General features: G+C 41.0%; 1 protein-coding gene across 2 annotated transcripts; it reads right to left on the reverse strand.

Annotated features, from left to right (window-relative positions):
• Positions 1–4,404: 4,404 nt before the first annotated feature.
• CHD7 (chromodomain helicase DNA binding protein 7) lies at positions 4,405–89,547 on the reverse strand (the record flags this gene model as incomplete). 2 transcript variants are annotated; one of them, XM_079533800.1, is made up of 37 exons in its annotated part: positions 4,405–5,358; positions 6,147–6,251; positions 6,770–6,910; positions 7,219–7,440; positions 7,973–8,416; positions 8,644–8,871; positions 10,484–10,644; positions 11,107–11,784; positions 11,924–12,132; positions 12,294–12,522; positions 13,245–13,299; positions 13,520–13,592; positions 13,870–13,999; positions 15,387–15,490; positions 15,988–16,077; positions 18,984–19,143; positions 19,736–19,935; positions 20,876–21,081; positions 21,167–21,277; positions 21,563–21,742; positions 22,411–22,578; positions 22,824–23,019; positions 23,562–23,772; positions 28,107–28,362; positions 30,617–30,760; positions 31,966–32,142; positions 37,563–37,806; positions 38,225–38,346; positions 38,443–38,580; positions 39,455–39,538; positions 41,291–41,405; positions 42,558–42,613; positions 48,300–48,365; positions 49,387–49,524; positions 51,981–52,119; positions 60,167–60,588; positions 87,868–89,547. In XM_079533800.1, the coding sequence occupies 37 exons, from the start codon at positions 89,545–89,547 to the stop codon at positions 4,405–4,407; spliced, it is 9,036 nt and encodes a 3,011-aa protein (XP_079389926.1). The 2 variants fall into 2 exon arrangements, with proteins under 2 accessions (XP_079389926.1, XP_079389927.1); XM_079533801.1 differs by lacking the exons at positions 7,219–7,440; positions 7,973–8,416; positions 8,644–8,871; ... (27 more) ...; positions 49,387–49,524; positions 51,981–52,119 and having other exon boundaries at positions 6,770–6,877; positions 60,538–60,588.
• Positions 89,548–144,179: the final 54,632 nt, after the last annotated feature.

Here is a 144,179-nt window from a genome sequence, read left to right on the forward strand (position 1 = left end):
CTGGTTGGGCCAATAGACTCACACAGAAAAAGTGGGAACGATAAACAAAACAACGTAAATGTAACTTACACGGCGAGATGCCCCGATCTGCTCTTACATCTCCATGCTCTAAGCAAGGTTCCTAAATGGGTGGTTTGTGTTTTAAAGTGGGCTGCAGTTACCAGGATTTTAATGAGGTCTCTGACTCGTGACTATCACTGGTGTCTAAATTCTGAGCAAAGACTGACTACGAATAACAGACTGCAAGCTACAAACGTTAAGCTACTGCAACACAAATGGCTCCAGTGATTAAGATCTGACGGTTGTACCAATGTTGACTGCAATTTTATGCAAGGTGAAAAACCTAAACTATTCATTGATATGGACTTATCCCCTTTTAGAAAAATATTTTTCTGTAGTATGTTATGTTATGCTAAATATTTGCTGGTTTGCATCAAATCATCGTCAAATTAACCAAGCTGCACTCAGAGAGCACTGGACATTTACTTCCCATTTGGAAATGTTTCGATTGCTTCCAAAACACTCATCAAACCTTGCTCACAGCAACTGCCAATCTGTAACAATCCACATCCTTTGGGAATTTTAATCAGAGCAGCTCACTCAAGCTGGTGATTAGAATACCTGCCCAAAATGCCACATTTCAAGGCCTCTTGAAGGCATTGCTTCCAGCCAGAGCCAGCACTCCCCCCCATCCAATGCAGCCAGAAGTGGTGACAGGGCTGCAGCTCCCAGCATGGGTATTCCAGGGCTCAGAGCCCTGGGTGCTTCCTGCTGCCACCAGAACCAGCCCCGACACCAAGGGGAGAGCTGAAGTGTGCGACGTGGGGCAGCTGGAGCTCTGCACATACAAGCAGTTTGGTAGGCAAGATGAAATTCAATGGGAAGCTCAGCACTGGAAATGCAATTGATTACCTCTCCCCATCCCCCAAACTCTTGTCTCTCAAATGAAAGAGTGCTTATTTTGCTGCACTGAATTGGAAAGGTCCTCGACAGAAGAAAACTACGTGCTGTTCCAATCAGTGATACACTTGTACACGGCACAGTTTTTGACACTGACATGAAACAAGAGACCAAAGCCAACAGAAAATACTTTGGACTGATTTGGGAACTTGTCTGCTACATCATCAGTGAGTTTTCAACCAGTTCTCCTCAACAGCCTAGGTTTATAAATAGGATCATAAGATCTCTCTTGCAAATTCTTAGAAAATATGTCCTTAGAAGCCTGAGCAGATTTGTTGTTGTTTTGCTGTTTCACTTGGCAGGGCTGCAAGCCACGTACCCAGGAAAGGCTGCGTCAGCATGCAGATCATTCTATACTTTGACACAGATACACGCTCCTCCAAAGTCACTTGTACTCCTTGACATTCCCCATTAGCAATTCTGTGACCATAAGGGAGGGGTCCAGCAAAACACGGGTTCTGGCAGAAGGCTTCCAATCGAGATAGGCAGGGAGGTGCTCTGGCTGTGAATCAAGTTGAGAATAGCATGTTCTAATCATCTTAACGCACGTAAGCTTTTATTCGTTTAGACACACTTTAAAACTTTGTGAGAATCACTGCAATAATTAACATATTAAAAACTCTGTCGTATCAAAGAAAAACCTTCATATTTTCATGTAATACATTTCTTGGACATTAGATGGCAATCCCCCCCACTTCATTTTTCATACCAGGGGCCCATACCCACCCCTTCCAAAATCAAAACGCTGCCTTCTTTCCAGCAGGTGAGCAGTCTGCTTAACCTGGAGGAAGCAAAGCAGCTGGAAAGCAAGCGGAGAAGCCCGGAGACTCCCCACCATCACAGCTGCTACAGCAGTTCTCCAGTTTCAGTTTTGCTTTAAACGGGAAACACAGATGAGTAATAACTGCTTTGAGGAATGCTTCAAATAGGGGTAACATTCGCTTACTATGCCCTTCGGACACCCCATGTCACAACTTGGATGTTTCAGTGCCAAAAACCTGCAGGCAGAAGTAGGCAGTTACCTGAATTTCCCCCTCATTTTGACGGAGGAAGAGGGTTAGGAGAATGAAAAGGGTTCGCGTGGCATTTAACAATATAATTTCTATTCTTGCCAATTAAAAAGGGGCCTCCCAAGGGATATCATTAGTCTGTTTAAATCTTTGCTGGGAATTATAAAACTGAATTTAGAAAAGGGCTATTTTATATCAGTATGTGAAATACACACAACAGGAAGCACCCAGCCACATTTACAGGGGAAGTTCTAGAGACAGAAGACAAAATAAGACACCAGTCATTTAAACAACTTAAATAACAGATAGAATGGATTCAGCACACCAGATCAAGTTAATATACCTCGGCCTTCAGCCTCTCACTTGTTGTCATGGCCTACGTGCAATGTTTTAGAGAGAGGCAGGAATAACACACCTCGTCAACTGTCCAGCGACGGACATGGCGGGAGGAAATCCTTCCTGGCCTTCATTAACTCCGTGTGATCTATTTAAGTGGCACCACGAGACATTCTGCCACCTATTCATTTCAGCAGTGCGTGTCTGTGATTCATTCACACCAAATTCTCTTCCTAAGCTTTCATTTCTCGCCTACTTTCGTTGTTTGTTGAAAGCTCCTTTCAGGGCAAGTTCACCCCTTGTAACACGTCCTCCTGACAGCTGCGTTCTGGCCTTGCAGTACTCCTTAATTCGAGCTCTTGTGCAAATTCACAGGGGATGTGAGAGGGTTGCAGCTCTCCAAAAGCACAGGTAAAATTAATCATAAGACAGGGGTCCACCCACAGCTGGCTACTCAAATAGCTAATTTTTCATGTACTCTACTGCAGACCTAACCTTTTATCCTCACTATCGAGATGGTTGTGTACGTGTGTGTCAAGGTGACAACAATGTGAAAACAGAAGTTCTCAAATGGTCCATTATCTCCAATATCAAAGGTCACAAAAGGGTACAAATCGGTAGCTCTCCAGAAGAGACGCTGGTTTTTATGAAAAGTGGGTCAGTTTTAGTTTCATGTAGGTTGTTTGACACAGTGGTTTCTGGCATCACAAGCTCTGGTCTACAGGATACCACAGAGCCTTTGTATTCCTTGCTGTCACTACAGCATTGTGTTTTTCTACCCATTAACCAAGGATAAATGACCTAGATATTGTGCCTATTAAAGCCTCATTTTTCTTTTGCCCTTTTGTTCTTTAGTGTACCATATTATCACATGCTGAACACATTTTAAAGTATTCTCAGTCTCTCATGCCCCTTTTGAAGGAGTAAAGTAGGCTTTTTAGTGTGCTTTTCTGCAGAGTTACTTAGAGTGGAAAATATGAAGGTAATTCAGGGTTTCTCTTCCTGCCTAGTCCCGTGAAGACAATAATTTCAGCATTTACAGCCACTAATCTATTAGGGAGTATAGCAGAAAACACTGCAAAAAGCCACAATGCAAATATAAAACATCAACACCAGTTGTGATGTCCCTAAACGCTACATTTTATAATTACATCTCTGCATATCATGGGTCACTTTTATTAAAAGCATCATTACTACAGTTGGCAGCAATTTACATCTTATCTTACATGATAGCAGTTTCCAAAGAAAAAAAAAAAATAAAAAGACATCACAACAAAGAAAAACAATACATTTACAAAGTCATGTCTGTAAACTTCAAGGCTAGTTTAGAGTTGAGGTAATGCTGTTTAGCTTTGTGGCTAAAGTAACAAAGTCCTTTAATTTAAAAAAGGTACCTGATTTTTTTCTTTTTTTGTTTATACCAGTGCATTACAAGATCACGAGACGATTAAACTGTAGCTTTATCCTGTAAGAACCTTCTCCGCGGGTAAATTTCCAAAAGGTACTCTTCACATTCAACAGCTGCCTTATTATTGCTGCGTCTCAAGACAGAGACAGTCACACTATCATGAAGATTGTCAGAGAGAGAGTGTGTGTGTGTGGGTGTGCGCGCGCACGTGAGCGGGTGAACTCCCATACAGTCAAAATGAAGCGCGAGTACGATATGTATGGTAAATTTCATCTTGACCTTCACAGCAAAACAAAATAAAAAATAAAAAATTAAATATATAACTTCATCCTTCCTTTAAGCAGCACTTCCTTCTATTAGTGCCACTTGATTACAAATTGCTGCTTTTCATAATACCAATGGTACCAAAAGAAAAGAAAAAAGCAGAGCATTATGTCAATTTCCTTAAAAAGACATGATCACCTCTCAAATTTCATCTCTCCTAGGGATAATAAATAATGCACTGCACAATACTTAATGACCAAGATACCTTTTGACACATCTGTATAACATGACTTGAACTTTTTTTTTTTGCTACACTATGTTACAGAACAGCTTATAAAAACTAAGTATGGACATTAACTGTGAGTGTAAACAGTAGGACTACCACTTGTCAAAAGTTTAAAACACTTCAACTGTAACTGGTACTGGTTATTCATCATTTTCATTGTTTTCTATTTCTTCCCCCCCATCAAGTGAGTCTAATTCTTCACCCTGTGCTATTTCATCTTCTAAAACGGAGGAATCTGCAGTTTTATCAAGGCTCTCCTCTGCATCACTGCCTTCCAGGTTTTCTTCATCTTTAAAGGCAGTTCCTTCAGTTTTGTCAGTAGCCTTCTCTTCGTTGGAGCCCACTGCATTCTGAAGTCCTGCTAGTGCTGGGAAACCAGGCAGAGTCAATCCTCCCAGTCCCGGAGGTAGAAACATAGATGGATAGAACAGGCCAGGAGCCATGGTAGACAGCAGGAAAGGATTGAAGGCCAGAGGGTTTGTGGGCAATCCAGTGTTGGTGGTGGTGGTAGTGGTGGCAGTGGCGGTAGTCGCCGCAGTAGCAGCACTGACAGATCCATTCGCAGAGTCAGTAGCAGAAACAGTGTCTGTGCTTTTCTCAGAGTCTTTGTTCTCCTCTTCATTCTCATTTTTCTTCTCTTCAGCTTTTGAAGCGCCATCCTCAGTCTCTCCTTGACCGGAAGCAGTAGTGGCATTTCCAGTAGTAGCCGTTATTGGGTTATTCAACAATCCGCTTAGTCCAAACATATTGGGCAATCCTGCCATCCCTGGCAACATCAGAGGCAACATGGCAGCCGGATTTTTAGCATCCCCCCCAGCAGCAGCAGCTGTTGCTAGCCCTGGTGGAAAGCCCATGAGCCCTGCGAGCTGGAGAGACTGCAGGTTCTGTAGATTCTGGAGGCTGGTGAGGTCCATTCCAGCAAACAGACTGTTCATTAGTAGTGGGTTGATTCCCGAAGTTGATGCTACAGCAGCAGCTGCTGCAGCTGCTTTGGCAATTTCACTTTTTGGCCTTCTTCCTCTTCTGCTTGCTCCTTCCTCCCTCACAACAGGTCCAGTGAGAAGACGGTCAAACATAGACTCTGGAACAAAACCCTGAGAAAGGGATGCAGAAAGGAGTTTTATTCTCTATTAGTTTTTGTAGCTTTCAGCAGTTAACTAGCTATAATGGAAGAAATTGAAGGATTTTATCACATTATTTTTTAATTCGAAAAGCAGTTTGGTTTTCAAACCCGGTAAATCATGAGTAGCTAGCTACTAAAGTGAGCAACACTAGAACACATAAGGAAAACTGAAGAAAACAAAGTCACATGTTTTGCCTATTTAAACAGGGTGGAACAACAAATCATGCTAAAACACCATAGCTCATTGTACTTCCCCGTGAACTCCAGTATAGGGAGTGGCATTTTAAGAAGTATTTGCAGAACTGTACACTCTATTTTCAAATAACAGTTTTCAAATAAAAGGGAGCAAAGCTAGCTTTTTGATGCTACAAAGTACCAAGGTGATTACTCTTTCTGCTATGCATGTGAAAAACACCTAATTAGTAGTTGCTTAATGTACAAACACCTGTATTAAGAATTGCTGCTTACTACATGAGGAAAAAATACAAAATAATCAACAAAAACAAATAACTAATGCTGAAGGTTACTTTGCTATACCTGATTTTTCCATATACTGCAATCCCACTCTAGAGAAGCCTTCTATCATCTTTCCCCTTAGCTGGCAAACTCCCATCCTGACACTACAATTTCCTCAGCTCAGAACTACTAGCTATGAGAAAAAGGACTTAATCATCAGTGCTTGCCTGCAGAAATTTACACAACCTTCAACTTTCCTGTGCTGTAACCTAGAGCGAAGCATGGAATCAAAGTTTCACTTACAGACTGTTTAACAATGTCAGTCCAATCTGGAGCAACAGCAAATTCAGGATTTTCTTCTAACCATCTTGGCAAGTCCTTCATTGGAGGGGCCATAGCTCCACCCATCTAATGCAAAAGATAAGATATACTTAAAAACACAAACAAAAAACAACCAACCAAACAACCCAAACCACAGAACTGCTACTGTTCATCTGTACATTTTCCATTTGTGCACTTTCATCTAAGAAAGGATGAAAGTAAAGAATTTCAATTCATATAGTGGAAAACTGAACTGAAACTACCTAATGATATCAGAATTGAGAAGACCACATTTAAAAAATACAGCAAAACGTCACAGTCCAGGCAGTGATAGTAATTAAATTCATACCTGATGCAAAGAAATATGATATATATATATATCATATACATATCATAACTCATATATATATATGAGTTGCTCAACTAAAATGACTAGAATGAGCTAGTAAATTAGTAAAGGAGAAATCAAAGATTCTGAGTGACAGTAAGAATAAATGTCAGTGCCAAATTAAACTTTTTAAAGAAGTTCGGAACAGAAAGCCTGTTCTCAACATGCAAAAACATTATTAAACAATTCAAACAATTCCATTGAACTTAGTGTTTACCTTCTTCCCATTTCGCTTATTTACAACAGGTACCCTTTCTTCTCCTGTCAAGGTGTTTATATCCAGTTTATTAGGGTTTCGACATCTGTGTCGTTTTTGTTTCGGCTTCTGAAATGAGGAAAACAGCACATCTGCACTCTTCTGGAAAGAAGAGAAATATGTTGTTTTTTAGCTTTTCATTCTCTTGACAAAAATAATTATGACACCTCTCCTACCAAAAATTTTAAGAAGGGATCAATTACTTCACCCTCAAAAAAATATTTTCCCAAACATACATAGAAATCCTGGTGCCTCCTGAGTGCTTAGATATTACAGCAAATGTGGCTAAGATGAAAACCTCCACTGAAATCCAATGACTACACCCAATTTGAAGAAATTTATTTCCATATCTGTAAGATTAACTTCCATACTAATCTAATACAGCTACACTTTTAAAATCACATACTTACTGGTACATAACTTGGCATATCTACAGTGTAAGTAGGATGCAATTTAAGCCATTCAACTAAGTCCTTGTTTTTGGGAGCATCTTCTCCCACCAGCCTGGTCCCATCCTCTAGATTGATTACAGGGATGCGAGTGTCTGGATCCAGTTGACCAGGAGACGGAATGTTCCTTGCTGGTAGGGCCTCCATATCTTCTTCAAAAGCTTTGGTCACTTCTGCATCCTCCTGAAAACATTAACACCAGCATTACTTCTCACTTTAAGGCAGCAGTTACCTGGGAGAAATCACTTCAAGGACTAAAGTTAAAGGCTCAAGTCAGCAGTTAATAAGATTTAAATGTTTCCACTATGTAAAGCAGTCACATTAGGGGATTTTGTAAATTTAGAATCTTTGAACATTAAAGAACAGACAGAGCAGTTCTCATGCATTATCAGTTAATGATCCCCAAGACCTTCACTTCCTACAGAAGAGAGAAGGTAAACTTAAGCCTCAAAATATATATGTTATAATATACTATATTTTAAAGGAAAAAATGCCTTTTTGAAAATATGAGCAAGTTAAAAAACAAATCACAATCTGCTATAGTAGAAACTTGATATAAGCAACATTTTGTTTTGTTCAAAATTAAATACAAAGCAAAAGCTGGCTGGGTAAGAACTGTACGTTATTATTTGCTAGAGTATAACACTATAAACTCACATTCAGAAAGTACTAGACACAGAAGAACAAATAGGAGACAAAAAGGTTGTTGTCTTACTACAGTCAATGATGTCCGTTTGTTGCTCATAAATAACAGATCAAGCCCTTCTACATTTTTCCTCCTTCCTCTCCTCCTCTTCATGGGCGGTTCTCCATCTATTAAAGAGCCATTTAGCAGATGCCTTGTGGGTGTGCGTGAAAGACCTGCTTGCAGCAGCTCCATTTGAGTTTTAAAGGCATCAGACACGGGTGTGGAGACATTAGGCAAGATAAACTTTGAAGTAACAGATGAAAAATTTGAGGTAGAACTTGTTGCCTCTCGTGAGGCCTTTGATAAATCTACAACCTTTTCTTGTCCATTTTCTGAGACCACCTGAGACTCACGTAACTGGGCAACCATTTCCATAAGATTTCTTCTTTTGGCAGCTCTCTCAGCCTCGATTTCAATTTTTCGTCTCCTCCTCCTCCTCTGACGTGGAACCGATAAATTGAGTGCATCTTCCTAATGAAACACAAAGATTTCCAAACATTAACACAGCTCTGTTAACTGCACTGATTTTGCAATAGAATGAACACGTAACTCAGAAAACAGAGCCTTTACTTTACTCAAGGTAACAGTGTCTTTCATTTTTCCTATTTTATTCAAAGGAATGCTATTTTTTCATATTATACAAAAATAAGTGACAAAAGATAAGAAGCTTTCTGTACGAATGAGAAGGATGCACTTGCCTTTGACAACTGAGGAGAAGCAGTGATGTCTTCACTGCCACTGATACTGGCTTGACCAATCATGGAGAGCTCTGCAAAGCTCCTTTTTTGCAGAGGGCTGTCCACAGCTGTTGGAGTATACCCAGGTATGAGCCCCTGGAAATCGAACATCTGGCGCCTATTTACTGGCCACTTCCCTTTCAGCACTGCTTCACAGATGTTGTCTAATCGGTTGATCATTACTCGGTCCTGTGCAAAGGAAAAGTACATAATGAACCTTTAGTGCGAAGGTTGCCTGTTAAACTCAAATGAGTGCAACTACTCTGTCTAGTTCAGCAAGGTTTAAGAAGGACATTAAAAAACAACTATTTCTTCCAGGCTAGGATAAACTGATCGCCTGAAAAAAGCTAATACGTAGGGAATTTTGTGGAATAGAACTAGAATTTAAAAACAGCATTTATATTGAGATGAAGAAGGAAGACAGATGACATTTTCTGTTGGACAGTGTACAAACAGACTTTAACAGAAACTCACAATTGTTTTACGCTTCTAACTTGAGCTGTCAGCAAACTCAACAGTTCGGAAGGGAAAAAAATCAAAACATCTGCAATGAGTATTTTAAAACTGCAGTTCTTGAGATCCAAGAGGCTGGATCTGCAATTCTGTCCTAGGAAGTGGATCCTCATTAGCGTCACTATTAATAAAGTTCAACATTATGAAACAAGCACCAACCTAGGGACATCTAATGAATGTCAATTTTCATTCCACACCCATTATCACTTCAAATTTCACTGAAGCGTGTACACTAAAAATCTCTGATTATGTGTATTAGTCTACTTATCATGAATCTACATAGATTAGGGATTTGTTTTTACACTATAACTGAAATAAGATTTTAGTTCATGTTTCCAAAATACAAACTGAAAGCAAAGAAGATTAGTATAATTCTTTTCCGTTTTAGTATTCAAATACATTCCATGCTAGCCTGAAGTAGTAGAAACTTCAAAACTATGAGAAATACTGCTGGTTAGGGAATATGAGCACCAGTTAGCTTCCTGAACAGCAAAACAGCGCAAAGGCCACTAGCAAATCTCAGCAGCTGCAACAGACTGCTTGCTTTCTCCAGGAATAAGCCTATTAAGAGCAAGGTCCCCCCCGCCCTACCCCACCCCCTCCCAAACCAGATGGCCCTGTTATGGTGATTAGTAAGCTTAAGACTATTACTACTTTATTTCTCTCTCTGCCCTTACTGCAAAGGAGAGTACTAAATTATGTACGGATTTATTACGATGTTACAGTTTGATATTTAAAAATAAATAAATAAATAAATAAAAAATTGTGTTAGATATATTTCTGCACTGCTACCAAAATAAGATATAGCTTTATCCTATGTAAAATTGCTGCCTGTATTTACAGGACACCTTAATACATCTGTCAACATTACATAATGGCTTAGATCATGTAGGTCACCAGTACCCTTTTTCCCATCCCAAACTGAAAAGGTGATCTTGCAGAATCTCTGCTCCCCTTGCAGACTGCACTGCAGACGAAATCCAGAATTCAAAGTCATAATTTGCTTCCATTAATGACGGCATAAGAGGTATCATTCTGCACTCAGACAGTTGCAGGTCTATAAGGAACTCATGTCTGTCAGCAGTGTTGTTTTACAGTAAAGCAATTCTGTTCATTTCCTTCACTAATTTGTACACAATTGAACAATAAAAAGCCATTTCAAAAATCATTCTCAGAGTAAATCTCATGTTCACTAGAAGCACAGAACTGAACAAACCTCTTTTTGCAGCACATTTCCCACATATTATCTGTACTGAAAACAATGCATCCCATGCTACCCACAACCAACCTTAGGCCAGAAAGAAAAGGCAAATGTTCTCTCATGAAGCAGCTGGACCACAGAAGGATCCCCATCTTCCATGTAGAATCCATCGCGCGTTTCATCCCTTGCGGTACTCATAGAAGCATTGCTTTCTTCATCAAAATTCTTACCCTGAGAAACTGCTCCTGCTGAACAATAATCATGACCAAGAATTAACTGCAAAAGTTCCCAACCATCCAATGTCAGCCTCAATAGATAGGTTAAGACAAGCATGTTTGATACCATTCTTCTAACTCGGGCTTCTGTTCTATCATTATTACAACACAGTCTTAGTCTTCTGCACTTGGAACAGAAATTGTGCTTATTAGATCAGTAAGTTATCTTGGAAATCATCCCTCACAGGGAAAAAAAAAAAAAATCCTACTAAAGATGGATTTTTTTTTAGCTTTTATGGTTTGGTGGTTTTTTTTTTTTTTTGATAGTTTATCTGGCCGCCTAGATACATGGAAAAGAAGAGAAACCTGCTAAACATAGCCTATCAAGGCTCCAAAACAGCTCCATGAATGCCACTTACCAGCTGGCACAAGTCTGAACAGTTGTAGGACTCATGCTAAGCTAAGTGCATAGGACTGACCTGACCAAAGTGTTACCTTCAGGTTGGGAGGACTCTTCTGATTTGTCATCATCATCCAGTTTCTCCTCTTCATCTTCTTCTGAACCTTTTTCAGAAATTGATTTTGGGTCTACGTCTGTACTCATTTCTATATCTTTCAATTCACATTTAACAGAGCCAGTCTCAGCCTCAGCATCACAATCCTGCTTAGTGTCTTTATCAGCAATATCTGTTTCTTCCTTGATATCAGATTTTTCTTTGGCTGCTGGATTTTCAGATCCTTCAACTTTAGACTCCGTTTGTTCTGTACTTTTTTCTTCTTGTACTGGTGTGGATGGGACAATAGGTGGTGTTTGACTGCAGCCAGCACCCACAGGGTGTAGAGAAGAGACAGTATTTGCATTACCCGTCCCTCTGTTTTGAGCAAAGTTTTTGTGGGCCTCAAGAAAAGACAGCTCAGGATCATTCAGAATGTGATAATCTGTCCTACTGACTCCATGTTTAGCAGCACCAATCAGTAAGTCTTTGTCATGTTTACCACACTCCCACCACTCTGGCAGATCCAAGCTTGGTTGGCAAAGCTTTAGCCTCTCCCCCAGCTGTGGGTGATGAAGAACCTGCTCACGGATTTTCCGTAACAGCTCTATGCGATATAAAGTTCTGGAAGCACGTTCTTCTGTGATCGGTTCAATCATAGTAGAAAGATCAGGAGGCTCTGCAATGACATCAGTTTGTACTGTTTAACATTAACTAGATGTACGCCCATCTCTAAATCATTGCGCCTAGGAATCAAGTTTCAATAACGGTGCCATCTATTAGTAGTCACATCCATTTCTGCAGTCAGTAAAACTTACCATCATCTGGCTTGACCGGCATTCGGCACACTCGTCTACACATATTCACAAAGCCATTAAAATACTTCTCCAAGCTTTCATCGGACTTTTTATCAAGCCTGGCAAATGCTCTGAATTGATTCCAGTCAAATTGATGTTTTATGGGATCAAAAATAATTCCAAAAGTAGACACTACACGATAAAAATCGGCTTCTTCTCTTCTTGTCCATCTATTCAAGGAAGAAGGAAAAAAACAGGCCACTTAGTTAAAGGCGAGCCCGAACAGTTTGGATACCCCCAGGCCCATTTAGTTTATACTTTCAAAGCAGAAATACTGGCAACACACAAAGTTAATTGAGATTTAAAGGAAAATATCACTGAGAAAACTCACTTTTGTCGTTTCTCAGTTATTATAGCCTCCCTTTCTGCTTCTAGTGCCCTCACTTCTTCCCGAGGCCGACGTCTCCTGCGGTCAGTCTTCATTAGTGCCTCTTGCCTCATTTGTTGCCTTTTATAGCTGCGCTGATAGGCAGTAATGAGGCGACGCAGACGGGTAGTCAGGGTTGAAGTGTTGGGCCAGTAGAGTTGGCCTAACTCAGAATTGCTTTCACTGTGCTTGTCTAGAGAATAGAGAAGTATTTGTGCACTGCAAAACCACCACTAAACATTTCAAAGTTTCTAAAGCTAAAACTGGATTCCTGTCTGATCAGATAAGAACATACGCTTCATTAATATTGGTGCAGAACAAATTAGAAACAGGATAACTACACTGGTAGGAAATAAAAAAATAGAATAAAACCATCTGACTCCACAAAATCAAATGTCTGTGAAGCATTTAAAGATAACTATCAGGTATTATTATTCGATGTTATGAATGCAAACATATTATGAATACCTTTAAGTATTTAAATTAATGCAGTAGAGCTCTAAATGCGTTACTAAGAAGATCATTCCATCTCTGTGAAAACACCTATGCTTATGATTTACCACTTCATTATTTTCACTTAAACTTGGCACTTTTCCTCCATGCCAAGGAACTTATCTACAGCAACGTCAAGATTATCTCAGCAAAAGCATCAGCAGCAGCATAAAGAAACATCCAGTTTTTATCATCACAATTTCTACTGTGTAATTAGAAACCCAGAAAGCCTTAACGAGGGATTATTCAAACATGGTAAATAATTGTTTTGAAACACGTGAAGCATGAAGAGATTTGGCACTAAGAAGTTTACCGTGATGTTTTCCCAAAACACAACCCATTTCTTCATGTGCTAATAAAAAGTCCACCTTTGCCTAAGTGGTCTATTTTTGCTTTTTCAAAATTTCTTTAGTATATTCTTACTTGGGTGGATTTCAATGGACTCTTCTTTGTCTTCTGGAGGTGAGTTTGCAAATTCCTTTGGGAGAAGACAGAAGTTATTTTAGTTTTCAGCTTTGACCATATGTTATTGTTTGCAGAAAAAAAAAAGATGTTATCTTTCAAATACAGCAGAAAAGTATCTTTGTAAGGCGTGTTCATCTGGTGGTTCACAAACATAAGAATTACACATTAGGATAAACATGGAGTGTCAGTTATGTTTACAAATACTTATAATTACAGAAACTTGAAGTTCTTACATCAATTTCATCCTTGAAAGGAGTTCTTGTTGGCTTATATTCTGGATCTTCATCCTCTCTGTCGAATTCACCTCTAAAAAAATATTTAAAATAAACAATTTAAATAAATATTGCTTTTGAAAGGTAATTTTTCTGGAAAGAAAAGCAAAAAAGCTACAAAAGCCGTCAGAATGTGTACCAAGCTACACATTTATATTTCATGCTCAACCGTGTAAGCAATTTTACATACTTTTTACATTATGTGATCACTTCAGATCCTCAGGCAAGATGTAAGCAGAATATGACACATGAACTCGTGCCAACGCATACAATGCTGATAAAGTTTATTAATTTTTTCATGTCGTCCTTACCCATCACCGCCATCTGCTAACATGTCTGTCCCTCTCTGCTCAGCAGCTATGGCCTTTGCATCAGGCATGCCAACCCGTTCCAGAAAGCACAGTGTTGAATCAGCTCTCATGGAATTGTACTTCTCATAACCTGCGGAGTGGGAAGCAATTTTTTTTTTTTTTTTTTTAAAGCTACGATCAACTGTAAAAAGAACAGTTTAGGTAGTGAAATATAATTTTCTGGGTTCATTTATTTTTAAATAAAATTAAAGGGCTGTAACTGTGATTTTAAAGGAATTGTTTAATAAAAAATGATGCATTTTTTCCCCAGTAGTTTTCATTTGTGTAATAACGTTTTTCATATTGATAAATTTCATCAGCACAGAAACATTTTAACATCAGTAGCATTAACAAACAGTAAAAATTGAATAGTAATCTCAATCTTTCACCAAAACTAACCCCACACTTCTATAAAGATTCCTACATAACTCTTACAGTGGTTCTCCATATTCAGCACTCCCTACTGCAAACATACAGATGTGAATGGAAGCACACACACACACTCTCTCTATAGCTCTAGCCTTGCTGGAACCCTCAGTGTAGGCTGTGAAAATGCTGTATACATGGGTTATACGTAAGGCCAACGAACCTGTCTTATTAGGTTTAGGATGATGCATGTCAGTAAGATGACACTGTTCCCTCTATGGTTTTCAAACTGCTGTTTGCTTTTTTACTGCCCAAGTTGACTAGATGGAAAATGGCAGATCCCAACAGTGCACTGCAGGAAAATGATTTTTAGACTAGACTTGCCTCAGCTGAGCCCACAAAACAGAGCTGCTGTACATAGGCAGAACAGCACAATTCAATTAGGATTTGTACTACAACACACTGCTCCTAACTGCTGTAGAGCCTCAAGCCAAACTGTAATCATGAAAGGTTTTATAAGCCATCATTCTCCCCTTTAGTCAGGCTGGGCTGCTGAGAATACCTCTGCGACCTCCAGAGAATTGGGATTATAATCAGGAATCGCTCACTGTATATATCATGCCAGCTCTGCATCCCCAGCCTTTCAAAGTTAACAAGGCTGCATCCCACTCAAGGGAGCCGGGAGTTCTCAACACTGACATTTGTGAAATATTGCTTGGAACAAAGCCCAGGAGGCACTTGTACAGATTAATAGCAGAGGTTAAGCCCACCGTCCACTTTGACACTGGTTGGCAGAGTTAGCAAGTGAAGCAGTGCTGGAAGCAAAGTTTATGGAGATCTATCTTACTATTTGGCTATTACTTAAACAAATATGGCTTTGTTTTATTTACAGCCAAGAAAGTAATGTTTTCTTCTCAAATGTTCTGCAAACATTTAAAAACAGCATCTGATATTTACAGCTCATATTAGGTTTTTAATGCAGGCAAGAAAAAAAAAAAGGGAGATACAAGCCAACAGTTCTTTGGAACAATACTTGTTAATATTATGACTGAACAGTCCTACACGCAGAAAGCTTTACAACTGAGTTTTGTTCAGAGTGAGACACCACTTACCGTGTTTGAATACTCCAATTAAAAGGGATTTATCCGCCTCCTTATCCCACCAGTCTGCAGGAACTTCAGCATGGAACGGCTCAGGTATCCATACATCTACTTCACTATAAAGACAGCATTATAAACATTTGCAAAGATGACTGGACAAAAACGTTAGAAAAAAAAAAGAGAAATGGTTCACACCACTTTGTAAATATGCTTCTTGAGGGGGAAAAAACAACACCAATTAGAACGCGTGGAAAATTACTTAGGATTGTTCAAAAGGAAATAATTAAAAAATATTAGGCTATTTTAGGAGTAAAATGCCAGTGGTTACCCAAACACGCTCATTTCCAATCTTAGTATTTTTAAAAAGAAAAATTAAAATTGAGTTACAATAATTCTTCAATATTAGCAATACTGAAAAATCCACATCAGTGATTTCCCACACTTTCCCTCCTGCAAGAAAACTACCCACCTCATTTGATAAAATAATAATGTGGCTTGCGAACCCATTTAACAGGAAGCACAACAACCTTTAAATGCTAAAATTATTATAGTACACGTGCTTTACATAAGCCAGCATCATAAAGCAAAAAAATAAACCTGCACTTGCACTAACCTTGAGTCAGCACCCTCTAAGATCCTGTCTGCTTGGTCCCCTATAACTTCTTGTCGTAGATAGTACAGCATGCGGACACGCAGCAGGACCCTGGAGAGGAAGGCAGAGGGGGGAAAAAGTTCTTAACTTCAGGACTGTTTGCCAACAGTGGCTTTTGGCAGCTGCTGCTGTTCATCCATCATCCTGCCAAGGCTGATTAGCCATGCTGTATGGTAGGCTTGAAGCGTGACAGATGGTGGCACATAATCACCTCTGTGTGGTGCTTTCTGCTGGCTTCCAACAGGCCTGCCTGGCAACCGCTTACACTGCACAGAGAGGGACCGAGCGCAGCCCAGCCCCGGCGCATTTCATTTAGTTCTACCTAGTGCAGCTTGTGAAGTTTAGACACGTACTCTACCACTGCCTCTGAAGTATTGAAGCAAGTTTGTAAACAACTGAGCAGATGGCTTTCAGTAACTGTTCTGCTTCATTATCTCATAAAATTTCCTCAGCTGCTGCCTTAATACCATTTTTGGAAGCACATCAGAAGTTGTAGGAATAAACGAGATATAAAATCTGGTTTTACTACCTTACAATAAACCCTCAATATGGAATGTCAGGTTTTTCAGATTATACAACTTTTTGCTTCCGAGAATGGGAGGAAAAAAAAAATAATCCCCCATTTCCCCTAGGAGATATTAACTATTTTTACTTTCTACAGTTCAAACTGCTATTTAATTTTACCTGCACACAACATAAGTGCCATAAGGAAGTGAAAAGTCTTCGCTGCCCATGTTTATTTTTTCCCATCCCTGCAACACTACAGTCGTTTTTAGGACCGCTGTCAGGTGTTGCAGCAACAGCTTAAGCTGGCAGGAGAGAGAATGGCAGACTGGATTTTCAAGGAGAGCAGAAAAGAGGTCATCACTACAGAAAAAATGTCTCCCTGAAAATAATCAAGCTCTCCCATGTTTACCCAATTCAGGGCACCCCCTGCTGCCTAGTTCATGAAGTAGAATCAGCACCAGCTAAAATGGAAATTATTCTGCCTGCCTTCTCCCTGTATCCAAATCCATCACGGCTACTGTTGAATTGCTGCTCTCAGAGCAGTAAGGGTAACTGGGGAGGCAGTAATCTGATCACCCAGTTGCATGAAAAATTTAGACCACCACCAGTTTTGAGAACACCTTGCTAGAGATCTGATGCAACAGAAGCGATATCCAATTTTACACGTGTTACCCAAGTAGTCCTTGGAAAAGTAGGGATTTGAATCAAGGTCATTTCTACAATACAAAACATGTCAGACATGCTTTTTTTGTAAGTTTGATAACCTGGACCAGTAAGGTGCCCCTTTTCTATGTTTGGCTATAGAAATAAGCTGGTCTCTAAGATGGTCTCTATCATCTTTGTATTAAGTGATAACAAATGTTATATCAAGCCAAAGGAAGAGGAAAAAAAAAAAACCCACAAAACTAAACCAAAATGCAGAGGTTCTCTGTACCTTTCAGAAGTCCTCCACATTAAAGCAGCATGCATGTTACACATGAGAACAGGACACCCTGTTCTTACTTATCCAATAGATACTGCTATCTGATGAAGGAAATTACTCATACTTTCAATTAGCTTCTACCTCAGCTTGATTTTACCTGGGCTAAACATGTTGCTTCTACAATTCACTTAGTCCTGGTGGGTCTAGGAAGTGAAGGAAAAGATAGCAACTGAAAATATTCTTGTATTTGATACAGTGATACATCAGTCTTTCTGATCCTTCTAATTGTTCTACTGTATTATTTCAGCAGCACAATTTTAAAAATGAGTTTAAGGCTGATATAACTGATATAACAAGTAATGAGGACGTTACCTGTGACAGCAAAATAATGTAACAGGAAAAAATTTAATTATTTTAAGAGGAAGTGAAATGTAATAGCTGAACTGAGTAACAGTTCAAAAAAAAGTCAAGAACCAGTTCACTTGCATGCGCACTTGCTAACATAATTCTCTAAATATCTGTTCTCATCAGCTGCAAATTAAGCTTGGTTAGCATCCAGAAATGAACTAATAAACCTTTTAAATGTCTTATCTCCTTCACATCACACCCCCTTTGTTGACAGGCCACAGATACTTTTGAAATCAATAATTCCTTTCTAATAAACACTTCTAATAAGACAATACATACTAAAAGCATAAAGACAACTTTTCACCGACACTGCTTTACACGTGTATGCTAGATACCCAACAAAGAACACTTGAAAGAAGCTGACACAAAAATAACTGAGATATTACAAACCAAAAGCAAAGAAGAGATGCACTTGAGAGACATTCATTCAACAATTAAGCAAAGGTTCCGGTGAAGAACCTTTTCCCAACACCCAACCTGACTCTCCACTGACACAGCTCCATGTCGCTCTATCTGGTGCTGTCACTGTTACCAGAGTACAGAGATCTGAGCTTCCCCACTTCTACCCTTGTGAGAAGCTGTAGGCTGCTACAAGGCTTCATCCCCTCAGCCTCCTCTGCTCTGGGCCAAACAAACCAACTCTGGGACTCCTCATGCACTTTGCCCTCTAGACCCCTCACCATCTTCATAGACCTCTTCTGGATGTTCTCTAATAATTTCGTTTTCATCTTATATTGTGGTGCTCAAAATAGCTCACAGTGCTCAAGGTAAAGCCATGCTAGTGCAGAGCAGAGCAGGATGTTGAGTTGTCAAGAGAAACAGATTTAAGTGAGGGTATATTCTTTTCCCCATATGCTATTAAGAATAATCACATATTTGATTTCATTCTTATTTAAGTAGAAAACACATTTCTTCATAAATGTTTTAAGAATGGATCAATCATAAAGAGCTTACAGAAATATCCAGATATCTGCTAAGATGATTATCCCCCAAATTAGAAGCAATAATGCTCTTTACATCCTATTAAATAGCCCCATGCTCTATTAAAAACATTCCAAAGAAGTCACAGACTTTTGAAAAACATATAATAAAAAGCATTAAATGAAATAATAATACTCACTTATTACAATGATGTTTGAGATGTTTTCTATAGCTGTCTTCTTGAAATAATACATCCGGATTACAAGTGGTGAGCCAATCAGCATCTTGAAGCATTGGCTGTGAACTCTGGGCTTTTACTTTCTTGCCTTTCCTCCCTCTGGGCACTGGCGCAGACAGGCCTATACAAATCCCCAGTTATATCTTATGCAGTCTGAATAGAAAAGCTCTCACAACAAACTGCATTACAAACACACATTTACAGCTAAGCATCACTGCTGTATTAGTTCCATTGTGGGCAATCAAAAACTGAACAGCAACATAATTTATCTGGAAATTGTGAATAACAAAATCAACCAAAACTACCATGCAAATTTAGGTGTGAAGATTTCAAAAATTCAGAGAACTATCCAGAAATTGGTGTCATATCAATATTTCTTCTAAAAACGCTCATGAATCTGAATGGCCATAAGGAAACAAGCTTTATGACTTATGGCCATTTGAAAGAGCTTAACTCCAGCAGTAGGCGACACTTAAAAACTACGTTAGAATATTTATTCAAACTGCTTTATGAGCAAGAGCACCGCATTCTACAAAGCATCTGAGGGTGACTTTCCCTTTAAGTACTGACCCAGTCAAAGCCCACCTTACTCATAAAATCTGACAAGATCCTACAACATGTCAGAACAGCTATAGTTTAAACTAAAGACATAGCACGACTGAAGCAATTCTTTCCTATTTACTAGCATCATTATTTGATTGTGGTAGACATACCGGAATGATTAACCAAAGCTCGAGTTTGCCCATCTGCAGTTGGAGTGATCAGATCCCAGATGAAACTTTTGATATTTTCATCCCCTTTGTAATGATTAAGGCAATATACCAGGATAGTCCGGCAGATGGTTTCCACATCTTGTTCTGTTAGCTGACGTTTATAGCGCCCATGTGAGAGGATGTCAGTCCAACGACCCCAGCTACAAGAAAAATATGTTCAATACAACAGCTAGGGCACTGGTATTTTAATTTGTGACTTTCAATTTAACTCCTGGTGCCAAGCAAGTTAGGACCTTCTGTATTACCACTAATGCATTCTGTGTTTGCAGGTTACATTGGGGAATCCCGCTTACAGCACCTAAGAGTTAAGAATGTTTATTTTACAGAACAGGCAATAAGTTCACTGCTCGTAAAGCTGCAATTGAACTACACTCAAAATAATAAAGTACATATGTTTAACTCTAATGGTCCCAGTAAACTACGAACAGGAAATTCAGCCAATTCTTACAGTCATGGGATTTGGGGAATCAGTTTTATTTTGATCCTGAAATTCATTATTAGTGACTGTTGCACACAGCTTTCTAGAAGTAAAGCCAGTTCTCCTGAAGCCCATTGGAACAGTAGTTAAATACAGCTACTTGCTTGCAAAGAGATAAAATTCAGACTGGCATATCCAATGGGAAAGATAAGGCATCAATTAGTTGAAATCAAGTACCATCAAAACATGAGAACTATGCTAAAAAGCTCTGAATTGACTTGATTTCACAACCATATCAGTCTTCACAAATGCACTTTGTTATTCTCCATAATACGTAGAAAAGAAAGATGAAGTCTCAATAATTCTGGTATTCTTTACAATATAAGAAGCCAGAAACAAATATTCTGTCATCACAATACTACATATTTTATCAGTGAGCTTGTATCCACTGTGGGACACTGAACGCTTTAAGCTAAGAAATACATATATATCCCTACATATAAAGCAATCTAAAATCTCACAGGTAAGTATAGATAGTACTGATGTAAAAAGCATACAGAGTGCATGTGAACAAGAAAAAGAGGAAAGAGTATTTACTATATGTAATTTACATATTTTCAGTTTTTATCCACAATCACACTATTTAATCTGTATATTCTTACCCATAAACCAACAAGTTCTTCTCTACCCTGAAACATTCACTTCTTGCATAACCCTGTGATTTGTCCTGAGGCCTACGGGGTTTTGTGCTAGGCTTTTCTTCGGAATCACTTTCCAGGTCTGAAAACTCCATCAGTTCATCCTCTTTGACTGCACTGTAGAGTCTGGTTTGCTTTCTTACTCTTGGTGTATCAATAACTAGGTTATTCTAAAATGAAAAGTGAAAATGTAGAAATTAAGGAGGAGAAAAATCTTCAATTTAAATGAACTGAGTACTGTCATAAAGCTCTTACCCTTCCATTTAAAGCATCAATATCCAGTTCAGCCTTCTTTGCCCACTTCTGCCAAAAATTAGGGTCATCCAAGGAAATGTCTGTCCTGTTCCCAGATGCAACAAAACTAGCCTAGAAGACATGAAAAAACATGCATTGATTTCTTAACCACACACTATAAAGATATCTATTTTCATTTGGAAGTGCAATGTTTAGGACTTCCAAAACAGCATTGTCAAGAAGCAAAAAAAGGAGTCTATCAACTGTCTAACTGGAAATACAGATGTCCCAACAGTTTTGAGGAAGAAAACTGAAAAAAGTGTACTGAAAAACTCAATTGACACTGAAAGCGATTCAGTACTACTTCCATCTATTGTGGTCACAACTTTATTATTTTTCCTCCAAATGCCAATGCACCTTTGCAAATGTTGAGCCTTTTCCTTCAGATTCAATAGTAATTGTGTGTGTTCGCCTTAAGAGAATTTGATCAATATCCTCTTCACAAAACTTAGACCCTTCATCCTCCTCGTCCATCAGAGCACCGTATGCTCCCTTTCGAAGAAGATCTTCTATTTCTTTTTTAGAAAGCTGTTGCACCTGTAACATGCAAGAGAGACAGTTGCTTTGTTGTTTTAACACTAGTCAATGTTTATATCTAACAACATAATGACATCAATTGCCTTTTTACTTCACATTTTAAGAACTGTACTCCTAACATAATGTGGTGTTGGTCAATTAAACATTCATGCTGAAGTCACCTTTAAAAGGAGAATGCAAACAACAACATTCTTAGGGTGAAGTTATATGAGTGGTTTAAATGATTTAATAATTCATTGTCATTGAATCTGCTTACTTTAGCTCCAGTGACTGCTAAACTCCTCCTGGGAACATACTTAACTTCCTAACCTGAAAAAAGGCCCAAGCAAAAAAGGCTAAAGCACACGAACATAAACAAAAAGTATGGATGGATTGGCAGCCTGCAAGAAGCTCAAAAACTGTAAGAATCAACACTATGTGAAGTGTAGAATGATGAGAATGAATGAGAACTGAGGAAACATGATTCTACCTGTCTGCTTTTGGCAATTAATGATGCATGAGATAGGCTGAGCCAGTTCATGTAGCCTTGCCCTTAATTAACCCCACTTTAAAATATATGCCATATTCTACCTGAAAGCCATCATTTTCCAGCTAAGATATAAGCAAGAAATAAAAATGTTATACATTCATGATTTGTTGATCATGCATCTTAATATATTAATTCTTACCCCATTTGTAGCATTTTCTCTTCCACTCATAGATTGTAGCACAGCCTTGTCAAGGCCAAGCTTCAAGCTAGCTTTGTCAAACATTTCCCTTTCATAAGAATTCCTTGTAATCAACCTGTAAATTTTCACTGATTTGCTCTGTCCTATTCTGTGACATCGTGCTTGAGCCTGATGAAAGGACAGATACTCAGTTACAAGTGATAAAAGAAAAGAAAATCAATATAGAAAACTTACTTTAAATGTTATTACTTTCAATATAAATAATAATCTGTTTTTTTTGTTTGTTTGTTTGTTTTGTTTTGTTTTGTTTTTTTTTTTACTGAGTAGACAACAGTAATTTCTTTTGCAGGTGAACAAAATTTCACAGGAAAGAAGCAAGAAGTTTTCAACTGAATCACTCCTTGTAATATTACCTGGAGGTCATTTTGAGGGTTCCAGTCTGAATCAAAAATGATGCAGGTATCAGCAGCAGTAAGATTAATGCCCAAGCCTCCTGCCCTTGTACACAGCAGGAAAACAAACCTATCAGAATCAGGTCTTGAAAACCTGTCAATAGCTGCCTGACGCAAGTTGCCTCTTACTCGGCCATCAATTCGTTCGTATGGGTACCTGAAATAAAGATGCATTGTAAGGAGAATTTTACTGCAAATATTCTTATTTCTGGCATTATTTCTTTCAAAAATATACAATTAAAATAAAAAAAAAAAATCAAAAAGGGAAAATATGCCACTGTACTCTCAAAATAGCTGCAACAAACTGAGTGACTGTTGCGTTGTATCCAACAACTTCATCAGTGGAACATATACTATCTTGTCTCCTGCTTTATACCCTCCAGTAAAAATGAGGTTCTCACTGCAAGGAATGAAATAAATACTTGGGGTTAAGCAGAAAAACAACAAACAACTCCAGAGTAACTGAAACATTTAACTAACTAGTAAACTAGGAGGAGTCATTAAAGCCTCTCTGAGGTCATTTTCTACTCATCTGAAAGAAAAACTTCAGTACTTGCAACTTGCAGTCAGCTTACTCCAGAAAATACAGTAACAGTTTGAATTTCATCCCGTTACAATAAAGATCACTCACAGGTTAAATACTGCGGCCACTGAGGAACGCACTGTTTATTTAGAATTGCATTATATTGTTGCTCTCACCGTCTTTGAATGAGGTAGTCTTCCAGTATGTCCAAGCAGCGCACCATCTGGGAAAAGATAAGCACCCTGTGGCCACCAGCCTTCAGTTTTGGCAGCAGCTTGTCAATCAGTACTAGCTTGCCAGCAGCCTGGATCATTGCCTGGAGCTGAAAATCTGGAGAGTCGGCATTGTGTGTTTCTTTAAACTCTTCCAAAATTTTCTCTTCAGCACCTGCAAAGATTGGACAGCAATACATGAACACAGCAGAGGATTTTATCAATAAACAATGAGCTTGCCTTCAATACCCTATAGAGAGTACAGGAATGCTTTAAACACTATGTGAATAAACATTTATAGAAAATATTAGTCTTAAATTTAAAGCAGACATACACACACACACAGTGTAATTAAAAAACCACTTTGAGTATTCATTCGATTTTTTAAGGGAGTAAAATCTTTTCTAAATAATTTCGTATAATCATTTAATGAACACAATTTAATAAGACATTACGAAAGAAGATGAAAAGGTAAAAACTATTCCAACTGTTAAATGTCCTCTTCGAAATTCAACATGGAAGAAAATTCTTGTTTTCACAGGAAAATGCAAGGAATACAAACCAAATTTGATGTCCAAAATGAAAGTTAATCACAAGCAAGACTTGGATCTACCCCTTCCATTACTAGCTAGAGAATCAAAATCCAAACTGTGAAAAAGCTGATTTCCTTGGAAAAAAATAAGCAGTATGAAATTGTATTTTATGATTTATTTAGATTTTTCTCCTCACTGAACATCTAATTTCTCCTCAGCCTTATGAAGCTGTTCAACATATATATTCTTTCCAGAACTAGTCAAAATTTCCTTCTTGACATCCCCTTTTCATATGAAGTAAAAGCATAGAAATAAATGTTTCTTGTACTGCACATTACCTGATGATACAGAACAAGTTTATGCCTTTCTTATGCTCATACGCTTTTATCCTATTTTAGTGTCACTTCTACATACAACATATTATTTAAACTTTATCAGATAACTATTCTTGGCTATACAGAAGGCTAGGAATCTTCATCCTAAGCTTATTTCATATACATACAAACCTTTTGAGGGGATGCCTTTTTCAGGTCCTCTGATTTTTATTTGTTATTTTCTTAAAGAAAATGTAGCTTATTTGTTATTTTCTTAAAGAAAATGAAGCTTATAACATCCAACATCAACACTACTTTTGTGTAACACAAAGAAAGGTGGGAGGGTTGGGGCAGGGAGAAAGAAAAGCTTACTGATAGGCATCCACTGAGAATCTCTCCCATATCCCAACTCTAACAAGATGCCTGTAAGCAAATAGGCAAATGCAGCCTCACTGTGTGGTCACTGGTTCCTTGCCTACTATAACATGGTGTCTTAACTAGATGCCACCCTATGCAGGCTGACAGCTTCTTATTACTTGCACTGCTCACTTTCACAAAATTCAGTGCTTTCACCTGAAGGTACTTTTACAACAAGGATTCCCTGCGCTTCAAGTATTACTGATCCTAATAGTTTGCACATAAGAAAAACAAACCCACGTGAAAATAGAATTAGACAATCCTTCAAGCTATCCTTATTCATATTAGCACCCATTTTGCAAAACAGGAGAAATTAAGGTAGTAATCTCACTCTGTACTGAGCTTCGTCGATTTCAGAATATAATAAGCTGTCAAGTAGCTTGTATATAGTATGCAAACTCAGTATCTTCAAAAATAAACCAACTAGGCCAACCACACCACAACAAACCTACCAACAAGTCTTATGAATGATGAATTTTCAGTACTAGCATTTCGTCTCAGCAAGATTCACTTCTATAACAGACCACAAACTCTGAAAATCTGCTAGTCCAACCATCCTATCCTAGCTAAAACTCGTAAAAGCCTGCCTTTTCCTTTTCACTCCTATTTCAATTGCAACTAAGTGATGAATGTGTAGCATCTGTTACCCAAGTAAGAGGTATCAGTACCTGTTACACTACTTGAAGTAGTGTCTCGTATGCCTCTAACACTTCTTTTCTTGATTTTTATTAATGAATGAAAAGAAGTCTGAACATGTGCTTTCCTGATAGCAGGAAATCTTTTAGTTAAGAGAGACTCCTTGGGCTCAAGAGAGCATAAGGAACAGAGCAAGAAACCTTTACAGTGTTCACCAGTGTACTGTGTAGCATGTGTAAGTACAGAGGCACTGTTGTCTCTTGGAGTCAGAGAAAGAAGTACGATGTATAAATACTTAAGTGGTTGCTAGGGAGGAAACAAGGAGTCCAGCTCTGAGAAAACCAATAGGACAATGCTTTGCCCATCTTGGCTGGAGAATACACAAAATGCAGCAGCTTCCTCTAGAAGTCTGCTCAAGGACAGTTCCAGCAGAAAGCCATTCTCCTCTCAGCACCACAAAACTAATCTACTGATCAAGAAACAAAGAATCACCACATTCAACTCCTGTCATACTACTTCCATGATACAAACTGCTATGCCTCTTAACTGAAGATTACCTAGAACACTTAAGTCTATGTGAAACAAAACAATCTTCTACTTGGTCTATACATGCAAATACACGTGCACTGCTGCTTGTTTACAAAACCCTTAGATACAGCAGAAAATGAGAAGGGCTCCAAGACCTCTTTATAAAAGCCTCAAGTTTCCACAGTTTGCTACTCTTCAGGAAAACACCACTGAACATTATGCCATTACAAGGCCTCTTGTCAGAAATAAACTTGTGTCATCACTGTAAATACAAAGATGTTAATTACTGATCAACAAGATAAAACCTAGGGCTCAGACAACTACAGGACATAAGAGTATTTTCTCTCCTGGAATTAAAAGAACTTAGTTGCTCCTTCACACTAATAATAGTTGGGATTTATTATTTCTCCCTTGCATCAAATCTTAACAGCACCTGCTGTTTTTTTTTTTTTTTTTTTTTTTTTGTTTGTTTTTGCTGCATCCCACTAAACAAGTCCAAATGAAGTCACGAAAATGTTAAAAAGGAAAAAGCTCAAGAGACATCTCCACCTCCCTTTATTTGGGTTAAAAAACCAGTCATTCAAAAATACTTGAAATTAGTCATTCAAAAATACTTGAAGTTTTCCATATAGCTACTTGAATTTAAGCAATCTTTAACATAAGTTAAATGATATGAGACTTGGGAAAAGAAAAAAAAAATCGTTGTAAGCAATGCTGCAAATGCTACTCATTAATTTCAGAAAACAAAATAAGAGAAAAATATTTACTTTATTCCTCGTTACATGAGACAAGGAAAAACAATCACTACATTAAAATGAACTGAAAGCCAAGGAACATAAAAGGCATTGAGTTCAGAAGCTCATAACCTGAACATCCTGAACCGTTTTCTGGTAAACCCACTTATGTAATAGATTAACTTAGAAGCAAAGAACTAACAAACAAATTCTAACAGAACCACAAAGCTAATTTAATTGTATGTTCATCTGAATTTAAAAACTGAGTAGCCCACCAGCGTGGTTGAGTTCAGGTACTTTGGAGTATCTCTATATCGTGCCTTTGGAATAATTACTTGCAAATGAAATATAATTAGATGCCATTTGGTGAAGCAGTTTAAGCATAACAAAAGATGTTAAAAAAAAAAAAAAAAAGCAAGCACTGCAATATGGAAGTCACACAATAAAAACTGCAATCACATATGGCTTATGATAAAACAGTCTTTCACCATGAAACTCGTAACTAGCATGAAACCAGCGACAGCATAAATCATACACAGTAACAAAGAGGAGATGGAAAACAAGGAACTAGTAGCATGCAACTACCTACAGAAGCTTATGCTACACCTTCAAAGGGAAGATTTGATCTGACCAACACATACACAGTTCAGCATACTTCAGAGAGCTGGTTCATCACCTAGTGTTTGCCATAGATAGTCCTGATCGAAAACCAATAGCAGCATCATAATGAAACAGAGTATTCACTGTTAAAATCTAATATAGCATTCACATAGACCTTTTTCCAGTCCAATTAAATTATGAAAATGAACTGACTACATATGTCCATAAAAGCATGTCTCAGTCATTTCTTGACTCACTACTTTTATTCAGAAATGTTTAGTACTCTCTCATAGTACCCTGTGGAAGACAACAAGTAGTAGCTAACCAACTATGAAGAAAAAAAACCGTCATTTATACAGCAGCATCCAAGAACCCACATGATAACTGAAGTATTCTTTGTAAGAAGAACAGAAAGAAAAAATTCTAATACTAACATGATACTAACACCAACTCTGACAGGACTAGCAAGCCTTGAAAAGAGCAGTACAGATGTTTTCAAAAGCAATGCTGTCCTGACTAGCAGATTTCTAAACACAAGAGAACCTAAAAAGTTCTGTCACTATTCTAATTTAAAAATACATAAATAAAAATACATAGTATGTTCACTCAGTCACTTTTGCTGCTTTCAGCACACCAATTTTATGGAAAGAAGAATTAACAACTATCCCTCGAAGAAACTAGAACAACATTTTTAACACACTGAGCAGTCTTAAAAATACTTCCTGAAAAGATGATGATGTAACTTACCATTAATAAGGTACGGATGATTGCAGCATTTTCTTAGTTCCATCATAGTGTTTAAAAGATTAGGTACATTTGCCTGACCTCCACCCTTTGAGAGAAACGCAAAATTCTTCTCAAGAATAGCACGATAGTATTTCTTCTGAATATTCGTCAGCTCAACTTCAATGATGGTTTCCTCTTTGGGGGCCAGGTTCTTTTCCACATCCTCCTTGAGACGTCTCAGCATCATTGGCTTCAAAATAGCTTGCAGTTTCTGCACCTAGGAGACATTAAATAAACAACAATCAAAGCTCTAAGTCTTCACATATTTATTTTTTCTATTTCTAACGTTTTCTTGATTCTGAAGTCCCCCTCTCTTTATTTATTTATTTATTTATTTTTTTAACTCAGATCACAAGTAGGCAGCATTTAAGCCTTTTCTCAAGGGCCTAGAAACTGAAATTTCCTTGTTAACACTGTGACATAAATTTCTGAAGTCAATGTTTAGTGAACACCACTTCTGTTCAGTGCATGTCATTAAATGATCTCCCTTAGAACCATCCCTCTAGACAAAGGCAGTACTGCACACCAATTGTGCAGAGCTAACCCTAAGTAGGCAGAGCTCAGCAAATCTGACTGTAAGAACAAGTTTTAGAGTAACTTCTAACCACTAAATACAGTGAATTACACTGTTTTTCCCTTCAAATGTCCGCTCCTAATTCTTCTTACTTTTAGACATTTCTTAGACATACTTTAATTTCTTTTGACATTCGCCAAAGCAGAAAACTACTTAGGCCTGTTCTCAAAACAAACATTCCATATTTCTGTAATTTTTTTTTTTAAATGCTATTTTATTTTATTTTAGTCTCCAGGTTTAGCAACATACACTTTACGAAGCAAAGGGAAAATGTCCGTCTTCCTTCCATAAGGTTTGCTGAGTTTGGTCAAGTCTTTATGATGGCCTTTACACAAAAACTCAAGCATACTCCATACACATATAATGAGTTGGCATTAAGGTTGTTTTTAAAAGTTCCATCTCTCATCAAACTACAAATCAGCTCCGAGCTAAAGAGCTGAAATTTACCCTGAAATTGATCATCGTCTCCTACTAGGGTGCTGTGTAACAGAAACAAGAACAAAAGCAGCTTTCTCCTGAATTCACATAATTCCTATAATAATGGTGCAACTTCAAGAGGAAGGAGATAAATTAGTCCAGAGTGATGAACAATGAAAAAATTATATGCAATAGGACCGCAAGGAATGAAGGAGAAAACCTAAACTGCTAACATATAATCTCTTTCATCGTTTAAAAGAAAAATCAAATTTCAGAAGCGATGTATTCACAAAAACAATACTTCTTCCAAAACTCGTTGCCCAAGCAATCCAGGTTCCAAATCTGCTGACGACTCAAGGCATTATTTTAGTTATATTTTCACTTACAACATCAAAAATTTCCAGTTCTGCTCCGCTGACATTTTGAGCTGGCCAGACAGAAGCTATGTTGAGAGTTAGGATATATTAACTCCAGCTCAAACACTATATTAACAGGAGTACATGGCTTCTGGATCACAGTTGGCTCACTTCCAATCAGGTCAGAGTCCAGGCTGACTGACATGCAACTGCCTGCACAATCTGTGGAAACGTACCCTTACGATTCCTGCAGGACACGCAGCGATTGTCCAGACGGTAAGGGGCTGGGAAAGAATTGGGTGGTTTTTTGGGTTTGTTTTAAATTTAGACAATTACCTATAATAGAGGTAATCTCAAAGACAGTTAACCACTTCAAGCTCTCAAAAGTCAGAAATTCAAGAAACTAGGGAGCTTTTAGACAGAACCAAGACAAAGTTGTACACAAAACGCATGCAGTCACGAGGTTAGATTACCACAAGGTGCAAAGAGCCACATTAAGGTGCCTAAATTAAGATGTCATGCCTCAGCTAAATCCTATGAGTGATTTTACAGTAGTTTAACTGTTACCTATTTACTTTTAAAAACATTTTCATACATAAATGAAAAAAAAAGTTTTGTATATGACCGTAATTTACATTTGACATTTAGAACATGTGGCATTAAGGGTTTTTCATTTTGCTTTGATTTATGCATTTCTTTTACTGGACAGCTTGAGAAATCTCAGTTCTTGAGTCAGTCAAGAAAGCATCTCCCTCTGTTTGGTTGCTGCTTGAAAACTAGATTTCAAGTGTGTTTGTTTGCGCTGAAGTCATTGATAAAACTCAGATATCCACTCCACAGAAACTACAATCCCTTTACTCTGATACTGACAGTCAAAGAAGAGAACTCAATTCCTTATGATCAATTGTCAAAGCAGCATAAACAGTTACAAGTTAAAATGAATTTTGACCAAAAGCAAAAAGAACTTGAAATGAATTCCAACAAAGCAAAAATAAGGATAAGTCCACTGCAGTCATCTAAGAAGAAAACAGATATTACCTGTAAAAACAAGCAATAAAGTTCAGATACAATGGAATGATTAAATTCACAATATCTAAACAGAGAAGTATGTAAGGGCAGTCTACCTGTTCTTCAGTTTTCAGATCCCCAAATTCTTGCATGAACGTGGTTTCGGATGGGAAGCGACCTGGTTCCAAAAAGTGAAGCAAGCTAAATAGCTCTTCCACTGTATTTTGCAAAGGAGTTCCAGTAAGCAGCACTTTATGCTCCTGAAAGATTAAGACAGAGTTGCCTAGAAATCCATTTAAATCCATTCTTTTTTTAATACATAGGTATAATCTCTGTTTTCTTTTTGCCTCAACTTTATATATAATTATTTTTCAGACATTTATAAACTGGTGTTTTGGTCTTCCTTCAGTTAGCCCAGAAATATACTTCACCTCTTCAGGTGCTCACAAACCAGAGTATGAAACTGACAGAGATGAAAGGAGAAGTTGCATGCTGCTTTAGAGGAGGCACCCAGAGAGGTTAAGCAATGAGCTCAAGATCAAACATGAATTTAATAGCTGAGAAAGAACTGAAGTGACACATCCTGTTCCTCCATCTATAGCCGTAACTGTAAGCTCAGCTTTTCTTTAATGGTAACTATAATAAAAATAAGTTCTATACAATATTTTTAGTAACTTTCTTTCATAAAGGCTTCAAGACTACTTCAAGAAAAATATTATTTAACAACGAGGAAAACACAATCTGAAAGCAATCTACAGGTCACCAATGCTAGTGTAAGACAACGTTTATTTTTACCGGTTTTTGAATTCCTAGTATTAACTTAGCTTGACTGCATTCATACTACAGTTTTAAAGAATCTTCTGACCAATAAAATAGTGAATAGCTTTAAATTCATCTTCTCAATCTTCTCATTGTTCTTTGTATGCTTAGTATTACATATTTCATCCATAAAATGTGCATATATATTTATGAAAACATCAGAAATCAACTCACATTTCCCTTCCTTTTAATCCCTTCCATAACCTGAAAGCAGTTCCTTATGGCCACACAACAAATTAACATGAGAGCTGATTTAATTCAGATTAATTTAACTCTCACAGATGTATTTAGTCAGCAGTCCACATTATACCTCTAAATAAATGTCAAGGTAAAGAAGAGAAACTGAAGGACAAGTGATTACAGAAGTCAGTCACATGAAAAGTGAGAAGGGGAAGAAAAAACCTGTCAATTCATCTAAAATAATACACATAACTACAGGTTTAAATTAATGAAAAGCCCGATGAAACATCAGCATACCAAAATCCAATGTATGTACGTGCTTCCAGGTGATTTAAAGATTCTCAAGATGATTCTCTCACTCTTCTTAACATTTAATACTTAAGAAGCAATGGTGAAACTGCAAATTGAGACTAACGAAAATGCAGAAAATGCAGATTTATTTATTTTAAAAGATGTACACACTTACCAGATCCATCATCTTGAGTCCTTCCAAAAGCTTACAATTCCTGTTTTTCAGCCTGTGGGCCTCATCGATTACCACACAACGCCATGGAATGTTTCGAAGCTCGGGGCAGTCAGTCAAAATCATTTCAAATGTTGTGATAATAGCATGGAACTTGTAAGAGCCTTTTATCACACGACCCTAAAAAGAACAACAAATGTTAGAGTAAACTGATGTAAACTGACTGTCAAAGAAAGTAAATTTGTTTCATCTTCAGAATTCACTATGTAAAGAAAACCCAGAACAGTACAATGGGTAAATTATTTTAAGCAAATGAAGTCATTCTTGCTGACTCATTGAAGGAGGGTAAATGTCTAACTTTACTACTGGTTGATACCAAGCTAGCTATGTCATTTTTCCTGCAAAAAGGCTCACAGAATCACTGCATATTCATTATACAGCTAAGACCAATGGGATGAAGTTCATCAAGAGCAAATCCCTGGTCCTGCACTTGGGCCACAACAACCCCAAGCAATGCTACAGAGTGGCTGGAAGGCTGTGTGATTACATGATTACAAGTATTTCAGCTACAATCTGAATGAGCAAGCAATAGTGTATCCCTGCAATATTCAAAATAAGTTTTGCAGTCTTTGTCAAGAGAATTTGTTTTGTTTTGTTTAAATCAAGGAAATACATCACAATTCTCCCAAAACAATACAAATAACCCTGAAGTACTGAAGTCCTGATCATTAAAATATTCTGCTCTCAACAGTTGGTTTTTTTATTTTTATTTTTTTTTTTCTGATGAACATCAAGTTTCACCCACAATTACAGCAAGCAGCTTTGAAAAGAAGAAAAATGCTGAACTTATAAACATTTTCTCAATACTTTTGAGAACTTGTTTTAAGGAAAGTTCAACACTATGATTAAATGCCCGACATCTTCTTCACTAATTATTGTTACCTAAAGGTCTTATTAGGGCTACTATTATGCTTCAGAAAAACCCTGAACAGTCTTCAGAAGAGATCACAAAATGAACACTGTATTGATATTGTGTCATATTTCTTTCTAATCTTGTCCAAATAAATACACAACCAGATATCTCAAGCGACACATGCTCTGCACAGAACACCTGTTTTTGAAAAGACTGGCATCATACAAGTTCAAAGCCCATCCTGCTTTGAAAACTGCATGTTGTAGGTTGTGCATCCAGTAAATTTCAAGAGAACAGATATTTTACAGTGAGATGGCCATCTTTCCTTTTAAATACGTGCAAGTCCAAATCCTCCTGTAAGTGACCTGCATATAATCCTCTGCAAGCTGTGGTGATCAGAATTGGCTTCAGACTCTTTGAAATGACTGGAAACCTGGTATCTTGAAGTCAGCAAGATATCCGCATATGCATATCAAGAGTACCTCAGAGGAAGAAATTATCTGTTCAACAGTGCTTTTGCATGACATATTCTAGAAACATTTACCTTCTCAGGGGATTAAACAATTGTAATCTAACAAACAGCAGATGAAGATACACCAAGTAAGCAACTTAGAAAGATAGAGAAGTGAAGCACTGTGATCTTTTCAAGAACAAAATATAACTGCAAAAGATACGAAAATGCAGCCTAGGAGATTCTTTCAGTAGCAGGACTGCCATAGGCAACCTCATGACTGGCAAACAGTGCACTACAAAAATCATCCTACATAAAGCAATAAAAGGGATCCCAATTGCATATTTAGAGCTCAATGAGACAGCACTGTCTGTTGTATTGAAGTGAGTGATCATAAGAGTCAATTAAATAGAAACTGCAAGATCTTCTGAAGGTAAATTTCACAGTTTGGGGCCTTGAGGACTTAGAATTCTTTTCCCATACTTTCAAGTAATGCTATTCCTGTCATATTTGAGAAATGTAGAAGCAGAAATTATCAGGCAAGTGACCTACAGCTTTTTCGCAGGTGACTTCTTAGACAACGAGGAAGTCAGTTTACCCTGTTTCAGTGTGGCATCCAAATGAAGTTCTCTGATGACAGAAACAGGAATTTCACATCAATTTACTCAGAGAACATATTCCACTTGAAGTAGGTTCTCTTAACAGGAAAGAGTTTCCTGTTCTGCATGGAAAATTCTAGAATTAACTAAAACAACAGAGGCAGCCCAGATGTGCAACAAGTAGATGTGATTATAAAAGATGGGTTACACTTAGGTTGTATTACCTCTTAGAGGACACAAATAGACAAGGATCAGTGGCTGTGTATAAGAACACAACTACTAAGATGATGACATTTCACCAGAAGGGACACTAGAAGGTTAACATGGACTTTTCTCACTAACCTCAGACTCCATATTGATGAACTGAAGAGCAGATGTGAGGAACATATATATTTACTAATTATAACAGTAAGGCACCTGGAAAAAAAGTCTCACTCATTCCATAAAGCACACTTTGACATCTTCGGTAAAAGAAGGAGACCCTATAGGTGAAATATCACCTTACACTGCTGTCTGCTAACCATAGCTCTGTAGCTTCTCAGCAAGGAAGAAAATAATGCAGGCAAGAAAATATTCTATTAAATCAACACCCACAAAGTCCAAAAAGAATAAATCACATAAACTAGAAAAAGTTCTGAATATCAGTAGCATTATTTCAGTTAAAATCAGCCACGTACAAGGTATCCTGTCTCTACAAATGAGCCAAGTGCTTCTCTTCGCCGTCATTACACTGCAAAGCAAAATTCTCTCAAACACACCTCAAACTCTATTGCAGGGCTCTGCCCTTAACTTTTTTGGCATACATAGTTTTCCCAACCCTACAACAGAACTTTCAGAGTTAGGATACCACACAATAGCATTTCCTATTTTTGGTATTCCATCAAAGGAAGGCTTCTGGTAGGACCTGTCAGTTTTACTGCTCAAGAATACCAGAATAGGCTTCTTTCCATAAACGTCACAAACAATAAAGCAGGAAGGGATATTAAGGAAGTATTTCTAGTCACATGATATTCTTAGCATCAAAATCACACCACTGAAAAAATTTGTTATCAACTACTCTCTAGGTTTTCACAACATCTTGATTGGTTACTGGTGCTGATTCTGAAATCCAAACTACTGCAGATGGGGTAAGGGCTTCTCATGCATGCAGGTTTTTATTATTGTCCTTCAAAGTCATTCAGATTTTCAAAACGTTCAGCTGTCTTTTTGAAAATCTGCTCAGCTTGAGAGGCCTCTTTTCACATTAAGACCTAAAAAGCCAAAGATGTCAATGTCTGAGTTGACGCATTTGGCAAAAGGACCAGAAATCATACTGCCAAAGCCTTCCTGCCTTCTCTCTCTCCCCACCCCCCATCAAATACCCACTGGTAGTGCCTTAGAGGATGCCAGACTAAGCACTTCATGTGGATTGCTTTTGTCAGGATGCAGAGACACTTTTCCCCTCACAATTCAGTTTCTGCCACGCATTTCACAGCTGATGGAGTCTTACAGAGAATAGAACACAGAGTATTATTTCACGATACATCTAAGCTAACTGCCACCAAAAGGAAGAGATCATTTCTGCCTCATCTCCAGACTCTCAACTTAAACCAGTTAACAGAGCAAAGGTAGCAGAAACACGTTCATTTCTCTGTGCCATGAGTGCTTTGCCATTGTACTTGATTATGGGGTCAAATGACCACCATGGTCACTGCAGGAATAGTAACTGCAATATGGAAAATATTTTGGCATAATAGAGACAGCTATAATTGTTTAAAACAATTTAAAAATGATATAAAATATCATCTTTGCTATGAAATATTTTTAGACAGATAAAATATAAAATAATTTCAATTCACTTGTATGTAATACACCTAGGTAAGAAGTTAAGAGTGATTATTATCCTCAACTTCAGGGCAGCAACTGCTATTGAAATTAATCATCTTTTACAACAGTGTATCTGATTTTGATTTGATTTGGAACTTTCTGTGATAAACTGTTGAAAGAACAGTTATTTCCTAAGCCAAACTGATCCAGCTTCTAGCTCTTACAATTTACAGTGCTTCTCCACTAGACTTAAGTACCTGTTTACCCTGATGGCATGTCAAGTTGTGCCACAGTTATTGTCTTCAAAATTGAAAACAGACCTCAGAGAAGCCAAGTAAAAACTATCTTGCAACAATCCTCATATAACGATTTCAGTTTCTCACCACTTACTGAGCAAAAGGCAATAGAACTAGGCAGATCAGGACTACACACTAAATTAAGAACAAACAGAAGAATGTTGTAAGATTTTTACTCAATAAAAATTTCTTTCCTCCCACACACTTTTCACTCGCCCTTTTAACTACTGCCTCACAGTAAGAACTCACATTTAACTGGTTCCGTGTCAAGACAATAAAGGATGTACATTTGTCTTACATTCTCCTCAGGAAAGAGCTCTCCCTACTGAAGAATGAACTCCATTCTCAGACAGTAGATAGCCCTATATTTAGCTATTCTGAATATTGTTAATTTGAATCCAGTAACACAGCTTACTCTGTATCCTTTAATTGTCTTAATTATTTCCCACTCTCACCATCTTTGTGTCATTTGAAAACTTCTTCAGTAATGACTTTATGTTTTCTTTCAGATCATTGTTAAAAGTGTTACATAGCCCATGGACAAGAGCCAATCCCTGAAGAACTACACCTGAAATGCAAATAATTTCTCATTTACAGTTACAATGAAAAATATCAGTCAGCCAGTTTTAAATCCACTTAATGTGTGCCATATTGATTTCATATCATTCTAGTTTATTAATCAAAATACCCAGTGGCATAAAATCAAATGCTTTACAGAAAATCTAAACATATGAATTCACCACTATCGCTTTTTAAGTTCTCCTGGAAATAATACCCCACAGTATTTCAAAAAGGAGGGTTGAACTTCCCCTTTTTTTTTTTCCTTAATTGAGAAGACTTGTTTCGCAATAAGATTCTATGAATGCACTCTATTTTCCCTCCAATCCTTTTTACTTACACTGAGCAAAGCCATATGTGTAAATGTTGAGAATTGCTGTTCTTCATAGCTTCAGTTTTTCAAATAGTTTTCTGTTTTCACCCTCCCTTCTTAATTTGTTCTCCTTATATCATAAGAACTATTCAACAGAAATGTAGTAACAGAGGTAACAGAGATTGAAAATAAATCTGACTTATAAAATTTGATAAACAAACATCAACTAGCAATCTCTGCATGCTGGTCTTCTCCTGGAATGGTAGACACAGAATGGTCTTTCAAGCTTAGTTCCTTTAAAGCATTTTCTCCATTAAGAATCCTTTCTGCCAGTTTTTCCTCAGGAGTACAAAGCAATGAAACCCTTGCATGTAACAATAAAAAATAAAACCTGAATACTCTATCCCAGTAAGTTAGTCTATTCTATTCTATTTCCAATCGATCTCCTAGCTGCTACTAAAATGGTGTCTCTTCACACACATACATTACTATTAATTGAAGCCTACTACCCCAGGTTTAGTACTACACAGAACCAAAAAACCTAATTGATGTTTGTAACCTAAGATTAATTAGCTACAGTAAAGCACATATTGAAAAAAAAACAATAACAACAAAGTCAACCAAAAGAAACAAAACCCAGAATAACTGCACAAGGAGCTCTTACCTGTGGATCTTTGAAATACATTTCATACAACTGAATGGTCCGCCGGCTTGCTTGACTCCCATGATACACAACCACATTCAACTCTGTCCAGGTGCGGAACTCCCTTTCCCAGTTGGGAATTGTGGACAACGGTGCAATAACCAAGAAAGGACCATGGATTCCTTTCAAATATATCTCATAGAGAAACGTAATGGACTGGATAGTCTTTCCCAACCCCATTTCATCTGCTAAAATGCAGTTTCGCCTGAAAATAACAACAAAACCATAATGTTACATCAAAACATAAAAAAAAACCAAACACTACATGAGTAACTAAAGAGAACAAAACATTTCTAAAATGACAAACTTACATTGAAATCACACCACAATCTTTTTTGATATAAATAAATACAATTTGTGAAGCATTACACAGGTACCTCCCAAGCTGGGGAGAGGCAGTGTGGGTATACATGAATGCCACAGGAACCTATCCAAAATATCTGTGTTTTATATAATGTTACATCTCCTTAAGTAGTTTATATACAATTTCTGTGATGGAAAATGAAAGATATAAATAATTCTAAAATCTCACATTAGAAGGGTACTTTAAAAGGTTATAATTGCATATCAACTAGAAAAGCTTTTCCAAAGTAAGATTCAGTAGTAAGCAGTGTTTTACGTACGTGTTGTACCAATTGAAAAGAAGCCAGTTTACTCCCTCCAACTGGTATTCCCTGAGTTTGTTATTGTTTTTATACTCCCTGGAACTCTCCGATTTCTTCCAGTCATCGGCAGGAGGTCGCTCCTGTTTCAAATACAGCAAATCCCATTAGTGGTTTCTGAAAGACCACATTACTTTACTATTCCCAAATAAAACCCTCTATACGCAGCCAATTCTTACCACACGCTCCATTTCTGGCTCTCTAGACATCAGTTTCTCAAACTCTTCGATCTTAGCTTGGTCGATGTCTTGCTTGAGCTCCCAAGTGCTGTCTTCATAAGGTAGCGAACACCACTTCACCAGATAATGAGTTACAGGCTTTGTCAAGATAAAAAAGATTAGATCACAATATAAAACAGTAGAAGTGAAACTTTTCTTTTCTTTTTTTTTTTTTTTTTTTTTAAAAGTAAACAGGAGATCTGCAAGCTAGACAAAATTCAAAAAGCATTTAAAGACCTAAATGTCTGAACTACTCAATAAGCAAGCAGCAGGTTGATACCTTGACAAGTTAACAAAGTCATATTAGAATGGAGGGAATTTATGTGAACCTAACACTTTGCTTGACATCACTTGCATTAAACTAACACTTTGAAGTAAAAGAATACTGGTTTTCCAACTGTTACATTTTCAAAAAGTCAACCATTCACAGATCACCAGTATAAAGATACTGACACCGTCGTTGAAGCTTTATTTTCTCTCAGGATCAAAAAGGAATCTCCTGGAAAAAAAGCAATCTTGTTCTGTAGAATAGGTCATATAAAGTAAGAAACAGTAAATTCAGGACCTCTTATGAATCATCTAACAATGTCATAACTGTTTAGAGATTGTTTAACACCCATTTTGGCAGGGCTGTTGCAATTTTCATTTCAATTCTGTATTGCTTGCGTGCACATCACATACCTAGCTACAAATAAGGGCTGGTTTTCCCTCACCTCTTCTTGTTTGTTGGCCCTGTAGCACATTGGGTAGTTTTGTTTTTAAAATGTAAGTAACACAGAAGTTTGATTTCCCACTTAAACTCCTTTACTCTAGGGAAAATGTTATATTACCCAATGTTTTTTCAAATGCTTTCACATTTTCTGCAGAAATACCCAATGGTAGCTTCAGAATTGTTTATATATTCGAATTTATAAAGAATACATTCTAAACAGAACATCCATATGACCACAAATACATTAAAAGTTCTATTTACCTCTCCATTATCATCTGTGCTACGTGAAAAATCCAAGATTCGATCAATTTCCACATAATCTGGATTAAAAAGCTCATCATCAATCTGTTCAAGGAGACAAGCAGAAAAATATAGAAGATATCTTTATTAGTCCTTCCTGAGAGGAGAAATTATTATATATTTCACCAGGCAATAATATTTTGGGTCACGGTGACACAGAATTTATATTTGGCAAACTTCAACATGTTAATTGAAATGCTACAATTCAGCAAGATCATTCCCCGTGAGGGAATCAGACTTCTCAGACTTTGTTAACTGGGCCTCTTAATTACTGTGTGAAACCTTTTACTGTGAGAGAATGTTTAAGAATATTTTAAATGAAGTGTGAAATTACAATTCACTAATGAGCAATCGAAAAGGCTTATGGCATGCAATGCATTTAGCATTCTTGAAAACTACAGCTTGCAATAAAGAAATTAGAGACTTGTACAATAAGTGCCTTTGGATTATTTTAACTATAGGAATCATCTAACCGCTTTATAAGGTTTCAAGATCATTTCAAAAACAGAAAAAGCACGGCATGTATGTACATACTGTCCAAAAATCTCATTTTGTTATATCCTCTCTTTCCCCTTCCAGAACTTATGGAGTTGACAACAGTACAGAAGAGCTATGTTTCATTCTATACTTTTAAGATCCCCTCCAATGGAAAAGCCAGACAAAAGGGGTAAAAACTATGCTCATTTTCATAGTTAGGAAAATAAAAGAGAAACAAAACAGATTCCAAGTACTTACAATAATTTGTGACACACTTGGAAACATTCAAAAAAAATAGTTTACAAAGAAGGCAAATTGAAGATTTCTACACTTAAAAAAAGATGTTTAGTCTCACAATTATGTTGCTCAATATACTGTATTGATTTTATTTATTATTATTATTATTATATATATATATTTTTTTTTTAAGTTTTTGTGTATTTATTGACTTCATACAAAAAAAAAAAGTCAGGAATCTTGAGGGTCTACTTAATTTAGTTCCTCAAGCATTAGCATTATATTATGCTTTTAATTCCTCATAGTTGCCACCACATTTTATAATAATCTCAAAGCATTCCTTGGATATTCTGACATAGTGTTGATAGATGCCCTATATTCTGCTCTAAAAGCATATCACATCAATTCCTTCTCTCCTAAATTCCTGCAAACTTTATAATAATATATCAACCAGGCACACTTAATCAAAACCTGTGGTGACTTTATGAAAGTTTTCCATTTCCAACAGATTTTGTTCAACTTGAACTATATAGTAACAATAAGTACAAATAAATAAATAGGTACCATATAAAGCTGTTTTTTCCCTAAAAAAAAAAAAAAAAAAAAAAAAAAAAACAAAGGGTACATTACTGAAAGATAAGCTTTCAGAACCAAACCCGCAGATCTGGTTGTTTATTGACAGGACCCCTGCCACATTATTGCTTATGGCTCTAAGTGAAATTAAATTGATGATAAAAAGCTTAGAATCCCTAATGAGCAGCGTCCGTAAGAGAGAAAAATGTGATGCATTTTCTGGCATAATCAGCTCCTGACAAGAAAGACCTTGTACTGATTCAGTAAGAGTCAAGCTTACAAGATTAACAACTGAGCATTCACTTTAAGCAACAAATATATAGTAAAAAGTATCAAGTCAGAATAGATAACTTGAATTTCATAATCGTACAAGACTTGGATTGCTCATGGTTGTATCATATCAGAATAAATGCTGATATATTACAGTTGCCAAGTCTTCTGCTTGTATACAGAAAAATAATTCATTAAAATATTCCTTAATCATCTAAAGGAAATAAAAAATCATCATACTTCTGAAAGGAATTTGTTCTGGCCCTGTTTTGCCTTAAACCGCTTAATCTTCTGCTGAATTCTCTTGTCTTTGTCCAGCTCTTCCACAGATGCCCACTGACAATGAAGGTAAGAACTGGAAGACAAAACAAAATCTTACTCAAACCTGCATTATATTGCATACTCCAACGTATCCCACCAGTGCATTAAACTTTCCAGCACAGTGCAGTGCTGTACTTGGGAAACTGAACACTCCCACCGTACAAGATACAAACATACACAACATTTTTGGGAACAGCACTATAATTAGAAATTGCATGCTAGTCACTGAAGTTTCAGCATTTATAAAACGAAAAGAAAAACCCTTGTAAGTGCACTTCTGTAGTATTTCACCTTTAAGAACACACACAGTTTCAACTAAGAAAAAGCATCTCTCCTAAAATGACTATTCCCACGTCATACATTTAGCTGTATAACTTTTGACGGACAAAGAGGTGTAAGACACTATAAAAAATATACCAAAGTAATAGCACTAAACAAAGCATTGTTAGGCTATTACATCATGCAATAATCAATATAATGCAAAGGGTACAAAGGTGGAAGATATTTGAAGTGAAGTCAACTATCTGCAACTAGCAGCAAGAAACTCAATTCAAGCGAATTTCTGCCTTTTGGGTCAAAAAGTTGGTAAAATTAAACAAGATATGCTACTTTTCTTGAAGAAAAATGAACTTACCCAGCTGTGAAATATTCTATATTAAATACTGATGGCACTGCAGTTTCAGAGAGCAGAAGTAAAACACTGTACTCTTCTCATCACTACCACACCCAGCAGCTACCTGCTGGAATTCTGGAATCTCACTGTTATGATAGCAAGTCACTTTGTTGAACACAAATCTTGTTTTTGAGGCAATTTTATGGGGTATTTTGGATTAGTCTGCAGGCACATTAGAAGATTAAAACTCCATGGAAGTTAGATCTATAGAGATAAGTGTGTGTGCTCATGAATCTGCATGTATAATTGGACCTTAAATTAAAGTTTAATAGCAGAGCAATTTGACCCATGTATTTCATTTTGGAGAGAATACAAATTAAGGAGACATCAGGCCTGCTACCACCAATACAAAGTACTTCCTCATTTAGTTGCCACTGGTCTGGGTTAAACATTAGTAATATTTAAAGTTGATTTAAAGTTGGATAGTGTTCTAGGCAAATGCTATAATATAACCATTATGTGAGATTAAGTGAACTTAAAAGATATGAACCAAACTGGTAATGGGTTACTTACAAGTTTTTGTACTTCACATAGAATTCCTCTATTTCTACTTCCTCTCCATTCTCCATCTATAAGGAAAGCATTGTTGAAATATGAATTGAAAGACTGAACAAACTGATTTATTTATTGGTAACAGAAACGCAGAATATGGTGCCTATGTACAGAGCAGCAGAGACGAGCAGAGGGGCAGGAAGGTGTAGGTGGGGGGAGGACACGAGTAAGGAGTTTCCTCCAGCAGCTTACCCAAATACATACTGCACTGCTTACTACAACTTCCAAGACATGAATCATTTGAACTCCTCCCTAACCACATGCAGCTTCATTCACAACCTCACCCCAAATCTGGCTTTCTGCCAAACCCACAGTGTTAAGTAGAAGCCAAGTGTACCATTTTCTCAGGCAGCAGCCAATTAGCAACTGCACTCCTGAATGCCATATGTATTATTTTTGGCTGGCTCATGGCAACTCTACATTGTGGGTTTTGTAATGTTTTAAAAAAGAGTTTTAAAAGGGGTTTATTCCACCATATAGTTAATAACTCCAAACAAGAAGCCATATAAAACTAAACCTTATACCTCTGCTAGAATTTTAGTGCATCAGTGTTCATGGCTTTAGTTTTACTCAATGGTGCAATTAAATTCACTCAGGCAAGATGTCTCACATACAGAGCAGCCAAATTAAATTAACACCCAAAAACTACATTTAAAGCAAGGTTAAAGTTGCGATATAAACCAGAAAAACCAAGGGCATTCAGTGCTAAGGGTTCAGACTACCTTTAACTCATCCCTAGTGCCAAAGTATTGCATAACATATGGCATGTAATTCAAAAAGTATTACTCCTGAACCTTGCCATAGGACAAACTAAGGACAGTGCACCAGGCACACATTTAGAATTCAGTTTATGTCACAACATTAACGGTATGTTTGCTAATGAACTTTGGAACCGTTTTAAAGCAAAGAGGATTTTCTTTTACGTACTTCATCAGGGACAACAACACCAGCAACAGCAACACCTGCAATACTGTGTGTGGCACAAAACAGACGAAAACACTGACCCCTGTATAAATCAACGTCCTCCATTTTATATCCATATATACATAGTGATAAAAAAAAGAGTAAAAAGATTACTCTAAAGCTAGAGAATGAATTAGAATCTTTCAACATCTTTCTCAAAGGACAAGTTACTAGGAAGATATTACTTTCACAGCATCATCAATTAAAAAGCAACACTAGTAGCTACATCAAACTCTATTCTAAAGAAAAAGTTAAATCATTCCTAGTCTCTCGTTTATGGAGTATACATCAATACAGGTATCAATCAGGGATGACCTTCTGAAGAGAAGCTCTGCAGAGAAGGATCTGGGGGTCCTGGTTGGACAACAGGTTGGCCACGAGCCACCAGCACACTGTTCTTGTGGCCATGAAGGCCATTGGTATCCTGAGATGCATTAAAACAAGAGTGGTCAAGGCAGGTGATCATCCCCTTTTACTTTGCCCTGGTGAGGCCACATTTAGACTGTGTCCAGTTCTCAGCTCCTCATTTCAAAGATAACAGGAAATCTCCCAGAAGGAGTCTTGTAGAGGGCCACAAAGGTGATGCAGGTCCTGGAGCATCTCCCTTATGACGAATGGCTGAGCAATCTGGGTCTGTTCAGCCTGGGAAAAAGATGACTGAGAGAGGATCTGATAAATCTTCATAAATACCTAAAGGGAGGCGGGAGACAAATGGATGAAGCCAGGCTCCTCTTTGGTGGTATGTAGTCATAGGACAAGGAGTAATGGCCTAAAACTAGAACACAGTAAGTTCTGCACTAACATGCAGAAGAACTTCTTTACAGTAAGGGTGACAGAGCACTGAAACAGGTTGCTCAGAGAGGTAGTGGAGTCTCCTGTGGAAATACTCAAGATCTATCTGGACACCGACAAGAGCAACCTATTGTAGGGAACCCGCTTTGGCAGGGGGTTTGGACTGGATGATCTCGAGGTCCCTTCCAACCCCTGCAATTCTGTGATTCTGTAAGTAATTCTTCTCTTCCAGGCTATCAAGGGACTTAACCATTTTAGGGTTTATGTCTGGTACAGTTTGCTTATGTTCCTCTCTAGAGACGTAATACCTGATTCCACATAGGGCTCCCTGGACAAATGGAAGACGACAAACTATTTCTGGAGCTACTTCTGGATGATCTTGAACCCTCTGCTAAAGGAGACAAACTATCTTTTAACCCTAAAAAATCAGGGAGGAACCTTTCAGTCGCTTACAAAGAAACTGTCAGAAGAAGGAATCTGAAGACCATAACTTTTTAAAATAAATAAATAAAAAGAGTATGCCTGACAAAGGTACTCAGAGGCCAAAACTGAAGAATAAAAGAAAAAAACAGAGATCACACTATTTGAATTCTATTCACTTCTTGAGACAAAATTACTCTTTAAGAAGTCTTCTCTAATCTTAAGATACTACCTTTTTATTTCTTTAAGCACATTGTGGTCTTTGATTAGTTTTAAATCAAAAACTTTGAGATGTATCAGTCTTACAGAGACAATGTGGTTAAACACCTTTGTATAAAGATTTTGTATTAGACAATTTAACTCCTTTTTGCAGCATTTCAGCCAAGTATATTTTCTATCAGCTGCCAATATCAAACAATAATTTATGAAGAAAATCTTGATAAATCCTGTCCATCTCATGAGTAGAATATATTACTGTGTTATTTAATAGACAATAATATAGACCACTTATTATATGTTCTATGAGCATGCATCAAAGATTTAACTAAAGAAAAAGTATTTCAGAAAAAAAACCCTTTAAAAATCTTATTCTGGAACTCATGTTTTTGGTTAAAAAAAAAAAAAAAAAATCAAGTTACAATCTCCAGCACTCAAGTGGAGTATATTTGTCCATCAGTACAGGATGAATGATGTAGAAGCTTATGCACTCTATGTTACCATTCAGCCCCCAGCACACATTTACATTAACCAGAGGGTGGTGATGCACTGGAACAGGTTGCCCAAGGAGGTTGTGGATGCCCCATCTCTGGAGGTATTCAAAGCCAGGCTGGATGTGGCTCTGGGCAGCCTGATCTGGTGGTTGGTGACCCTGCATGTAGCACAGGGGTTGAAACTCGATGATCATTTTGATCCTTTTCAACCCAGGCCATTCTACCATTCTATGATTTAGGCAAAATACCCAGAAAAGTGATTATGCAGACAACCTAAAATAGCATATCAGATATGGGCAAAGCAGGATTCTCCAGTGATCGCTGCCCAGGTGTGACATAATTGACGATGTGATCTGCAGTCTTTGCAGATAACTGAAGAAATAAATGATCTCTTCCTTCAAGCAAATACAATTTTGCACTGCCTTTGCCACAGAAGTGATACAGTAATACCTCCTAGAACAGAAGTTATTTGAGTAAGGCATTGAAGTGTAGAGACAAGTCAGAGCTTAAAAAAAAAAAAAAAAAAAAAAAAAAAAAAACAAACAAAAAAAACCCCCACAAAAACCAGTAAGATCACCTGCTAGAAAAATAGCAGACAGCTAAGCTGGATTTTAATCTAACCAGTTTGTGGAATAGACATAAGCAGTTGTACACAGTTCTCTTAGATATAATTTTTATAGTGCATTAGTAGGCAGAGAGAGAAATTCAGATATGCAATATACAGGGTACAGTGCCCTGCAAACTCCACAGGACTTTTCTGAATACATGTGATTGTGCTGAATAGCACCTTTAGTTCAATCCAGGCCTTTTCGAAACTAAGAAATTCAAAGAGGGATGAAGTTGGTTAAGAAATGAATTACAGAAAAGAAAGACTTAAACATACAAACTGTAGGCAGTTTGAGTAAGTTTTTCTATGTAAACCCTGACAGAGAACATGTACTTAGCACTTTCAGCAAGGGTATTAAGCAGAAATAAAAATTCCGTGTTAAGAACAAGAGGGAAAAAAATTGTCTGTTGTACTTGAATCATTCACAGAAGAAATTTGGCTGTAAGTATAATTCTGTTTCTGATCTAGTAACCCCAAAACTAGACTAAGCCTGTATTTCAGAAAAACCACCATAATATTAAGAATGCTGTTTTGAAAGCGTACTCATTACCTCATGTCCTTTACTCAAACTAAACATCTTTGTAAGAACCTAATCCACTGAAAGGTTTCCTAGTGAAGCCTTCGCTCATGTTTATTTTATGTGTTGGTCCTGATCGCAGCAATTTTACTTTGATTAGTAATCTAACAACCAGTGTTTTGATGACGTTAGTAAAAGTGTAAAAGACCTTTAATAAAAGCACAGTTGGATACTTCAGATGTTAAATATTAACATCCTGAAATCCATTTTTTGGGGATAGAGAGGAGCATTGGGAAGAAGAGCAGGAAACAAGAGACACCCCTCAAACCTGCAAATACAATCCATAAAAAACATTAAAGAACAGGCTCAAAATAGAGCTTGCCTCCAGCAGTGCTTGCAATCAAAGACACGTAGGCAGCAGACCAACCACTTCCCACAAACTGCAGTAAAATACACACTCCCCATGAGTAATCACACCTTTATTTGCAGGAGAGAAGAAGAAGAGAAGAATAGTTGGTGAAAAACAGCTTCAAATGTAAAGACATGTATGAAAAGATCATCTTCTTGTCTCCTCTCCAGTAGACCACAGGGCAACTAATTATTTGGTTTATTACTATTAAGTTGTAGTTTAAAACTTTTTTCTTTTCAGATACAAACTACAGCTTTAGACTTAAATAAATAAAACAACAACAACCCTAGGGGTTTTGTGCCATACAAACTGCAGAATCAAACTCAACCAAAGCTAGTCATGACACTGCATGAATTTATGTTTACAAAGCTGTTAATGATGTTATGACAGTAGTACTAAAATAAAAACAAATCAAAAACAAAAACCCACAACAAACAAATCCATGGATAAGCACAACTTTCCTCATTAGATTTGAAAAAATTAACTCTTTGAGGAAAATATGTATTTCTGGTTAAATACATTCAACATGAGCTTTGTACCTTTATTAAATCAGACAGGTCTTTCTAACTATAAGATGAGTGAGAGAATTACACAAAAGAGTCTGGAAAATATAATGCATTTTTAGGAAAAAGTTCTTGTCAACTTCCTACTCAAAGTATAATACTTTGGAAGTGCAAGGGCCAATCAAGTTCTAAAGTATATTCAGGGAAACTGCAGCAAAATAGGAACATAGCTGGCAACACGGCAGAATTAAAAGAGAACCACACTTCACCAAGCAGAATGCTTTTTTCACTCTCTCAGCATAGCAACAAGAAGCTCTCTGACCACCTCTATATATAACTTCCTAGATCACAAGTAAACTTGGGCTGCTAAGCACACCCACTGTCAGAAGATGTAAAAATTACGGGCAAGGATTTTTCTTTACTACAGTTAGGCAGAAACCCAGGATGTAGGAGAGGTCTCACTCCTCAAACTGCCCTAAAACATAACTGAAGCAAAAGACACCACAGATTCTGTCCAGGTATATATATTTGCAAAAATCCAAGTTCTCCTCTGAAGAAACGCAAGAAAAGACTGGAACACTAAACAAGCAGCATGTTTTGCACATGCCTACACAATAGAAAGTTTAACGTTCTCTAAAGACATTCTTAGGGAAGCTCCTGTATTCAGTAAAATATTTTTCAATTAGAAATATCCAAGTATTTTTTTGAGAACTTACTAGGGGTCTTAACAGAAACATACTTAGCTTGTTTAAAAACATGGAGGGAAGAAGTTTCCTTTTTACCTTTTTCTTGACTGAGCGACTACTCATGATTTTCTCCACAACAGGACCTTCAGCATCAGCAGATTCCTGCACCACAAATATTATACAAGAGTTATGGCTGTGCAAATAGTACTTCAATTCTTTCTTCATTAGAAAAAACTTCATATATTTTTTTCCCAACATGTTTTTTTTTTTTTTTTCCCCCTCAGCACGAGAACTGAGAAGTGTGTATAATGCCATAATAAAAAATTGAAAGATACTTGTTTAAACACATTTTTAAGAGCTAACGGAACTCCAGCTTTCCTACAAAGGCTGACAGTACACACATAGATGAGTTCACCTCTCCTAAAATTATACATGCTTTCAGCACCATACAATAGAAATATTAGAAAACATTCAAGAACTCTGCTTGGTTCCGTAAATGCCCACACGATAGCTATCAAAATTACATGTGATTCCCACTGCAGGCAAACCTAGAAAATTCCCCTTCTGATAAAACACAATTAACAATGGAGATCACATACAGTATTTCATAAGGCTTAACAAATCACCGTATGAAATACCAAAGAACACGTCTACATTTTCCAATAGGTTATCAGTGAGTTAAGTGAAGTAGTATTCTGAAAATGCACTACAAAACAATGAGATTGTTACAACAGTCATTCCTATATTATTACCCCTCATCTTATTCAAACTATTTTATCCGTCATTTACATTGCACAGAGAATAAAGTGTACCCTGCTGGGTACTACAAGGCAGTAATTTCATAAAGGGGTTCTTATGGTGCCTAGCAGCAGGGGACAAGCTTGAGTGGTTTATTAAAGTCACAGAAGCCAGACCACTGAATTCTGTGAGAGAAGTAAATTCTGACTCCTAGCAGTCCAATTCAGGTTTCCCTTAGGTAGAAGCCACTAATTTCAAAGAACTGTGTCAAAATGCACATTACCACTTGTAAACAAAGTCATGAAAGAATATATTCTTTCATAAAAAGCTAATTCCTTCTGGCACACTGTGCCAAGCAGGGATTAATATCATTCAGAAAAAAGGCCCATATTTGAACCTTGAATTTTGCTGTTGAATCCACCTTTCTATTCCATTCAAATCTGACCTGTTGCTCTGACTGAGAAGTATTTGAAGGAGAGTCTCTTCCAGCAGCATCAGCATCATCTGCCTCCTCATCTGAAATCTTGAACTCCAAGTCTTCTGTATAACGCTTCCTCTTCACCTGCCTGCTGGAGCGTCGCTTCTAAACAGAAAGTTAAAGTTAAAACTGTATCTCAAAGCAATTCAAAAAATCAGAAGCTGCCCCTCTCAAACCATTTGCACAAGGAACGTTGACAGATGGCCACTGTAGGAACCAAATACCACCTTTCCATGGCATGGCTATAATGTTGCTGAGCAGTGACTACACACTTTCATGGTCTTCCCATCTCTCCAGATTGTCTTGTAGGGGAAATATAACACAACATGATTTCCTCACTCCACTGACACAGCATTGTTCAGAAACACATGCTTGGAGCACAGCTTAGGAAAAGACCCAAAACTTCAAGAGAGGAGAATGAGAAATCTGAACCATTCACAGACTGAAAACATAATTCCTGTGTCTCCCGTACCCTCTACACAAGGGTGAGAGAAAATTTCAGAGGAGATGCAGAAAATCTGTAAAATACACAAGCATTCATTTGACAGAATTGGAAACATGTCATTCAGTGTGATTTATTCTCTGCAACAATAAAATTCAAGTTCCCACACACTCTGCTTAGGTAATACACTTTCAAAAGCTGACAGCATTATGCTGTTGAAGGAAACTGTAAAGTCACCATCAAAAATCTCAATGGACTCAGACATTTTTTAAAAAGATGCTGAATTTCAACTGATTAAGTCTACTTTTATGAATTGACATATTGCTTATTTTTGTATCTTTCTCAGTTCAACACACATTGTCTCCAGTACGTGAAATACTTACAGAGCTTCTTCAACAGATCTATGCACCCAGGTCTCTAAATGTGCATAAATGTGTAAAATTTATTTTTAGACATTTTCTAAGCACAAACATTTGAGGCACAATTTCCACTAAATAGAAATTGCCCTTAACTGCAAATGAAAATTTTCACCAGTGACACCCCTTTAAACAACTATGATGCTATGTTAAAGGTAGAAGCCCCAACTTACAGGGGTTCCCATGAAGCTGTAACATAATACCAATATTTTCATAGCTGAAAATAGATGCTTCTTGGCAAATATACACCTTTATTTCCATGATCACTGATGGGAAAATATCCATCTTCTTTTGGCTCAATAGGTAAATCTTACCACTATTCTTGGCGCCAAAAGTCTTCTTAAATTTCTAATGGAAAGTAAGCCCAGAATGTAATGGTAGGCATCCCTCTGAAGTTTATCAGCTTGGTTAACTTCCCATTTCTTCTGATATCCACGTGAGGCTTTGCAAATGTTATGCATCGCCAGAAACCATACATATTTTACTTGCATTAGATTATCCTTTACTCTTTAATTGATCTATATGTAACACAACACAAAAAATCTGTACGATAACACAAAATAACTGACTCTACAGAGAGCAGTGCATCACTTCCTGCATTATAGGATCTTTATAGGTGAATCAGTACCATGGAGTTTCAGCCAACTGCATATGAATGCCAGCATAACAAGTTTATTAATCCTAGCAGTCCCAGTATATAAAGATATGAACCTTTATATAAACCTCCATAAGTTTACATGAGGAAGAATGGAATTGGCAAAATATGCAGCATGAGAAAAAAAGTATTAAGAAAACAAAATTAACAGAAACAAATTGTGTATGTGTTAGGACATCAATCTTTGGCAACATTTTTACCAGGCTAATTTGACTACTGACCACTGGCTTCAACAGCTCTCATAACTAGAAGCAAGATCTGCGAGCTGATATGCAATAGTCAAATGCAATAGACTTCAGTAATATCAGCGTGACGATTTAAGAGTGTCATACTTTCTCCATCACAATTTGCTTATATCCTTTAACAAGGGAATGATTACTTTTAATGCCTGCTCTGAGCACTGCCAGCAGAAGAAAGCCAGGAGCTGGCCACTTTTTAATATGACAAGCAGCAGGACATACAATAATTCTCATATGCGCTCGCTCCTATTCCAGATTTTCCTTACGTTAAAGGAAATTTACAGAGAAATGAATAGGTGAGCAGTGCTGAAGAAAAATGAGCTGATAGCTGGCAGTTCTGAAGAAAGGCCTGTCATACATCGAAGTGGTATAGTTAAAAGTCTCCAACATGCAAATTTCCCTCATCCTGCTCTGTCACATTTTATGCTTGATTTCAGAAGGCTTCCAAAGCTGACGCAAAGAAGAAACAAGACGCTCATAAGAAAAACCTCATAATGCCACGTAAAGTTGACAGATCAGAAAATTCAGTGTCCCAACTGCAAGCAGTAGCAGAAGAAAACATGAAAGCTCAGCAGTGCCGTGCATACGTCTAAGGATAACAAGACTGTAAAGTAAAATTATGAAGAACGACACTTGTTTTAGTAAAATATTCACCACAGCAACTTCTAGCTTTCACCTTCTTGGTATGTCATTCTAATCAACACAGTAAATACTTACATATCTCTATCTCCACATCTCAAACTGAGAGAACTACCATTTCACGCAATTCAATTGCCAAAGTCTATGTTGAACTTGGGAGACAGCATTACCTGAACTCCTGGATCATCTTCATCTTCAGGATGAGGTGAAGGTGGTGGAGTTTTATCCAAATCTGAGTTTTCAGAACCTTCCTTTCCCTTGTTAACCTTTTTCTTCGCAGCACTAGTTTCTGAATCTGTTTTCTTGTTACTAGGACAAAAGTATTTTTAATCAATATTTGTATTAAAAAGTAAGCAGAAAGCACTTAACAGAACAGTTAATCAGCAAGATATTTATTTTCAGCGACTTTACTATTATCAACTGTCTTGCCTTATTAAAGTATTTAAGTGTAACAGTAAACCCAATGATGCACAGGCCACTGCTGTATGTTTCCCTCTCCTCAACAGCAGAATAAGGAATCAGCCTCCCTTCAGTATCTTAGCATCTTCAACAAGAAACTAGAAATGAGAACGGTAAAGAAGACCTGCTCTGTTTAAAACCTACACCTTCTGGAAACAGCACTGACACACATGAATACAAACAGGGTTACACTTGCACTTTTCTTTTTTTGCCACTCCCCACGGCAACTAGGCAAGCCAGAGGAAGCTGTACCAAAGATGGCGAGAATTCTGCACTTGAGCCTACAGTTCTAAGTAGTGGAACAGCACAAGAGATTTAGTGCCAGCCCTCAGGGTACACATGAGGACTTGAGGCATGTGATGGCTGAGTGTGGCAGCAGAGTGGGGTCTGCATAGAGGGTTCAAGGCACTTGGTCTGATAAGTCTTGTTGCCATCAGCTGCAGCTACCCAGACTGGCTAGCTCACCTTAACACTTCAACACAGGTTCTTCTATCTTTGTTTCTCTGGTGAGGGAGAAGAAAACCTGATATCTCAGCATCTGCAAGTTACACCCACTGCTGACAGTGTGAGGTTTAGAGCCCATCCCTGTCACCCTTTGTGAAAACATTCACCACCGGAGGAGCTGGCACTACATCTTTCTGACCACATCACAACTTTGGGAAGCTCCAGGTTCCCATATCACAACCCAGCTTTTAACACATTGCCACCAACTCAAGCAGTGAGGTGATCTCCAGCAATAGAGACACAATGTTTAGACAGCAAAGGGTAAGAAGTGATGCTGGAAGTTAAACATCACCAGCACATTCGGTTCCACAGGCTGGGTGGGTTCCTGCAGACCCTTCAGTCCTAGCACTGCCCTGGCAACTGCTGCTTGCAGAGCTGCTGACACATTGAAAGAAAAGCTGCTGGCGTATAGTTGTGCACCGCTACCTGGTGACCAGAAAGTACCAACCCCAGACATTATTGCAGCCACTACAACATGGCTTGTCCTCCTCTCCTGCATCACTTCCACACCCTGGACACACTCTGCAGTTTGTTTCTCCTGCACACTGGTCAACCAGAGGCACACTTTGGAGCGGTAATTTGAAGTTTCTGAATATAGTTTTATATACATGTATGTATTTGTGTGCATATATGGGGTACGTGAATGCGTTTCAACAGACACTGAGTTCAAAAGAAAAGTTAACATAAAAATGGGAATTTTGAAAATAAGTTCCTACTACAGTGCAATTACATGGCACTGAAGCTTTCCTTTTAAGAAGGAAGCACCTCAAAATGTTGACAGTTTTCCACCAAAAGTTAAAAAAAAAAAAAAAAGGGGGGGTGGGGGGATGGAAGGAAGAAGTTCGACACCGCCGCCCGGAGCAGAGCCGTCAGCGCAGAACGCAGCCCGCAGCCGCTGCCTCCCGCGGCCGCCCGGCGCAGGCCGCACATGGCCGGGAGTCTCCCCTGCTACGCGGCTCCATTTCCAGCGTTTATTTCCGCTCTAACTGCCACAAATTACACAATGCTACAGCTGAAGCGGGGCCCCCGGCCTTTCATCTGCGCGCCGAGAGCGCTCGCATCGCCCTGGCAACCCGCGGCCACGTGACCAGCACCTGCTCCGCTGGCTGGCGGCCACCGACTGCAGCCATCTGCTTCTCTCAATCAGCGCCCAACGCTCCGACACCTGCGCGGCCGCGGGTTTTTTGGGTTTTTTTTTTTTTGTCTTTTTTTTTTTTTGTCTTTTTTTTTGTTTTTGGTTGTTGGTGTTTTTTTTTTTTTTTTGTCCCCCTTTTTACGAAATCACGGCCAAGCCGCTTCCAAAAAAAAAAAAAAAAAAAAAAAAGAAAAAGAAAAAGCAACAAAAAACCCCCAAACAAACGAAGAAAATCACCCAAACACAACCTGACAAAACCTCGCACCGAACTTTCCACGTTTCTCAGATGTGATCAAACCAAAGGTGGGCCTGTCAGGGGGCTGGAGGGCTGCCAGGTTGAAGAGAGCTGACAGGCTGGTGCTTTTTGCAGGCGACCTCCATAAATCAGAGCAAAGCGCACAATTAAGTTCAGTGGTAGTTGCCGTGCCCCAGGTGCACCAGCGCCTATGAATAACAGGCTTAAAGCCTGGAAGAATAGTGCGGCCCAGGTTGGATAAGACATCCTCCTGCAGCACGGCAGGGAACGCGCACCGGCAGCACTCGGCTGGCACAGCCCGACACGGCCCAGACAAAGGCCCCGCCGCAGGCTGGAGCGCTCGGGCAGATCCACCCCGACAAAGATTGCTTTCTAATGCCTGTCAGACCTTCCCCCGCTCCTGGTGGCGGAGCTGAACGCCTTCCCGCGAGCATTCCGTGACCTATATATACCCACGGGTCGTGCCTCGGCAGACTGAGTCACACTCGTAAGGGAGCCGCGCACTAAGTCATCCGGACACCATTTCGCATCGCCCCTGACAGGCCAGCTAACAGCGCGCGCGCACACACACACACACACACAACACACACACACGCCGCCAACTTGGGAGAACAAAGCCCAGCTCCGCTGAGAAATATAAGCTCTGAACTCGGGAGAATTGCCGACGTTAAATACACAGCCACAGCTTCTGCCATGAAAAATAGGGAAGGTGGAGAAGAAATAAAGCGGAGAAAAAGAGCGCTATCCTCGTGGACGAGGCTTCACCTGGCCAGCAGGATCTGCTCCTAAAAGCCTCGCTGACTCGGCCCACCTCATCTGCTCCTGCCCTTCAAGGACACTGTTTGGCTGGGCCAGAATTACTTTTCCATATCTGAGTACAGGGGGGTGGAATGTATTTCTTAGTGGTTTTAGCATAACCATTAGTCTGTGTCTCAGTGTGCTAGAGATGCACACTGATAGTACTTTGCAGGTGGCAAGCTATAATAGGTGCATTTAGACAACAACTAACTTAAATGCATTTTTACATGACCGAACGCATGATTTAACCAACTCTCACTAGAGACAAGCCTACAGACTCCAAACAAGAATTCCAAATCTGGGAGAAACTGAGGAGGTATTTGCATCCACACAAAACACTTTCTGTTAGCCAAAACCAGTCCTTCTATTCACAGTTAAAACACAGAGACATTTCAGATTAGATGTCTCACAACCGAGCTGTCCAGTACTACTCTCTGGTTTTATCCTCTTATCCCTGGGGACTGCACAGCACACTGACCAAAGGGGATCAGCAAGAAGAAAACCTGCAGAAGGTCAGATGAGAGAACACCACTAAGGAAAACAAGGTCTGAAGAGGAAAACTTAAGCAGGATAACAGAGAAGAAAGCATGAATTACAACTTGAGAACGAGCATACCATCTTTGACAAACCATGCTTTGTGTCACTTAGTCAGCAGCCACCTACAGAGTAAGGTCAGACACCAGGATCTTAGAGGGCTGAACCATCTGACCCCAAAACACCCCAAAAAGCATGGGATGTTTCACAGGATTACGAGGGAAATAATTAACCCTTTTCTGTAATCTAAACAACCAAGGCAAGTCAGACACACTACTGATCCCTATTTTTCCATTTGGGAACACTGTCCCATGACAAATTCCTGACTAGAACCTGGATTAGAAAGATGTTGTACATCCACCGTGGAGCGACGAAACAACAAACCCTTAAATATTCCCCAAATGTTAGGGCTTAGACTTTCTTTACTATCTTATCTGACATTAAAACCCCCTTTATATAATGCTTTCACATGTGACAGAAGTAGGAAAAATAACAATGGGATGATAAGGTTTATTCCAGCCTGACTGCTCTGCTGAATCATTAAAAAATAAGCTTTGGTAATGGTGAAGCCCAGAAGGCCTGCCTGCAGGGAAGACAAAGGTAAATATTTGGCAGCTGGGATAGTTCAAAAGGGAGAAGAGAACAGGTGTGAAGAGGAACTGCCTCTGCAGACACATGCATGGAAATCTTGCATTATTTCCTGTCCTTTCCCACAGGCAACCCCTTCCTGCCTTTTGCAGAATGATCTGAGCTTTGGAGTGGAAACTACCAGTACCACCTAGGGACCTCTCTTCCTGTCCTCTGCCTCCCTAAGGTACTGCATCCTGCTGCTCACACCACTCCCCTTTGCGGCAGCCTATTCCCACTTCCGCAGCCAGAAGCCATCCCCTTTCCTACACAACAAATAGCTTATTTGCGTGCCAAAGAAGTCAGTCTCCACCTCTCTCTAAAAGAGGTAGGTATGCTAGTGCTCTGCGAGCAGCAGCCTGCCTACCCACTCACCCTAACCTCCATCCCAGGCAGCTGCTACATGTGCGGAAGGACAAGAGCTTCTCCTGCTGTAGGGAGGGGAGGAAGCAGATTAGAGAAGCCCTGCAAAGCACAGCATACTGTTTGGAGGAGATGGGAAAAGGTACAAGTTCCCACAAGGAGCTGCCTTCTGGCCCTTTCAAGTTCTTTCCTGCTTCTCCCACCTTTGTAGGTGGTCACTCTCTAAGGTTTCACAGGAAGCAGCAGGAGAGCTATCAGCTGTGCTGCAGTGTGATCTTCTCAAACAGGTGCTCCACATCTTCTCCAGGGACAGGCCCAGAAGGAACAGACATCTGAGCCACGACTTCGCAGTTTAGACAGGGAAAGGCAAATAGTCCTACTATTACCTCTGGAAATAACCTGCATGCTTTGCACGTGCCTGAAGCTCGCTCAGTAACATGAAAAGGCCACATAATACTCTGCACTGAGCAATTTAATGAAAAACCTCCATTGGTGTTCTCAGGTATACCTGCATTTTTCTTTTGATCTTTGCTAATTTGGCCTACAGAAGATTCGTTGTTCTTTTTTGTTTGTTTGTTTTGAACCAGCCGCTGCTTTATCTGGCTTTCAGTGTTGGCAGGATTAGGCTCATAGCAACAAATTAAAGTGATCTTGCTTTCCAAATCACAAACTAGACAGTGCAACATAGTAGCCTCTGATTTTAGTGCTTTCTTTCTTTTTAAGATGTCATAGGACTCACAGTTCAAACAAGCATGCAATTAATCAGCTTCTTCCGTTCCTCCCATCTGACCTGCCCATCACATGAAGCTGCTTTTCAGTGAGGCAGGCTGCTCATTTTGTCACAACTTACACCAAATATAGCAGACACATGAAGGACAAAGTTTCTCTGCATTTCTTGTTTGTTTAATGAAAGGATTTATACAGTTAGTCAAAATTTAAACTGAAATGACAGACAGGGCTATGTTATGAGCTGTGTTGCATTACAAAGCGGTTAAGATGCAGCCTGTGTCAAATAGTTAACTGGGGCTTATAACACTCTATCCAAAAGAAAAAATAATGCTCTTTGATAAATACATGTGTATGTCTGACTTTATTTATCAGAATTTTATGAGTGTAACTCTGTTCTTCTATTTAAACTAATTAGCCTATTTGGGAAAGAAAATACTTGGTTTTGTGCAGCATTTAAAAATCTAAAAAAAGAAACCACACTATTCTTTTCAACGCTTAAATTAAAAATACTGAGATATTATTAGTAAATATCAGCACACTCATGCCAGACGCATTATTAACTTTCATCATAAAATTACACTTGTACATTATCATACCATCATCTGTGTTAAGTTGCTGGAATCGTACTCAGATATTATAGAAACTTAGCGCTGCTGAAATATTGCAGCTTTTGGGCTGTTGATTCATCTAAAAATTTGATGCAATGATCTGTCACTTAGACTGACTCCCCAGTCTGTGATACTGCCAAAGCATGCAAATTTCCTTTCACCGAGTTAAAATTCTACCAAAGCAGCACAGCATCCCAACACAGCGTCAGAGTTCTTTGAAGAAGTTTGATACTGAAGCCGACAAAACGAGAACAACCTTGTTTTCAAAAGAGCAGCTGGTAACAGCAAGACAAGTCCATTAAGGGAAAAAGTAAACTTTCTCAACACCTTTGTGTAAGCATGCTTACACACACAGCACATGCTCTTCAGTGCTGCTCAAAACACGTTTCTCTCACAGGTAGAACAACAGGGCTTAGGAAATAGCAGAACACTGTAGTCATCTAGCTACTCACGTACAAGAGTTATTGCAAGGGAAAGAAGATAAAGCCTTTCCAGAGACACAACTAAGAAAGCAGTGATTTGTTCCTTCAAAGGAAATACTGCTCCTTTAATCTGCACAGCATGTCCCAGGACTTAGAGAAGGCGTGCAAAGAGATGCGAAGATTGAGTGGAGAGGACAGACAAGTTCTGAGGTCTGATATCCAGCAGAGCCATAGGAACCCAAGCATGTTTCTGAGCCACTCTTTCTAACCGTTGCTTATTAAACAAAGCTTCACTGCAGTCAGGTCCTTGTAAAAGTACACTAATTGACTAGTCCTGCAGTAAATGTTTTTCTACTTCCTGGTGCAAAAAATTGCTAGGAGATGCTCAATGTCATGCAGTAATATGGCCTGTTCAGCCTTTAAGCCTACAAATATCTGGAAATGAAGCACAAAGGTTATTTTAGCTGATACAGTATTTTGGTTTCAAAAACATACACTGAGAGAAACAGCTTGAAGCATTTTTTTTAAGCTGTGACTTACTCTGTATATAAAACGCACCCGGAGGACAGGCTGAAACACAGTCCTTATGATTTCTGCAATAAGATAGGCTAATCAACTGTAATTTATTGAACAGTCCACAAAGCCAGTTCAGGAGGACAACATTTGATTTTACAGGTCAGTATTTCTAAGTTCTTCAGGAAACATTGTCTCTGCCATCTGAGAAAAAAAGTTCATTCTTGCCAAAGGAGAAAGTAGTTTATTGCTATCTGTGCCTCATTTAGCTGAAGCAGAACTAACCACTGATAGTCAGTCTTGCAGAATATATGCAAAGCTGATTCATTAACTGCAATTTTAAAACCCTGATACAAATGGATTTTGCAAACTGATTCGGATTAACCAAGTCTGGCTGTGCTTCCATCTGGAAGTTATATTTTATAACACTAGCCACATCTTGAAAAACAGATTCAGATGTTTGGAACAAATTCAGAACAGTTGTAAGAAATTCTAGATACAAATGAAAAAAAATTGAGCTTTAATGTCTTTTTCCTCTCAGTTTTCTTTCAAGTGAGCATTTATAATCATGGTGTTCAGGGAGTTGAGGGGTAAGGAAAGAATCTTAGTTATTATCTATGACGTATTTACTCATGTGTAACAGCAGTTTGTTCTCTCATACTACTCAGTAGTATTCTAAGCCTATCCTTGTAAAGGGACACGATGCCGAGTGAAAACAGCAGAGAAGCAGGGTTGAAGCATCTGGTTCATCTACAAAGACTCTGTGTAGCAAAATGTCTTTACATGAAACAGTAAAATGAGTATAACCTCTAGAGTGAAAGATACAGTCACACATCACTATTCATATAAAAACTTTTTTTTTTTTTTTTTTTTTTTTTTTTTTTTTTTTTTTTTTTTTTAAACAGAAATCTTCTAGCCTACAGCTTGTGTCAGCATCAAATACGTGAGTTGTACAGCTTGCAATGGTGCTGAACTTCCTTAGTTGGACAAAAACTTTTTTTTTCCCCCTCTAGGCCCCTCATCTCTGAATTTTGGTCAAACCTAAATTACTGTTGAAGCATCTCTTAATATACAAACCACACAGAAGAACAGAGCAGCGTCAGAAGAAAATAAGCTTATTTTGAAACCTAACAGATCCAGGAATGTTTATGCCTTGAAAAGAAAAACTAACCTTGCTGGACATGGCAAAGACTTCTGCCTTTCCCACGTGTTTAGAGAAATTGTGTACCAAAAACAGGAAAGCCAAACAAGAGAAACATGCCAGACAGTTTCTCCAAAAACATGGTATTGCAGATGACTGAGGACAAAAGACAAAACAAGATTTCTCCACTCACTCCATTTAACACAGATCACCTAGAAATCCCACAAACACTGTTCCCCATAATATACAGAATGTTTCCTGACTTACCTTGTCTTTTTGCTGGTCTTGGGTTTTGGCGTGGTATTTTTTGCTTTCTTTTCCTTTGGCTCTTTAGGGGTCTTAGGGACTTTGGGGGTCTTGGGTTCCTTCTTTTCCTTGGGCTCTTTAGGATCCTTCGGTTCTTTTTTTGCCTTGGGCTTTTTCTTTTTCTTTTTATCTTCTTGGGAGCAATCCACTGAGTTCCTGCTTAGATTCTGGCTGTCAAGTCCCCCAGGAAAGTCTTCCTTACCAAAACTTTTACTGGGACCTTCTGCAGCAATGTGATTGTTTTTCTTTTTCTTTTTCTTTTGCTGTGGCTGCGGTTCAACTGATGGCAGAAAATCATCACTTTTCACTAGCTGGGTATTCGGTCCACTAACCTGAGTCATATCCGGCACTGGTTTCTCTAAAAAAGGTTCCGATGGAGAATGCTGAGAGAGACAAACAGAAATAAAATTGTAGATTTGCAACTTCCATTTCTAAAACTTTGCTCTTTTGGAGCAAGAGGGAACAGTGGGAGAAAATACTAAGCAGGAGATTACATTAGTAGCACATCTCAAATACTGCACAGCAAATCAGTAAAACAACAACAACAAAGCTTTCTGCAGTTAAAATGGTGGCAAAGTGACCAGAAATTCTTGATGCAGCAAAGGTAAAATTATTCTGTAATCAAGCTTGTATACAAAGTGGAATTACAGAAAACATTTAGACCCTTCAACTCTTAGATGCAAAAGGACTGTAATTGTTATTTCAGACATTTCTGTATTCAGAGTAGTTGCAAGTGATTCTGTTGCACTGAGATCTTGTCCTCCAGGAAAAAAAAAAAAAAAAAAAAAGTGAAGTCTGATTCTAGATGTGCAACAAGAAAATAAAGGCATTCACAGGCTGTATTTATACAACATTCATTTACCTTGGTTCATGCTGTGACAGTAAGTATTTTGATCAGCGCACAAAGGTTTGAGTCACTTTGAATTTAATATAGTTACATTTTATGTCAAAGAACCACAGCTCCCTACTTGTAATTGAAACCTGCTACACATTGGACAAAGTATTATATTAAATAATTGTGAAACTGCAAAAGCATCCTTTTTCAAAGTCTATGTAGTGTATCAGGCTTATGTCAGACTTTTATACAGTATAGGAAAACCTCTGCATAATTATACAGATGCAAAGTGCCTAGACTAAGCATATTGGATATACTTGAAGTTCTCTCTTTAATAGTTCTATTCTACCCAAATATCCATGAGTCTGCAAAGAAAAAGCGTCTGAGCTCTATTTTGACTTTGCAGCATATTCAAGTGCTGACCTGCTTCTCACTGCCTGCCTGCTGCTATACATTCATGACCATGGTGATTTTCAAGAAAATAAAGTAATAGCATGACAATGAACTGATGCTTTTCTTAAAGCTGCATACAGGATCAGACCATCTTCTCATCCTCTTTGTTTCTCCTACTTTTCCCTAGAAATTAAGTCAGCATAACTCTATGTGTAAGTTTCCCCTTAGCCATGGTCACAAAGCTTGAAAAAGAAAGGTCTATAGCAAATAAGAACGTTACTTCTAGGAATAGGACAGTCTGTCTGTAAGGTTATTTGTCACATTTTCTCTTTTCTTCCAAACAGTACTTGAGAACAGCAAGTACGCAACAAATGATTAGAAATCCTGTCTCCTAAGATTTAAGAAAATAAAATTCTTAATCATTTCAGGAGAAAGCAACTGCATATGTATTTTTTCTAGACTGTAAACTATTTTCAGCATTTCTTCCCGGTAGCAAAAAAGAAAAAACAAACAACCCATTATGCCCTGAGTATACCTGCATATTCAGAAACTACCCAAGCAACAGAAGGAGCAGACCTAGCAAGGGAGGGAGGGCATATACCCCTTCTGCTGTCTGGGAGAGTTTGGACTGGTATGAACTAGACACTCTCATTTGCTTTGGAGGAGACTCCATAACAGAGGGAAAACCCAAGCAGCTGACCAAAGGTATGGGTCTACTTGTCTTAACCTAAATTTTTGCAGGTTTCCATCCTTCTCTTGATTATTAAGATACTATTAAGCTCAACAGGGCCTTAGTCACAGTGGAAACTCAGCTACACTGCCAATCTGACGCCCCCATTTAATTACTACCACATCTATCAGCTCCACCTCAAGGGAATCTCACATCAGGCATCCTGAATCAACACCTCTTCTAGAAAGCTGTGGTCACAGTAGTACCCGGGTAACTTCATGCTGGAGAGTTCATAAAATTGGATATCAATGATTCCAGTGAGTTCTACAATCCAATTATGCATTACACATACACATACTTTGGATTGTTTTTAATGGTCCATTTAATGAATTGAGTTGAATGTCTCCTCAGATTTGTTCCTTATGTGACATAGAACAAAACTGTCTTCTCAATACCTCATACCGTTACGCGCTTGTACTGCTTAATATTTATTTTTTGGTGTTGAAAAGGACAGGAATATCACACAGATCACCAATAATATATATATATATATATATTTATATTATATATATATATTATATATATATATATATATATATATTTTAATCAACAGGCTTTCAGAGCAGTACTTCTACATTTCTCAATGCATACATGACTATATTTTCTGTCATTTCATATCTTACGCATCCTGCATTTGATTTTCAGACACTTTGAGTCCAGGTTTCACCGATGCCTTCACTGAGCTGTTTACTACAAATCTCAGTCCTTTTTTCTTTTTTTTAAATACTGCTCACTTGCTATGCCTAACATAAAAAGAAATGTTAAGTTTTCCATTATTTGTAAAAATTCATATTTAACAAGTGCTTTATGCTTGGTAATACACTACTGGTTTGCCATCTATAAGTTTCTGTGTGATACACTTTCTAGAATAAAATCAGTCAACTGTTTCAACTTTTTTCTTCCTCTTTTGAAGCATGCAAAGCAGCCAAGCCAACAAATACTAAAAACTGCAAGAAATCCAGCAGTGCTGGATTAAATTTGGTTCTGTAAAACTTTCAAGATTTCACCTACGTTAGTAATAGGGCTGTGTCACTGAAAACAGGATGAAGTTTTATATATGTTTGAGATTTCTTGTTACCATTTTAATGTAACTCAAAAAGGTCGTCTTTCTTTCTAGTCGTGGTTTGAACAACTTCCACCACGGTCACAACCAAATTTGAGCATAAAGTAGAGAGCTTTCCAAGGTTCCACAACAGCAATGACAGCCCTTTGTGATCTGACATCTGCAGTTCTGTGACAAGGTCTGGCCATAAGGTTACATGGCAGCAACTGTTTTTGTGCTGTAGTACTCAATACTCCCTGTAACTGTGTTCAGTGCAATTCTGTAAGGTGCCACCCCATGAAAACTCATATTCTTCCTACCTCAAAGAGTTTATCCACATTCTTAGACTCATAAAACTACATTAAGTGCAAACTTTACATGTGAAACAAATACACAGTGCTTACAAACTTTTATTTTCCATGCCAAGGTAGGTGTATAAGTATACAAATCAAATTGTTATGATTTCGGTTTATATCACTCACGCCCCCCAGACATTAAGCTACAGACAGCCATCCCTACTCTAATTATGATTTGGTTGTATTTCCTTTTACTTGAAAATACAGTGGTTCTGCTACATGCCATTATCTCCACAGGTTTGGCATGTTTTGTAATTCACTTACATGTCATTGTCTAAGCCCAGCACGCTTTCAAAGAAATGGGTGCGATAACTTCTCTTTTCTAGGAACTCTGTGCTTGCACTTAAGCAATATTCTAAAACAGCACATCCCTTACTGACAACCCCACATTGCTCCCTAGTGTGAAGCCGTGTAGGAGCAACACAAGTCTGGTGAGCAGAGAAGAGGGGAAGCAGCTCAGGAGATGCATTTTCATACCCCAAACCAGTTGTCTGCTCTTTCTTAGAAGGGGAGAAAGGGAAGAAGAACAGGCTTTCACTAGTAAATATTAGTTTAAGCCTACCACAGGGAATTATTTCAAATAGTTCTTCTTTAGATCCACAAAGGATTAATTCTACTTACAGGGTCGTAATTTCTGATAAAAGAACACCATTTTTCATTTACAAATGAGGAAAAGATGCATATTGTGAATTTTTACCAAAAGACTGAAAAATCTATCTGTGTATTTGACAGAAATCACTTCTCCTCCTTATGGCCTTTAACCATAACAAAGCCATAATTTAGCATGTTGGTACAGAATTTAATCTTCCACAGGAGAGAAATCAGTGAAGATTAAATACAAATAGATATTAATCCTATTTGATATTGCAGCGGTATTATTTTTATATTATTTGAAATAAGGTGAAAAAGGTGCTCAAAAATATTGGTGTGTTTACTAGCCCCACATCTCTTTAAATCTTTTAGAGAAAAGCTGTTTTTGTAAACATTTAACAAAGAACAGATGGCCTGTTTTAATCATGCGAAAAAACCTGGAGCTCACATTAATACTCCTAGCACAGCCTACTGGGTCTAGTCACCTCCCTAACCAGCAGCACAAAACAGGCTTCAGTAATACCATTTAATTTTACAATGGATATTTTCTCATCAATTCCCCACGTCCGACAGTTAATCAATGCTATTAACGTGCAATATCACAATGCAGGACACTGCTAAAGATCACAGCTTATTAGAGCAAAACAGTGATTCTTCAGCAGCTCTGAGCGTTCAAACCGTGAGCAGCTCAACAGGTTACCAAGACATAATGCACTCGTGCGTTATCACTGAAAGCCAGCGACATCAGAGCCAGTTTTACAAGGAGGCGGCACTTCAGGTATCGTTCCTGGAATACAAAACCTCTCTTTTCTGGATTGAGAACTTATTTTTAAACTTCCAAACACACATCAGCCAAGATTTGGTAAGTTAAAAACTAAGCTGCCCGCATTTCACGGCCGCTCGCATATTTAAATCTAAGCTCATTCTCTGCAGCCTAAAGAAGCAATAGACGCCTCTAACCAGGCCTGTTATGTAAAGTAGCAAGATGGACAGGATGGGGGATTAACCCAGTGAGGGTTAGTGGCACCGAGGGAGGCTAAGGAGAATCTCTGTGTTGCTTGAACACGGATTGAACCACAATCAACTGTACTTAAGTGCTGAAAGTAGATGAGTGGCAGTTCCCCAGTAGAGCAGCAGCTGCTTGAGCCAATATTGAGCTTGTAGGATGGTGAAACAAGAGCAGCAACGTATGCGACATGACTCAGCAAACTTGTGAAACTTAAACATCAGTGTTAAACAAGTCTCTCCAGTTTTGTTGTTGTTTTTTTAAATCAGGACTATTTCAATATCTACTCTCTCGATCTCCCCCATCATTTTTAAAGACTGCCTGTAACCAGAAGTTACTCAAATTTTCTTAGACTTTGGTTTATCAAGTGAGTTGTGTTACAGCAGAATGAGCAACCAATCACTTCCCACTGGTTCCAAAATACAAGACCCTCCAACACAATATATAGAACAGAAATTTTTGGGTTAGGTAAATTATTACTGAGTATTCTCTTCTGCAGCAATTACAATTGCAGCTTAAATTATCACCTTCACTTGGGAAAATTTAAACAGCAACCTGTCACCAAGGAAAGTTCTTTTAAAAGAAAGGAAGAACTATAGCAGCACGTCTGGAAGCAGCTCTGTGGAGAGGCAGAGGATTCGTATCCTTCCTGATAGCACTGTCCACAATGTGTAAACCATTGTATGTATCGATTGCCCCATAATTCTTCCTTCAAAAATTAATGAAAGGACTCGTCATCCCTCTGGATTATTTAGAGCAAACTATTCATCTCTGAACAAATCATCTGGAAAGTTTCCTCATGTGTCTGTACGCACGTTTCCGTCCCTGCAGTTCTCAACTTGCCCCCTCAATGCCTCCAGTACCAGGCCTGCCCTGCTGCTCCCTCCAGCTTAAGCTTGCTTTGGCTCCTTCTAGCCCAGCAGAAACTTTTCAGACACTGTCCTTCTGTGAAGTTCATGTGTCAGTACAAACTGCAGCGCATGCAGGAATCAACACAGCTTCAGAAGTTTTCTTCTACAAATTCCTATAGTAGCAGAAATCCAGAAATATCCTCAAGAATACACTCACACATAATTCTTCCCAAGATTTGCTTTACCAGTCAGTTTATCCTCCTCTACTGTGAGTGATGATTCCCTCCCCTATTCTGTGAAGTGCCTGCCTTGAACCAAAGTTGTATATACATTTTTTAATTTACGGTATGAAAATGCTTAGGAGGGGCAACACGATGCTGAAACTCTGATGCATCACTAATTCAGAAAGCCTTCTACGCAGTGCAGTTCTGATGTGACAACTTGCGTTTATAAGCCTACCAGTGTTGTTGTCAGTGATCTTTTCTGCAATGAGACTGTATCAGATGAAAATGGAATACCATCTATTTTGCAAACAGAACAGGAATCTTCCAGTTTACTGAATTTCTTGCCATACTTCTACAAGATATGGATGAAAACACACAGAAAAGAGTGTTCTATTAGTACCTTGGCAAGAAATACTTAAAAATCATTTGTATTAAAAAAAAAAAAAAAATCTGGTTTTGTTGCAGAAGCACTTCACTATCATTTGATTTCTTAAACAATCTTTCTGCTCCGTTATTGCTACCAGGGAGCATTTTTAAGCAGATGCAACTACTGAAAAGTTAAAACTTACTGACCCAAAGTTTTCAGAAAATCTCTGGATCAAGACATTTGCAATACCAATGCTTGCAGCATCCTAACAGCAGAACGGAAATGCTTAAAACCAGTCTTAATGTTCTCAAACACCACTACAAAAGCTCACTCATTGTTGGTACAACTGACAATATCGACCAGTTACTGTGTGGGAGAAGAAAGATATGCTATATAAAATGCAGTGTTTTTAATTGAGTCTCAACATAACTATAGCATTAGAATTCTTCATTTTCTGGTCATGCCCTCTATAAAGTAACACAGATTACAAAAGATGAGTGACACTAATGTAGCTATCCAAAAAGCAAACGTTCCATCATATTTAACAGTAATCACATGTAGCAATGGTGTTTTGTGCTCACAAGTGAGAGATATTCATGCCAGGACTGCTGATGAGTCCATAGCTCAAGAATAACTAGTTTTTCCAGAAGAGAGCTCTCCTTGTTGCTGACCATGGATCGAAATCACCAACACAGATAAGACAGTATCAGACAAGTGCCTCTCCTAAGACAACGAAACACGTATTCTCCAGGCTGGCCTTTCATTTAATAATCTACAAGAGCTACCACACAGATAGTACATAACAGTTACCAGAATGGGCCAAAAGACAAACATTTTTATTAACACTTTTATGTGACAAGTTACTTCTTAATATATCCTAATTTAGTAGTATAAGGCTGTTCCCACTGCATGCAGGTCAGAAGCCATATATTATACAGAAGTAGCTAGCACAGGACCAACTCTCCACTCTCCATCATCACTGTGTAAGACAGGTCAAGGACTAAGGATTTTTGTGATTTTTATTTATTCTTACTAGTTTTAACTGCAGTGACACACAGCAAGGGTGAGACAATGAGGCACAGAATTCTAGCAGCAAAACTCATATTGCTGCTGATGGTAACTTGCACTCTACCTTAGCACTGCTTTCCCCGACCAGCCACACATTTGCATACACTCCATTAGCAAGCAGTAAATGTGTCAGAAACATGGCAGCATGAGTTTAACCACACAAGTTTTGCAGAGTTGTGTTATGCCAACAGGTGGGAAAATGCGAGGCAAACCAGAAATAGCTCTGGAATATTACCAGAAAATGGCCCATAAACATCTTTTTTTTTAAACACCTTACTTTGCAAAATAAGACCCATACTGAAAAACTGAGATATTTTCATTATGAATTATGTCTGTTCACTTCCCAAGCACAGTCAAGAGACTTGATGCTTACTAGAGAACTCTTTGGATTAGGATACCCCTAAGATTTATCACCGATCTTTTCCAACCCCTCCAAAACAAGATGCTGTCTGTACAACTCCAAGCAAGAAAGGAAACTCATGCAGTAAATAAAAAACAGTGCTGGGGTGAACTGGTTTCCAAATCACCCAGTACAACGCTGCAGCTTTTTCTGAACAGAATCATAGAACAGCTTAGGGTGGAAGGAACTTTAGCAATTACCTAATTCCAATCCCAGTGCAATGGGCAAGGCTGCCCCACACCAGATAAGGCTGCAGAGGACCCCATCCAAGCTGACCTTACACACCTTCAGGGACAGGGCATCCACATCTTCTCTGGCAACCTATCCCGATGCCTCACCACCCTCTGAATAATTTTTTCATAACACCTAATGTAAATCTCCCTTCTTTCAGCTTAAAACTGTTCTCCCCTTGTCCTGTCACTACAGCTGTATTTAGTAAAATACATCAGCCATGGAAAGACAAACCTAGCCTAACAGTATATATAGATGCAGAGCCGCTGTTCTTGGGCTTGCTTCCACATTCCGAAAAGATGTTCACTGTGAAAATGAAGCAGTTCCTCTCTCTGACAGTAAACAAGCACATCTGCCCTCTCTGGGGCACATTTCACAGCCATGCTTTGAAATCCAAGTTCATAAAGGAAGCCAAGAACCACACTGTCCTGCACACAAGCTCTCTTTCCTCCACCAGGAGATTTCCTTCAAGGAAGTGACTGGATGCCACACATGCAGCCATTCAACCTTTCTTCTCAGTCACCAGTTCCTCCATCACACTGCATTCCCATTATCACAATGCCCCTATCTATCAATTACAATTTCTACTTAACACCCTTTCCTCCAGAAAGAGAAAACCCAATACCACAGTTCTGACTTGGTGCGTAAGAGCTTACAGAGTAGTGATAGTAATTAAAATAATAAATGTCCTCTAAAATTTTGACATTCCACAAGAGATTTAGAATCACCTTTTTTTTTTAAAAAAAAAAAAAAAAAAACAAACACAGGACCTTAATTAGCTCCCAGTCCCTTCCATCAGGTACTTCTCTAGCGTTACCAAAACTCAAACAAACGTGACATGAGCAGACAGCATCAGCTTTATCACTATGGGGAAAACCAGAGATCAATCGACTTGGTGTTTCACCTGACTGTAATGGACAAAGAAATTCTGTCCAGGCTCTCACTGCAGCAAGCAGCAAGAGCAACTAAAGCATTACACATCACCCAAACAATGGAAACTTACAGGAAGAAGTATTGAACAAGCTATGTATGTAAACATTAGGCACACATTTAAATTAAGAACACATACACATCTAGTATACTTACATATATCAAGTAAGCGGTGTAGGCCTAAGTTTAAAAGCTATCCCTCTTTTTTGATTTGCAAAATCTCTACTGAAGTGTGCTTTTATCTGAATTCAGGTAAAGCACACTTTGTCTTATATTTTTACCTCCAGTAAAACACACCCAACTTGAGGGAGAGAAAATAAAAACAATAAATAAGAGGCAGAAGTAGCACGTTTGGTTTTTTTTTTCCTGTTTGTTTCTTTGCTTTGACTGGAAAGGTGATCAGCTCAGCAAGTTTACAATTCTTGTTTTCTCTCTACCTAACATTCACATAAATGCAAGCTTCAGAATTGTCACCAGTTTGATGAACACACTGTGAGCTCTCATCTGTTGCTTGTAAGGACAGAGTGAAAAGCTTTAGAATACCAACAATGAATCCAAAGGACCAAACCACAGCAAACAGTACGTGGAAGTACACCAGAAGTAGAGTTGAGCACAAATAAGAGCGCCGTGGATATAACTGCATATTGCCCCAATCTATTTACATGACACCACTGCATATTATGTTCTATTGCTGTTTTTTTTTTTCCCTACCATGCCCATATCAGTAAATCCTCAAATTCAGCTTCATACCCTTCATTTCTGAAACCATTTGCCACACTCGGGTACACACGCCATCACCACCCTTCTTCTGGGCTTCAGTATCTTCACAGGGGAGCCCTACCAGACTTGGGAATCTACTAGGCACAGCCAATCCTTGTGAATTTTTCTCCTTGCAAGCCACACACTGTGTATCATACAGCCCAGGCACCAGGGCAGTTTCCAGACCCTCTTCCAAGGATCCTCAATGGAATTAACCAACATCAAGAGATGTCTAAGTCTTGGGAGGCAGCCTAGGGTTCTCCACTGCCAACCAAGCCTTCTCACAGAAATAAATGAAGGCAACAACTGAGTGGCTGTAGATATAACTGTTGCTGATATGTTCATAAACAATAAGATATTGCAGCCACAAACAAGATAGTTTTGCATTTACTTTTAGAAAATTGGTGTATAGGTAAGATATAAGATATCTTATCACTTTCCTAGCACCTTCCTTAAGTACCAAGGGGGGAAAAAAGCCCAAATTCTATGTTTTAGAGTTACTTTAAGTCTTCCTTCAGATTACAGACATGCACATTTCAGGTAGCACATACAAAAAAAAAAACCCTATAATTAAACTGTTGATTGATACAATTCATAGGGAAGCTCTAATGAGAGCCTCATCACTACTCTCACCTGTAAGCTCACATGACAAAAAGAGCAAGTTTACCCTAAAAGTATAAATATTTAATCGTGTTCTAGTAGCATGTGAAATGAGGGAAATGGCCTCACATGCTTAAGAGTCCAAACACGACAAAGAACTCAAATCTGAGTTGTATTCCTGTACACAGAAAGGAAGTCCTACGTAAGTATACCATACTTTCACAGTAACATCCGTAAGTACTTTCATTAAGTAACAAACTACCCTGAATTCTTCTATTGTTTGCAGCAAGATTTTTCAATTTTGGCAGGGTGTCTTCTAAGTGTGGCTTACTAACTTAAGAAAAATGAGTTTAAAGCATTAGAGGAAACACCACCACCACACAAAGTACAATTTGGGTTGATCGGAGCTGAAAAATTTCTTATTCATCAATATGTTATTTGGATGACTTACAACAGACCCCACCAGACAAGTAATATTCCTTTTCTTCTCTTTGCCATTTCTCCTTTCCCCAGGGTGAAAGTGCATTGTATGCACAATCAAAAGACAAAACGTTATGGATTCATTACTTGAGCTAATGAAAGCACACCCTATACTCAAGACTATTCTGCTCCAAATTAAAAAAGCAACAACAGTAAACAATAAAAACACTCATATAATTCATCCAATCCCATGGATTTATAATACAGTAGAATCATCTGTGACCTTGGTGGAGCCATAAGTTAATCCTAGTCTGAAACTTTTTTCCCCCATTTTCATATTTCAGTTTTCTGACATAATCTGATGAGAAGGATCTCAGAATTTCCCAGAAAAGGCCATATTTGGTAAATGTTTTCTGATACACAATGACATCCACAGTAACTCAATCATCCTGTTCCTATTGTTTATGTCTCCTCCAAGTTTCAAGATGTTTTACTTGCTGCTATTTCAATCTCACAGCACATGTGAGCATGCTTACTACTAGGGGATTCACTGCTTAAAATGAACTAAAAGTTAACATTTTATCTTGTTGTGCGAAATGCCATTTCCTCAGTTACAAAGAAGTTCCACCTCAGAAAAGAAAAAGAAAATCCAAAACCTCACTACCACTTTTACTTCTGTTAGTTTTTCCATATAACCTGGACTAACTTTTCTAACCCGCTTTTATCTAGAAATTCAAAGGTTTCTCCAACAATCAAATGAGTCACTCCACAAGCAAAATAGTGAGCATGCACCAGTCTTGAAAAAACAATACAGTTAACCCTAAGAAAAACAATTACAATTTACAAACAAACTTTACATACAAATATATATTTTACATTTTCAATTAATTATTTAAAATCCTTCAGAACAAAGAAGTACTCCAGTTAATGTAACTTATGGAGCAAGCTCTGCTTCTGAATACATAACTTTGACAGCAGTATCTCAAACATACACACTGACTTCTCCTAGCTATTTCTAGACTTGCTGTCTTGTTCAGCACACAGGGTGGAAGAGACTCCTAGATCAAATCAGCTCTAAATGACTAAGATAATATCCTGAAGAGAAGACTCAGGTTACCTTGAAAACCTAAGTTCAGAAAAGGGACAGACTGCAAAAAGATGGTCTGTGATCAAAGCAGTAAACATCAGGGAAGATAACTTACTTTTTTCCTCCACCAGTCTCAACTCACCACCATACTTTTCTATTTCTTTCAAGAAAGGCTTCCTTGTTTATTATTGTTATTGTTTTGTAAAACAACACCTTTATTCCTAAGCATGGGTCTCCAGCAAAGGGCTTGCCATGGCCCCTCTTCTTGAGAAGTGCTCACCAATCATGGCCCCAAACATCTATCCTATTTAGATAACCACTGGCTTCAGCATCAGAGCTATACAGCCTGGCAGTATGCTAGAAAGCCCCACATCCATTGCACTCTGTCTGTCTGGGCTTCCTCACATTAAGCGGGGAAAACATACTGGAGGAAGAAATTAGGAGATAAATTCACTAGTAGCTGTTGAGGTTTTTCTTATGATTAAAATTACCATAAAAGAGCTCAGTTAGCAAATAATTCTTTAGCAAGATATGAAAGGAGAGAGTTTGTGGGGAGAGTCAGTGTTTTTCATGAGATAGAGTGATATTCACAACAGTGTTTACTGGATAATATATAGTAAATAAATCATCAGGCGGTAGCTCAGACAATACAAGCAGATAAGTTAAACAGCAATTTGTATCATAGAAGATCTGAAAGAAGGGGAACAGAGAGAACGTAGCTGCAGATTGCACCCTGCTTCATAGGCATGAGGAATGTGTTGTGACAGTCCTACTTCTGACCTTTCTGAACTCTCAGTTTTGCAGTTTGCTGTATGATAGCAAACTCAATCAGCTAAAATAGGCACACTAAAAATCACACTAACATTTTCATTTCCTATAGCTCACTGTTGTTTTGTGAAGCTTACTTGCAGCAGACAGAGTCTATGCAAACAAAAACTACTGCCATACAAACAAGGTATCATATATTAAACAAAAATGTCATATACTAAGTATGTGAAAAGACAACAACAAAAGAGTTAAAAGCTATCCTTTTTAAAATAAAAACATATATTTAGATACGAGCATTTAATTTTCACTGTGCTCTTTAAATCATCTCCCCTGATTTCTGTCTCCCCAAAACAGAATTGTAGAATCACAGAATGACTAAGATTGGAAAAGAACTCCGAGATCATCCAGTCCAACCATCCATCTACCATCACGTTTTCCCCACTAAACCACATCCCTCAGTACATCATCTAAATGTTTATTGAACACGTCCAGGGACAGTGACTCTATCAGCTTCCTGGGCAACCCATTCCAGCACCTGACCACTCTTCCAGAGAAGAAATTTTTCCTAACACCCAACCTGAGACTCCCCTGGCACAACTTGAGGCCATTTCCACGCTCACTTTCCAAAGCATGTAAAAGAGAAAGCAACAGAAAAATTCAACTGAATCACCTGCAGTTCTGTCAACTCACAGAAACGTGAACGCAAAAGGTACAATATATCTTCAGAAGCAATTCATTTTATACCAACTATACACATTTTATGAGAGGAAAAACTACTAGAGATTTAATGGTGCCAATTAAAAAGCTGAGAGTTTGAATGGTTCGATGGCTGAGTCACAGACCTTTGCCTATAATAGGTTCCATTATAGCCCTGAGCTCAAGATGTGCGAAGAGGTTTGCAGATGAGTAAGAGGAATCTGTATTTCTAAATGTTATTGCAAATGAAGGTGTCCTTTAAACATTGCACAGTTGTGACTGTGTCAGTTTGTGCTTCTCCAGATTCCTAGCTTTACTTCAGAAGTTCTGAAATTTGCAGACAAATTTGCAGACAGTTTACAACAAATACTTTGACAGAAATGAAGCCCATCTGTGTGAAGCCCTCACAATTTACGTACTATTTCATACACATGTCCAAACTAGAAACACTTCCATACTTCCAATTTTTGTTATCACTCCTGATTTTTGGTATTCATTTATGTTTACAGGTAAAAAGGTAAGACCAGATAGCTCAAGACTAAATTAGTTTGTACTTAACCACAGGATGCCTACAACCAACCAGTGAGAAGAAGAAAATTAAAGGTTAATATGCATCTCAAGATGACACCCACTAAAACCAAGGAAGTGTTTGTCTAATGGCACAACTTTGTATACAGCTCTGATAATTCACATGAACAACTATCATCCTTAAAACAGACACATGCATGGATTATCTTAAAGGAGAAGGGTAGAAACTTCAGAGATTGCTCTTTAAGAAAACAGCAGCTGATCCTACTATAGCAAAGAAAAGGAATCAAGATGAAAGGTAAAACTGGTACAAAAACAAACTGAGTATAAAGCCAGCAATTAATATATTTAGCACAGAAAGTCTGATGTGTGTTCCAAGAATCGGAATAAGCAGATTTAGGTCAGGATCTCCAAAAGGGGCATCGAAAGCAAAATCCAAGTGCTCTTTAAAGTGAAGTTTAATAAGGTTATGGAAAGTACTTTTTAAGATGGTAGTGTGACAGCTGGAGGCACAGCTCAATGGCCCATGCAATCTTCACAAGTATCCTTCTCTGAAAGACTGGTGATGGTTGGAAAAAAAAAAAAAAAAAAAAAAAAAAAGAACAAGATCTTGTTTAAATTAAAAAAAAAAACACATTTTAACAAACATAATTTGGAATGTGACAAACATTGGACATTCTAGTTCAAAAATTCACAAAATGTGCTTTGAGTACCCATTTATGTTTGATATTCTAGGGAAAAGGACATCTTGATTAAGCAAACAAGCAAGATGGGTAAGCTACACTTACCAAATTTTACATTAAGACCTGAAAAAAAAGAGGCTGATTGCCCCCAGAGGTTCCTACAGTAAACCTGTGTAATATAGTCAGAAAGAAAGAGCCATTACCTCTTTTACAAGCCTTACTCGGCTCACATCCTTAAAGCCTGCCAGCTATAAATACAAGTACTCAAACACCATTAAAAAAAAGCCTGTGATTTCAGATGTTTGTATTTAGTATATCTTCCTTTGACTAATAATTTCCCTTGCTCATGCGACAGCTGATGTACAAAATGCAGTAGTGCTACATGACATGGGAAGGGTTACTTTTTAAAGAAAGGTACCACAGTTCCAAGGCCTGGTTACCTGGCTTTTCTATTCCTTCTTTGCACAACTTTCCAAAAATAATGCAGTAGTCATTTTTATTTTGAGGCATTCTAGATAAAAGGCTTGAGAGAAGTGGAAGTAAGCAATTCATGAAGTTACCAGTCAACAGTTTCTGATTTACACAGCTACAGTATTTTAATATTATTGATACATTTCTAAAGAGTGGGTGAGCGCAGGAAATGCTGGTATCCAACTGCAGCACATCTTTAATTTGCAATAGGAGTATAACCAAAAAGGCTCCTAAGAGAATTTCACTCCTTACTTCTTCATGTTCTGTAGGAAACCTTGTTCCTCCTCAAGAGCATCAAGTGTATGTTTGGTGGCCCTGCTAGGCAGGGGGGTTGGAACTACATGATCCTTGAGGTCCCTTCCAACCCGGGTGATTCTGTGATTCTGTGATCTGTGAAGAGCATCCTGCGCACAATGTCCCTAACAGACGAGATGTGAATCAAAGAGTATGAAAGACGACAGAACAAACCCTTCCTTTAGAATTACTTTCCAAAGAAACTGCAGAGAACTTGGAGAGCAGAGCCCCCACCCTGCCTCAATGGCTCCCAGACCTGTTAACCACCACCTAACCCCCCCATGTCCATCTCCACCCACAGAGAGAATTAGACTTATCACAGCAGTGCTTTAGTTTTGGCTGAATTCCTACAAATGAGTGCAGAGATGCCCAAAAGAGATGGAGAAAAGAAAATTTTCATCTTTTGCACCTATATGTAGGTACATTAGAGCTAAATAGGTAAAGTGGCTGAAAGGGAAATACAACATCCAGATCAGACTTAAACTACTCACAGCCCAGGTTTTCTTGTATAATGCACTTCTCTCCACAACTTTTTCTTTGCTTTTGAATACAAGCGTCTAGTTCTTCAGCATCTGCAACTTAGAGGATGTGTTCAGAAGCTAAAAGAAAAACATACTGATTGATTGTTCCACAGCACTATGTCTGTGGCTTTCCAGCCATAAACTGGTGTTTTTGTAAGACTGACATAAGGTAGATATTTTCACATATATTGGGTTCTACAGTTCTGAACAAGAACCTTCGAATACCCAATCTAGACATAGCAAAAGTTCCTTCGATGCAAAAAGCTACATTCTAAAGCTTCATCATTAGAAGATAAAGCAGGATGTGAAACTACTTCCTCCAGCTTTTTGCCGTTCAGAGGACACAAGCATGTAACAAGCCAATCTGACATCCAAGCATGGGCAACTGCTGAGGACAGAGCCGCGTGTGACCCTGCTGCTGCCACAGGTGCCCTTTGAGTCCAGCTGTAGGCAGAAGAGGGTGGAGGATTGTGGCCTGCGTGACACCAGGCGTACCCTGAACAGCCTGTTTCCACCTTGTCAAATGGAAACACTGATAGGGTTTGCTGGCCCCATCAGCCTGTTCCAACTGACTCACGTTACTCATGTGTTCTCTGGCAGAAGTCAGCAGACGTGCAGGGGACACACAGCAGGCTACAGGCATGCTATGTGCTTACTAATACCAGCCTATCAGACAATTCAGGTAGCAGACTTCAGTCTAACCGTTGACACCAGGTCCATGCTGAAGAGAGGTTTATCTTGCAGTATACAACATTCCGCTGGCAATTTTCCCTTTATTTTTATTGTTTAATTTGTAAGCCTCTAGGAGTTTCCCAGCAATAGTACCACAACTCTATTTAGAAACTGCCCCTACATGTGCTGTTGTTTACTAGGTAAGCCTCCCTTCTGCCATCACCTGTCCCAGATCACAGGGTCTCTGGAGTGTGTGGGCAGCATGCTGGAATTGCCAACTTGAGGAGACCTTAATGGATACCCATGAATACAAAGCCAGAAGAGGTCGACAGGAATCAGTTCTGTTTTCTTCTTAAGGTGGGAAGACAGCAGTTGTTCAATTGGCCTTCCTATTGCAGTATTTTATTAACTTCAGCATGACAAAGTGGGCTTGAAATCACAGACTTCTTTGAATGTAAATCCTCTGATATTATGTATGCTGCCCAAGATCCATTTATGTTAAAGAGCCCAAGATACTTCTCAAGCTCTCGCCTTTTAGTCACAGGAACAAATAAAGAAAGTCTTTGAATGCATTATCTAATATGCATATGATGACATGTCACAGCCAGGCCTTTTTCCAGCTCCTGGAGTAATTAAACTAAACTAACAATTAAATCAGAAAATATCATTAAAACTAAACTTACCCCCTGCCTGCAAAAAAATACACTTCCTTTTCTGCGGACAAACACCTCATTTAGAGGTACCAATTGAGATAACTCTTAATTATAGCATCTAAATCATATTTTAGTTACCCAGCCAGTCTGATTAACATTGTTCTACGAAACACTAAGCACCTTATCTTTAGTAAAAGACCACCTAATGAGCTCCAGCTGTTCTTAACAAGAAAACCTATAGTAAAATGTAAAAATCCCTGCATAGCGGGTCTCAAATGCAATGCGCCTATGCAATATCAGGTTTTAATTTCATTTTATTTCATAACTGGAATTGTGTCTAAAGCAACGCATTACCACCTGTCCCTTTCCACCACCAAACTCGAGGCACAGCTTGGAACGCCGCTCCCTGCTTTTAGTACTGAGCCCATTTGGGTTACTCTCCGCAAGCCGCAACAGCCACATATTGATTACAGCCTCACTCCCAACTACACAACCTTTGCCATTCAGCAGCAGGAACTAGCAGCAGAAATAGCTGATGGTAAGCTGAGCTTTGGCCTTCAGTTTGTGGCCGTTGTGACAGTTTCTGGCTGCTACTGCGTGTCTTCCTCCATTATCCTATCCAGATGCATATTTCTGACAAAGTGCAGCCAAGCAAAATATTTCTGTGTTGCATGACATGGGAAACAAGTTCTTGATCTACGTGGGGCTGTGCATTACAGAGGGGAACTGCAGAACTGTAGAACTGTTCTGCAGCCTTATGCTTAGGACTGCTACTGAGCACCTCATAAGCAGGAATATTAACAATACAGTCACGAAACAAATGGTTAACAAGCAATCTATCTCAAATAGCAAGAATCTCCTGGATCCCGAAGATCATGTCAGTCACAGAATTACCAGCTTTCCAACAAGTTTTCTTGAAATATTCCAGGGGAAGATAGCAGAGAAAAAGACCTAAGAACTCAGTAGCCTTCCAGTATTGTAGGCATTTATCCACATTTCCACAAACGACAGTCCTTGCCACAGTGAATATTTACAATATCCCATTAATAAGCTGATATGAAAAACAACTATAAAGCTCAAAAATTAGCATAGTTTTAGTAACTACTGTGCTTCACACACAGTTCTCTATGTAAAAGCAGAGATCAACACTTTACAGTAAGCACTGCTTTAAGTTCAAACTCACACTATATACTACAATCCTCCCACTATATTTAGCAACAATTGGCTGCTAGAGAAAGACTTCTTCCAAAAATAAAATAAAGGACTTCATATCATTAAGTGCTCTCATGTAAGGAAAATTACAGTATTATCACAGTTATCAGAGTCTTGCAGGGCCAAAAGAGATATGAAGTACCAGAATGCAAGTGTTAGAGGGCCATCTGGAGAGGGGGAGAGATGGAAAAGAAGAGTGTAAAGAACGAAGTTCATATTGACAATTTGATTTTGGGAAGTTAGTTATGAAGCTTGTTACTCATCCTCTCTCTCTCTCTTATTATAAGAGCATTAAATTCAAAATCTATGGAAAATTAAATTCTTATTTACAATGGTCTTTATGTTCTTTGGCTGTAGAGTTACATAAGACAAAGTACTACCTAAGAACAATTAAAATTTACTAATGCTTTTCTAATTCAACTGATTCACTTATTCAGTCTGTCTGATAAAAAAAATAAAGATCTGCTGTAAGTGGGTACACACTCCTTCTGGAAACTTGTACTGCATATGAAAATTTCTTCTTGACAGAAAACAAAATTTATCAAAATATAAAAAAGGGAAAGCCAAAATTTTACTGCTTGGCTTCCCCTAAAACATGCTATATCAACGTAAGTAAACAAACATTTTGTGCTGTATACTGAAACGTTGCATTCTTTAATTTCCCAAAATTAAGATATTCATAATGTTCCATAAAAACCTGCCAAGCTCCAGAAATTAAGATTTCTTAATGTTTAATTTCTACAAGGTTAATCCATACCTTGTAAACCCCATCCTGGAAGTGTAAGCTTGTTCAGGATAATACAAGAGCTGCAGAAGTGGAAGAAACAACTGCTCCCAGACTGCTGGTACTGACATAGGGATGCAGGATGCACAGGTGATGGAGCAACAGAAGCAAAAGAACAATTCCTACTGACAGCTGCAGATCTATTGGAAGGTGATTCGCTTGTCACTTGTTTGCCACTTTCTTCCACACTTCCTGCAACTTCCCTGCTCCCAGACTAATCTTTAGCATTGCTGAATTCCTACACAAGAGCCATTGACATTTTGTTGCATGAATTTACTTCCAACCACCTCACCTCTTACAAGCCTATTTCTTCCGTAGGAGTCAGAAGAAGAGCAAGGAACTGACATGTTTTAGAGTACTGGATATCTGAATAAGAACCTGAATCAGGAGTTTTAAGACTTTGGGTTGTGAATAAATAACTTTCATGCTATTCATCAGTACTGTTCACTTTATAAACAGGAACAACATTGTTACTATCCTTGCCTAGCATTTGAGAGAAATTTAACTAAATACTTTTAAGATAATGTATCAAGATCAATAAAAAGCAGTAAGAAGATTGGTTCGGGAGTTTATAAATCAAACTCATGCTCTGACTACTAAACCATCCTATCTATCACTTCTGTTTCATCATAAAGAAGTCACAGAAATTAATTTGAGTTTTATTTTTAAGTTTTATTGATTATGTTGAAGGGAAAAAAAAAGCAAACAAGGCATTCAAGCTCAAGGAAAACAATTCACTGATAGATGTTGGAAGTGTCTTCCCTCATTTCAACACACATGATACACATATAACAAATGTGCACAGCTCTCTTTGCTGGAAAGAGGGCATTCTTTCATCTCTTCAGTAACAAAATAGCTGCAAATATCTCAGGTGGAAGAAGAGTTCTTTTTTAAAGAAATAAGATGTTTGTTCAGAAATCACAAATATGTTCTGAAAACAAATCACATTTTATGAAAAATGGAGCAAGAGTGGAAAGCTAAAAAGAACACACAAAGAAGTTCAAATCTGACCACTGCTGTAGTTCTATAAAACAGGACCAAACTTTGGCTTCTAAAGGAGGTTCTAACCTATCTAAACTGAGGGGACACTAGAGCTGGTAACTGAGAGCAAGTTCTACAGAGCCCAGTGCTCATATAAGGTATTAACAGACATTCAGTTCAAGTCCAGAGGAAGGAAGAACAACCCCTGTCTTCTCAGGCATTCCCACTCCTGCATCACCAGCTGGGCAATTCTGAGGTCAGCATGAGCAGATGCTGGAACGTGACCCAGCCAGATGCAACCTGGCCTGAGGAGCATCCCTAAAAGCACAAAGGCTCACTGAACAATTACGTGTGCTGACATAAAGAAACAGTTAAGATTCTGCATCCCAGACTTCATTCAGCTTTTTTTGTGGCTTTTGTTTTATTTCAGCACTGACCAGCAAGGGCTCAGGAGGCAGGTGGCTCAAGCAGTGAGCACATGGACAGTGACTCGCTGAACTTCTCCATCTCCACTTTAGCACTGGCTGCTGGCCATTTCCTCTCTGTCTCTCCTGCTCAGTGCTGCTTCACTAAGTCAGCTCCGTTTTGCTTTCCCTTCCCTGAGCACTGCTTCCTGCCCGTGTTTCCTACCACACTCCCCAGAACCAGTTTGCTTCCAGCCCCTTCTGTGAGCCTCTGCATTGGTCAAAAGGAAGATGTGCACAAAGAGACGCTTTAATTACGAAGGCGGGGGAAGGGAGGGTGGGGGGAATTCAAGGATGTTTCTCTCTTCTGAGCTGCTAATCTTTATGCTGTTGACCAAAAAGAAAAAAGCACCAAATATTTATAGATAAAATCTCAAAAGAAAAACCCAGCAGTTTGTTCCCCAAACCCAGACCACACTACCACTTGTAAAATACATATCCATAGCATTAAAAGAATGCGGACATCTAGAAAGATGAGAATCATAGGATCACAGAACCATAGAAAGGTCTGGGTTGATAAGATCACCACAATGATCATCGAGTTTCAACCCCCCTGCCATGTGCAGGGTCACCAACCACCAGACCAGGCTGCCCAGAGCCACATCCAGCCTGGCCTTGAATGCCCTCAGGGATGGGGCATCCACAACCTCCTTGGGAAGCCTGTTCCAGTCCATCACCACCCTTCCAATTGAAAAACTTCCTCCTATGAGCATAAAGAAAGCAATGGGATGTACAAAGACAACATATTTGATGCAATTCTGAGACACTGTTCAGGTGATACCATCTCTTTAAAAAAAAATATCTCATTCCAGTATGTTAGCTTCTGAACTAACTGAATTATCAGCTCTTTCATTACAATTTGATTTAGAAAATGCCAAAGTCAAAAGCATTGTTCTTCTGAACAGAAGGAACAAACAGCCTCTAAAGGCAAATGTTAAAAATCTAACATCAAAGGCAAGGTTTCCACCAGATTGGAAACAGGTACATCTACTGTAGTCAGAGGACAGAAAGAGCGGGCACTTATGCCAGCAAAGGCTGGTAAGTGAAAAACCACCATGCCTCAAATTCCACACATAAAAGCAGGATGGAAGACCGGGAGAACCCACAATAAAAACACAGGAAATTACTAATTCAACTGCAACTTACTCCTTACTAGAATTGTCACTGCATTTAAAGAAAGAGAAAAGTGTTTCTCCTTTCATTTATTCGAGCTCTGCCGTGTTTTAATTTACGTAAGCTGACAATGGGGTCATAGGAGGGTTCTTCCTACAATATCAGTTTTCAATCATGAAAAAAGCTTCCCTGAAACAACAGATTTAAATTTTTTCACATAAATATAAAATATAACAATGTGTTCATTCATGGAAAAAGAAGATGATTGCCAAATCCCACTGGAAGAGACCACCAGCAGATGAGAATACAGTATTTAAGAACTGAAGAGCACCACAATTCAACAATATTTCTAGCTAGCCGATTCCCCAGATAATCCAAATGATTCAGAAGGAAAAAACACATTCGAGTCACCAACGTATCATAGGAAGTTTCAACATAATCATGCTGAGGAACAAGTCTGGTAACTCTTAAGCCTTCAAAATCAGTATGCTGATGCAGACTTGTATTTTTATGCTAATGCTGCAAACTAGCTCTACCCAAAACTCAAGAGCAGATAATTTAATGGCACAAATTATTCTCATTCCAGTCAAATCACAGCACCTGAGGGAATAGGTATTCCTGAAGCTGCTTGTACCTCCTTAACACTTAAAAAACAAAAAAAAAATCTGTAGCCAAACTACCTCAAATCTAAATTTTTGGCCCAAATGCCTACTAACTCCAGAACCACTCTAACCTCCCATATATAAAAGCACATAGAGACTTCTGAAGGCTGAGAAAGAAGTAAGTTTTTTGATCTCTTAATACCAATTATTAGACTTGAACATATCTATGGAGTTTCAAAACACCAACTTTTGTATCTTGGCAAAAGCATTAGGTATCAGTTATTACAGCCTTTGAGAGACCTGGACGCGAAGCAGCTCACAGCCAAACTAAGTTATTAGTGCCCCAAGATGCCAACTAGAAGTGAAAGAGCCTCTCAATCAAAACAAGAAGCACCCATCAGCAGTTTTTTTGGGTTTTTTTGTTTGTTTGTTTGTTTTTCATTTTTGAAGCCGTTCTCCTTATTTACAGGAAAACAGTAAAAAAAAAAAAATTCTAAGCACTCAATATGTGATAAAGTTTTCTCTGGAGAGGTGGGACGGTGCGTGTGAATATTCACTTCCAGGAAAAATCCTAGACATCATTCTTTACTAAACAAGATTCCATAACACACAGTGAAAGTTAGTTATGCAAAGACAGTAAGAAGATGAGGACTCCTTCTCCCTACTATTCCCAGGCATTAAAAAATGCAAGTAGTCAGGAAAATCAACTTCATTTGAACGTGCCAGTAGTACTGACTTAACATGCACTCTCTGCTGAGTTAGAATATCGCTTCAGATCATTCCAGTTGATAACAGTTTGCATTAATACCCCTCTTCATTCTGCTATATCCAAGTATAATTTACGCTGAGGCAGCGTAAGCACGAAGTTTTAATTGCAGAAAGGCCCTGGTATCTGGGATGAGTCTGCTGATGACTCAGCTGGACTTTCCCTGCCTCCTCCCCAACAGGGAAGGGTAGAAAATGTCAAAAGAATGCATTTAGGCTGAAGAGAGCCAAGAGTTATCACGGAAAGCCAAGTCACACACCCACAGGTAAACAAGGCAGAAGAAAACTGGTAGTGAACTGGTAACACAAAACAAAAACCTTCTCCAAAAGAGGCTGGGCACCTTAACACGGTATTCTTCAACCTTGGCAGCTGCTGTAGAGTCCTACCATTTAATCTAGTATCGAAGCTATTACCATAACTGTTTGTTGTTTAAGAATTCCTATATTTGATTATAAAGAATGCAGATCACATCATGTTTATGGTACACACTTAATGAATAGGGCTCGAAACTTCAGCCTACACAGTAGCCAGCAGCTACTGTAAACAAAAAGTTCCATAGAACAAAACGCCCAGCATAGTTTATTCTTGGCAGAAAAACCTCTTACACTCAAATGCTTTCAACGATTTTTGAAAGTGCTGATATTTAAGAGCAACTATACAGTATCAGAGTCCCCCTTCCCAAAGGCCTATCTAACCTGATATCTGTTCTCTAGTAAGTCTGTGGAAGAGTAGAAGAACTAAATACACATATAAAAGGAGATGTATCTTAAGAATGAATCTGCTACTTGTTTATGGCACTGGTCTGCTGAGCCAAATGCGGTGTCTTCATATTTATCCAACCCTGATGCATTTTTCTATACTATGCTATAGTATATTCTATTCTATGTGAGATCAGCATCTTAACGTGCTGTTTTGAGCTTGCCACCTGACAATATGCTGAACACCTTTGAAGTATCCAGGAGACAAACAACCTCCAAGCACCCATATTGCTCACAGTTTCAAAACTGCATCTTCCCTTCTCCCCAAACCATCACTTGCTTCCCTCTAACTACTGCTTATTTACTGAGGCCTAAAGAAGGGACCAAGAGCTGCACAGCACTTGCCACGTAGGCATACCATGCACATATGCACAACACAACAGCAATCTGTGTTCTGCTCTCCACTATTTCTATAGCAGTGCCTACTGCTCTGTTTCTTTGACTGTCAGAGCACATTTTCAGATAGTCATCCAACAACCAGGATTCTGTTCCCAAGCAGAGATCTTTGTTAGACATTCAAACTGCCCAAGCATTATGCCTTGATTTACACAGCTTACAGCCAAGCAATTGATGCTCCTGTCCATTTAGCTTCATCACTGCAGGCTCCACCTCACCCCTGCACTTGGCACTCAGTTTTGAGCACATTAAAGAGAGCAGCAAATTTTGCATTTGACTTTCCACGTCGTATATGAATATTTTGGAGGGCAGAAGCTCACCAGCCCAACACAGATACTCCCCCTTTGAAAACAAACAAGCTGCTCCTACCCTCTGCTTTGTACCTTGGCCAAGCAACTGGCCACCACAGAACCTGTCTCCCCACCCCACAGCCTTTGCTGAAGTACATTTCCAAAACAGGACTTGAAAATCAAGCACATCTACTGAATGTCCCAACACGATGGTGGTGCATGTAAATATCTATAACTCTACTGAAGCCAGGAAATCACTGATAACAAGGCCCTATTAACCACATCTAGCTCTTAGCTATTAATCTAGCCCTGCTAAGTTGTCAATCACCAGCTGTACCTCTCAGCCAAAATAAGTAGCAGTTTTGAACACACAGAGAAATAAAGAACTCTAGAATCGACAGAGCAATTCTTTTCAAGTTAAAAGCAAAAGAACTTCACTTTCCTTCCAACATATCTAAAAACAAAACAGTAATTTGGTTAACCACAAGTATTACAGCCTTCCCATGATAAGGCTAGCCTTAAATCACTGAAAAATAATTACTAAGATGGCTTCTGTTGATTTAAAAATACACAGTGATTTTCATTTACCGCCTAAATTCATTTTGTTGATTCATTTTATACAAATAAAATCAAACCAGTCATTTAAATAACTGTTGCTCAGTGAACAATTTTCTGCCAGCTGACATGAAGGAGAAACCACGACTGAGGCAGGATAGCTGCAGATCCTGCATTCAATCTTAAGAGCAGGGTTTGTTGGGGTTTTTTTTGCACATCTGCATTTTTTTTTCCCCAGGGGGTGAGGAGGAGTTGGGCTTTCATTGACTTTAACAATTTATATTTGATCCAAACAGTTTTCCAGGGGGAAATGCCTGCCTGTCAAGTATTTCATTACTACAGTCAGATCTCAAACTAATTACTTAATGGGAAGGTATGTTAACAATAACTTCTACTAAATGAAAACTTAACAGAAGTAGGCTAACAGAGAAGTTACTTGGCTAGCTACAACTGCTTGAATTACAGATTTTAATCAAATAACTTGAGTTATAGTGTGGTTTTCCTCTAATTATTTAGTTTCAGCACTTACCTTCAAGTTATTCATCTGCAGTTCAAAACTCTTTGCTCAAAAACTATGAGCAATAGTTTGCACAGCTCATTTAAGAGTTGAGCTGTCTGTATTCTACCTCTCCAGTTAAAAGGAAACGAATGCCCCAAGAACATTTAAAACGCGTTCCCATTCCACAAGCAGACGTTCCCCTCCCAAACCATCTGCTGCTGCTAAAAAGAAGTTTACTGGATGATCAGATGAAATCACAGAATTAACTCCACTGCTGAAGACTGCAGCTTTAGAGCACAGCCCTTATTACAGTCATCTTAAGTCTTTCCACATCTCCACCATTGCTAGCTGTGAAAGATATCGGTAATGCTGGGTTTTGTCCCTTTAGTTTTCTAAGTCTCATTTTACCATTTCCACAATTTTCTTTCAAGTTTTTGGTTTTTTTTCTGCTGGATGCATCAGTTCTCTTCAAGGTAAAAAAAACCCCAGCATCTAACCTTGTACTCCTTTTCCTGAACCCTAAGCCTTTCTCTTTTGCTCACATTTCTCCACGTCCTCATGCATCCTTTTCAAAATTTCTGCTAGTTGTCTTGGATTTTTCAGTGCAGTCTTGAGCACTTACGGGCTGCTTAGCCACGAAGACAATAACACAAGAGGCACCATTAAGAACCAACCAGCCAGGAACACAACACCCTATGGCCATACAAGAAGGGTTATTTACACTCTCCAAAGTGTGCACATGGAGGCGGGGGAGGGGCAGGAGGGAAAGAGGAAAGGCCACCATATGTACAACATTTCACACCTATTTTATGGGAGGCAGGGGAGAGAAAGACAGCCATGAAGCTACCGTGTCCCCTTTCAAGGGCAGAGCTTCCTCTTTCCTTTCAGTGAAGTCTCTGTCCTTTCCCTCACCCCGAGGCAGCACGGATCTCCCTCCCAGGACTAGATTACCTTCCAGCATGCCCTGTGCTACCCCCTTGGAGAATGTGGAAGCCTCTCCCAGCTGCTGAGCTGCTCCATCCACCACTCCTCGTCAGCTGCCTCTCCACAGCACATACATCTGATTCCCAGACCCACCTCATGCTGTGTGGAGCAGCGAACAGAAGCAGCCGGCAGGCAGCAGAGGAGGAGACTGCTGAGCAGCTGCCTTCCTCGCAGTCCTGGGACACTGGCTAGGACAGCTGTTTTTATGATTTATTATATATTATTTACGGCTGATTGTAACATCGTATCATTATGACTGCATTCCAACAATTGTCTCCAAATATTTATGGGCAGAGCTACTTGGCATTAATTACTGAGTGGCTTTAAAAATAATTAAACCTCTGATATCTTGGCCACCTATTTATGCAGTACCAAAACCCCTAGAATGGTCGACTGATAGAGCCAGAGGCAAGCCATGGCAAATCCAAGGATCCCAAAAGGCACTTTTGCAGCTCAGTATACTAACATGCAGTCAAACTTGCTAAGCTACAGAGGGATCAAGTTGTTAAAATGTTTCTAGCTTTTAACCGAAAAATAACGTGGAAGCAATATATTTTTCACTAAAACTCAGCAGATCAAAGCCTCAGTAAAATAGAACTTTTGTCTTACTTGAGATTTTATGTAAGCCTCAGAAAATTTGGTTTTAGACTATGATTCACATCTGCTGAATTCTATTGCACAAACTGCTGCCCCTTCACAAATTTCTTAAAATATACACTCCTTTTAGCAAGTTGCAAATATGGAAGATATAAGCTTAAATTAGAATTCCCACACGTGCTTTCCATTTCCCCCTCAAAAGAACCAACAAGAAATTAAAAAAGCAGTACTCAGTTTGTCCTGTTGCTATAATCATATTTCAGTCTATCCATAAAGCCATCCTGTAATAATTACTGTAAAAACATCAGCAAGCTACGTGAACCTTATTTTACCTTTAGCTTCTGTGTACCAAGAAAGTCACATAATGAGCAAAAGAACAGTGTAGTCAAGCAAGAACAACTGCTTTGAAGCCAGAGATCTCGTGCATACTCAAATGCATTTACAATCATGCAAAACATTTTTTTTATTCATCGGAAGCAGCTTACCTGAAGGACAGGCACTTTTTGTGGTGTGTTTTGTGGTGACTGGTGAAGCTGTGCCCAAGGCTGATGATGAGGATGTGGCGGTGGTGAAGACTGATGATGTATCCCTGGATGAGGCTGCATGGGAGGACAGGTTGGCATTTGCTGTTGAAAAGACTGCTGTTGACTAGGAAGCTGCTGGCCAGATATTAGTCGTTCTTGTATTGCTTGTGGATCCGCAAGGCCAACGCCTGGACAACCATTTGGTCTCATGTGCCCACCCATCTCCCGTGGTGTTGAAGACATACCCATAAAAGGACGATTCTGTTGCATGTTTCTGGGGCCCATATTCCTTTGTCCAATTCCCATGGCACCAGGGGGCTGGTGTGATGGCTGAGGATGGGGTATATTTGGATAACTGCCAACTTCCATTGGTATTCCAGCACTACCGGGCCTAACCTGTGGAGGAGGCGTACCTGCTGGATTACTCATTGCTTTCATAGGTGACATGGGAGGTGGAGAGGCATAAGTTCCCTGAGGCTGTGAAGGGTGCATAGTTTGTGTGTTCATTTGGTTAAGTGAGCCACTAGGGTGGATGGGTTGCTGGTGCATTAGTCCTTGACCACTGTTTGATGGAAATCCTACAGCATTTGGGTATCTTGGTACAGACTGATTCATTGGAGTGTTATTTGTAAGGCCTAAATTCTGATTCATCCCTGTATTATTAACTAATCCCTGATTAAGGTTACTGTAAGGATATCGAGAATACTGCCCTGAGTTGTTTATAGTAGGTGAGGGTACCGTCTGGCTCCGAGAACTAAAATTAAGTGTTTGCGGCCTAACAGCACCCTGCTGGGGAGGATTAGGGGAGAATCTAGGGCTGTGGGCTACTGATTCTCCATGGAGAGCAGTGGGGGGATGGTGGTGAAATTGCTGGACTGAATGTCGCAAAGAAGGTGCCATACTGGGATTCTGCTGGGGCACATGAGACAAGTGGCCAGGTCCTGAGGTGGCAATGAAAGGGTTTCCCTGATTGAGGCCTTCCTGGCCTTGAGAAAACTGGTTCATCCTCTGCTGTTGCGGCTGACCGTGCTGTTGCATTGAAAAATCACCACGAGCCATGTAGTTTCCCATCTGCTGCATGTGCTGAGGATGGCCCTGCCCGGGGGGTCCGGAGGGTGCTTGTGGCGGCTGTGTCGGTTGCGGCTGTTGCTGCTGCTGCTGGTATGGTGCTCTTATCTGGTCTGGCACTTGAACTGCCCGCGGCCCCCACATCGAGCCACTGTCTACGAAGGGTTGCCCGTGTCTTTCGTTCTGCATGCTGGGATAGACTCCCATCTGACCACTAGCACCGCTGCCATGAGGAACCTGAGGAACGGGAGGGTTGTGATACTGTGAATGAGGAGACGCTATACCATTCCCAGGGGCATTGCTTATCATTCTGTTCGGCTGATCCATCAGGTGCATTTTCTGCTGTTCGTATTGATTATAGTGATCAAAATGGGTCAACTTTGCTTGATTTTGATTTGCAGGGGGATGATGAAGAGATGACTGTAAAGAGGGAAATCCTTGATCCATGGGCATTTGCTGCCCCATGGGATTTACTGTGTTTTCAGGATATCCACATTCTCCGAGACCTTCCAGCCCTTCACTGAAAATATTCCCATCTTCTCCAAACAGACTCATCATTCCTGGATCTGCCATCTTTTTGCAGCACACAGCTCCTTGGAGCTACAACTAGAACGCTAGTCTGTGCTTCACCTCAGTGAGGTGTTTTGTCCTCAAAGCCTTTAATCCTCAACTAATCTCCTTCATGTCATTCCATATTTCCTTAATTCTTTTGGACCACGCAGTGTCAGGCAAAGTCTGGTTACTGCTCCTAGAAGCGGGGGAAGGGAGAGAAAGAAAGGAAAATATTGAAATAAGGAACATCGGGCAATGTAAAGAAAACACAGTTGACTGTTTTCTGTACAATGACAGCTAGTTTCAGCCCCCAAAACACATCTTAAAAATCTATTTCACTTTAAGAAGCTTGCATCGTCTTTATCAGAAGCTTTATTATGATAGGGAGATCGGAAGCAAGCAAAACACTACCCTTAACCTTAAATTAATCCACTCACTACACATCCTAGCGTTCCTTTCTTGGGTGGAATAGAACAAAAGAACACAACATGCAGCAGCAGCAGCTGCCACAGCAGGTAGGCAGATGCATGAATATAGCCAAGCAGCCCATCTGCCGAACTAAAGCCCTGAAAACGCTCTAGTTACCAACAGCATGTCCTTAACCTTATTCCCTTGAGCTGCGTAATCAGATGAGCAAGCAGAAGCACCGAGTCCTGCGACAGACTAAAGTTAGTCACACGGAGAACAGATTTCTCAAACACACAGAGGTGACCCTTGAAAATATACAAAACTCCAAGACCCAACTTAATGCTTAGGAGAAAAATACATATGTTTAGCTGTTTTTTGTTTTGTTTTGTTTGTTTAATATATCTTTTATCTTAATTTAACAAAATTACAAACTGAAAGATAACTTGACATGTCCACCCATTTCAGCAAAACTATTAGATTCTTCATTTTATGACACTGAACCCATGCCATAATTTCCTTAACACCATCACCACCCTTCATTAGGCATCTTCAAGTAATCATGAGACAAACAGCAACCATGGCAATACAGAAGAACACACTAAAGTTTCGTTCTACCCATATTTACTTTCTGTATAACTCGTGAAGGAGAATTAGCTATGGCAAGAGAAGTTAAATAGTAAAACGGTTTGCACTTGGACTTGGGGGGGAGGGGGCGGGAAATGCTGTAACGCATTTTAACAGAACAGCTTCAGAGAATTTCCAGGTTAGTTTTTTCACAGGAAGCCTGGTGTGTGCTGAAATGCCTCCTTTTCCCCACAGCTATTCTGTCTGAGTTTGCTTTTTATGGCTCAAACTAGTCAGTCTAACACTATCCTTCCTTTCTAGAACAAGAATTTTAAATGCTATGGCTATAGAAATAAACTTGAAGCTGGTAGACAACAAAGCCCAACCATACAGCAAATAAAAATAAAAAACTACTGCTGCGTTGTTGTCATTATTTAGTAGAAACAGTACTTGCAGACATTGACTTGCCCTTAATAATCAGCAACCACACAAAACCAGGTTTACCTACATGTACATTCACATCTCACATTTTGTTGCAGAAAAGGGATGCTTTCTGCCACTTTGGATGCAAAGTGCCAAGCTGGACTATTTCAACTACAGGCAATTTGTCCCAAACAAGTTTTAGGGAGAAAATATCAGCACACTCATTACACTTCTTGCAATCATTGTCAAGAGGAGCTTCTACAGCATGAAGCAGAGGGCACAAGGAAAAGCACAAGCATTTATCACTCCTCTTAAAATAGCATTTGAATGTCACCTTTAAAACTACACTCTTAAATCTCTTTAGTGCTCAGCTGGGATATTAACACTTATATTTCTAAATCACTTGAGGGTAAATTCCTACGAGCCACCTTCATGTCTCTTAATAAGTATTTCTTTTGATTTCATTTCCTTTATTAAGCAAAAGCCATCTGTAGCATTTCTCACCTCAATCAGTTCATTAAAATATAGCATAAGAAAGCTCCAACAAAGCAAGAAAGAGCTTCCTTCACTGAAGCGATCTTCACGTGTTAGAGTACTCCAGAGCAAGGCATTCGGTCATGAAAATCCCTGCAGCGATTCAGGATCACCCAAAGACTTGTGACACTGCATGCTGCGGTCAGGAGCTGGCAAAGCTGGGAGTATCACGTACTGCTGGTCTCTGCCTAACGGAGCAGGCTCTTTGCTTGGAAATGCTAAGAAGCACAGGAGCAGTGCACTGTCACCTCCCAGCCTCTATCTGGGCAATGTCAAACTTGAGATCAGTCGAGGATCTCTCTCCCCCTCAACAACGAAGCCTGCATACATTCACAGAATTCTGGATAGGTAAGAATGTGTGCTGATTTTTTTTAGGTAAGGTACTCAAATGACCACTCAAAGGTAGACATGCTGTACCCTTCTGAAAGTCTAATGAAGTTTTGCAATAAAACAACCAAATTCCACAAGAATTCTCACTTTGCTATTTGTCACAGATAAGCTAACAGCATCTCCAGAAACACAATTACACAAATAAGACACACATTTGAATTTGCTTTGCTTACTGTTTGTCAGTTGACAGGCTTCCAATAAAACTCAGGCTCTAGTCAGCCACCAACAGTCAACATCAGCAAACAGTAGTTAGGGCCAGCTACTATACCCACAAAACCATGTCAAAGTAGGGTAAGGGTTGTGTTTAAACAAACACACCTCAACTCTGCCCAGCTGACTCCAACACAGCTTGCAGATCTGCACTAAAACCTGTATGGAAGGAGATGTGTTTTAGGTTCCACAGCACGCCTGCTTTCCTCAGCACAGGGTCTTTAAAAAGAAAAGCAACTTCTTATGGTGCATTTTGTATGCAAACAAATCCATCATCTAAATTAAGAGTGAAAACACTGTTTGCCGCTATTTATGATTTCAGCTCGGCATTTTTATCTGAAGTGTGAATTGGTTTCATGCTTGTGCTGTTAATGCTAAAGCTATTAGGTTTAGAACACAGCATGAGAATGCTCGCAAGAGAAGTTGTCTCCAAGCCATAGCAGTATTTCTTCATTTAAGTTTGGCTTTAGATTTATGGCTGCAGTCCTTTACAGTCAGCTGTGCTCTCACCAAACCTTATTCTACTTCTCCAAATAAAAAAGTCACCCCTCTGATGTGATATACGACTAACAGTGCATGTTTAAGAATGAACAACAGTAGCAGCTACTTTCTGATCAAAACAAGTTAACCTCCTTTTGATAAGAAAACAGTCAATGCTAGAATTTCCTAGTAAGCTCTCAACCTTTTATGTTAACAGGATAGATGCCTTCTAGATAGTTAAGCAAGTCACAAGAGTCACAGCCTTATCATAAGTTACGATCATTTCTCCTCTTTTTCCACTGTAAGCAATGTTATTTTCCAGTTTAAATCCTCCCGGCTCAAAAATAAAAAAGCAACCACACTACAGATGTACACAAAGGTAAGTCCTCTACCAAGGTGTAATTCTAGCTAACATGAGTCCCTAGAAAAATCTTTGGGAGGAAGTTTTTCACTGAGAGGGTGGTGACGCACTGGAACAGGTTGCCCAAGGAGGCTGTGGATGCCCCAGCCCTGGAGGCATTCAAGGCCAGGCTGGATGTGGCTCTGGGCAGCCTGGTCTGGTGGTTGGTGATCCTGCACATGGCAGGGGGTTGAAACTCGATGATCTTTGAGGTCTTTTTCAACCCAGGCCATTCTATGATTCTAAACAGTACAGTTCATTTTCCCATGAAAGTAAGCATACTAACATCAAGACTGGATCGGGACTGACTACCACATAAGCTGGTGGGATGGCGTGGGATTTTTTGTTTGTTTGGTGGGTTTTGTTGTTGTTAATTACACAGTTTAAAAATATAGATTTATGCATTATCTTCTCAACTATCCTGTAAGTTAAAATCAACAGAAATTCACAAAGCAACGTCTATATTCCGGGTACGAAGAAAAGACCATCTGAATCAGGTATACTGGTGAATATGAATGTATAACACAATAGCTAAAAAGAAAATCTTGACCAAACTCACAGATTCTGCTATGAAATGCTATAGCTTTTCTGTTCCTGAATATGAGAGTTTGCATCAACCCAACTGAACTCAGAGAATATATTTCCTTAATGCTGCCCAGACAACCTACTTCTATTCAAAGTGATTGTATGATCCCAATCACCAGGACACAGCCGATTGCTTAACAACCCTGTTGTCTCAGCAGACAAAGCTTACATTTACTCTAGTCCACAGCATTCCAAGTCCTAAACACCCAGACTTCACATTTAAGTCACAGTTAACCATTGCTTGACTTTGTATTTCAGAGCCCTGCAGCCTTAGGCAGCTTCCCACTTTTACGAGTGGAACAAAACTGGCTGCTGCATAATCATAACCTGATCTAGTGCTGAGGACACTAAAACCTGAATTTCATTAGCCTTGTTCCCAAGGCAGAAAGCAGCAGGTCCCAGCTCTCAAGAACAGGAAGCGACAAGGGCAGCATACAGACACGCCTGCCTTCCACAACGCCATCTGCACATTCTGTTCAGGCTATTTGCAAACGGGCAGGTCCCTCTACATCCTTCTATACAAGAGATTTAGCACCATTTCTGGATAGTCAAAAAGCAAGTAATCAGGATAAACAGAACGCGTAAAGGCAGCTAATACTGGCTGCTCAGAGTTCTTCCAAGTGAGACATGTCATTCACCGCTAATACATTTACAGCTATCAGTGGTATCTCAGACAGAACTCCTAAGTGCTTGACAGACACAGGATTTTTTTTTATACAGTGCAAGTACGTATCCATAACACAAGATAACAAATGCTGAAAACAACATGCTGTTTTGAAGAATTAGGCCAAAAAGACCTCTTATGCTAAACACCAAAGCCATGCCAAAGGTCATTTTGAGACTGGAGCCTCAAAATGTAGGATTAAACATTAGGCTACTAAATCTGCATTTAAATATTTCATATTTAAACTGCTTTTCAAAACCACTAAGCTCCCACTGGCTGTTAGGGGTAGTAATTTAAGTATTTGTTGCACAGGAGTAGGTGGCAGAAATAATGGTAACCAAAGAGATCACCTTATGTTTGGAGGAAAGCATTCACCTAAAACTTCATAAATATGTAAAACATCCTGATAACTCCGTAAAAATTATGCTGAAAAATGGCAGTTATGGAAGACAGCTGATGAGACTTCTACCTTTCAGCTCATCTACCTATGGAGCGAGCGGCACTTCTGCCTGGACAGTTATGCAAGTGGTGAAACACGCACATGGGAAACACACCTGGTCTCCTGCTTGCTTAATGTTTAGTTCTCACTCTATCACAGACAGCTCTCCACGCATGGTACATTCCTCTGGCATATAGATAAGACACACAAAAAAAAAAAGCTGATCTGTAAACTGATTACAATATGATTTTTAACTGTAACTTCCAAAGAAACTGTTCTGACTGCCTAAAAGACTTCTTTTATTCTTTATATAGTAAACATTTCAGAGAGTACAGCTGTGTTAAAAATCAAGTCCATATAGTTTGTATCAGATCAAAGGATGCTAGGAATCTCGCTCCTCCCCTGCCCCAGGAAAGAGAGAACGGACTCACAAGGATGAAAAGAATGAACTCAGGCGACTCAGAAACATTCTGCCTTCAGTGGGAAGAGCTAGCAAATACAGCAAAAGCATTTCTGAGGAGTTTAATTTCACATCTCTCTTAGTAAAACCCAGTTAATTAGGTCTTCACAGAAAACGCATCCACAGTGCCAAGTTTAAGGCAGTCACTATCTCCTGTTAACGTAGCAATGGAGGGCAGGGAAGGTGGAATGAAAACTTCATGTGCCTTCCCTCATAATCAGCTTTTGCATACACAGAGTCACCTAAATAACATGAATATTGCTCAGCAACATTTGGGGGGGCAAGAAATCCATTAAGTTCTCCATATAGCATTTAAGTAGAAACCAGACTGTATTTTATTTCCTTAACACACCACGTACTTTGGCAAAGAACAGACTTCCACAGAGGCAACTGAGGAAACAACAGCCTTGGAATATTTGGCAGCTTGCTGCTGTCAAGCAGCTGATGCAGGAATGACCAGCTAGAGTTCAGCCTGTGCCACACATTTGGAAACAATATCCTACGTCATACAAGTTCACAGCAGCTTTGATACAAGAACCACAACAGCATCATCGAGGAAGAAAATGATGCAAACCCACCCGGCCTGGTGTTACAACACACACCGGTGGTGAGTTCTGCATTGCAACGCCAGTAGGGCTGCAAATGCTGCTCCCAACATGGGGCACTGCTAATTTTAAATCAGCACCCACAGCATGAAGCAAGCAGCCACCAGCACATGCTTCTTTCCAGTCTGGACAAGCAGAAAAAGGGAAATGCGTTAAATACTTTTATTTCAAGTGTGCATCTGGGGATTTTTAATGAGGCAACCAGGGCAGGGGAAGAAATTGTTTTTACATTTAAGTACGCAACAAACATGAGGTGTGCGTGTGTGCATTGAGGGGGAGGGTGGAATAAATGAAGCCAGAAACACTTCAGTTTTAGCATTATGTGGGTTGGCACTTTAAAAGGATTTCTTTGGTCATCCAACCACCAACACAAGGCTGGAACGAATACAGATGGGAGAAGGGAGAGGTTTATCTAAAAATAAGTCTCAGATAAACAAAAGAAACAACTGCAGCCCAACAACTGATTCGGGAATACTTTCATAAGCACTCGGCAGCCGCCTTATCTCCCGCATAAGGCCGTAGGAGGAGCAGCGTCACCTTAACGCACGGTTTTCGGTGTGAACAACTGTAGCGAGAAGCGCTGCAGCCGCGGTGGACAGCGAACAAAAAGCCCGAGCGGGACCCGGGGGGAAGCCTGATATTGCTGCCATCAGTCACCAGAAATCTCCCAGCAATTACGTCCCCTTATAAAGCCGACACTAACCCAGCCGAGGATCCAAGGGGTGGGGCCAGCGGCGACCCGCTGAGGCGCTGAAAAAACACCCGGCGCAACGGATGCCTCTTGTTAAGGGCCGCGCTTTTTGTGCGCCCGCTGCAGTTGTCACTGATTAACCAACTGATCGGGCAATTTCCTACATTCTTTTGCATTTAAAAAGGATCAGAGGGGCTGCGAGCCGTCCCCTTTCATATTCCAGGAGGAGCTGGAGACGGCAGCGGGCCGGCCAGGGCGCGGGGCAGCTCCGGCCGCCCTCCTTCCCCCCCGCCGGGGCCCGCAGCTGAAAATAATTTATCTGCCGGCTCGGCCGGAGCTCGGCATCTGCGATTGGGAGGGAAACGTATCCATCACGAGTAAACTCGAGCACAAAGGCAGGCGGGGTGTCACAGGATACCGAGGGGCAAAGGTCACCGCGGCGAGCGGGAGGCTTAGCGCGGGCGGGCAGGCCGCAGGCACGGCTGGCCGGTGTTCCCGGCCTGCGGAGCGAGCCTGGGCGCGCTGCTGCCGGCATCCCGCGCTCAGCAAAGCGGCCCGCACCGCCGAGCAGCCAAAGAAGCGGGCAGCCGGCGCGGCGGAGAGCGGGGCTCAGCGCCCTGCCCGTCGGCTGAGCGCCTGGGACCACAACGATCATCGAGTTTCAACCCCCTGCCATGCGCAGGGTCGCCAGCCACCAGACCAGGCTGCCCAGAGCCACATCCAGCCTGGCCTTGAATGCCTCCAGGGCTGGGGCATCCACAGCCTCCTTGGGCAACCTGTTCCAGTGCGTCACCACCCTCTGTGTGAAAGCCTCACCCTGTTCGGAAAGCTGGGCGCCGTAAAAATTCATGAGCTGGATACTTGAATGTTTCCCAGGGTTTCCGAACACGTAACTTTCACCAAAATGTATTCTTTTTTCTTTTTTTTTCTTTTTTTTCTTTTTTTTTTTTTCTTTTTTCTTTTTTTAAAATCACAAATCAAAAAAAGCAGAAATCAAAAAAGGCAGGTTTTAAGACTTCATCATTATCCCAAAAGGCTATTTCCAGACAGGGAATTTTGAGCACTTTAAAGTAGCCAGATCCTGTATTTTACTTTACCTGTTCCAAGGCCAATACAATCATGTTTCATTCATAGTTTATGAAGTCTGAAAAACCACTTGATGAAATTACAGTCTACCCGTACCACACATGGTATATTTGTCCACGTATATTCTATAATCATTTCAATTTATGACTTGTACTTAAGAGTCATTTTCCTGTACATGTGTTCTTCATAAATACTGGGAGATCACAGCATGCATTTGTACAGGAACCACATATCCACACTCATTTCTGTGAAGATAAATACACCTTATATATCCAAAGTGAAAAGCCAGAGTTTTCACAGAACTAAAGGGAACATATTTCAGCATCACGGAACAAAACTGTAGTTCCCCTTTATGCTCTTTACATGTAGCAAGATGAATCATCCTACATCTGAACTTAAGCCCTCATTCAGCTTCTAGCGCTGATGGTAATTTTTGCCCAATACATTCAGCATACTGCCTTTGAACCTTTCAGCAAATAGGAAAAATACATATTACATTGGTTAAGGATTACAAAATATCAATTTTTTTTGCCATAAATAATATCAATATTTTATAAACTAAATACTTAAAGTGAAATCACATATGCTCTATTGGATTGTAGAAATCTCCCTTTAAGATATTACAGATCTCTTTTCTAACAAACATACTAATACAGGATTATTCTTTGTTTTATATGCATTAGACTATTTAAAGGTACTGCTACATTATTTCACTAACTTTAAGTCAACCATAAAGAGAAGTAATTTGGAGGTGAGGGGAGAAGCAGGATGGGACACTGAAGGAATGACAGTAGATGGAGAGAAGAGATTTCAGGAACCTTCACTTACAGCCTGGACTGCTAAGTAGGTCCTCGGATTTCCCACAGAATATGGCAGCTGACATACAGAACAAATACTGAAACACTTTCCGTAACTTCTATTTATTGGACTACCAGAGTTTTTTTAATAGAATCATTTGAGTTGGAAGGGAACTTGATTTCATCCGGTCCAATTCCCCTGTAATGAACAAGGACATCTATGCATCTAGAACACCCTGCTCCTTTTTTTAAAAAAAAAAAAAAAAAAAAAAAGATATGCCAAAAAGGTATGCCTGACTTGTGCATCAGGAACAAGCTCTTATATGTTTAAAGTTGCTTCTTTGTCCGTTCTTTTAAAACACATCACCTGCCTCAGTGATGATCACCAGTTATTAAGACCACATCATAAAGTGGCTACACGAAGCTATTCTCTGCAAAGGAGAATGACAAAAAGAGCCTGAAGCTCTCCACAGCCCTCTCCACAGACTAAGATACTGAAGAATAAAGGAACTGCTACCTTCAGAGTTCACTTACTTCCTACATTCCCTTGCCTTGGTCCAAATTTAAGCACAGGACAGTTTACAGAGTGCATACACACATGGAAAAAGGTGCCTATACAGCATAGGCAATCCTGGCGAAAGTTACTCATTTGGAATGGAGACTGCTAGATCATCAGGTCTTGTATCCACTGTAGCTTTTCTTTCTGCACAGGACTGAACTAGATTGCTTTTCCTAGATATAACCAGAGGAGACTCCAAATGAAGAGAACCAAATCATCTTGTGCAGATCTTTAATAGGTCTCCAGTTTCTTCCTTGTAAAGAAGAACTGAGGTGCTTTCATGTGCATTGTTTAACTGATATACACTTCTAAAATAGCTCCAATATATTTCTACTTTAAAAAGTCTTTCAGGGAAAAAATTGCCTTCTGCATTTTTAGAACTATGCTATCTCACTCTCATTTTCACCAAGATTTTAAAGAACTTGGAAGTAGTTTGCAAATCAAAGATAATTACTGACCCACTGTCCAGAGCCACCGCCATTCAAGCTATTGCAAGCTGTAGAAGCAGCTGACATTTATCTGCTACAACCCCCAACAGGAACGTCTTGAGCTACCTCCAAGTTCTCCACAAGCTTGTCACAGACTGATGACAGTACCTCAGTAGTGCAACTAATCGTGAATAAGATGCGAAAGGAAATTTTTACTCATCTGAAAACAAACTTGGAGGAATCTACCAGGAAACAGAACCAGTTTCCATCTCCTCTCAAAAAGCTGGGCTAAAGTCAGTTTTAAAAGAAAACACATCACCTTCACTGTTCCTAATAATTTCACTTAAATTAACCTTCCAAATTTATCAATCTTGCTGCATCATTTCAAGATTATACGCTTATAAAACCTCTTAAAAATAAACCCGTTCCCACAGTGCTCTCCCTTCAGCACGAACAAATCTTTTTCTACTCACTGAAAAACTTCTGAGAGATTAAAATTTAGTGTTGAGGGATTCTTTTTTGTTTCTTTGGGGTTTTTTTTTGTTTGTTTGTTTCCTTGTTTTGCTATTTTAAAGTAGGAAGAGCAAGCAAATTAAAGGAATATCCTCATTTTTTTGTCAAACTATTCTACAAACATCAGAAATAAGAAAGCTTATTTGGATAGCTGTGGAAGAGGTTTGGGGATCCACTTTGCTGGACCAGCAATTTCTTCAGTGAAGAAGTCTGATTCATAAAATAGCCTCAGTAAAGAAAAACAAGAGGCAAAACAGCAGCAAAGATCCTAAAGCAAAAGAATTCAGGATTCAGATTCAAATATCTAAATACGTATTCCTTTCCTCACAAGCTATTAAACAAAAATTACAATTTCATTTTCTTTCTACCAAAAAAAAAACAAAAAAAAAAAACCCTCATTCAAAATTCAACAGCCATCAAAAGACCAAAACTATGAACCCTTACACTGTGTTTTCCTAAGAAGCAAACAGTAAATGGCATTCTCATAGCATCCTTAGCACATCAGGAAGTGGCCTCTCTCTCTCTCAGCATGCAAAGACTTACATCACCTTGAACCCAATATACACTGCACAGCTGAGGAAATAGAATGGATGAGGCTCTGCTAGAGATCAATTGATTTAGGAATCACAGGCACTGGTGTCAGACAGAATGCTTATGCTTCTATAAGCTGATGCTGTTTGGATCTACAGCTGAGATTCAGATAACTGTTTCATTAATGATGTTTACAGAACAAAATATAGCTCCTTGTCCTCCCCATTATATATCCAACATAAAACTGGTCACGAGATAGAAGTATTCAGAAGTAACTTGAAAGAAACAATAAACTGCCTGATGCCAATAATAAAACCTCCACAATGAGCTTTCCTGACCAACTTTTTACACTACTTTTTAATTATTATTGCATCTAATCACAGAGTATTATCCAGAAACCTGAAGTACAGATGACCATAATTCTTCCTTTCCTATCCTGCACCTGAAATCCTCATGTCCTGTCAGAGAACAAACCATTTCTGTATTTAGTCTTGAAATAAGACCACCTCAGAAAATCACGTGTTATTCCTCAACAAAAACTACACATTCAAAGCAAAGCAAGCAATGAAACATTATATTCAGTCTCTTATCACTCTAAAATACACAATGACAACCAGATAAACTGACTTTATGCCATGTGAACAAAGTTTTTGTAAAAAACTGCTAAGGGAGATGTTCAGCCCTCAAACCCAGCTCTCATGTCAGTGTAACGGATGGCAACAAGAGGACATATCACCAACGGCACCTATCATAACTCCACAGCACCCAACACATTGGACTGGATGATCTTGAAGGTCTTTTCCAACCTTGGTGATTCTGTGATTTCAGACAGTTTACAAATTACTCCAGCCTGGTTCTGAGCATCCAGGTAAGATAGCTGCCACCTTTCCTTTCTAAAGCAGACCTCACTAGTCAGCCAAGTCCCACTGCAAGTTTGGCTGTATTCTCAACTTACTCAGAGGCCACTGACAGCAAAAACTAGAAGTATTTACATTAATATTAAGGTTCTTGGTAACTTTTTATTCCTCTGGAAAATTGCATTTGTGCTTTTGCCCAGAGACATTGTAAATGCCTCCAAGGATAAGGTATCTAAAGCCAGACTTGATGGGTTCCTAGGCAGTCTGATCTAGTGGTTGGCAACCCTGCCCACTGCAGGGGGGTTGGAACTAGATGATCTTTGAGGTCCTTTCCGATCCAATCCATTCTGGTGATTAATTTCTGGCTACTTACAAAGCAACTTTCCAGGGTCAGGAAGCTAAGGTTTTGTTGAACGAATTCTGAGTCTCACTTCTGACAATATTAACTCTCTTATTAAAAAAATTGCTGCATAAAAAAAGCAAAAAAAAAAAAATCACTGCACAGTATTTCATCAATATCTGGGTGCATGCTTAAAAGGGGAATTTCATAGAATCCTAGAATTTCTCTTATTCTTTAGGGATCTCAAGATTGTAAACAGCATAACATTCAAGAGGGATTATTATTTTTTCCCACAACATCAAAATACTCTAACAAGAAGCAGGGTAACTCTCTTTTTCTCTCTACAATAAACACGGAATTCCATTTAGTTCACTTAAACCAGAAGAATCAGCTCCATGCTGTCAGCCTGGTCCACTAACAGCCCTTATTGATAACTGGGAATTAAAGATTATTGATACAGCCATGACATACTACTTCACTCAAAATTGTACAGTTCATTTTTCATGTTTAGTAACTATCCCCTACGTCTTCTTCACAACAAGGACAAAACTACATTCTTCTCTCATCTTCTAAAGTACTAAATGAAGTAACAGCATCAAAACTGGAGCAAATTTACAGCTAAGGTCTAGAACAGTACTTGCAAAAGCCTTTTTGTCCCCCAGAACTGAAGTCCACCAAAACAAGTTTAAAGGCAGGGTTTCGTTCGAGAGGAAAGAAAGGAAAAAATATACATCAGCAAAGCACTGATGCAAGGAACATACACAAGACAGAAACCTAAGTAGCTCCTCTATTTCAAATCTATGACAGTAACATAGTCCAATCATTTATACTGCTGCTTCTTAATACTGTCAGAAAAGCAGCATCCATCTGTTATTTCACAAAAGACATACCACCCTTCATGACAACTGTTAGAAATGAAACCACGTCACAGGACACATTCCAATATCTTTATAGTTTCGAGAACTAGGCTGAAGACGCCAGATTATACTTCAAACTTCAGATTTCATAGGAGCCCAGAGACCACCCAGCTTCCCCTGCTTCTTTTTGACATCTGCAGCTTTGACTGAATGCAAACCCAGATAACTACTAATTCAGACATTTAAAGTAATTTCCCATTTCTGCTGTACCATACAGTAGCTAATTAACTGGAGAGCCTGTCAGCTACAAGGGCTAGCACACCAGATAATCCAGCTCTTAAACCATCAGTAGATACACCACTGCTTGTTGTCCCCAGATGTAGAAAAACAATCACAGGTTGGTTTCTCTTTGACACTGACTTTGCATCTTTTCTAGTAATGCTCCAAAACATAAGAGGCAGGGAGGGAGGAAGCTTTTTTTTTTTTTTTTAAACAAAAAAAAAAAAAAAAAAACATTGCAGAACCCCTTACCTGATATCTCCATACACACTGTCATTGCTTAACTGAACTACGAGTCTATTAACAGCATGATAGTTGTTCGTGAGTGAGCACCAACTCAGATGGTGAGTCACATAACTGCTATCCATCAAGAAAAACATTCCTGTCTCATCGAGTCCTCTCCTCCTTGGTTACCATTTCACTCACTCCATATTTTTCAAGAAGGCAACACATTACATGGGCACAGAACTTCTCTTTGCACAGAACAATGCGTGACAACTGCATGGACAGTCATGCATTACCACAGAAAACCATTCAGAACTGTATTGCACTTCCAGTAATACAATACATTCATTCTCCCAAAATGCAGTGTTTTATTTCTATATTATCTGTTTCACCAACATCAAGCTAATAAATGCATGATCCCCAGCCAGAGAAATCAGTGACAGAGTCACACGTGCACATAGCTGCTACCAGTGCTAATTTGAGGAATACGTAGAAACATTTCTTTCTGGAGAACGAGCATTAGCACTTTTAACGTGCTCTGGGATTTCAAGTTGAACACAGGAATCATTAAAAAAAAAAAAAAATCACTTTACAGTAATTTTCAACTGGTTGCCTAACACCCATCTCCTAAGTGACTATCATCAAAACACAACTATAACACCAGTGACAAATTAATATTAAAACCCTTCAGTGAGATCACAGAACTCCTCAAAACAAAACAGCCCAAGCTGTCAGAGCACACTTCTCCCATATGCGGTGTAGCAGCAAGGGTCTGGAAAACAAAAGCTTTGCTCAGCTACAGAAATTGGTAGTAGGTGCATTCCTCATTCACACACAGCATTTTGAAATCCAAACCAATTTGCCAGCATCTAAACAGACTTAAAAAGCTAACAAGAAGTATTTCCAAAAGAGAAGCCCAACAGAAAAAGGCAAGCTGCTTGCATGCTTGGCCAACTTGACGAGCCAGGAATGCACTCTGATGTACACAGGCAGGGATAACTAACAAAGTTTAGCAGTGTTTCGGCACACCGGTGGGTCCAAGCAGACCCCAGCCCTCCTCCCGGGCAGGGGCAGCTGCAGTGCAAGCGGTGCTGGAAGCCTCTCCCACACGATGGAGATAAGGAAGCACGTTCATTCCATAGAAATGAAGATGTACCTAACAAATATTAAGATATTGGACACGTGTGCCAAGATTCTGGAGGCAAAGGAGAAGTACACAAGCCATATTCTCAAAACCCACAACCCCTAATTCCCAAAGGTCAGCATGGTGTCTGGTCCTTGGGCACATTACTCAGCTCAGCAGATGAAGGAAACAGTTGCACCAGCAGGCCTCAGAACAGATGGAAAGCAGAGCAGCTGAGGAGAAGGGAAGAGTCTGTGTGGGACGGAGGTGGGGCACGCGGGCCGTCCCTTCTCAAGCTCTCAAGCTGTGTGCAGCCATCACTGAACTTCTAGCTGCACTTGGGAGAAAGCTGAAGGCAGCCATAAGTGACCTGGTGATTTAGTGCCCCCTGCTTCCCCATTCAGAGGACGGGGATGGCAAGAGTCACACAAGGAGGATCTGCAAGTGCTGAGTACGAGCTTCTCAAGGGTGGCAGAGGAAAAGAAGCTTGGTGACGGGTTAAGATCAAAACAGATCAAAATTTGAGGGATGCTTTTTTTTAAAGATGTATTAGAGTAGCAGAGCAGCACAGAAATACATACACAGAAATAGTGGAGGAAGAGGAAAAAACAAACAGAGAAAGAGAGGAAGGATAAAAAAAAAAAATATGAAGAAAACCCTGACATATGGTACAATTATTTCACTACAGTTTAGATTCACAGCTTTACAACACCTGCACAGTTAATAACCGTATTAAGTCATACATGATGTCACCACTGTTTCCTTTCTCAGCTTGGTTAACTGTTAGGGGAAAGCATCTAACATGGGTTTCCACACTCTTGGAAAGATAACTGACTGTCCAGGATGTAGATGTGCATCCCCAGCGTTGTCTGGAACGCAACCTGCACAAAATCCTCAGGAGAGACAAATGGACCAAGTACTTCAGGGACACAAACACTCCATAGAGATGGTTTTACAAAGCAGAAACAGAGGGGTTTGGGTTCCCCCCCCCGCCCCTTTTGGCTCCTCGAGTCAGGAGACAAGTAACTAAACTGATCAATGTGTAAGACAGAAGCCCTCATATCAGAGCAGCAGATTAATGTTAATCTAGATAATGCAAACAAGGTCATTCAATGCTTGCAGAAGGCACATATAAATACACCATTATATTTATATAAATAACTGTTCTTCAGCCGGCCTGCCATGTAGGTTTAGACTTTGAATGCTGATTATCAGTAGCTGTAAGCAAGTGCAGAACCAATAGGGCAGTGGAAAGTTTTTCATGACAGCTTTTCCTCCTCATTTAGTTCTGTTCCTAACCACAAACAAGATGCCTTCTTTCTACTGCTTACCCCAAACATCTCGATCTAACCATTAGAAGAATTTGCATCACCACAGGGCAATGAACAGCAACCATAGCACAAGGAAGAAGCAAAAGCTAGACAGCTGCTTTCAAGCAGCACAACCCACTGGAGCAGCTTAAGTCTACACCACTCATTCAAACAGCCTTCATGCCGAAGTCAGGTAGGTAGTTCAACAATCCAACTTGAAAAGCATGGCATTAAAATAAGCCAGGCATCTGTTGTGTGGAAACATGACTCTGCTGTGACTTCCAGAGGAAAAAAAAGGAATTCTAATTTGGTCAAATGCGTGAAAAAAATATTTTGCACTGAACTGATTAGCCATGCAGTCAATACGGAAACACTATTCCAAACATGGAAAGTTACCACACCTGCTGGCTTGCAGGGAAAACTGCTGACTTTGAACTGTTTTGTACCAACGTAAAACTAGAGTGAAGGACGCACAGATATTGTGGGATCTGACATTAGAATTTCTTTTAGGGAAGAAGTGTTATACCTCAGTGTGATTCAGGAAAATAAAGGTCATTTGTGAACGCTCAGTCTATTTGTCAGGAGAGTAAAAGAACAGGTCTTAGTTTAGGCCTTCCAAAAGTAGTTAATTCATGGTGCTCGGAGGACTGCCTCCAGCAGTTCAATCCAAGCACACACACGCTGCCTCAATAAATGGCTGTTTGGGATAAACATGCTACTTAAGGGAAAAATATTTCATCTACATTTAGTCCATAACAAGGAAGCCTTCTGAACACAGAGAGGTAAAAATTTCTTAGATTTCTCATAACACTTCCTTTGATCACATTGTACGCAGTCTTCCCTAAATTGTCTGCAGTCTTCCCTAAATCCTGCATATTAAAAGCCCATTAGCATAAGATTGGGTTTTATATATTCCTTTCTAAAAAACATATTCAACCCAACATTTTTAGAATATATCCCCCTATTTGAAACACTTTTGTTCCAAGAGCTGACCATTACAGACTCTTTTCTAGATATGGCAGGACAAATTCCTTCCTGTCTGAGAGTTTCCATGGTAATAAAAGTCCCCTTTAAACACATTCACGGTGGTTTGGGCAGGCCAAACAGGCAGCCTTTGTACTGAAAAGCTCCCTCTTTGTACTCCTCTGTGCTGATCCTGCACAAACTACCGTAAAAGTGTATTTTAGTGGAGGCAGAGTAAAACTAAGGCTCACATCAGTTTCACACGACAACTGTTTATTCCACAGCACAGACACAACCCTCTAGAAGATTCCCTTCCCAAAGAATTTCAAGTGGTTGAAGAAAGCAAGATACAGGCCAGTCTATGGCACATTTCAAGCAGCCCTAACCCAAGCAATTTCACCACTATTAAAAAACAAAAACAGAAGTGCAATGACAAACCTCCGTTTCTCTTCCCCGCTCCCCATCCTGCAGCCTCATTCTGCTTGGAGATGGCACATTTACACCAGTGCTCACATTCCCTGTTAAAATGGGGCAGTCTTGACTGATACCTCTGTATCAGTGTGCCATGGAAAGGGACTGGGAGGATGACATAAAATGTGCTTTAAAAATGCTATTTTGAGAAATAAACAGAAACACAGACTGTTTTAGGATGTCCAGTAAAGAGGCTCCCTTTGAATTTCTACCTGTTCACATTCGTATTTGATACCTTTGAGTACTTGCACAAATTTTGACGCAGTCTTGCAATTAAACGAGCATTTTTTTTTGTGCTTCAAGTGTACATTTCCACAAGTCTCATGGTACTTCAGATTTCGATTTTTCCCCCCCCAGTATCAACACAGCAGCTCTCCTACAGAAACTGGACCAACTCTATAAGCAATAGAGTCTCTTAAAGAATTAAGTCATCAAGCACACACATGCAACTTTAATTCACTAAGAAAAAGATTTCAGCTGTCCTTTCAATTTTCCTTTGTTAGCTTTTGAAAAATTGGTATGCAGATTTCATTTTAGATAAAAAGCCTGTACTTCCTGATGAGTTTGTTCAGATTTCAGATGTTGTACGTACCTTCAGACATCTCAAAACTCTTAAGTGCAGTTCAGTTCCCAAGCCAATCTTTCACTGCTTATGTTAAAATAAGGCAAACTGTAGGGATCTGACTTGCACAGTCAGTTTTTCCTCCATTCCACTTAAAACTGAGGCTTTTTCTTCGCCTCACCTTGCAGAAGTTTCAGCACAGTATATATAGTCTCTAGTCTAGGCTGTCAAGAAAATGCACGAAGAAAGCAGCAAGATCACACAGAGTAGCTGAAAGATCAACATACTGCTTCATCTCTCTCATCTGAGGTGTTCTAACATACCACCCCCACACTCCTCTCCCATCCTCTCTCCTGTTTAACCCATTTCCCCTTGGGTGCCTCCATCCCCAAGAGGTACAGTCTTGATTGAAGAGCCTCTTTGCTTCCCAAGAATCGCAGCGGTTTGTATGGAAAGCATTATCCAGATGAGTGAAAAATCTGTCTTGTAATCACTTTCACAAGAGTTAAGAATGAAAATACCCAATCTTTGTCAGATCTAATTTAGAAACATTTAACTTTCCTTTTTGACGATAGAGGAAACAGCCTTATAACTATGGCAACTTTGAAATGATGGGAGGCAGTCCAATAACATTTAACAGTGGTAGCGGGAACACGGTTGGACTAGATGATCCTGTAGGTCTTTTCCAACCTTGTGATTCTATGATTCTATTCTATGATTTACAACAAACTGCACAGAAAGGAGATGTTTCAGAAAAGCAAGTTATGCAGAAGTAATCAGGTCCCAGAGCAGCAAGCTATAGCTTTAACTGTCTGCAGAAGCTTTTGGGTAGGCAGGTTTTAAAGAGGACAATCATAGCAGGTACAGGAAATTAGAAGATAAAGCAGTCATGAAACCTCTTAAAAAAAAAAATCTAGTAGCTCACTGACTACTTGCAATTGAAATCACACACACACGTGTATACATATATGTTTTTGCTTAAGCAATAGCTAACAGGCTTTTCCAATAGAAAATTTCAGGAAAAGAAACAGAACAGAATTTGTTTTGGTTGCCAGCAAAACCCAGTCTATCGCTTTCGTTGAAACTAGTCCAATTTAAACAAACATCAATATAACATCCCACATTTCTCATGCTAACAAATCTTATTAAGAATACTTCCACAAACACACGGCGTTGCTCAGTTATTAACAAATAACATTTCTTACAGGGTCCTTAAGGATTATTTATAGTAAATCCATGTACTTCAGCAACCCAGCTATGAATCTATCTCCTTAAACAGATGCAACTTGTTAGATGATTCTCCCTGTAGGTTGCAGTGTCGGTGAGTATGTTTAAATTGCCCTCAGATTATGCTTTATCAAGCTATCATGCTGATTGCAAGATAACTGAATATAATCAGAAAAGGTAAACTGTAGCCTCTATTTCTTACACATCCACTTCTTAGAATCAGTCATCATACAACAGAGATTTCATTACCACCCTGCTCTGACAGAAACCAATATTAATTATTATTTGAATTAACCTTTGAGCCGTAGTTTTCATCAGTACTCAGTAAAGACATGGACAATTTCTAATTACATTCTACCCTCATTATAAGTCACCAGGCTGTAAAGCTGTATCTGACAAGACTACTATACTTGGCCTTGAAATGCTTTGGACTTCACTATAAATCTTTCAGAAACACCTAAGAACTCATTGAATAGAAGAGCTATCGCACAGGATGCTTCTCCAAGGATTCAGGGGTGTTTTTAAAGGGATACGAACTGTGATAGCACAAACCTGCGACACTTTTGCTGGAAGAGAATGACCTATCGGTGGCTTTATCATTCAACTTCATTAAATAGGGGATCTTTTACCTAAACTCAAGTGCAGTATATCCGCTCAGTCTACCAACCGCAATTAGGCAGCAATCATCAACTCTAAATTATACTCAACACTGTAACAAAAAAAATTATTTACTCTGCACTGTAGGCTATACTTACTACAGCCCAGAGAGAGAAAATGTATTCTGAAAAGAGTTTGCTCTCGAGCAGGGAAGATGGATTTTTCAAGGTCATAAATGGAAAATGCCCACTAATCGATATACAAAGATTGGTGCAAGAGAATATGGTTTTCTTCTGTAAGTTTTCTGCTTTTCCTCACACACTCACTTCACTACAGTCAGTTAGCGAAAATATACTGAAATACATACACAGGGAAAGCAGACGCCATTTGGAGAACAGGTTTCCATCCTTGACTATGCCAAATCTCTTGAATGAATAGGTTGAACTTCTAAATGAGTTGCTTCATTTACACAACTTCCACAAAGCTCACATTTATTAACTCCAAATGCTCCAACACCGAGCAGAAGATGATTTCATTTGAAAGAATACCAAAGGCTGGGATCTGTCAAGCTTCAAAACCAGGAATTGACTTGGCCACTGATTCTAGGCATATTTCAAGATTCTGTTTTCAGCCTTCCACTGCTGAAAATGCTTATATATCTTAAAACAGAAGCCTCAACATAAAGTTAAATTCCAGTGGATGACATTGCATGTTACAGAAACCTGGGACTGGACTAAGACACACCACAGATATGTTATGTTTTAATTCTGTTCGTTTGCAAACCACTTTGTAAATGCTCTTAATCACACCAAAAATCTAACTAACATAAACATTTTAAAGAGACATTACAAGCCATAAGGAAATCCAATATAAAATCTGGAATTACACCAAAAACACGTTTAATTGCATGCACAACTAATGACTGACTTCATATCAGTTAATGCCCAGCAATCTTGTAATCATGTAGGGCAAGTGACAGTCCAGGACAAGTACAGTTACGTACTATCGGGCTTATCACAAGGCAGAACAAAACTAGCAGATTTCAGATCTCTTGATTTTTGGGAAAGGCCAGGGACTGCGGATGGGACTTTAGTCAATGAAAATGCACAGTGTTTGTAAGGTTGCTGTTGTTAGTATTGCCAATTCTGAAAAATGCATCTATCTTAACACAGAGATTGTGTTTTTCTTTCCAAGCAGGATTATCAAGATCACCATCTTAAATTATGCCCACAAATTCTTAAACTACCCATACAATTTGCCTTGAAGTCCCAAGTTGTCCATTCTAAACGCAAGAATTGGCCATAGTAATGTGTTGCTTGGTTTCTTTTTTGCCTATGACATTACTAGTTTTTCCAAAAGTTACCTCAAGTTCGTATCATCTCTATTACAGCAGTACCTGAATATTCAGAAATATCTTTTTTTAATGTATTTTTTACTACATATTAGGTGACAGGATCACTATGATTATTATTCTGCTTCTCCAAATAAAACACCTAAGTAGTACCTTGGCTATTTCCTTTCTAGATGTAAAAAAGGGGAAGGGGGAAGAAGAGAGGAACAGCAGCTTTCTCAACCATAAGATACCATGCCTATACAAATTATCTGTGTCCTTTCACTACCCCTCACCTATCCAGTTAATAGGAAAATGAGGCTGAGTGACGGGCAAATGTAAATCAATTCATGCTCCAGTCACATATGCTTCCTGACTCATATCGATAATTATATGGGGAGGAAAGTAAGCATGAGAAGCACCGTAGGATATTCAGCCTCCACTAACATTTTTAAAGTACTTTCCATGTAAGATTTCCAAAAACTTGTTGTTGTAGTTAACTCAAAAAATCTCTACAGTGTTAAACTTCAGGGTACACCAAAAGGAACAAATATGCATGTAAACCCATGAAAAAAGCAGGGAAGATTGATAATTTGCTGTCAAAGAGTCAGTTTTGATTTTATCCTACAACAAAGCCAACTTTGGGATGCTATTGCACTATCACGCAACTGCTCTGCAATCCTCTCACGCAGGGACGTGAAACTTAGAGCACGTGATTTCATACCACCCATTGCCACATACTTCTTTTTTGATTAAGAATGAGATAACGTGCTAACACCACCAAACTTAGCTGAAGACTTCTCTGGCCCACAGAAAGGCTCTCCTGCCTTTTAGTTCGATCCCTTACTCATAATTCACCCTTATGAAGCTGAGCTTCTAACATAGTTCAGAATAAAGCAACCGACCATCCAACTGCCTCAGTTTTCAGCAATTCAGAGTTACAATTCAATAAGTAATTGCCAGTGATTGCCCCCCAGCTACTTTGTTAGGAACACACCTGGTGGGGCACAGCCTAGTAAAAACTTGTTGCCAGCCCAAAAAGATATTGCCCTATTGATGGCAGGGGCAAACAAAAGCCATACACGTGCCCTGAACGAGCACCACAGAAGCAGCAGCAGATACCTGCAACCCATAGCCTTACTCATGCTACCAGATTAAGAGCAACTTCCTCCTCCCAATGCCACTTTCAAAATCCCATGTGTGTGGGGGGATGGGGACAGGGAGGTGAGTGGAGGAAATGACAGCGCTGCAGCACCTCATTTTGTTTATCAGCTATTCATAGACCATGACGAAATCTCCTTGAACTGTCATGTCATTTTTTTCTTATCAAATTTGCTTCTGCCACTTTTAAACGAGCCTGTGAGCAGTGTCTTCTAATAAATCAGCCAATAAAAACCCCAGTTCCACTTAAACATGGGCAATAGGTGACTGATAGTTTGTGATCTTCCACTATCAGGGCTGCACTGTACTCACGTGGAACAACCATGCAGCTTCTGATTGAACAAATTCCAGATTTTCCTTCTACTCATGAAGGTTACTTAGGAGGAAGAGCTCAAAACACACTGGTTTTGGAAGAGATACGAAAAAAAAAAAAAAAAAAAAATCTGACCTACAAACACCCATCATTGCTTCCCGCATTAAACATCATCTTACAACCCACTGTTTCCAGTCATGTCTCGTCCGGCTTCATTTCAACCCGTTACTTCAAATCGTGCTATCAGCCTACATTCTGCCATCAAATGGAACAGCATCCCTCCACTCTCTGCTAGGTGCTTTGCTGACATTATTTTAGCCACAGAGCAACACCATTCTAAAATTCTTTCAAGTTAGTTTGTATTCCAAAAACCTGCACTTCTATATAGGATTTGTTTCCTGCTGCCCCTCAACAAATCCAGCTGACCTACAAGCACATTCATTTCAACTTCACTTAGGAACTAAACAAAACCAGCCAGTAAGTGTATTTTATACATATAGGAGTCTACCTAGAAGGTTTCAAGAGAAAGCTTAAAAATTAACTTGCCCAAGTACAACCACAACTCCTCAACACCTGGAATGAGCGCAAGCCCTCCATGACACCCATGGTCTTGGCAGGAAGAGACAGAACTCTCTAAAAATTCCGCTTCTTTGTTAACTTCTGTGAACTCACAATTGCCACCTTCTAGAGCATCCATTTTGAACCAACTGCTCCTTCATCACAAAATCATGAATAAGCAGACCCAAACAGCTCATAATTTTCGCAGAACACACTTTTTTCCATTACTTAAGAGCAAAACTCCCAAAATGCAGTTGCTTAGTCTGAAATAGATATAGATGCAATATTTCTGCATACGTTGCAAGTTGAAGCAACTTTCAAGATAGCCTTGTCTCTAACAGAAATTATCATACAGAACACAAAATAACAGTAAGTGCTCATGACTTCATGTTTTCAGCTTGATCCTTCTACTTTCTCAAGTACACGTCAGCTAAGCAAAGCAGTATAATTCTCAAAAGCCCCCACAAAGAAGATACTATTTCTGCAAACTTTTTAAAATACACTAGTCACATCTATACGTGAATAAACTCTTACTGTTCCACCACGGCTTCAAGCACCAAAGGTTTTTATACAGAGTGGTACTGTAACATGTCACATACTATGATAACACAGAGAGACCTCAGTGCTAAACAATTAAATACTATTCTACACTACTGGTTTTCACATAGGAAGCGAAGAAGAAGAAAAATCAAAGTTGTGGGTCCCATGATAACTACAGCTAGATTATAATGCTGTTTTGTACTGCACATTTGGACAAATGCACCAATTTACAATTGATGGGGAATTGTCATCAAAGGACACAGTCACATACTTTGTCTCATTCTTAAATCCGTGGCATCCAGTTCAGGTTTCCATGCTACTTGTACAAGTCCGCAAGATAACTGATTTGCTGGCAAAGCAGGTTATAAAAGCAATTTAAACCATACTTCTCTAACACTTCTCTGAAGTTATGGTGAAACACGCAGTGTTACACTGTAGCATTTTAACAAGATTATGGACTATTTCAGCATCCAACAAATCATATTACACTCACATTTGTCCACATCACGTTTGACTTGACTATAGCATAACAGCTATTGCTAATGAAATTTATTAAATACATTTAAGCTTAGCATTTCTAAAAAGCAGCAACCACCAGAATATATTATTGGAGTGCTTACTTGGGGGAAAAAAAAAAAAAAAAAGTATGAAAAATGAGGAAGCTTGGTAAGAGAACCAAAGTTGGACAAAATGGTTGCAAGTGACAGACAAAAAATAGAAAAAAAAAGAGCAAAAAACATTCAAAGATAAACCAGAAGCTGGGAAATTAACACAAGAAATAACGTTCTTCATAAAGAGAGAATTAATAAATGGAAGAACCAGCAAGTAAAAATGTAAACAAACAGCACATGCGTAAAAGGGCAAAGCAATAAAAGTTCATTTCACGCAGGCCACATACGTGAAGCCTCCCAGAAAACCCAGTGGGCTAACGCACACCATGATACAAAATAGTCTAAGAAAACAAAGGGCTTCTTCCATTCACTGCCACTAGAGAAGCTAAGGGAAGCTTTTCTTGGAATTTTTCCTTGCAGAAAGCCTCAAAGGTAGTTTTGGGTCAAGCTAAAGCAAACAGTAACAAGTTCCGAAAACAAGATGGTACTCAGCCAAGAGTTCTGACAAGCTCAAGGATAAAACAGCTTATCTATTCACCATACCATCGGTGTCAAACACTGCTTTCACGTCCTGAAAGGCAGTCACACACATTTAGGCTGTTAAGAATCATAGGCCAGCAAGCCCAGCTTCTCAGTGGGGGGGAATATAGAGAAGATGCAAGAAGCAACTTCCTTGGGAATATGGATAAATACAGACCACAAGAACAATGTTGGTGCCTTCCTATAGAAAAGCCCTGTGCTATTAATATATACAAATTCTTTGAAGCAATTGATAAGAGGTCAAAGTCCGAGCTGACTTGTATGTTCAAAATACATCTCAACTTCTGACCAAAGGTCCTCCACCACAGGTTCTTAAATGACACCACAACTGCATGTGGGTAAGCAGGCTGTTCTAAACAGGAGAAAAGTGTTAGGAAAGGTCAGCTGAGTGTTGTCAGGTCTATGACAAGACCCGTGTTGTTTAGCATGCACGTAAATGATCAACAGGAGATGAGTCTTAAAGTAACTTCGCTGGTAAAAGCAAAGAGTTCATGTTGCTAAAAGTGAAAATCAAAAGCAGGAAGTGGCCGATCATCATCATACCCAGCAAAGGTGAAATAAAATGGTGATGAGAGTCAGTGTGGGTAAACATAATGCAACACACCTGGAAAAAAGCAGCCTGACTGCTTCACGTACATCTTCCTGAGCTCTGGGCCCACTGCCTCACTCTCAAGGAGATTTGGGGGCTAGAAGAGATGGATCCAGGAAGACACCATCTGTCAACAGACTAAGCTGTACTCTATGAATTCTAAATGACTACGAGTACTCCTGGAAAAATAAAAGTTAAAAACAAAGAAACAACTGCAGCAGAGATGATCACTGAAGTTGCTGCACAAGGCTGTGGAATACCCATATCCTCCTGCAGTTCCACTTCAGGAGTAAAATGACTGACTGAAGGACCACAGTAGAGTGATGGGCACTGTGCCTCCAGCTCGGATAAAGGACAACTGAAGAGAGAACCAGAGAAAGCCTACAGAAGCACCAGCAGCACAGAGCAGGTAAGGAGGGAGCCATTGTTCCCTCTCCCTCAACAAGGAAACTAGAGAACATCAAACAAAACTAGCAGGTGGTAGGTTCAAAATAAAACAAATAAAAGGAAGCAGTTCTTCATACAATGTGTACTTAAGCTGCAGAATTCATTGCCGCAGTCCCAATGGAAGCTAAGAGTTTACATAGACTGAGAAAGGACAGGGTGAATTCATGCAAGAAAAATTCATTAAGTGTTACCCATCACTTTTTCCAAGGAAATTCTGAGCTGTGAAGTTGCAGAGGCTGAGGGGCTCACTCTGCTCCTGGACAGCCTCCACCAGGGCACTGCTAGGCAGGGCTGGGGATAATGCAGATCCTGGGGGCAGCCATTCAGCCACTACAAAAGCAAGATTGTAACACAACTAACATAGCTCTTGAAAATATGCTACTTTGATAACGTGCAACTTTCAGTTTATCATTTTGCTTTCCTCATGCAAAGAAACTGTATTTCAGTGCCTGTTATCACTACTGAAGTGTGATCACAGCACTTGGGAGCACATAGCACGAATGAGACAAGGACACCCAAAATAATGAGTATCAGACTGTGCTGAAACACTACCATTTCTTCTTTGCATTACGGACTATTCCAATAAGAAAAAAAAAAGGTCTATAATCTGGTTTTATCCACTTTGGAGCACAGGTGTAGGAAAACACTGGATGAAGGGAGTAACAGAAGTGCTGGCAGTACTCAACAGTGCAGCACAAGCAGGGCTTTTCTGTATGCTACTCGAGGGATCCTAAGTTTGGTTTCAGAATAAATCAAAGCCAAATTGTGTTATACACTGAAATTTCAGAATACTGAACTTGCATTAAATATATTTTTTCACATCTGAAGAAGAAAAAGTTAAAACAACACGAAGTGCTAAAAAAAATTAGAATGTTCATACTTTTTTCCTGTTTTAAACAGCAGCTGTAAGAGATAATATCAAGTCAAAGCACTGGCTTGAAGTTTTACTACCCTTATAAAAAGGTACTTAAAATAACTACAACATATTTAGGTTAAGCACTTAAAGGAATTACTGGAAGACTGAATTCAATCTTCAGCTCCAAGCCACCAGTCATTGTGCAACACCTTAGCTGCTGAAAACAAAACCTCTCTGTTACCTATTAAACAGGAACTGTGCTCATCATTCTAAACCTGGGACGTTGATTTTCCCCTCAAAAAGTGCAGAAGATGCAGCCAAGTGCAGAAGGCTGCAACAAGCCCTTAAGGGCTGTGCCTCTCCACAGTTTCCAGCCTTTGCCTCCGCAGGAAGGAGTGCAGCGGCGTGTGCCCCATACAGAATAACAAGCCTTCTGCTAAACCTCCACCCAACACAAGGCAGCACAAGCCAGTTGTTGATTTTTCCAAGGCTCATAACAATCAAGGGTTTCACGAGTATAGGAAAAGTGACTGCAAGCCCCATATTCAGATCACACCCAACACACAGCTGTTCAAAGAGATTGGTTGGTTCCTGTTTGGTTTAGTCAAGGTTTGACTTGAGATGGAAGAAAACCCTCACAGAAAATATGAGACAAAATGGCTAATAACATAGTGTGTGATAGAAACTATGCTCTTTCTACTTCTAAACTTCGCAATGGGTTTCTAAAAGTGCTCATTAGAAGACCAACTCTGCTCTTAAGGATAGTCTTCACCTGCCTCACAAGAGCAGCATCAAGACAAAATTAATGCTGTGTAAATAACCACAATCATGTGATGAGAGCTGGTGCGGACACAGCAACTATTACCAAGTCCAGCATGGCAGACCTCAAAAGGCATCACTATGAGCCTGACATACCTTCTGGGAGCAGCGCTGGAGTCCCTGGCTCACAACTGCCTGCTGAGCCCACTAGCACTAAATGCAAGGAAAAGAAGAAAAGCCAACTGACCACCCCAAGGGGCAAGTGCTGAGCAGGTATGTTGCCTTGTAGCCTATTGATGAATACATCAAGCTAAGAGCATCAAATTCACTTATTAGAAATGAATATACTTATGCCCAAAGCACAGCAGAACCATATCCTCAAAACTCCCCTAACCTTCAGCAAGTCCTGCACTGCTGCACGGACCATGCATTAGCAACATCCATCCACTGTCAGCATCAGCGAGTAGGAAAATATCACCTCCTCCATTCTGGGGGCTTTTAGAGGCTACATGGTTTTTCAGTTCCTCTTAAGCACTTCCTGTAGCAATGCCCACCACTCCAGACACCTCCAAATTTAATCCACTGGAATAAGCAGCCTTTAAATTAAGGTGTTATAAGGTCATATAGCAAGCAAGATGATCGGATTAAAGAGGAAGTGGAGCTAAGTTAATACTGAGTCACTATTTTAAGTTCTGATTTCAGGACAACAGCATGATAGCTTTTCAAGTGTAACCCAGCCTTCAAGCAGGAAGGGTAAGAACTTCCCTACTAAAAAAAAAATATATATATATATATTTCTTTTTAAAATCTGAACATGAAATGCAGGACAAAAATTCATCAGACAGACAAGACCTGGTCCCTGAGACAGATGTTTTACAGCTGTGCTTTGGGCTTCCTAATGTCCATTAGAGCTAGCACATACAACTCCTAAAGTAAACAAGCTGCTTTTAGTAACTACAGCATTCGCTCTGAACACACACAACGTGAGTCAGAGCCACCACTCCTCAGAGCTTTCCCCAGAAGCAGTGTGCAACATCCTCAGGTCCCAACTTGCAAGTCCCCTATGCTGTTCTCCTGCCATCCCCGCAGCTCCTGAAAGGTCACTTTCAGATTTAAAATGTGCAAAAAGGATCCATCTACGAGGCACCACATTTCTTCCTATGGAGTAACACGGCAAGCATTCACCTTCCATTAAAGCACACACAGACGTCTGTATTTCAAGAAAAATGGAAAGGAGAATCCACTCTTTCACCTGCGTGGTACATTCCTGTCATACAGCAGGCAGTTTACACATAGAACTGCACAATAACCATGGCTCTTCAGAAGCGAGCAGCTTCACCTGATGTATTCCTGCTGCTCTGAAAGTCACCCAAAATCGTTAGGAAGCCCAAGTATGAGTTCCTGAGACAGAGCTGCCGACTTTCTGTGATATGTCCACTCCTTATGAGAGCTACAGAGCGTCAAACATCCATCTGTCTCTCCAACGGGCAGCAGAAGCACTGTGAAACAAGTACCCAAACAGCATGCTATTTTACTTGCAATATATTTTTCACCCATTTCAAACAACTAAGAGCAATGTGATTGCAATTAATCACATGTTCATTTCACTGTGGGAAAGCTTCAGAACCATCAGAACAACACAGTCTTTGCTATCTATGAAGACCAAGAAATCTCACACCACCTCAATCTAATGTAAGAGTAATGCAGACACTTGGGATAAAGTTCCGAGTAATCAAACCCTCTGAATTAAACATTGATTTGATACAATTTGGGACATACAATTTGGCTCTGGAGGTTTATGAACCTAACGGAGAACTTTAAGCTTACCACAGAGAATCACACCCACAAAAACAACACAAAACGAGGAGAACACATAGAACAATGCACTTTCTTGTGAATCAAGTGTTTTGAAGATGAAATACTCCAAATATGAGACCTCCACAAAGCCATTTATACCTCAGTAAATCTCCTCAGCTTTTGTTCTTCTACCTCAAAGGGAAAAATCAACTTCTGGACAGTAGTTTATTAATTCTAACAAACAGTTTAGAGCACGCGGTCCATACCATCGCTAGAATAAACAAATTTCAATATCAGATTGAACTCGAGCCAGCACATTTTCCTTTTGGTGTCCTTTGCTTCGCAAATGATTATTCCATCTCTGCTTCATCCAGGAAGGTTCCCAGGCAACTGATCCAATCCACTTGCTCACTGCCACCAAAATGAAAAGATGAAAAGGGCTTGCTGCTCTCCAAGCCACAGGCCCCCCTTGTCCTTAGTACCAGCTCTGGTGTTCATCAGATCCTTTTATGAGCCAGTTTGATTCATTACAACAGCAAACTACTCTCCATTTTCCCGGGTTATTTTTCTGCCATTTCAGTGAACTAAAGTGGTTCCCAGAAGGACCTGACAAGCACAGCTGCTTTAGAGCCAGGCGCCTGGGAAGAAGGGTGCAGGGGGACAAAGGCAGAGTGGAAACTTCTCCTGGCAGAACAATGTCCTGCTAAATTAGCTCACTGCGTTCCCCAACTCACATCATGACTTATATGTGATTAGATGGACTGCGAGGCAACACTCAATACCTTCCAGCTGTCCTAAGAGCTACCAAATAATTTATTGTACAAGAACTATAATATGTACTCTCTATACAGATTTACATATAACACTACAGCAGAAAAAAAAAAAAAAAAGTGCTCTCATAGAGATAAAAGATGAGGATGAGCATAACTCAGGTAGAAGAGAATAGGTGAAGAAAGCTGTGGAGATTCTACTTCAGTTTAAAAAAAAAAAAAAAAAAGCCACTGGAAAGTGAGCACCAATCTCAAAAAGCCATCTGGCAAAGAAAAGCTACAAGAATTTCTGTTAAGGAGAAAACAGCGAGAACTTGGCCTTTTCTGCTAGGGCAGAACCCAAGCAGACCTGTTGCAGAAGGCTGGCATCCCTGCTTCCTTAAATTCCTGAGGGAAAAAAAAGCCTTGAGGGAGGCAGTCCAGCCAACAAGGTGTTTCACCACACGCCACCAGGTTTTCAGAGCAATGCTTTTTCCCTGTAGGTTAACTGATATCCTCCTTTCTGTGCCCATGCCACCTTAACCGAGTGGTGTCCATTGTCACAGCACCCCCAGCCCCAAAAGCCCAGCTGTGCCCCCAGCCCCACACCAAGCTCAGCAGGGACAAGGGATTGGCCACTCCTTCCAGAGGGGCAGGTAGCCCGGTCTTCTTTCCTCAGAGACAGAGGGTGGTGAAAACAGAAAAATGCCTCATGAATTGGGATTAGAACACTTGCTGTGGTAGGGGAGTTTCCTCTGAGAAGAAAGGTTGGAGCAGCACCCTCCATCTGCCATTTTTTAGGAGCTGAAGTGGTCGTTTTCAGTACCTCAAAGCCAAGCAGTTATTTGCTGGTGGCTGTAGGGAGAGCGAGGGTACGAGGCGTCCACTTATTTCCTTGAGGAGGAGTTGTTTCAGAACTCGGTCACCTTAAACATGCACTTCTTTAAATCTAACCATGATTAAGTGAAAAGGCACAAACCACTTCCCCCTTCCACTTTTCTTTTCTTAAGCTTCAATGCAACATCTCACACGCGTGACTTCTAAAACCGTCATCTTCTACACCAGTGATCAGAACCAGGCTGGGAACTGCTCCTGCATTGCCCTCAACCAATTCTGCCAAACAATTCTTTTTCCTTTTCTTTCTCTGCGTGGCTGCCACAAAGCTCCAGTCCTGACTGAAATAGGCCAAGTGCAATCCCCAAGAGCTGCTTGGGGCTGACCATTGCTGCAGAACTGCAGTACAGCTGAAGGGCAAGTGAAGGTGATGCCAGTTTTCCAGTGACCTCTCTGAAGATACGATGGAAATGGGGAATTGCATCGCTGCCTGTTTTTACTTCTGTACGAATTAACGGCCCACAACAAAGCACACCTCTGCAGAGATCACTTCCCCCTTGCTTGAGGCTGAAGCCTGCTTGTTCACTTCCCCTCCCAAGAAAGGATGATGAAAGCAGGGATGAGTAAGGCTGCACCCCATTCACAGAGCTAAGCAAATGCAAAGTGTGGCAGACACCTCATAACAGCACCGATAAATACAGTGAATTACTTAGCAGGTCTTTCCCAGACTTACCTCCTCAGGCATGTAAGGAGCCCCTATTTAACTCACTTCCTGAATGACTCCTTCCTAAATCAAGAGATTAAATTGCTTGCTGTAAGCTCTCAGTTTAATTCTTCGTGTTTAGAACAACTCAAGGCAAGAATTACGCTGTAACAGGAGTCCCTTCACCAGAGTTCAAGGGACCTCTGTGCTCAGGGCTTGAATGGCACAGGGCCTGTGTTGAGGCCATCCTGACAAACCTCCCGGGGACCTCTACCAGAAATCCAGACCTGACCTGTTCCCAGGAGCTTGCAGCACAGCCCAAGCTCCCAGACCCACAATCACCGACAGGAACCTGTCCGCTTTCTACCTGGCAGCATCAAGTAGCCGCTGCGGACCCAAGGTAGCAGAACTCAGAGCACAGCCTCAAAAAGCCACAGGACTTGCACCTAGATGCATGCCAGGCAGTTCATCAGAACGTCTTACACCTTACTTCAACCTAATAACCACAGTTGTAGAGTGATTTCTGATCCCATGTAAACACTATACATTCAAATACGAAAGTATAAGACTCAAGTTATCAGGAACACCGGATTTCTGGACTTGAAAGATGCTCTCCTATCCAGCAATACATAGTTACAAGATTCTGAGAACTGGCACACCCCAACTACTAATTAAGATGCATCCCTGAAACTTACCAGTCTCTCACCTATGTGCAATGCCATCTCAGCCTTATCAGAGCAGTTTTCGAACATCTGTTAGCCTCACCATTACCCTCCTTTCTGTAATCCTCCTTCTATCGAGCATTAAAAACAAAGTCAGATATCCTTTCAGGTTGTCTTATTTCCAGCTCTAAGATTAAATACTAAACTGCTGCTCTCTACAGTCCAAGCTGACAAGTAGCATTTCAGCCTTGGATTTCTATCTAAGCAGCTCTCTAAGCAAGGAATACGCTGATACAGTACGTCACCATCGGCACGGCCTCCCCGCTCACCAGCCCACACAAGTTGCCAGAGCTGAAATTCTGAACCGAGTTTCCTATTCCTATCCCGCAGGGGTTTGTTCCACATCCCGCCGGGATTGCACTGCCCCAAAACTTTCTCTGAGGAAAACCTTTTCTCCTCTTTCTCCTGACACTCATCTCTAAACTTCTAAAACTACAGATTTCTTTCTGTTTTCCTTCAGTTCTCTCTTGCAGAATGACCACTACTCCTTAGCATCTAGAACCTATGTTTTTTAGCAAATGCTGTTCACTCTCTGAACAATCAACCTCCAGGCTTCCCATACAGAGATTCGGACAAAAACATGTCTTTACTAAGTCTTGACTTGATCCAGGTTTGGATCCACTTCACACCATCACAACCTCTGCACTCCAAACCTTCTGTGCAGCTCTGAGCAGCGTCCAGACCCCTGTGCTCCTCCACACACCCCAGATTTCACCATCTGGATAGGGTTAATCTGTAGCTTTGGAGTTAGACAGAACAGGTGAGAGGACTAGGCTTCTCGCCCACACATATCCCACATCACGGAGCAAGAAGAACACACCTTACAGCTGTTTGTTAACTACTGAACAATGCAAGAAAGCAGTTTCCACAAACACAGAAGCTGAAGTGACAGAACTACATGGGGCTCAGAGCAGCTCCCCAATTCCTTACATACTGGCAGCAGCATCCTCTGCACTGCGGGCAAAGAGCAGCCCTATTAGAGCTGAAATGCTGTTTATTCTGCAATGTGTCCTAATAATCTGAGGCTAGCAAGGAAAACACAGCCCTGCTAAGCAAACAAAGAGCAACATCAATTGGAAAGAAGATTAAAAAGGAGGTAGGAAAGATGCAGGCTGAAAACATCTATGGGAAAGCTGGGAATGAACAGGGGGAAGAAAGAGGAAGAAATAATGTTTATATTTCAGAGCAAGACTGCCTTTCCCACTTAAAAGAAATGATGCTTTATACATCTGATGTGCACCTCCATAAAGCGTTTTAGAAGGGAGGCTGACCTGGTAGACAGAGATCAGGACAAACTGCAGGGTGGGCCTGCAAAAATCACAACGAAGAAATTCTGAAGCCAGAGACCTGAAGTTGAAGTTATAGCAGCAAGCAGAAAGCTCAAGTGAAGAGCTTAAGTGACTCAAAGTCATTAAAATTAAGGTGCTTCTAAAACCATTTGGTGCAGGACCTTCCAACATGGCAGGCAAAGTCACCATGGTGCAATGACCAAGGGGAGCCCGAGCAGAACAACCCCTAGGATCAGGCCTGGAGACGTGAAATTTAATTTTCCTCCCAGAGCCATCAGGAAAAAGGCAGACATGTTGGCTGCAGACTTTTTCCACCAAGCTGATTCCCCAAGTTATTTATTCCTGCTGCTCCCCTCGAGGCCCTCTCGTCACAGCAGCTGCCCATGGCACAGGTAGGTTATAGGCAGCGCGGTGGAAGCCCAGCAGCACCACACCCCATCACTATATAGGTCACCACAGAGCCCTGTGCCACGCCAGCCAGGTCTCCCGGTTAGCTCCTATACGCCAGGAAGCTCTCACGTCACGTGCTATGGCACCAGGCTAACACGGCGGCTTACATGATAATTAGCAATCTTCTCATGAGTTTAACTTTTAGATTAGGATGGTTACATTGAGCAGTGTCAATTCTTGCTCTTCAGGCTGGAGCTGCCCCAGCAGCAGGATGCACGGAGCAGCGGTCGCTGCACAGGAGGGCCCAGCAGCACAGAGCAGGCCGGCCTCCTCTGAGGTGCGTGTTTACATCTCTGAAAAGTCACAGAATTGGAAGCTAGCAGCTAATCAGCTTTTGTATACTTAAGAATATCCTTAAGAGCTTTGTTGTCATATTCAGGCGCTCGGAATGTGTCCTTTAGGTCACAGAGGCTTTTTTTTTTTTCTTCTAACATGTCTTCCAACTGTCTTCCAAGTATTTTTAACGCTGAACTATGGGGTGGTATTTCCACAGCCACTGGCTTCAGCAAAGCCACGGAGAACAGGACCCAGAGATGGGAAGGAACCAACGGGGGGAACTCTGTCAGCATCCCAGCTGAATCCCAATAACAACACGGGATGTTTCTGCACACCATGCCTTATTCTGTGCTCTGAAAGAGTTCTAAAATAATAATAATAACTGCATTGGAGTTTTCCTTTGCCTTTTCATTCATACACAAACAATACCCCAGACTTCCCTCCATCAAAGCCCAGCAGGCTGTAACTGAGCAAACAAGCTGTTTGCATAAATACGGAATGATGGGAAGGGAGAAAGTTAACGTCTGTCCTAACTAAGCTAAATCAGTGCAGTCCATTAATATAATAACTTTTCTACCAGAAAAGTGAGATCTAAAGCTCCTTCTGTGCACAAAAGGCTCCTTTATAAAAAAAAAAAAAAAAAAGATGGTTTACCAAAATTTGCCATTTTCTCATGCAGACAAGAAACTTAAAAATAAGATACAGGTATTTATTACGCTTATGGGCACCAGCAAGCCAGACCCCAACCCAGGTGCTCAGCAACCTGCTTACCACAGACACACAAAGAGGTCAGGGTTAGGGGAACAGGGAGCTCCAGGCAGGTGCCAGCAGCCTTGTCTGAATAACACCAGGTTCCCCATGGCCAACACCACCCAGCAGGTTCTTAAGGCTTTCCAACCAAGAATATCAAAATAAGATGAAGAGGAAACAAAGGGTGGAGATACGACACACAAATTAAGGTGACACACTTGTTTATTTCTGCCTGCTTCCTTCCCAGCTACTTTTCCCCCCTCCTCCCAGCTGAGCGACCTTTACGCACCACGCCATACGCTGCAAACCAAACAACCAAGCAGCCAGATGCTCCAGGATGCTCGGGATATGGCAATCTGCAGAGCCTCAGCACAAGGTTTTAAGAAGCACTGGAAAACCTGCAAAGTTCCTGCAACTTGGGCCTCGCACCTCAGCAGAAAAAAAAAAAATAAAAGAAAATCACTTATAGATGTTCAGTTTGTCCTTGCTTTAAAGCCATGCTGCTCCCTGGCACCAAGGACCACCTCCAGATATAGGGCTAAGTTCTGGTGCAGCACCTGGGCAAAGCTTCTCCCACCTTGGGCTTGTGCCACCCTCATTGGCAATCCGCTCATTCCACATGTCACCAAGCCCTAATATCATCTGAACGTTAATGAGAAATACCACAGACATAAATCAAAAACTTCTCAGTGCCCAACAATAAACAGCTCTCCAAAACAGCCCCAGCTGAGCTCTCTGCAGAGCTGGAATTCTGTGATGCTCCTGGGACCTGGACCTCCCCAGAGTCCACAGTGACCACATTCAAAGAAGAGTGGCTACAGCACCCACCTCCCACCAGCGTGCCAAGTTCTGAGTGCAGGGTGCTGCTGTATCCCCTTCCGGATGATATTTTTACAGCACCGCATCCTTAAAAATTATTATTTTCCCCATAAGAGCTGTGCGATCTTCAGTCATGATCACAAATTCCCTTAATTACAGAAGAGGTGATGAAACCATTGTAGACTTCTATCTGAGAAGTTTGAAGAGTCCAGCCAGAATCGACAAGAATAACAGAAATATCATTATGCTGCTAAATATTTAGTGAGATATTTGGTCCAATACGATTATCCAATTAGCATCAGGGAAGCACTAATTCAGTTAAACTCACAGTCACAAGCATTTAACACTCTGTCGTGCAGCTTTCAAAATTATCCTTTATCTATTTCTTATTGAAAGAAATAAGCTTAAAAATCCTGGAAATAAGCACATCAGGTAAAGAGAAGAGCGGGACAGATGCCGTGCCAAGCTCTGGCATTCTACAGTGCTCCCACAGGGGAAATTTTGTTTTGTGCAACTGTTCCAAACTTCCAATGGTGCCCAATAGTGAACACGATGACTTTTCCCAGGCAGTTGTGGGTTTCTCCCAGAGAAGTGCCCACGGACCCAGCACACCCATAACCCCAGCAATGGGGAACGGGCAGTGCTCCCACTTCCAGAGATGGGCAAGTGTTGAGCACGTCATTGTTCTCATCACCTGTTACGGTCCCCAGAAACAAACCGTGAACGTTCTCCAGACCCCATCTGATGTTAGAAAGCATCATGAGAATTTTTCCACTGCTGTTACGGAGGCAGAGCCCTCAGAAGCAGCCCCCTGACAACGCGAGCACTGCCAAGTCTGTCAGCAACCCTGGTGCCTAGCAGGGGCTGTAAGCATAGCACCACGATTTTTTGTTCTTTCTTTCTTTCCAAATTAAAAAAAAAAAAAAAAAAAAAAAAGCACCAAAAAAAAAAAAAAAAATGCACTGGAAACTTTTGGGACAGAGCAGGAGAGCTGGGAGCTGGGAAGTTGCTCCCTGTTCAGTGCCTGGCAATGGAGGGGGCTCTGCAGGCGCGCCCCCAGCACCCGGCCACATTTAGCTTTCAGCCTTTTTATTATCACTGTCAATGAATGGGCCCCAGTCAAATTAAAGCTGCCATTTTAGGTTAAAGACTGGAGAGCCTCTGTTGTGCAACAGCAAGACAAAAACACTCCGAGCGACAGATGCGGCATTCTCAGTGGGAAAAGACGGATTTCAACTTTCATTAAAAAAATAAAAATAAAAAATAAAAATAATAATTACGGATCATGCTTTTAGTATGAATTATATATTGATACTCACACATTACCGCAAACTAACGGGATTTATAATTGGGGGAAATCAGCTCCCCGTGCTGCTAAGGTCATAGTCATTAAGATTTTTTTGCCGTCGTTAGAATGGATGATCTGTGAGGAAATGAACAGAAACATGTTTTGTTCAACTTGTTTGTGCCTCGCCAGTCCCGTATAGCACGAGAGAGAAAAAAATAAAGGGGGGGTGGGGGGGGAGGGAGAGGGGGGAGGCGAACACATTCTCCCGAAAGCCATCTTCTGTATAAACACAGCCCCGCCGCCACGGGAGCAACAAAAACCGGGGCGCACATCGGCACGGAAACAAAGTTACCGCGCTGAGGTTACGCCGATATTCCCTGAGCCGGGAACCCGCGGAAGGGCGAGCGGCCGCGGATGGAAAATGGCCCTTTTCGGGAGACGGAGGGCACGCTCGGCTCTTTCCCAAACGAAAACAAAGGCGGAAAGTGGGCAAGTGCGGGGCGAGTTGCGCGGCGCATCCAGCGGCCCCGCGGCGGTGCCGAGGGAACTCCCCGGGCGCTGCTACTTTTCTTTTGTCCATTGTCTGTTTAAAAAAAAACTCCTTCGGACCGAGGGCGAGAGTGACCGAGCCGGGAAGGAAAAAAAATAAATAACAACAACGATAAAAAATAAACAAAGGGAAAAAAGATAAAATAAAAAATAAGAGGAGGGGGGAAAAGGTCGGGGGGAGGGGGAGAGAGTCCCAGCGTGGGAGCGCGTCCACTTCCCTTAGGCTACCGGGCCGCACGCCCGCGGTGGAATGATGGCTGCTCGCTGCCTGCACGGACGGACACACGGACGGACGCGCGCCCCGTCCGCTTCCCACTTCCAGGCGCACGCAGCCGCTCCGCCGCCGCCTCAGAACGGCCGTGCGGCGGCTCCCGGCGGGGCGGCGGCAGTGCCGCTGCGTGCGCTCTCCCCGCGCTCCCCACCGCCCCCGTTCCCCGACCCCACAGCGCGGCCTCCGGTAACCCCCCCACCCACCCACCCCCGAGCCCTGCGCTCCTTTCTTTCCCGCCGCCCCCCCCGCTGCCCGCCTGCCACCGGAGCAGGACAATCGCGCACCGGCACCGCGTGCTCCTTCCTCCTCCTCCTCCTCCTCCTCCCTCCGCCCGCCTTCCTGCCTCCCTCCGCTGGGGGCTGAGCCCCATGTGCGGGGCCGAGCCGGGCCGGGCCGGGCCAGGGCAGCGCCCTCACTTTGTTACAGCGCTTCCCGTGCCGTCGGCAGCGTGGTCAAGCACGGAGGAGGGGGGCGGGGGGGGGGCGCTCCCGCCGCCCCCACCGAGCACTTTACGCTCAACTTTTCCCGCAAACTTAACGAGAGGAACCGGGGCGACGGGGTGGGGGGGGTTGGGGGGGAGAGAAAGGGGAAGGGGCGCCGCCGCTCCGGCTCCCCGCTGCCCTCCCCTCCCCCGAGGCGGCCGCAGCACAACAAAAAGCCATTTACACCGGGGGAAGCGCCCCGCTGGGACCCCCCCCCGGCCCCGCCCGCGGCCGCGCGGCGTCCCCCAACCCACCCCCGGCCCCGCTGCCGCTCCGCGCCCTCCCGCCCGCCCCCTCCCCGGGCACTCACCGGGGCCGACGCGGGGCCGTCGGGGGCCGGCGCCCCCCGCTCGCTGCTCGCTGCCCTCCGCCGAGGGCCGGGCGGGAGGGGGGCACCCGGCGCGGAGTTGGTGCCGCCGGCCGGGGGGGCGCGGAGCTCACACACGCACACGGAGTTGCTCGCTCGCCCCGGGGCCGGGCTAAGAGGGGAGGAGGGGGCTCCTCGACCGGGGCGGGAGGGAGAGGGGAGGGAGAGAGGAAGGGTCAGCGCGGGGTTCGGGCAGTTTCGGTCTCTCCGCCGGGTCCCGGCTCCGCTCCGCTCCTTTGTGTAATTTCACTCGATTCAAGTTTAATCCGATAGTTCCCGAGCGAGCGAGCGCGCCCGCAGGAGCCGAGCCGAGCGAGACACCAGCCAGCCAGGCGGCTGCCGCGGCCGCCCCCTCCTCCTCCTCCTCCTTCTTCCCCTCCCTCCGCCACCACAAGGCGCGCCCCCGACACCGCCCCCTCCCCGGGGGCGAGCGCGGCCACGCGCTCCGCCCCACTGCGACGTCACGGCCCCGCCCGGCATAATTTATGCAACAAAAAAAAAAAAAAAAAAAAAGAAAGGAAAAGAAAAGAAAAGGAAAAGAAAAAAAAAAAGAAGAAGAAGCGGCGGCGGTGGTGGCGATGGCGGTGGCGAGCCGGCCCAGAGCGGGGGAGGGGCGCGGGGTCACTAACCGGCCCCCGGCCTCGGCCCCGGAAGCGCGGCGGGAGGCGGCAGGGCGCGGAGCGGAGCGGAGCGGTGTCCCCCATGCAAATGCCCCGGGCGCTCCGCCCTGTCCGCCGCCGAGGCCGAGAAGAACGGCCCGCAGCCCCGCGGGTTCAGCTCCGCGTCCCGGGACGCCCCCGCGACCGCTCGGGGCCGGGCCCGGAGCCGGGAGCGACGTCGCGCGGCATCCCTCGGACCGGCCCCGGGGTCGTCCCCCGCTGCGTTCCGCGGAGCCGGGGCCTCCCGCCGCGCCCGGCGGACTTTGTCCCGGCGGCCATCGGGCGCTGCCCGCGAGGCCCGGCCTCGCCTCGTGGGCACGGCGGCGGGCGGAGGGCTCCGCGCGGTGCGGGGCGGTGTGCGCGGAACGGGCTCCGTGCGGGGGAACCGCGCAAATCCCGTCAGAGCGCGGGCACCGGCAGCGCGCAGTAGTCCGTCAGAGCCGCTGTGGGAACTGAACGAGTCTGAAAAGTGCGAGGGGCTGAGATGTAGAAGTAGCGCCGGGATGCTGTGTGCCGCTGTGTGGGAGCTGCGAGGCAGCACTTGGTGAAGTAACTCCTTTTCCTCGCTGCTTGTGGCAGGTTGAGAGGGAAACTGAAGCCACCGCCAACGGGAGCACCCGAAGCTCCGTTCGCTCCCGTTCTGCGCGCCCACCTCAGTGCTGTGCCAAACCAAGGCAAGATACACGACGGGCAGTGCCTGGCCCGCTCCTGGGCCCGGTGGCCACATAAAGCCTCCCCTGTTCCTCACAGTGGTCGTCCATAAAGTTAAAAATAGCGAGTGGAAACGGTGTTGAAAATCACTTGAAAGCAGCACATGCCCAGAGTACGGCTCCACCAAATTTGCTTGGTTTACGACGGTGCTATTTTTAAAACGCATCTCTCTGCTGTGTGAAAACAACTGCACAGAGGCGTTCTCCCTGCTGAATGCAACCAGTTTCAGTTTACTCAGTTTTCAGCTGAGAGCAAACAGCCCTGCAGTGGTTCCTTACCTTGCAGCCTGGTGCTGGGCGCGTGTTGCTGAGTTGCCTCCCCACCCCGGCACTTTGGCACGGCATAGGAACTGCCCCTCCGTTCAGAGATTGGAGTTCCCCAGCAGTCAGGGCAGGGAGAAGCTCACTGTGAGACGAACGGCAGCAGCCCCGCGGCTCCCCCTAGAAGCTTGTTTCAGTTTCTTGTTGAGCAGAAATCAGAATGCAGAGCTTCCGAGCACAGCAAATGCCTCAAGAGCGGTGTGGTGACAGGATCAGGCAATCACAGGAGTGTGGCTGTTCTTCAAAAAGCGTGTCACTGTGTCACCGCAGCAAGAGGGAACGCGTGTGGCAGCCTGGTTCAATAGTGCATTCCAAGAAAAAAGAAAACGCTCACATCCCCCGTGCATACCTCCTTCTGCAGGAACAGAGCTGGATTCTCTCACCCTATAAGGCAGACCTTTGGCCAGGCCTATGGAAGAAGTGGCTTGCTGCAGGTCGTGCCCATGGGAAGGGACCCCAGACATTCCTCAGAGCCAGAACGAAGAGCTGCGGGCACCACTTTGACAAAGCATGTAGAAGCAAGGGAAGTCACTAACAGTAAGACATGGAGAGTTGGGGAAAGCGCTCGGAGGTGTGAGTCAGCCCTCACGAGGCAGGCGTTAACACACATGTGCGCTACCGCAGCGAAAGACACAGCCGAAATACATCACTGCATTTCTGTACGGAGGAAAAGTATTGAAACTGACTCATCCATCGGCCTGTCCCCAAAGAGAAAGCCATAACGCCCCCAGTTGCCAACACGCACCGTGAGGCACCATAGGAGAGCAAAGAGAGGTTGAGGTGGAAGTCTCGGTGATTAACCTTATTGGTAAGAGCTCATTAAAGTATCCAGGAGATGACAGGGATGAAAATTCCCTTGTAGTCACCCAGCCCTTTGTGTGCTGGCAAGCTGGGTAATCCACATGATGCAGGCAGCCATTTGGCTAGCAGATTAGAAAGAATTTGCATTAATGGCTGAGAATTTCGACAGCAGTTGCCGAGCAAGGGTATGTGTGCTGACAGAGCCTGAATGCAACGCTGCATTCACCTTGCTAGGTAAGGCTTCGAGGTGGGGACACTGTGCACAGCCGAGCAAGTCACTCGCTGAGACAGGCATCGTGACGCACAGATAAGGTAATGTGCTCTGCAAGAAGGGAGGCGCTGAGGTTATGAGGCAGAATTTACATGTGTTCTGAAACACCGCTCTCACAAAATGCAAACGATTCTGCATCACATGGAAATACTAAGGAAGGTTACTTATCCAAAGGACTTTGAAGAACCAGCATCTGTTTTACAAGGCAGCTATAGTGAAATGAAGATCTTAAGTCCAGACATGGTTGTTCAGAAAGCAGGATGACATCTGACAGTGCCAATTCTCCAGATTCCTAGAAACTCTGTTGATGAAGGAACCTGTGGTCCCCAAGGGAGTTCCGTACTGATGTATCCAACACTTGATGCCTTCTTATTCCACAGCCTTTTACTTTTCTCTCTGTGAAACTACAACAGGAGCTGGAGCACCAAGATCAGGAGCCCTGTGCCCCTGTGCTTGGGCGCAGCCCAAAGCACTGCACTTTGTCCTGCAGCAGGGGGGAAGCATCTCCTCAATTGCACAACCCCTACACACACTCATGCTTTATTCCTCTCTAGGTACTACTGCAGAGAAATGGAGAAGAAGTAAAAAAGACAAGTGGTTTCTCTTTCTTTCACAACTGAAAGTTTTACTCAAAGCTTCTCAGAAATTAGGCAGCAATGGAAGAACAGGAGGCTGAGAGGGCTAAGGGCACAGATGATAATGATGTGCCATACGCTAAAGGAAAACAAAATCCCTTTCTCTAGAAGAAATTGCTCACCGATGTACCGCAGGCTGACATGCTGCACGCACCCAGACCTCGGTTAGTGGCAGGAAGTGGCAGGCTCGTACCAGAGTGAACTTCGTGAACATCTCAGGGTGCCGGGAGCGTGGTGCTGCACAGAGCCACCCTGTGGCACCAGCAAGCTAAAGGAGCGAGGGCCATCAGGGGATAGGCACGGTGGTGGCTTTGTGCTCGTGTTGAAAGCCAGGCAGGAGTGGCACGGGCTGGCACCAGCCCAGCAGCCACAGAAACATGGGGAGCTCCTCAGCTGGGGAACGGGCACCATGTGCCGCTAGCCCTAGGACATGAGCCTCACACTAAGAGTCCTGCAGCAGCAAGCAGCATCGCTCTCACAATTTGCTCTGCTCTCTGCAAGTTTTCTGGTATAGCAACAACATCAGCTGAGATGCAGCAACTCATGTGCTCCCACTACAGAGGTGATAATCCTGCTCTCCTTCTCCAATAGGCTTAATGTTGTCAGAAGCAAGATTTCCTCTTAGCTTTCCATGTGAGCTCAAAGGTCTAAAATGTCAGTCACCTCAGCTCGCTGTCCCTGATCACCTCTAGATGCAGGAGGGGATTCCACAGGAGCTGCTCTCCTGAGCCGTGTGCTCATGGGCTGTGCCGCTCTCTGCCATCACAGCCGGCTCTGTTCTCAGCGTGGTAAAGGCTCCCACTTCCATCTCTGCTGGATAAGAACACTCCTCTCTTATATGGCGAGTCTCAGCTACCACCGTGTCGACGGCTTCTGACCTTTGTCCTTAATAAATGGAACGCATCATATCTCAGAATGAAGTCACACACCTGACACACACATCAGCTGACAGAAAAACACAGCGGCCCGCCTGCTTAGCAACACGCTGCCGCCACCACTTCCTCCTCTGCACAGGGTGCAGCACAAGGGCCGGCTCGGGGCGCCCATGACCGGCCGCAGGGTCACGTCCCCTGGCTGTGAGCAGCACGTCCTGTGGCCGCCACGTTTCACTGGGGCGGGCAGGGAGCTGCCAGCATGGGGACACTGTGCAGTCACTGAGCTTGCCTGTGGGAAAGGGAGAGTTTCACGTGCTTCCTTCAGCTTCCCTTCCACGGTTTTCAATGAGGTGCTGAGCAACTTGTGCTGGGATAGAATAACTCGTCACCATTACTTTCTTGGCTTTAAGCATTCCAGAAACACTCGGGTGCTAAATTCCGGGGCATGGTCAGAAATACCTACAGAAGCAGTGGTCAGTTACATACAGCATGATGTGATCTAGAAACACATCCAAACACCCTTTATAATACCCTTGACAAATAACTGTAAACTAGTTACTTTAGCTACTTATGTTCATTGAGGAAAAGATACATTTTAAATTGTTTCTTGAATCTGTTATGCTAATAATGCTTGAGGGACAGCTTAAATGTGTTACATTTAATTTTTTTTCCATCTATGTTTTTGTAAATGCTTCATAAAATTGCAAGACAACAACAACAAAATAAATTTCTTTCAACAGATAAGTGAGATGTGCTTTTCTCTGATTCATTTTTCTATCCTGAAAGAGTATCAGCTAACCAGATAATACCATTTTCTCATTAAACTCAGGTCCAGCCCACTCCCTGCTCACTAAACTTCCAGAAAGAAGACAGCAAGGATCTGGGGAGACCATCTGGTCACAGTGGCCACACAGAGATAGGATCAAGTGGGCAGACAATCCCCAGCAGATGTCTGTCTAACCTGTTCCTGGAAGCCCTCAAGGAAGGAGATACCCCAACTTCTCAACCTGCTTGTTCTGGTATTTCACTGGGCCAACCTAAAAGTTGCTGTTGCATCCCCTCCCACCCTCCAAACATCCTACCTAAACCATCCTCCCACCCTTCCCATGCCCAATCTAAAGCATGTTTCCTCTATACAGATTAGTTTAACTCAACTTTCTTCCACCACTCAAAGACACCTTCTTGCCTTGCACATTGGGATAATTTATCCAAATCCTTCTAACACTCAACATACCGATTTCCTTCACCACGTACTTTTATACTCTACAACACTTCCTTCTTTTTGCCCTGAACTGTCCTTATTTTTCATCAGAGAAGACCAAACCAAAGGCAGTGCTATAGCTGAGGCCTCGCCAGCACTTGTGGAATCATCCCTACCTTTCACTCTGTGACTTACATATGCCACCTATTGATAAATCCTAAGAGAGCATTGGATTTTGCAAAAGCAAAACTGTTGTCAGTTGCTGTTTAGTTAGTGATTCTCTCCACATTTATGTAACCATCCAGCCTGCTTTCTGCAAGAAACTGGTGATTGTTTTAATTGAATTTCAGTTTTCTGTTGTTAGGTTCATTTTGATTTTTAAGCTGATCATCCATAGCAGTCACCATCCGCCCAGCTTGGTGTAATCCAGACATTTCATAAACACACTCTGCATTACAGCAATCCATATTCTTTTTTGTGTTTTCTCACACTGCACTTATCACAGTAGTATGTCAGTGCCTTACAGCAGAGCAATCCGTGACATCTCTTCTGTCTCCTTCCCTCCCTATCTCGTCCTTTCCCTCTCAAAAAGGGCGGGCATGGCAATATTGTTTCAAAAAGTTATCAGACAGATGTAAAAGTACCGTACACTTGTAAGGAGGAGACAAAATAAATTGTTCCATCCCCTACTTCAGACTTGTCCCTGAAAATAGCGTCTCATACACAGTTAGTTATGTTTAAAGTTTATCACAGTTCTGTTGCAAAGGAGTAGCAAAGTTGTCAGCTGTGATCTCCATTCCACGGCACACGATGGGCTCAAGCTGAATACGAATCAGCATCGTACAGAGGACAGGGATAACATGCACACACCACAGCTTACATCAGTTACAGTGGGCACTGGGATGTCCGAACTGTGAGATAAATTCAGCAAATATATAAGGACTCAAGCTTACTTTTTCATTCCTTTTACAGTCTGGCCACGTGCACGTCCCTTGTGCAGCACTTTGTTACGAGAAAAAGAAACAACTACCTGGCTTTGATCATCAAGGGACATAAAACTATGCACTGCTCATCGTACTTTGCAAATATTAAAATTTAAGACTGATTTTAATAAAATATATTCTGATAATATCTCATAGGCAAAGTGTTGTGTCAGATTTCATGAGACGCACTTGTCATTCTAGCTGACATTACCTGAAAGTAGAGGTGTTCATTACCCAGACTCACCAACCATAAAGAAATAAATCCAGTCACAGGTCAGCATATAAACCACCACACCCTTCCAATGCCTCACTTTATCCCCCTCCGTTCTGCTTCTTTTCTGTTTCTGTTGTGAATCCAAAACTTGTTTTGTGTTTAAATACCTCAGCTCTGCAGCACTGACAGAACTCCCCTGGAAACCACCCAGAAATTCACCTTTTGCATGTGTGCTTGTTTATACTTTGTGTGTTACCAGAAACTTGCACAATCATCATATTGCTTGTTGGTTCTCAGCAGAAGGACAGAAATTGCTGAAATATTAAGGCAATCAGACCTCATGTCTTCATCCTGTGGTTGCAGAAGAGGGAGGAGATGTGCATTGCATGGGTAATGTCACAGGTCACATTTGGTGAGCTGCGCACTATCACTGCACCGGATGACACAACCTGTAAGCAACGGACCAATTGTTTTCTCTCTTAAAAATTGCAAGCCAGAACATGCTGTATATTTAGCACTGAGAGCATGGAAGGCAGCATTACTTCTGAGCAGGCAGGATTTTACTTGAAGTTCTTGTACAACTTATTAGAAAAGCAGCGGCTGGAAGACAGAGGCAACAAGATACAACATCAGCACTAGCATTCGTTGTTACACCTTTGGCGTAGGAAGTTACCAACACAAATTCTGAGCCAGGACACTGCACATGCTGTCAGCTTTTTTTTTTTTTGTATTTGATACATAATCTACCACTCTCCACTTCCACCTTAAGGTCTGTAGGAAAACAAGAAATCTTCACAAGGAAGACAAAAATTTCAAACAAGATGCCATCTCCCCTATTCACACCAATGTCCTAGAAACCAGCTTTAACAACACATAAAAGCTGCTAGATAGGTTTAATTTTTTGTTATATTTGTTGTTGTATATTCAGGATCATTTGATGTGCTATGTTATATACAAGAAAATTCCCTGCAACATCTGTATGTCAGTGATCTTGGAAAAGAGAAGGCTCCAGGGAGACCTCATTGTGGCCTTCCAATACTTGAAGGGAGCATATAAACAGAAGGGGGAATGGCTGTTTACAAGGGTGGGTAGTGATAGGACAAGGGGGAATAGCTTTAAACTGAGACAGGGGAAGTTTAGGTTAGATATTAGGAGGAAGTTTTCCACTCAGAGAGTGGTGATGCACTGGAACAGGTTGCCCAAGGAGGTTGTGGATGCCCCACCCCTGGAGGCATTCAAGGCCAGGCTGGATGTGGCTCTGGGCAGCCTGGTCTGGTGGCTGGTGACCTTACACATAGCAGGGGGGTTGAAACTTGATGATCATTGTGGTCCTTTTCAACCCAGGCCATTCTATGATTCATTCTATGAGCTCAGGTAAAGGCAGATGTGGTACCCAGCCAGGCAGCCATGGTTTTCTCACACTTGCAGCTCAGTGCCAGTTCTCAGGGCAACAATGAATGGGGATTGCAGTAGAGCAGAGGGAGGAGCAGAAGGCTTGCTCCCACCTGGAGCTGCTGTTTATAAGCCTCCTGCTATCAGACAGACAATCCCAGTGCTTACAGGGACAGCCCGTGGGAGGCTTCCTGATAAAGACACAAATGCACAGTTTATTCTTGATCTGTAAGAAAAAAAGGGAATCTTCAGAGAAATAAAGAAAGGGATCATAATTATAACAACATGCTGGAAAGGATTTTTCTGTTACAAGTCTTCACAGGGGTTTAAGGCCAGCAGGCTGCAGATTTCCCAGCGCAAGGAGAAGCACTTAGCATGAGAAAAGGATCACTGTAGGTGGGCCTTGGGTCGCTGTCAGGCAGAAAACAGTTACACTCACAATTTCTCCAGCACCAAAGACAGCCACACGTCAAATGCTTTATGCTGCCCTAGGTCTTTTTTATTACTTTTTCATGCAAAGGTACAACAGCATCATAAAAGTTACCATCAAAGGCAGTAAGTCCTTAAACTTTCATACCAAGTCCTAGAAAAAATTCTTTGAAATACACAGACCTCCAGTACACAAGGAAAAAAGAAAGTAGTGTAGAACTTACGGGCAGTAAGTATTTATTTTAAATCCTTACTGTTATCTCTCTAAGTTGAAATGCCATAAAACTCCAAGAGCTGAAACTACTGCCAGGATTTAAAACATATCCCTTACCTTGTACGTTTTACTACACATTTTTACCTCTTTTAAAAACGAAACTCCAGATTCTGTGTTCAGCAGAAGTGAGACGATTGCTTCACCAGGATCAGATACAGCAAAGAAAAACAAACAAGCGAACTTGGGGCCGAGTGCCATCAGCATTGGTTCCATCTGCAGTGCTCCACTTGGTGCCGCCCGGCAGTCACACACATGGTAGTTTTTGCAAGATCACGGCCTTGTTTTAGTATAACACAATCAAGATAATTTTTACAAGGTCAGAAAGTTGGAATAAGAGGAAACAAACTCCAGGCCAGCTGGGTCTGGAATCAATTAGGCCTATGTGCTTCTCAGATGCTGCTGCTTGTCTCGCCATCAGGGAGTTTTCCAATGCATAAATACTATCAGCGCGTACCTAGAAACGCACAGCATCTATATTTCTACACCCGCTTACACCCACCTGAGCCAGGACGTCAGAGGTGATGGAGAGCTGTTCAGCTGTGTGCAATCACTCCAGCTTTCAGGTGCGGTGTTCTGGAGTTCAGTGTCCCAGCATGCCCTCCTGGGCTTGTCCTGTGTGTGGGCAGAACGCCCCCAGGGCGCTCCCCAGGCCAATGTCGCTTCTCTTGCTCTTAACTCTAAGCACCTCCTCGAGTTTAAAGATGCAGACCAACGAGGAAAGGTCAGTTCATCTCTGTAAGATGCAACTGTGCTGCTCTCAGCTTTGCAGTTAGCAGTGGATTGTCTACAGAGAGCCTTCACTGAAGCTGGCTTGATGGGAAATTCCCTTTTTCTCCACATTTTTCCCCTCTATAAGAGGCCACTCTGGCTCACAGTGAGCAAAGTCAGTGTCAGCACAGAGCACGTGCAGGGGGTACGATCCCGCCAGGTTTTTGGTTCATTCACAAGCAAAGCGTTGGGCGGTTAACACCTTTACTCATTAAAATATTTTCAGACATAAAATTGGGCTATTTAGCCACCTCAGGACTACAACATTTCACTTCGTTGCTACTATTCCCGCGTCCATCGCCAAGGCCAACACTGCGGCAGGCGGGCACCACGAAGCCCCGCTCCTGGCCCTCTGCCGCCCGCAGTGCCGCCGGGAGGCGCCATTTTGCGGCCGCCGGACGCGTGCTGAGGGGCCGGTGGGAGCGACGGGGCTCCCCGAAAGATTACCCAGAAAGGAGGAGGAGGAGAAGGAGGAAGAAGAGGAGAAGGAGGAGACCGTCCCGCTACGGGGAGTACCGGCGTCAGGTGCCTCGCACCGCCTCAGCGCCTCCCGAAGCCGCCGCCAAAGCAGCGCCCGCCTCCGCCCGCACGGGGAGCACGGCCGGCCCCGCCCCGCCGCCCCCAACGGCCGCTCCGCGCGCGACGTCACCCCGCGGCCGGGCTTCCCCCCACCGCGCTGATTGGGCGCGGCCGCCGGCCAATGGGAGCGCCGTCCCCTCACGGCCGGCGCGGGCGAGGCCTCCCGCGGAGACGCCGGGCTGCGTGGGGCCGCCCTGCGCGAGGCGCGCCGCCGTCGCTTCTCGCTGCCCCGTTTAATTCGAGCTCCCCGTAGACGTATTTATTTCGCTTTAATAGGTGTTTATGGTACGCGAGGCCGGACCTGTTCCTAATCAATTTGAGGTAAATCAAAATAATGCGGATGTATACCGGCCCAGGCGTGCCGCGCCTTCCGCCTCTGGACGAAGCGGCGGTGCTCGGCGGCAGGGCACGGCCGGCCCGCGGGCACCACGGAGCAGCGCCGTCGGGGCGCAGGGAAGGAAGGGCAGGGCGGCAGGCTGCCTACTGTCTGCTGCCCAGGCCTAAGGCAGGCAAGGGCGAACGGCAGTCGGAAGGAGCAGGGAGGAAGAATTACCTCATGGCATCGCAAGCTCTTTCCAAGCAAAGGTGGAGTCTGGAACAAACGGCAGATCCGACCGATAGCCGCTGATAAGACTGCGCGAGTATCGCCCTGCTGCTTTGCATACCTCCGAGAGATGCCTCGGTCCGCTCGGAGCAGGAAGACGAGACGGCTCGAGGGCAGGCTGGCTCCCAGCGCCCCGATAACGAGAGACGTCACCTTCCCCTGCAGCGAGCGGGCTTAATCTTGGGCTCGCACAGCGATCGTTTGTAGCAGCTTCTCCTCTGCTGCAACCCTGAACGGATCCTCCTCACGTTTTTGAGTTCAGCTGACACTGAACGAAAACTTTTTTTGATTGCAAGCAGCAAATGAACTACCGTGAAAAGGTGCGAGGATGGAATTGAGGTTATATTCACCTTCAAAATAAAGCCCAAAATACCCACAAAAAATGCACTGCCAGGATGGTGCCTGGCCAGAAAGCTGCTAACATTGCTGTGTTTTCCTTATACGTGTTTGTATTGAAGCTGCTGCTGCTAGGAGATGAGCTTAGTGAGCTACAAAGTAGTACCCACATCAAGGCTGCACTTAGGAGAAGGGATCTAGCTGTACCCATTGCGGGGCAGTTGGACTACACGGCCTTTAAAGGTCCCTTCCACCTCAAACCATTCTATGATTGAGCCACACACACTGCCTCCCTCTCCACACCCACGTTCCTACCGCTTCTCTTGCTCAGCCTCACAGCGCACCTGTAAGGCACAACTCAGCTCATTTCCTTGCGTGCCCTGTTCATCTTCCAGGTCCCGCAGTAAAGCAGGAGGGGCTATGGCCACCTACATATGCTACGTTTATGTAACAGCACTGTTAGGAATAAACCCTGCTTTATTCAAAGTAGCCAAACTATGAAGCTTATTTTCAGTGCGACTGGAACAGTGCATTAAATAAAACATGCTAGGTCATCAAGCAATGCTTCTTATGCCCATTTGCAAGACAGAACTTTCTCCAACATGTAAGAAATAATGCTGCTTTGGCTTTTAACTGACCTACGTCATCCCTCTGACCTTCTAAGTATCATTTCTCCTCTTCAGTGCAGGCAAGGAAGTGATATCCCGTGCACAAAGCAAACAAAAGCAGCACTTCTTTCCAGTGATGGTTACTAAAGGTTTTCCAGAATGAAAGGGAACTAAATACACTGCTCCTCGAATAATTTCCCCTAAAAAGCCACCCACCTGCAAAAACCAACAAGGAAAGGAAAGGGTGAGAGAAATAGCAAAGAGGAAGAAAAGTAAGGTCTCAAAGATGTGAAAAAACACACAACACATGAAGCTCTGCAATCCAGAAAGAAAACAGCAGCAGATCTGAGCAGGCCAATATCATGACATGATCATACAAACTAGATTTTCTTCAATGGTGAGGATGCCATTTCCTCTGAAGTTACTTCACAAACATTATCACTCCATAGCAACATTACAGGCAACACCACAAGAGTCCTACTTTCTTTGCAGGCACGTTCCTCTGAACATAAGGGAAGGAGAAACTGCACCAACCACCTGCTGGATTTTTGGACCGGTTACATTAAGCAGCCACTGTTTGGCTAGATTGACTGTCAAGGACACCAGAAGCCCCTTTTTCTGTGCTGGCTCTCTCTCTCAAGTACTTTTGATATGAACCCAACCACCACCCCTTGAATAAGGTCTATCCATCCTTACAAAACAAACAGAAAATACAGGTTAGAAGGCTTTTACTTCCAGACACATCCAAGACAAAGCTATGCTGTATACAACAATCCCAGCCAGGTGCTCTCCCTAGGTTCAGTTTTTTGAGCCAGTTCTTTGTGACTAAACTTGCCCAGCTCTCACCATTTCTCCACAAGCCTGACTTCAGATCAGCAGTTTTCCTTCCCTTGGTCCCACCCTTACCAAGAGTTGCCTGCCCTTGGGTCACTTGGTCACAATGCCATAGCAGCCCCATGCTGCAGATACACAGCAGCAACACTTGCAACGCTGCTGGGTAACATTGGGAGCCTCCCTTCCTCTCCCTCTGCCACGCTACTGGGATAACAGCAAACAACTCTATGCACATTGTTTGACGTGAGAACCCCTGGCATTTAACCATCCTGTAAATGATATTACTTCAAACATTTCCTGCATCTGGAAATATCTCCCCAAGTCATGATCAGAAAGTGTGATGTTCCCTTTAAGTATTGCAACTGGGGCAGCTTTACACCTCAATTAACCACTGTTACAGGCACCTTGGTCTCTTCTAACTGACCCTGTTGACTCAGATTTTCTTTCCTCCCTGCATTATATGTCTGAGTCCAGAAAAAGTAAACCTCCAGTTAATTTGATATGTAGTACAGGGCTTCAGAAAGAAAGGCTAATGGGATCCTGTGGTAGTTTACACCAAACATCAAAATTGTACCCAAAACAAACTTTTATATTTGAACCCTTAACGAAGAAACCTTTAAATCATACTTATGCTCCAAGGACCAGCACAAACGCATGTTGCTGCCCTGCTTCTTTTACATTCACGCTGTTGTGGTCAGTTTTACAAGAGCTGCTACTTGGGACAGCAGTCTGAATGGATGTACATGCTTTGTAGCACCCTGGCCTCTGTGTAAAGTTTAGAGTTGGTTTTCTCTACCCCTTACACTTCTGCGTCACACAGAGCCCTGTGATGCAGCAATTAAATCTGAGCACCAGGTACACATTCCAACTGATGTCAGAAGTTTTCAGAAACAGCACAGTGACAAGATTTGCAGTACTGCAGACTGCATCCAAGCATGGATCATTGTTATTATATCCAGAAGTGAGCAGTACATCTGATAGTATAAACAGCAATTTCTTTCATCAGAGCTCCTATGACAACAGCATGCTTCTTTAGACTGGGATAAAACTGCCTTCTGCAGCTGGGACTGCCTGCAGTGAGAGTGCTGCAGTAACAGTCTTTCCTCAAACCACCCCTAATGCCAGAGCACTTTTTTCCCCAGCTGCTAAGTAAAGAATAAACTTTTGGTTTAGCCCCTCCTTTATTGGAAGGGGAACACGGTAATACGCTGTAATTGGTTTTCCATGTTTGCCAAGAGTCTGTTTCCTCTCGTCATCCACAATATTTAACATAGGTCTTGTAATAGTTCCAAAAATAATAAAATCTGTCCCAAGAATAAAAATGATAGATCCAAAACATGCTGCTTTTTTGTCATGGTCTTGGTTTTGTAACATTCTGTTAGTAGTTTTTATTGCCTAATGTTGTGGTTTCTTTCATACGCAGCAGACCCAGTAAAGACATTTCATCAGCTACTTACACAGCAGCAGACTGGATTATTTACAAATGGAGATTTCAGTACCATATTAAAATAAATCACCACTGTATGCTGTTAAAGTCACACTGCAGTAATATGGCAGAAAAAGAGCGGCGTACACAAGGGAAAAGAGCATTAAGGATATACAAATCCTAAGCATGGCATCAGCAAGCAAATTTATTAAGATTTCCAAATAAAACCCATTAGCTTTCCTCTTTCTCCCCTATCTCCTTCCACTCAATAGCAGAAAAGGAATAGGCAAATTATTTCCCTTCCCACAAAAGACAGTACACATGGAACGTATACTATGTGTAAGAGAGCCTATGCAATATTTTCCTCGTGATTTCAAGTCATGCAGCAATTGAGCATATCCTTTCTCCCCCAAAAAGATTCCCCATTTTGGGCAAACTCCCTCAGGTGTAAGTGTAAAGGGTGCAGAGCAGCAAGCGTGGAGAGCAGCACTTTACTCACTAGATTCCAATATGGATGAAAGAGCATCCAAAGAGATAACACAAACAAGACAAAAAGAGGTGAGCATGAGAGAAACTTGGCTGAGGAGAAAAAAGCAAGAAAGCTGTAGGACAATCAGCAGCAAAAGCAACATCCTATTGGTAACATTAGTGGCAAGTGATGTTGGGGTGCTGTCATTCAGAATTATTTTTAAGCCCTCTAATGCCAAAACTTGAGTTTATTTTTAATACACATCTTTCTCATTCAAAATTAATTTAACTGTAGCTTAGAACCTGGTAAGAGTTTGTCTCCCTCTCCCCTCAACCCAAGAACAGGTTTAGCTTTACAATACAGACTCTTGAGGCAGAAACAATTCTTTCCAATTAAACATATGCCCTTTAGCTTAAATTGCAGCTCTCTGAAAACCCCCACAAAATAAAAGTATTGCAGTTGAAGGCTCTCCAACTGCACAACAAACAATGAACCAGCATTATAAAGAGCATAATGTAACAGAAGGGAGACGTTGCTGGAGCAGCGCCGGCTGGGGCCTTCGGACAGCCTCTCATTATTTTAACTTAGCAGTGGGTACTTTGGCAGTCATTTACCTGAAGTCATACTGAGTTTGCACAATAAATCAGAATGGTTGGAACCAACAGAAACACAGAGGTAGAAGACTGAAGGGGAGCTGAATCACTCAAACAACCGCCAAAATTCCCAGAGCTTCTGATTTTAAGTGGAAATAGGAGAGATGAGTCTGAAGTTATGCTTACAGGATGTGTCACTGCAAATTTACTCCTAAATTAACTACAGTTTATATCATAAGGTAGATTGTGACTACAGAGAAACTGCACCTTGCTATGATTTTTCAGTGTTGATAGCACTCCTATGTTACAGCTGTACAAGTTGCTGGAGAGCAGTGAAATATTTCATTTCTTTGTTATGAAAATGCAATCAATAAAAGAAGTGGAGTGCCACATGAAAGCTAGTTATCAGTCACTCATCTACAAGCAAAATTGAAACCTGCAGCAATGACTTTGTAAAGCATGTGCTGTACAACTAAATCTTGCTCAATGGCCTTAAGTTGCACCAGGGTAAGTTTAGGTTGGATATCAGGAAATACTTCTTTACAGAAAGGGCTGTTAACAACTAGAATAGGCTCCCCAGAGAGGTGTTTGAGTTAGAGTAATATGGTTAGGTTAGGGTTGGACTTGATGATCTTTAAGGTCTTTTCCAACCTGAGCAACTCTATGATTGTATGACGAAAAACAATCAATTGCTTCTGAAACCCCACAGAAATATACAGATAGCTCATAGGAAACAGAAGGGTTATGTGTGCACAAAGCCTGTGACAAAAAGCCAGCCAGCACAAGGAAGCTTTAGTTTTGTTCTAAGCTCCTCTCTGAAAGTACCAGACCCCTAACATAATGCACAGTATAAAACTAGCATGTAAGACAGGATCAAAATCAGTATATACATGCAGCAGTAATAAGTTACAGTACATTACCCTGTTCACTCATCCCAACCAAAAAAAAAAAAAAAAAAAAAAAAAAAAAAAAAAAAAAAAAAAATCAGAGCTAGATTCCTGGTCAGTTCTATGCCTTTTGTACATTCATTAATGAGTAGGTGG

The sequence above is a fragment of the Tetrao urogallus genome (assembly GCF_951394365.1).
Source record: "Tetrao urogallus genome assembly, chromosome: 3".
Taxonomy (NCBI): domain Eukaryota; kingdom Metazoa; phylum Chordata; class Aves; order Galliformes; family Phasianidae; genus Tetrao; species Tetrao urogallus.